General features: G+C 41.9%; 1 protein-coding gene and 1 long non-coding RNA gene across 17 annotated transcripts; one reads left to right on the top strand and one right to left on the bottom strand.

Moving 5' to 3' along the window:
- Positions 1 to 61,795: 61,795 nt before the first annotated feature.
- Positions 61,796 to 104,347, top strand: LOC126074692 (HLA class I histocompatibility antigen, B alpha chain-like). Of its 13 annotated transcripts, none has more exons than XR_007517069.1 (9): positions 61,797 to 62,014; positions 70,095 to 70,391; positions 71,294 to 71,569; positions 72,453 to 72,728; positions 72,852 to 72,974; positions 74,137 to 74,229; positions 95,202 to 95,267; positions 95,481 to 95,590; positions 99,672 to 101,304. XR_007517069.1 is itself a non-coding variant. In XM_049882333.1 (7 exons), exons 3-7 carry the CDS (start codon positions 70,121 to 70,123, stop codon positions 74,193 to 74,195), a joined length of 1,005 nt encoding a protein of 334 aa, XP_049738290.1. In that variant the 5' UTR covers positions 61,796 to 62,014; positions 62,770 to 62,854; positions 70,095 to 70,120; the 3' UTR covers positions 74,196 to 74,229. The 13 variants fall into 13 exon arrangements, 9 of the variants coding, with proteins under 9 accessions (XP_049738290.1, XP_049738205.1, XP_049737500.1 ...); XR_007517092.1 differs by lacking the exon at positions 99,672 to 101,304 and adding an exon at positions 96,048 to 97,452; XR_007517099.1 differs by lacking the exon at positions 95,202 to 95,267.
- LOC126078277 (uncharacterized) lies at positions 100,046 to 136,873 on the bottom strand. 4 transcript variants are annotated; one of them, XR_007518022.1, is made up of 6 exons: positions 136,225 to 136,873; positions 135,791 to 136,057; positions 105,408 to 105,608; positions 104,972 to 105,081; positions 104,298 to 104,405; positions 100,046 to 100,409 (listed from the first exon to the last, which is right to left on the bottom strand). It is a non-coding gene; the product is annotated as an uncharacterized LOC126078277 (long non-coding RNA). The 4 variants fall into 4 exon arrangements; XR_007518023.1 differs by lacking the exons at positions 100,046 to 100,409; positions 104,298 to 104,405; positions 104,972 to 105,081; positions 105,408 to 105,608 and adding exons at positions 127,370 to 129,667; positions 130,039 to 130,192; XR_007518014.1 differs by lacking the exons at positions 104,298 to 104,405; positions 104,972 to 105,081; positions 105,408 to 105,608.
- Between the last annotated feature and the right edge of the window lie 7,306 nt (positions 136,874 to 144,179).

The following is a 144,179-nucleotide window of genomic DNA, read 5'->3' as shown; positions in this document are numbered from 1 at the left end:
GTTTTGCTCCTCTAGAGAACCCAGCCTAAGACACATGTGATCCCCCAGAGCCTCGCCTGTCATCAATACTTGATTTATTGGTGGTAATGTTCTGTATATCCCTATTGCCACCTCACACCATAGATTAGAAGGGATCTCTTTACTATATGTTGTTGTTAGGTGCTGTTGAGTCAGTTCTGACTCATAGCAACCCTATGTACAACAGAATGGAACACTGCCCAGTTCTACGCCATCCTCACAATCATTGCTATGCTTGACCCCATTGTTGCAGCCACTGTGTCAATCCATACCATTGAGGGTCTTCCTCCTTTTTGCTGACCCTGTACTTTACCAAGCATGATATCCTTCTCCAAGGACTGATATCTCCTGATAACATGTCCAAAGTATGAGATGAAGTCTCACCATCATTGCTTTAAAGGAGCATTCTGTCTGTATTTTTTCTGAGACAGATTTGTCCATGGTATATTCAATATTCTTCACCAATACCATAATTCAAAGGTGTCTATTCTTTGGTTTTCCTTATTCATTGCCCAGCCTTTTCATGTATATGAGGCGAATGAAAACACCATGGCTTGGGTCAGGTGCACCCTAGTCCTTAAAGTGACATCTTTGCTTTTTAACACTTTAAAGAGGCCTTTTGCAGCACCTTTGCCAATGCAGTGTGTTGTTTGATTTCTTAACAGCTGCTTCCATGGGCGTTGATTGCAGTCTTTTCTCTGTTTATCATGATGTTGCTTATTGGTCCAGTTGTGAGGATTTTTGTTTTCTTTATGTTCAGGTGTAATCCATGGTCTTCATCAATAAGTGTTTAAAGTCCTCTTCTTTTTCAGCAAACTAGGTTGTGTCATCTGTGTAACTCAGGTTGTTATTCAGTTTTTCTCCAATCCTGATGCCATGTTTTTCTTCATATAGTCCAGCTTCTTGGATTATTTATTCAGCATATAGATTGAATAAGTACGGTGAAAGACTATAACCCTGACACACACCTTTCCTTACTTTAAACCATGCAGTATCCCCTTGTCCTGTTTGAACGACTGCCTGTTGGTCTATCTACAGGTTTCACATGAGCACAATTAAAAGAGTTCTGGAATTCCCGTCCTACTCAATGTTGTCCAAAATTTGTTATGATCCAAACCGTTAAAAGCCTTTGCATAGTCAATAAAATACAGGTAAACATCTTTCTGATATTTTCTACTTTCAGGCAAGATCCATCTAACATCAGCAATGATATCCCTCATTCCATGTCCACATGTTGTTCAGTTTCCATGTATTTGAGTTTTTTCTTTTTTTCCTTACTGTTTCTGTTATTGATTTCTACTTTTGTGGCTTTATGGTCAGAAAAGATGCTTTTTAATATTTTGATGTATTGGATCCTGATAAGGCTTGCTTTGTGGCCTAATATGTGGCCTATTCTGAAGAATGTTCCGTGTGTTGGAAAGGAATGTATTCTCGGCTTCTGTTGGGTGGAGTGTTCTGTATATGTCTATGAGGTCAAGTTAATTCATTGTGGATTTAGATCTTCTGTGTCTTTATTGAGCTTCTTTCCAGATGTTCTGTCCTTCACTGAAAGTGTGTTGAAGTCTCCTACTATTATTATGGAGCTGTCTATTTCTCTTTTCAATGCTGTTAGAGTTTGTTTTATGTATTTTGGAGCCCTGTCATTGGGTGCGTTCGTTTTTATTATGGTTACGTCCTCCTGGTGTATTGACCCTTGAATCATTATATAATGTCTGTCCTTCCTTATTCTTTGTGGCAGGTTTTCCTTTAAAGTGTATTTTGTCAGAGATTAATATTGCCACTCATCGTCTTTTTTGATTGTTCTTTGCTTGATATATTTTTTTCCATCCTTCGAGTTTTAGTTTGTGTCTTTGAGTCTCTTGTAGGCAGTACATAGATGGATCTTGTTTTTTAATCCATTTCGCTACTCTCTGTCTCTTTGTTGGTGCATTTAGTCCATTTACATTCAGCGTAATTATTGATAGATATGAGTGAGTTTAGTGCTGTCATTTTGATTTTTTTGTTTTGTTTTGTGGGACTGACAGCTTCTTTGTTCCACTTAATTTTGTGTGCTGAGTCGTTTTTCTTTATGTATTTTCTTTTCCTTTTTTTCGTTATTGCTGATTTTTTGTGTTTGCTAAATCTTTATGTTTCTCTTCATTTTTATTTTGATGGGTAGATTTGTTAGTTTTTTTGTGGTTACTGTAAAATTTATCTCTATTTTTCTAAGTTTAAACCAATCTTTTATTTCTTGTATCACCCTAACATCCTCTCCGTATGAAAGTTCTGTGACTATACTGTTTAGACCCTCATTTTTATTTTAGTGTTGTCATCATTTACATATTGACATCTCTGTTTTCCTGCTTTCAGTATTTTAGTTTTGACGTATTTTTGTGACTTTCCTATCTGGATTGGTATCTGGTTGTTCTGTCCTGTTTTCTAGTTGGGTTGTTTTCTCATATTGTTGGTTCTCTAGTTGAAGGACTGCGTTTAATATTTCTTGTAATTTTGGTTTGGTTTTTACAAATTCCCTTAATTTCTGTTTATCTGGAAATGCCCTAATTTCACCATCATATTTGAGAGAAAATTTTGCTGGATGTATAATTCTTGGCTGGCAAGTTTTTTCCTTCAAGGCTTTATATATGTCATCGCATTGCCTTCTTGCCTGCATGGTTTCTGCTGAGTAGCCAGAGCTGTTATTGACTCTCCTTTGTAGGTGACTTTTCATTTATCCCTAGCTGCTCTTAAGATTCTATCTTTATCTTTAGTTTTGGCAAGTTTGATTATAATATGTCTTGGTGACTTTCTTTTGGAATTTACACTGTGGGGGTTCAGTGAGCTTCTTGGATAGATATCTTCTCATCTTTCATGATATCAGGGAAGTTTTCTGCCAGCAAATCTTCAACAATTCTCTCTGTATTTTCTTTTATCCTTCCCTGTTCTGTTACTCCAATCACTTGTAGGTTTTTACTCTTGATAGTGTCCCACATAATTTTGGAGTTTCTTCATTTTTTAAAATTCTTTTATCTGATTTATCCTTAAATAAATTGGTATCAAGGGATTTATCTTCAATCACTAATTCTTTCATTCCCTCAATTATGCCTTTATGACCTTCTATTGAGTTTGTCTAATCCCGAAATTTTATTGTCAGTCTTTTGGATTTCTGTTTGCTGTCTCTCTGTGGTTTCTAGCAGCCTGTTAAATTTGTATTGTTTTCCTGAATTATTCTATTGCTTTGTGTGGGTGTTCCTTGGCTTGATCTGTGTTTTTCCAGATCTCCTTCCTGATCTCTTGAAGAGCTCTGCATATTAATCTCTTGAATTCTAACTCTGGTAACTCCAAGACGTTATATTCCACCGGAAGGTTTCCTGGATCTTTGTTTTGGTCATTTGCTGGAGCCATCTTGACCTGCATCTTTATGTGATTTGATATTGACTGTTGTCTCTGAGCCATCAATAAATTATTATATTTATTTATTGTATGTTTGCTCAGTGTGTCCTAGCGTTTTCTTTTGATATGCCCAAGTAAGCTGGGTAGCTTACTTGGTAAGCCCAAAGTAGCTGTGTGAGCTACTTTGGTTATTGGCGTCTTTGAAGCTCTCATGTCCTGTCACCAGGTGGTTAGAGCTACTACTAGGTGTGTGAGCCCAGGAGTCTGTTCACTTTTCTTGTGCAGATTCAGCTCAGGTGGCCAGGTTGTTGGTCACCAAGTGTGTGGTGCAGACTCTCACCTGCAGCCCTAGATGGGCAGGGCTGCTTAGGGATGCTTGGAACAGGCACAAGTATCTGGCTGCAGTAGGGGGCTATTTGCTGAGCATGGCAGAGGGCTGATGGCTGCTCTTGAGTGCCTGGGTGGAAGGCGTGTCCCTATCCCCAAAGCATATAGGTGGGTGGGTTTTATAGCTGGACTTCAGGCACCCAATAGTGTTGGCTGTAAGGACTGGCAGGCACCACTTACTCTTGTACCCCTGTTGTGGGTGGCTAGGTGGAATGGGTGAAACCGCCAGCCCTCAGGCTCCTGATGCAGGCGAGTGAGGACCTTGCTTAATGGGCAGGGTGTTGTCAAATGTCATGAATCTGAAACTCCCCTTTGGCTGCTGCAGTTGAAAATAGGTTTCAGGTATATACCCTGTTGTTCTGTGCTAATGAGGGCCTATGCTGTTGAATTGACCCACAGAGATCTAGGCAGGGGTGAAGGGTATTAGAAGTCTGTGGACCCCTTATGCCAGTGCCTGCCCTGAGTTCCCAGCTTGGGGGCATGACAGTTTTTTGAAGCCGTGAGACTGGTTTGAGCACAGATAGCCCTGAGTTTCTGAATTAGGGGACTTGGCTTTTTTTTTTTAAATAATTTTTATTGTGCTTTAAGTGAAAGTTTACAAATCAAGTCAGTCTCTCACACAAAAACCCATATACACCTTGCTACACACTCCCAATTACTCTCCCCCTAATGAGACAGCCCACTCTCTCCCTCCACTCTCTCTTTTCGTGTCCATTTCGCCAGCTTCTAACCCCCTGCACCCTCTCATCTCCCCTCCAGGCAGGAGATGCCAACATAGTCTCAAGTGTCCACCTGATCCAAGAAGCTCACTCCTTACCAGCATCCCTCTCAAACCCATTGCCAGTCCAATCCATGTCTGAAGAGTTGGCTTTGGGAATGGTTCCTGTCTTGGGCCAACAGAAGGTCTGGGGGCCATGGCCACCAGGGTCCTTCTAGTCTCAGTCAGACCATTAAATCTGATCTTACGAGAATTTGGGGTCTGCATCCCACTGTTCTCCTTCTCCCTCAGGGGTTCTCTGTTGTGTTCCCTGTCAGGGCGGTCATCGGTTGTAGCCAGGCACCATCTAGTTCTTCTGGTCTCAGGATGATGTAGTCGCTGGTTCATGTGGGCCTTTCTGTCTCTTGGGCTCATAATCACCTTGTGTCCTTGGTGTTCTTCGTTCTCCTTTAATCCAGGTGGATAGAAACCAATTCATGCATTTTAGATGGTTGCTTCCTAGCATTTAAGACCCCAGTATGTTGTTGAATTCTATTGGTTCTTCAAAGTGGGTTGCAGAATGTTTTCTTAATAGATTTTATTATGCCAATTGACTTGGATGTCCCCTGAAACCATGGTCCCCAAACCCCTGCCCCTGCTCTGCTGGCCTTTGAAGCATTCAGTTTATTCAGGAAACTTCTTTGCTTTTGGTTTAGTCCAATTGTGCTGACCTCCCCTGTACTGTGTGCTGTCTTTCCCTTCACCTAAAGTAGTTCTTATCTACTATCTAATTAGTGAATACCCTCTCCCACTCTCCCTCCCTCCCCCCTCTCGTAACCACAAAAGAAAGTTTTCTTCTCAGTTTAAACTACTCAAGTTCTTATAATAGTAGTCTTATACAATATTTGTCCTTTTGCAACTAATTTCACTAAGCATCATGCCTTCCAGTTTCCTCCATGTTATGAAATGTTTCACAGATTCCTCACTGTTCTTTATCGATGTGTAGTATTCCATTGTGTGAATATACCATAATTTATTTATCCATTTATCCGCTGATGGGCACCTTGGTTGCTTCCAGCTTTTTGCTATTGTAAACAGTGCTGCAATAAACATGGGTGTGCATATATCTGTTCATGTAAAGGCTCTTATTTCTCTAGGATCTATTCCAAGGAGTGGGATTGCTGGATCGTATGGTAGTTCTATTTCTAGCTTTTTAAGGAAGCGCCAAATCGATTTCCAAAGTGGTTGTACCATTTGACATTCCCACCAGGAGTGTGTAAGTGTTCCAGTCTCTCCACATCCTCTCCAATATTTATTATTTTGTGTTTTTTGGGTTAATACCAGCCTTGTTGGAGTGAGATGGAATCTCATTGTAGTTTTGATCTGCATTTCTCTAATGGCTAATGAGCGTGAACATTTCCTCATATATCTGTTAGCTACCTGAACGTCTTCTTTAGTGAAGTGTCTATTCATATCTTTTGCCCATTTTTTAATTGGGTTATTTGTCTTTTTGCAGTTGAGTTTTTGCAGTATCATGTAGATTTTAGAGATCAGGTGCTGATCAGAAATGTCATAGGTAAAAACTTTTTCCTAGTCCGTAGGTAGTCTTTTTACTCTTTTGGTGAAGTCTTTGGATGAGCATAAGTGTTTGATTTTTAGGAGCTCCCAGTTATCTATTTTTTCTTCTACGTTCTTCATAATGTTTTCTATACTGTTTATGCTATGTATTAGGGCTCCTAACGTTGTTCCCATTTTTTCTTCCATGATCTTTATCGTTTTAGATTTTATATTTAGGTCTTTGATCCATTTTGAGTTAGTTTTTGTGCATGGAGTGAGGTATGGGTCTTGTTTCATTTTTTTGCAGATGGATATCCAGTTATACCAGCACCATTTGTTAAAAGGACTGTCTTTTCCCCATTTCACTGCTTGGGGCCTTTGTCAAATATCAGCTGCTCATATGTGGATGGATTTATGTCTGGATTCTCAATTCTGTTCCATTGGTCCATGTATCTGTTGTTGTACCAGTACCAGGCTGTTTGGACTACTGTGGCGGTATAATAGGTTCTAAAATCAGTTAAGGTAAGGCTTCCTACTTTGTTCTTCTTTTTCAGTAATGCCTTATTTATCCGGGGCCTCTTTCCCTTCCATATGAAGTTGGTGATTTGTTTCTCCATCTCATTGAAGAATGTCCTTGGGATTTGGATCGGAATTGCATTAAATGTATGGATCGCTTTTGGTAGAACAGACATTTTTATAATGTTAAGCCTTCCTATCCACAAGCAAGCTATGTTCTTCCACTTATGTAAGTCTCTTTTGGTTTCTTGCAGAAGTGTGCTGTAGTTTTCTTTGTATAAGTCTTTTACATCTCTGGTAAGATTTATTCCTGAGTATTTTATCTTCTTGGGGGCTCCTGTAAATGGCATTGATTTGGTGATTTCCTCTTCGATGTTCTTTTTGTTGGTGTAGAGGAATCCAACTGATTTTTGTATGTTCATCTTGTATCCCGATACTCTGCTGAACTCTTCTATTAGTATCAGTAGTTTTCTGGAGGTTTCCTTAGGGTTTTCTGTGTATGAGATCATGTCATCTGCAAATGGAGATACTTTTACTTCTTCCTCGCCAATCTGGCTGCCCTTTATTTCTTTATCTAGCCTAATTGCTCTGGCTCAGACTTCTAGCACAATGTTGAATGAGTGGTGATAAAGGGCACCCTTGTCTGGTTCCTGATCTCAATAGGAATGTTTTCAGGCTGTCTCCATTTAGGGTGATGTTGGCTGTTGGGTTTGTATAAATGCCCTTTATTATGTTGAGAAATTTTCCTTCTATTCCTATTTTGCTGAGAGTTTTTGTCATGAATGAGTGTTGAACTTTGTCAAATGCCTTTTCTGCATGAATTGATAAAATCATGTGATTCTTGTCTTTTGTTTTATTTATGTGGTGGATTACCTTAATTGTTTTTCTAATGTTGAACCATTCCTGCATACCTGGTATGAATCCCACTTGGTCATGCTGAATTATTTTTTTGATATGTTGTTGAATTCCCTTGGCTAGAATTTTGTTGAGGATTTTTGCATCTACATTCATGAGGGATATAGGTCTATAATTTTCTTTTCTTGTGGTGTCTTTACCTGGTTTTGGTATCAGGGATATGGTGGCTTCATAGAGTGAATCTGGTAGTATTCCATCTTTTTCTATGCTCTGAAATACCTTTAGTAGTAGTGGTGTTAACTCTTGTCTGAAAGTTTGGTAGAACTCTGCAGTGAAGCTGTCCGGACCAGGGCTTTTTTTTGTTGGGAATTTTTTGCTTACCTTTTCAATCTCTGCTTTTGTTATGGGTCTATTTAGTTGTTCTACCTCTGTTTGTGTTAGTTTAGGTAGGTAGTGTGTTTCTAGGAATTCATCTGTTTCTTCTAGGTTTTCAAATTTGAGTATAGTTTTTCATAGGAATCTGATATGATTCTTTTAATTTCAGTTGGGTCTGTTGTAATATCGCCCATCGCATTTCTTCTTCAGGTTATTTGCTTCCTCTCCTGTTTTTCTTTTGTCAGTTTGGGCAATGGTTTATCAAAAAACCAGCTTTTGGTCTTGTTGATTCCTTCAATTGTTTTTCTGTTTTCTGTTTCATTTAGTTCAGCTCTAATTTTTATTATTTGTTTTCTTCTGGTGCCTGTGGGTTTCTTTTGTTGCTCTCTTTCTATTCAAGTTGTAGTGATAGTTCTTTGATTCTTTTTGGATGTGTGCATTTATTGATATAAATTGGCCTCTGAGCACTGCTTTTGCTGTGTCCCAAAGGTTCTGATAGGAAGTGTTTTCATTCTCATTGGATTCTATGAATTTCTTTATTCCATCCTTAATGTCTTCTATAATCCAGTCTTTTTTGAGCAGGGTATTGTTCGGTTTCCAAGTGTTCGATTTCTTTTCCCTGCTTTTCCTGTTATTGATTTCCACTTTTATGGCCTTATGGTCAGAGAAGATGCTTTGTAATATTTCAATGTTTTGGATTCTGCTAAGGCTTGCTTTATGACCTAATATGTGGTCTATTCTAGAGAATGTTCCATGTGCACTAGAAAAGAAAGTATACTTGGTTGCTGTTGGGTGGAGTGTTCTGTATATGTCTACGAGGTCAAGTTGGTTGACTGTGGCAGTTAGATCTTCCATGTCTTTATTGAGCTTCTTTCTGGATGTCCTGTCCTTTACCAAAAGTGGTGTCTTGAAGTCTCCTACTATTATTGTGGAGCTGACTGTCTCACTTTTCAATGCTGATAAAGTTTGTTTTATGTATCTTGCAGCCCTGCCATTGGGTACATAAATATTTAATATGATCATATCTTCTTGGTGTATTGTCCCTTTAATCATTATGTAGTGTCCTTCGTTATCCTTTCTGATGGATTTAACTTTAAAGTCTATTTTGTCAGAAATTAATATTGCCACTCCTGCTCTTTTTTAATTGTTGTTTGCTTGATATATTTTTTCCGTCCTTTGAGTTTTAGTTTGTTCATGTCTCTAAGTCTAAGGTGTGTTTCTTGTAGGCAGCATAGAGATGGATCTTGTTTTTTAATCCATTCTGCCACTCTCTGTCTCTTTATTGGTGCATTTAGTCCATTTACATTCAGGGTAATTATGGACTGGTATGAATTTAGTGCTATCATTTTGATGTCTTTGTTGTGTTGACAGCTTCTTTTTCCCACTTAATTTTATGTGCTGAGTAGATTTTCTTTATATATTGTCCTTTCCTCATATTTGTTGTCGATTTTGTTTCTGCTGAGTCTGTATTTTTCTCTTGCATTTTATTTTGATGAGTAGGATAGTTTGTCTCCTTTGTGGTTACCTTATTATTTACCCTTATTTTTCTAAATTTATAATTAACTTTTATTTCTTTTTATTGCCGTATCTTCCTCTTCATATGGAAGGTGTATGATTACATTTCTTAGTCCCTCTTTATTATTTTAACGTTGTCTTCTTTTGTATAATAACATCGCCGTTACCCTGTGTTGGGCTTGGGCTTCTTTTTTTTTTAATCTTGCTTTTTTTTTTTTTTAATATCCCTGTCTGGGTTGACTTCTGGTTGCTCTGCCCAGTGTTCTAGTCTTGGGTTGATACCTGATCTTATTGATTTTCTAACCAAAGAACTCCCTTTAGTATTTCTTGTAGTTTTGGTTTGGTTTTTACAAATTCCCTCAACTTGTATTTATCTGGAAATGTCTTAATTTCACCTTCATATTTAAGAGACAGTTTTGATGGATATATGATTCTTGGCAGGCAATTTTTTTCCTTCAATTTTTTAAATATGTCATCACATTGCCTTCTTGCCTGCATGGTTTCTGCCAAGTAGTCCGAGCTTATTGTTATTCGCTTTCCCTTGTAGGTGACTTTTCTTTTATCCCTTGCTGCTCTTATAATTGTCTCCTTATCTTTGGTTTTGGCAAGCTTGATCATGATATGTCTTGGTGACTTTCTTTTAAGATCTACCTTATGTGGAGTTCGATGAGCATCTTGGATAGATATCTTCTCATCTTTCACAATATCAGGGAAGTTTTCTGCCAACAAATCCTCAACAATTTTCTCTGTATTTTCTGTTATCCCTCCCTGTTCTGGTAATCCAATCACTCGTAGGTTATTTCTCTTGATAGAGTCCCACATGATTCTTAAGGTTTCTTCATTTTTTTAAATTCTTTTATCTGATTTTTCTTCAAATATATTAGTGCCAAGTGATTTATCTTCGAGTTCAGAAATTCTAGCTTCTACTTGCTCAATTCTGCTCCTCTGACTTTCTACTGAGTTATCTAATTCTGTAATTTTATTGTTAATCTTCTGAATTTCTGATTGCTGTCTATGGATTTTTCCAGCTTATTAAACTTTTCCTTATGTTCCTGAATAATCTTTCTGAGTTCTTCAGTTGCTTTATCTGTGTGTTCCTTGGCTTGTTCTGCGTATTGCCTCATTTCCTTCCTGATGTCTTGAAGGGTTCTGTATATTAAACTTTTGTATTCTGCATGTGGTAATTCCAGGAATGCACTTTCATCTAAAAGATCCCTGGATTCTTTGTTTTGAGAGCCTGTTGAGGTGATCATGGCTTGTTTCTTTATGTGACTTGGTATTGACTGTTGTTTCCAAGCAATCTATAAGTTACTGTATTAGTTTATGCTTGCTTACTGTGTCGTAGCTGCTTGCTTTGTTTTGTTTTGGTATACTCCTATGGGTTGCTTAAGTGAGCTAGCTTGATTATTTTCACCTTTGGAGCTCTGGTGTCCTGTCCCCAGCTGGCTAGAGCTGTTATCAGGTATATCAGTCTAGGAGTCCATTCAGTTTTCTTGTATGAATTCAGCTCAGGTTTCCAGGTAGCTGATCATCAAGTGTGAGGTACAGGCTCTGTCCTACAGTCTTAGAGGGGCAGGGGTGATTGGCGTATATACCCGTATCTGATTGCAGCAGGGGGTCATGCTCTGAACAAGTCAGGGGGCTGAGAACCAACGCCCAAGTGTCTCTGAGGAAAACGTGTCTCTGTTCCCTAAAGTGTGCTGGTGGGTGGGCTCTGCAGAGGGACCATGGGCACCCAAAGATTTGTTGTAAGGACTGGGAGGTACCAGTTATCCCTGGGCCCCTGTCGCGGGTGGCTGGGCGACCCAAGTGGAGCCACCAGTCCTTAGGTCCCTGTTGTGGGTAGGTGAGGACCTTGTTTAATAGGCAAAGCAATGTCAAAGGTCAAACACCCACCTCTCTACCACACCACTGAAATGGTTGGAGTTTGCGAACAAGGGCCTATTTTCCCGAAATAGGACAGGTCCATGCAGAAGGGAAAAGTGCTCAAGGTCCACGGACGGTTTATGCCTGGACAGGAGCTGCTTCTGTCCTGAGCTCCCCCAGTTAACGGAGCTAGCAAATTATCTTTTCCCCCCAGTTGGAAATTTTTTCCTTCCCCAAGGCCTGGAGGACGGCTCCAGGTGCTCACCAGGGTCTATCTCAGGCCCATGGATTCAGCCACTGAAGCTGGGTTGGGGGTGGGGGTGGGGGCGTGGTAAAATGTATGCAAGTATTTAGCTTTTGCTGAGAGCACCCTTCTCCTCAGGTCCGGAGGTGTGAGTGGGCTGTGTGACTGGCTGCTTCTCCCTGAGGAAACTGCAGCCGAACGATAGTACTAGCCCACTGCTGCTCCAGGAATGGTGCCTGAGGGCTCCCAGCGATTCAGGTCCGGCAACTCCTCTCTGCTTCTGAACGGTCTCTCCCTTCCCCTGCCCCTCAGTTCGTTGTCTAGGCTTGCCTTTGCTGCTCAGGGCTCCCAGCTTGTCACAAATATACTCATTTCACTTGTTTTTTCAGGTCTTTGTTGTAAAGAGGGCTCCACGGAAGCATCTGTCTATTCCGCCATCTTGGCTCCTATTTGTAGCTTTTTAAGGAAGCACCAAATAAATTTCGAAAGTGGTTGTACCGTTTTATATTCCCACCAGCACTGTGTAAGTGTTCCAGTTTCTCCACAACCTCTCCAACATTTATTTTTTTGTGTTTTTCGGATTAATGCCAGCCTTGTTGGAGGGAGATGGAATCTTGTTGTAGTTTTGGTTTGCATTTATTTCTCTAATGGCTAATGATCGTGAGCATTTCCTCGTTTATCTGTTAGCTACCTGAATGTCTTCTTTAGTGAAGTGCCTGTTCATATCCTTTGCCCATTTTTTGATTGGGTTATTTGTCTTTTTGTAGTTGAGTTTTTGCAGTAACATGTAGATTTTAGAGATCAGCCGCTGATCAGAAATGTCATAACTAAAACGTTTTTCCCAATATGTAGGTAATCTCTTTACTCTTTTGGTGAAGTTTTTGGATGAGCATAGGTGTTTGACTTTTAGGAGCTCCCAGTTATCTAATTTCTTTTCTGGTGTTTGTACAGTTCTAATAATGTTTTGTGTACTGTTTATGCCATGTATTAGTGCTCCTAATGTTGTCTCTATTTTTTCTTCCATGATCTTTATTGTTTTGGATTTTATATTTAGGTCTTTGATCCATTTTGAGTTGGTTTTTGTTCATGGTAAGAAGTATGGGTCTTGTTTCTTTTTTTTTTTTTTTTGCAGATGGATTTCTGGTTATGTCAGCACCATTTGTTAAACAGACTGTCTTTTCTCCATTTAACAGCCTTTGGGCCTTTGTCAAATATCAGCTGCTCATATGCGGATGGATTTATGTCTGGATTCTCAATTCTGTACCGGTACTGTTGTTGTACCAGTACCAGGCTGTTTTGACTATCTTGATGATATAATATGTTCTAAAATCAAGTAGTGTGAAGCTTCCCACTTTGTTTTTCTTTTTCAGTAATGCTTTACTTATCTGGGGCCTCTTTCTCCTCCGTTTGAAGTTGGTGATTTGTTTCCCCATCTCATTAAAAAATGCCTCTGGTATTTGGGTCAGGATTGCATTGTATCTATAGATTGCTTTTGGGCAGAATAGGCATTTTGACAATGTTGAGTCTTCCTATCCATGAGAAGGTGTGTTTTTCCACTTTTGTAAGTCTCTTTTGGTTTCTTGCAGTAGTGTCTTATAGTTTTCTTTGTATAGGTCTTTTAGGTCTCTGGTTAGATTTATTCCTAAGTATTTTGTCTTCTTAGGGGCTGTAATAAATGGTATTGATTTGGTAATTTCCTCTTCATTGCTCACTTTGTTGGTGTAGAGGACTTCAACTGATTTATGTATGTTTATCTTGTATTCTATACTCTGCTGAACTCTTCTATTAGTTTCAGAAGTTTTCTTGAGAATTCTTTAGGTTTTTCTGTGTATAAGATCATGTCATCTGCACAGAGATACTTTTACTTCTTCCTTGCCAATCTGGCTGCCCTTTATTTATTTATTTAGCCTAATAGCTCTGGCTAGTACGTCCAGCACAATGTTGAATAAGAGTGGTGATAAAGGGCATCCTTGTCTGATTCTTTTTCTCAAGGGGAATGCTTTTACTCTCTCTCCATTTAGGATGATGTTGGCTGTTGTCTTTGTATAAATGCCCTTTATAATGTTTAGGAATTTTTCTTCTGTTCATATTTTGCTGAGAGTTTTTATCATGAATGCGTGTTGGACTTTGTCAGATGCCTTTTCTGCATCAATTGATAAGATCATGTGGTTCTTGTCTTTTGTTTTATTTATGTGATGGATTATATTGATTGTTTTTCTAATGTTGAACCATCCCTGCATACCTGGTATGAATCCCACTTGGTCGTGGGAAATTATTTTTTTGATATATTGTTGAATTCTATTAGCTAGAATTTTGTTGAGGATTTTTGCATCTATATTCCTGAGGGATATTTGTCTGTAATTTTTTTTTTTTTTTTTTTGTGGAGTCTTTACCTGGTTTTGGTATCAGGGCTATGCTGGCTTCATAGAATGAGTTTGGAAGTATTCCATCCTTTTCTATGCTCTGAAATACCTTTAGTAGTAGTGCTATGGCTGCTAACCATAAGGTTGGCAGTTTGAATCTGCCAGGCGCTCCTTGGAAACTCTGTGGGGCAGTTCTACCCTGTCCCATAGGGTCGCTATGAGTCGGAATCGACTCGACAGCAGTGATTTTTAATAGTGGTGTTAACTCTTCTCGGAACGTTTCGTAGAATTCTCCAGTGAAGCCATCAGGGCCAGGGCTATTCTTCGTTGGGAATTTCTTGATTACTTTTTCATTCTCTTGTTTGTTATAGGTTTATTTATTTGTTCTGCCTCTGTTGTGTTAGTTTAGGTAGGTAGTGTGTTTCTAGAACTTTGTCCATTACCTCTAGGTTTTCAAATTTGTTAGAGTATAACCTTTCATATTACTCTGTTATGATGCTTTTGATTTCAGTTGGGCCCGTTGTGATATCCCATCTCGTTTCTTATTCAGTTATTTGCTTCATCTCCTGTATTTCTTTTGTCAGCCTGGCCAATGGTTTATCGATTTTGTTAATCTTTTCAAAGAACCAGCTTTTGGTCTTGTTAACTCTTTCAATTGTTTTTCTGTTCTCTATTTTGACCGCAGTGGGTAAGTGGGTTTTTTTTTTTTTTTCATTTAGTTCTGCTCTAATTTTTATTATTTGTGCTCTTCTGGTGCCTGAAGGTTTTTTTTTGTTACCCTCTTTCTGTTTGTTCAAGTTGTAGGGATAATTCTTTGGCCTTTCTTTTTGTATGTGTGCATTTATGGATATAAACTGACCCCTGAGCACTGCTTTCGCTGTGTCCCAAAGGTTCTGATAGGAAGTGTTTTCATTTGTGTTGGACTCTATGAATTTCTTTATTCCATCCTTAATTTGTTTTATACTCCAATCGTTTTTGAGCAAAGTTTTGTTCAGTTTCTATGTGTTTGATTTCTTTTCCGTGATTTTTCTGTTATTGAATTCTAATTTTATGGCTTTATGGTCGGAGAAGATGCTTTATAATATTTTTATGTTTTGTATTCTGTTAAAGTCTTGCTTTATGGCCTAATATGTGGTCTAGAGAATGTTCCATGTGCATTAGAAAAGAAAGTGTACTTGGATGCTGTTGGGGTGGAGTGTTCTGTATACGTCTGTGAGATCAAGTTGGTTAATTGTGGCATTTAGCTGTTTTGGGTCTTTATTGAGCTTCTTTCTGGATGTTCTGCCCTTCACTGAAAGTGGTGTGTTGAAGTCTCCTGCTATTATTGTGGAGCTATCTATCTCAGTTTTAAATGCTGTTAGAGTTTGTTTTATGTATCTTGAAGCCCTGTCATTGGGTGCATAAATATTTAATATGGTAATATCCTCCTGGTATATTATCCCTTTAATCATTGTATAGTGTCCTTCCTTATTCTTTGTGGTAGATTTAAGTTTGAAGTCTGTTTTTTTTAGAAATTAATGTAGCCACTCCTGCTCTTTTTTGATTGTTGTTTGCTTGACATTTTTTTTTTCCATCCATTGAGTTTTAGTTTGTTTGTATCTTAAGTCTAAGGTGTGTCTGTTGTAGGCAGCATATAGATGGATCATGTGTTTTTATCCGTTCTGCAACTCTCTTTTTATTGGTGCATTTAGTCCATTTCCATTCAGCGTGTTTATAGATAGGTATGAGTTTAGTGCTGTCATTTTGATGACTTTTTTTGTGTGTTGTTGACAGTTTCATTTTTCCACTTCTTTGTGGTGAGAAGTTTTTCTTTGTAAATTCTGTGTTCCTATTTTTCATTGTAGTTGAATTTGTTTTTGCTGAGTCTTTGTTTTTCTTTTGAAGTGTAGGATTGTTAGTCTTCTTTGTGGTTACCTTAATGTTTTCCCCTATTTTTCTAAGTTTAAACCTAACTTGTATCTCCCTATAACACCTTGATTTCCTGTCCATATTGAAGATCCATATCTACTTTATTTAGTCCTTTTTTATTTATTTAATGTTGTCAGCGTTTACATGATGACATCTCTGATTTCCTGTTATGAGAATTTTTTTATCTTGATTTATTTTTGTGATTTCACTATCTGAGTTGATAGCTGGTTACTCTGTCTTGTGTTCTAGTGTTGGGATATCTGATATTACTGATTTTCTAACTAGATAACTCCCTTTAGTATTTCTTGTAGTTTTGGTTTGGTTTTTGCAAATTCCCTGAGCTTCTGTTTATCTGTAAATGTCTTAATTTCGCCTTTATATTTGAGAGACAGTTTTCCTGGATATATGTATGATTCTTGGCTGGCAATTTTTCTCCTTCAATACTTTATATATGTCATCCCATTGCCTTCTTGCCTGCATGGTTTTCACTGAGTAGTCCAAACTTATTGATTCTCCTTTGTAGGTGACTTTTTGCTTATTCCTGTCTGCTCTTAATATTTTCTCTTTATCTCTGGTTTTGGCAAGTTTGATTATAATATGTCTTTGTGACTTTCTTTTGGGATCTTCCTTGTATGGTGTTAGATGAGCATCTTGGATAGATACCCTTTCATCTTTTACAATGTCAGGGAAGTTTTCTGCCAACTAATCTTCAACAGTTCTCTCTGTATTTTCTTTTATCCCTCCCTGTTCTGGTATTCCAATCACTCGCAAGTTTCTCTTCTTGATAGAGTCCCACGTAATTCTTAGGGTTTCTTCATTTTTTTTTAATTCTTTTACCTGATTTTTCTTCAAATATATTGTCAAGTTTTTTATCTTCAGTCTCACTAATTCTGCCTTTCATTTCCTCAGTTCTGCTCCTCTGATTTTCTATTGCATTGTCTAATTCTGTAACTTTATTGTTAATCTTCTGAATTTCTGATTGCTGTCTCTCTATGGATTCTTGCAGTTTATTAAATTTTTCATTATGTTCTTGATAATCTTTTTGATTTCTTTGACTGCTTTATCTGTGTGTTCCTTGGCTTTTTCTCCATGTTGCCTGATCTTGTTCTGGATGTCTTGAAGAGTTCTGTATATAATCTTTTGTATTCTAATTCTGGTAATTCCAGGAATCCATCTTCATCCAGGAGAGTCCTTGGTTCTTTTTTTTTTCAGAGTTTGTTGAAGCAATCATGGTCTGCTTCTTCATGTGATTTGATATCAACTGTTGTCCCCTAGCCATCTATAAGTTATTGTATTAATTTATTTTATATTTGCCACTGTGTCCTAGTTTCTTGCTTTGTTTTGTTTTGATATACCCAAATAGGCTACTGGAGTGAGCTAACTTGATTATTGGAGGCTTTGAAGCACTAATGTCCTGTTACCAGGTGGCTAGAGTTGTTACCAGGTATATGAGCCCAGGAGTCCATTCGCTATTCTTGTATAGATTCAGCTCAGGTGTCCTGATAGTTGGTCACCTAGTTTTTGGTATAAGCTCTTACCTACTATCTTAGAGGAGCTGTGGTGATGGGTGTATACACAGGTTTCTGGTAGGAGCAGGGGGGTCACACTCTGAGGAAGGCAGGGGGCTGACAACCATCCCCAAAGTGTCAATGAGGAAGGAGTATCCCTGCTCTCTAGAGCACTCTGGTGGGTGGGCTCTGCAGCTGTACCTGAGGCATGCAGTGCTTTTACCTGTAAGGACTGGTAGGCACCACTATCCTTGGACCCCTTTCATGGGTGGCTAGGTGGCATGGATGGACCCTCCAGTCCTCAGGCTCCTGCTGTGGGTAGGTGAAGCCCCTGTTTGATAGGCAGAGTGGTATTAAACGTCCAAAATCTGCCTCTCGACCACACAGCTGAAACAGTTACAGTCAGGCCTCAAACAGGTTTACCCTTGCAATGTAATAGCTAGATCCTGTCTTGTGTAGTCAAGCCCCCTGGGTCTATGCAGGGGTGAAAGATAAAGTCTATGGATCTCTTGTGCCTGGACTGGAGCCGCTTCTGCTCTGAGCTTCCAGATTAGGGGAGCTAGCAGAGCATTTTTTCCCTGTGGTTAATTTGTTCCTTCTCCAAGGCCAGGAGAATGGCTCAGGAATCACAGCAGGACCTATCTCAGGCCCAGGGAAATCAACTGTTAATAAAGCAGGCTGGGACAGAGAGAGAAGGGATCAGATAGATAGATAGAAGAGAGTTCTTTCAAAAGAAGAAGCTATTAGGTCTGCGTGGTGAATTAGACAAAATCAATTATCTTGTGCCGAGAGCACTGTTTTATATCAGATTCCAGAGGCATGTGTAGCCTGTGTGCTCTGGCTGAATCCTTGCCAAGATCGCCCTAAGGGGTTAGGGCTGTGTCCTGTGCTTGCTTTCTTTTGCTGAAGCAGCTGTGACCTCAACTTCACCGCCAGTCCCTTAGCTGTCACACCGGGGGTCAGGGTGCTGTCACTTTGGTTTCCTTCTTTCACTGGAGCAGCTCCTTCCTAAATGCAACAGCCAGCTCCGCTATTGACACGCCACAGGGTCAGGGGCGCGCCACTCTGCTTCCCATCTTTCACTGAAGCTACCTTGTCCTGGACTATTACCATCAGCCCCACCACAGTCGCACCAAGGAACGTGCCTGGAAATCGGAGCTGAGCACTGTCGTGGGCTCGGCAACTCCTCGCAGCTTCTGCACCGTCTCTCCCTCCCCTGTCACTTAGTCTGATTCCTTAACTTTGCCTTTGATGCTCAGGGTTCCTAGCTTGTTATATATAAGATTGATTCACTTGTTTTTTGGGGTCTTTGTTGTAAGCAGGATCACCAGAAGCGCCTGACTACTTTGCCATCTTGGCCGCGCCTCACTACGTGTAGTTTTGATTGATCCTCTTAGAGTTTGATATTATTTTCACATTCTTTCTTTTTCTTAAAATCATCAGTCTCTCCTTTGCTTCTTTTTCTTTTTCTTTCAAATCAGCATTTTAGAAATCCTTTACTTGGTCCTAAGTTTCCTTGGTGGTGCAAATGGTTTTCACTCGACTCTTAACCTAAAGGTTGGTGGTTTGAACCCACCCAGCAGTGTGAGGAAAGAAAGGCCTGGCAATCTGCTTCCATAAAGGTTACAGCCAAGAAAACCCTGTGGAGCAGTCCTACTCTGTAACCCATGGAGTCAGCATGAGTCAGAATCAACTTAACAGCAACAGGTTTGCTTAACCCTGCTGACCTATGCAGTAACCATCTTCTCTTTCCTACTGTTAGAAAAGTGGTTGGCATTTATCTTAGTTCCCTAAAGTCTCATCATTCTTAACTTCTGCAATCCCACTTCTTCCTGCCACCCAATTTATACTATCTCCCAATGGCATCCAGAGTCCTTTCCTTAGTCTTCTCTGTGGCACATGACACTGTTCACGCTACTCCCTCCCCAACATTGACTCTTCGCTCCCTTGTCCCAGAATACTAGTGGATACGGCCCAGGCTGCTGAATTACCTCCCTTCTTTCCTCGCACACCTTGCGTTTCTCATGAACCGCACCATTCCCCCCACACTCCAAGATGACCTGAGGCAAAATTTGGAAGTAAAAAGAAAGTTTTATTTGAGTGCCACCTGCATTTCATTTGTGCATCTTGCTCATTATTATTACCATTATTTTTAAACCTCTTTCAAGCCAAGTCAAACTTTAGGCTTCCAGTGCCATGATCTATCATGGGCTGTGTTCTAGTTCTGGTCATCTTGCCTTTCATTTTCTCCCTCTTGAATTCCTCCAGTTATCTGGTCTCATTCTGTAGGGCGGTATGGCTTGTGAAGAAGGCACAATGTGTAATGGCCAAACTGAGGGAGACCTGAGTGTGACTTTTTACTCTACCATTTCCTGCCTGTGTGTCACCTTTCTGGACTCCAGTTTCCTTGTCTTTGACGTGGTGCTTGGTCTCTAGGAGGTTTCAGTCTGTGGTAGATATTTGAGTTATTCTTGCTAAAGTAATTACTTCTTTCTAAGCCTTGGATATTTGCATTTTTACAACAAACAACTATTAAATAACTCAAAGAATTAGCCTATAGATATGGAGGACATTCGACCCCTATAGCCTCTATGGGAAATTTTTTTGAGGACAGAAGGATAATTAGTGTTCCTTATTAGTGTTCTAGAAGGGTAAGTTGCTTTTTCTTTTCTACTTGCTCTGTCCATTTCCACCTCCCGCCATTTGGGCAGGATGTGTTTTCTTTACTTCCAAGTTCTGCTTTCTTCTGTATCAAGTCTTTTAAAGTCTACCTCTGACTAAAGGCATTTTAACACTTGCCGTGTTCAGGGAATTGTGCTATGTCCAAGGTGGGGCTGGGGAGTCAGGACTGTTTATGTGCTGAAGGAACTTATGATTTAGTAACTGTGAGAAGACAGGCTTAGTGTTGGTTAATGCTAAAAGAAAGGTATGAGATACTAAAGGAGTCAGGGAGAGAACGGTGTTTTCTAGGAGACTTGGAGAAAGGTTTCAAAAAGGAAGGGGCATTTCAGTTGGGTCTTGAGCAATGTAAGGCACCACTAAGTATTTTATCAGGAAGGGATTTAAATTAGATTCTTACAAAAAATTGTTGAAAGTGCTGAAGGAGCAGGTGTTTTACATGGGTGTATTAGTTTTCTAGGACTGCTCTAACAAATTACAAACTAGGTGGCTTAGAACAACAGAAATTTATTGTCTTAGAGTCTGGAGGCTAGAAGTCTGAAATCAGAATTTCGACCATGTTGATTCCTTCTGAGTGTCCTGAGGGAGAATCAATTCCATACCTCTCTCCTAGCTTCTGGTGACAGCTGGCAATCCTTGGCATTCCTTGGCCTGTAGATGGAGCCTCCGTCTTCACATAGCTGTCTTCCCTCTCAGTGTGTCTCTTCTTCTCTTTTATAAGGACACCATTCATATTGAATTAAGACCCACACTACTACAGTATGTTAATTTAATAACATCTCCAAAGATCCTATTTCCAAACAGGGTCACGTTCACAGGTACCAGGGGTTAGGTTTTCAACATGTCTTTTCCATGGACACAACACAGTCCATAATAATGTGCCTCCTGCTATGACTCCTGAAATATTACATAACTGGCCCAGTAAGACACCTGCTGCCTCTGGGGCCACTGACACTGTGCTTTCTCAGGTGTGGACCCCACTGCCACAAAGAAGCCTCTGGACATCAGGAAGCCAAGACATAGATCCAGGGGAGAGGGACAGGTCAAAAAGCCCCCACTGCCCTAACCTACCACCACTCTTCTTTGAGCTTGTCATACTGTGGTGGCTTGCATGTTGCTGTGAAAGCCATGCCACCAGTATTTCAAATACCAGCAGGGCCACCTGTGGTGGACAGATTTCAGCAGAGCTTCCAAACTGAGACAGACTAGGAAGAAGGACCTGATGGTCTACTTCGGAAAAAATTGGCCAGTGAAAACCTTGTGAATAACAGCAGAACACTCATGACCAAAGATTAGACAAGTTGTGGGATGACATCATACATGAAGAAAACAAAAGGTCATTAAAAAGACAGGAGAGAAAGAAAACACCAAAATGGATGTCAGAAGAGATTCTGAAACTTGCTGTTAAATGTAGGGCAGCTAAAGGGAATAGAAGAAATGATGAAGTAAAAGAGTTGAACAGAAGATTTCAAAGGGTGGCTCAAGAAGACAAAGGAAAGTATTATAATAAAATGTGCAAAGACCTGGAGTTAGAAAACCAAAAGGGAAGAACACACTCAGCATTTCTCAAGCTGAAAGAACTGAAGAAAAAATTCAAGCTGCGAGTTGCAATAGTAAAGGATTCTATGGGGAAAATATTGAACAATGCAAGAAGCATCAAAAGAAGATGGAAAGAATACACAGAGCCGCTATACCAAAAAGAATTGGTTGGTGCTCAACCACTTCAAGAGGTGGCATATGATCAAGATCCAGTGGTACTGAAGGAGGAAGTCCAAGCTGCACTGAAGGCATTAGTGAAAAACAAGGCTCCAGAAATTGACAGAATACCAGTTGAGGTGTTTCAACAAATGAATGCAGCACTGGAGATGCCACTCTTGTCTGGCCAACTGACTAGAAGAGATCCATATTTGTGCCCATTCCAAAGAAAAGTGATCCAACAGAATGCAGAAATTATCAACCAATATCATTAATATCACACGAAAGTAAAATCTTGCTGAAGATCATTCAGAAGTGGTTGTAGTACATCAACAGGGAACTGTCAGAAATTCAAGCCAGATTCAGAAGAAGACATGGAACCAGGGATATCATTGCTGATATCAGATGGATCCGGGCTGAAAGCAGAGAATACCAGAAAGATTTTTACCTGTCTTTTATTGAGTATGCAAAGGCATTCAACTATGTGGATCACAACAAATTATGGATAATATTGGGAAGAATGGGAATTCCAGGACACTTAATTGTGCTCATGAGGAACCTGTACATATAGGCCAAGAGGGAGTCATTTGAACAGAACAAGGGGATACTGGAAAGTCAAGAAAGGTGTGTGTCAGGGTTGTAGTCTTTCACCATACTTATTCAATCTGTATGCTGAACAAATAATCCGAGAAGCTGGACTATGTGAAGAAGAACGGGGCATCAGGATTGGAGGAAGACTCATTAACAACCTCTGTTTTGCAGATGACACAATCTTGCTTTCTGAAAGTGAAGAGGATTTGAAGCACTTACTGATGAAGATCAAAGACCACAACCTTCAGTATGGATTACACCTCAACATAAAAAAAACAGAATCCTCACAACTGGACCAATAAGCAAAATCGTGATAGACAGAGAACAGGTTGAAGTTGTCAAGGACTTCATTTTACTTGGATCCACAATCAACGCCTATGGAAGCAGCAGTCAAGAAATCAAATGATGTATTGCATTGGGCAAATCTACTGCAAGAGACCTTTTTGAAGTGTTAAAAAGCAAAGATGTCACTTTGAGGACCCAAGCCATGGTATTTTTAATCACCTCATATGCATGTGAAAGCTGGACAGTGAATAAGGGAGACCGAAGAAGAATTGATGCCTTTGAATTATGGTGTTGGTGAAGAATATTGAATATACCATGGGCTACCAGAAGAACAAACAAATCTGTCTTGGAAGAAGTATAACCAGAATGTTCCTTAAAAGCAAGGATGGTGAGACTTTGTCTCATGTACTTGGGACATGTTATCAGGAGGGATCAGTCCCTGGAGAAGGCCATCATGCTTGGTAAAGTAGAGGGTCATCTGAAGAGAGGAAGTTCCTCAATGAGATGGATTGACACAGTGACTGCAACAATGGACTCAAACATAGCAACGATAGTGAAGATGGCGCAGGACCACGCAGTGTTTCATTTTGTTGTCCATAGGGTCAGTGTAAGTCAGAACCGTTTCAACAGCCCCTAAGAACAACAACCCTGACCTAACAGTCAGTGATATTAGTCAGGATACAGCTGGGAAAACAGAGCCCATGCCAGGGGAACTAGTTACAAAAGTTGGAAGAGCTGAAAAGCAAACAGGGCGGTTAGATTGGGTTATGTAGGCAGTATTGACTCAGGTGAACAGGCCATGCTTCCTTAGGCTGTTGCCTGTGGGGAGATCTGTGTGTGATTAGACACAACCCTTGGTTCCTTTCTCCATGTACCTGTTCTTCGTTGGCCCAGCAGAGATAACCCAAGATTAGGAGGAATAATCACCTCTGGAGTGATCATGTGCCTCTTTTAAATCTTATTTCTAGCCATCAGATTAGGAGTCATATCTTCAGTGGTTCCAACAGAAAGAAGCAGCTGCCGTGACAGGAGAACAGAAGACAGACACGTTCCTGTTAGCCAGAGTTTAACAGACCCTTTAGGGCAGCTATCCCAGTTTGAGATTTCAGTTGGGATCTGGGACTTATTTTCCATTGTTTCAAATGATGTAACCTTGCGTGCTTCATGTTGATCTTAAACGTATTTCTGAGAAATAGTATAAGAAAACAAATATCACTTAGAGAATTCGATTTGGTAGTTAAAACCATTGTAAAACATAGGAAGGGAAGAAACTGTCAAAGCCTCGTTGATGATGAAGAGATTGGGAACCACTGCTCCAGTGTTAGAAAATATCAGATGAAAGAAGTGGTGGTATTTTAAGTGGAAGTTTCCCAATCCTGTCCCCTGGCGGGAATGCTTGATGACTGGGCCTTAGAGGAGAGAGATGCTTTCCATCCCATGCCTGAGTGCCCAGAAAGAGATGTACAGGCCTCAAGAGCCCAAGTGGAGATGTGAGCTAGGAGGAACCACCAGGCTAGCTCATGAGCACAAGGACATTGAAGTCATCCAAGCCAGATTCAAGCTCTGAACAGCCCAGAGCCCCCACAGAATTGTGCCACCCATAATAATAATGCGCAGGGTCTGTGCATAAATCCACCCTGATGCTAATTAGTGTTCCTCCAGAGTATTGTAAATGACCTCTTGTTGTACTCCCTATGGGGAAATAAGTATCGAATGAGACACTGAGAAACTATAGAATATTGTAGAAGATTCACTTACAGTGCTGGGTGTTTATTGGTATTGCTTTTAGCCAATATCCTTGATTCATTCAATCAGTGGACACTTTTGCAAACCACTGTGAACTTACTATCAGGGATTTAGAGATGAAAAGGTCCTCACTCTGGGGTAGCTCAGAGGATTTGGTTGGGGAAGGAGGAACTTAGACAAGTGATCACTGCACTGTAATTTACTGAGCCTGTATGAGCTGGAAAGTGCATGAGAGAACAAAGTTCTAGACAGAAAGACCAACATGAGCTCCAGGCTGTATCATTGAGTTCAAATTCTTTGACCTCAGGGGAGTCTTCTTTTTAACCCCAAGGCAACTTTTTGGAATATAGAAAAAGGCCAAGGTTTATCTTTGTAATTCCTTCAGGAAAAATGTTGAATACAACTCATTTTCTAAATTAAAAGAAAAAAAAAAAAAGATAGACAGTATGACTATTATCTGAAAGAATTTTAGAATTCCAAACTGGGAGATGTTCAAGAGCAAGTTTCAGAGTCTCTTCTGACATCCATTTTGGTCTTTTCTTTCTTTCCTGTCTTTTTAATGACCTCTTGCTTTCTTCTTAGATGATATCCTTGATGTCATTCCACAGGTTGCCTGGTCTTTGGTCATCGTGTTCAATGCATCAAATCTATTCTTTAGTTTGTCTCTAAATTCATATTGGATATACTCAAAGTTGTACTTCGGCTCTCATTGACTTGTTATAATTTTCTTCAGTTTCAACTTGAACTTGCGTATGAGCAATTGATGGTCTGTTCCACAGTCGGCCCCTGGCCTTGTTCTGACCAATGATGTTGAGGTTTTCCATCGTCTCTTTCCACAGATATAGTCGATTTGATTCCTGTGTATTCCTTCTAGCAAGGTCCACATGTATAGCCGCCGTTTATGTTGGTGAAAAAAGGTATTTGCAATGAAGAAGTTGTTGGTCTTGCAAAATTCTATCGTGTGATCTCCAGCATCGTTTCTATCATCACATATTTTCCAACTACTGATCCTTCTTTGTTTCCAACTTTCACATTCCAATCACAAGTAATATCAATGCATCCTGATTGCATGTTTGATCAATTTCACACTGCAGAAGCTGGTAAAAATCTTCAATTGCTTCATCTGTGGCCTTAGTGTTCGGTGCGTAAATGTGAATAATAGTGCATTAACTGGTCTTCCTTTAGGCATGTGGATATTATCCTATCACTGACAGTGTTGTACTTCAGGATAGATCTTGAAATGTTCTTTTTGACGATGAATGCAGTACCATTCCTCTTCAACTTTTCATTCCTGGCATAGTAGACCATATAATTGTCTGGTTCAGAATGGCCAATACCAGTCCATTTCAGCTCACTAATGCCTAGGATGTCGATGTTTATGCATTCCATTTCATTTTTGACGATTTCTGATTTTCCTAGGTTCATACTTCGTATATAATAGGTTCCAATTATTAATGGATGTTTGCAGCTGTTTCTTCTCATTTTGAGTTGTGCCACATCAGCAAATGAAGGTCCCAAAACCTTTACTCCATCCACGTAATTAAGGTCTACCCTACTTTGAGGAGGCAGCTCTTCCCCAGTTGTATTTTGAGTGCCTTCCAACCTGGAGGGCTTATCTTCCAGCACTATATCAGACCGTGTTCCGCTGCTGTTCGTAAAGTTTTCACTGGCTAATTATTTTCAGAAGTAGATTGCCAGGTCCCTTTTCCTGGTCTGTCTTAGTCTGGAAGCCCACAAATGGACCAATAAAGAATGTCATGATAAATGGGGAAAAGATTGAAGTTGTCAAGGATTTCATTTCACTTGGATCCACAATCAACACCCATGGAAGCAGGAGTCAAGAAATCAAAAGACCCATTGCGTTGGGCAAATCTGCTGCAAAAGACCTCTTTAAAGTGTGAAAAACAAAGACGTTACCTTGAAGACTAAGGTGCACCTGACCCAAGCCATGGTATTTTCAATTGCATCCTATGCATGCGAAAGCTGGACAATGAATAAGGAAGACTGAAGAAGAATTGATGCCTTTGAATTGTGGTGTTGGTGAAGAATATTGAATATATAATGGACTGCAAGAAGAGCTAACAAATCTTATCTTGGAAGAAGTACAACCAGAATGCTCCTTAGAAGCAAGGGTGGCGAGACTACGTCTTACGTACTTTGGACATGTTATCAGGAGGGATCAGTCCCTGGAGAAAGGACATCATTCTTGGTAATGTCCAGGGTCAGTGGAAAAGAGGAAGACGCTCAACAAGGTGGATTAACACAGTGGCTGCAACAATGGGCTCAAGCATAACAATGATTGTGAGCATTGCGCAGGACTGGGCAATATTTTGTTCTGTAGTACCTAGGGTCACTATGAGTTGAAACTGACTCCATGGCATCTAACAACAACAACAACAACAACAAACTTGGGAGAAACTTTGAAAAATCATCTGTCTAGTCCTATGGGGAATGTCTTAACAATTCAATAGTCTTTTCTTGAAGTGTTCCAAGGGTGGAAACTCCACAGCCTCCATGGTTTCCCTTTCTAATATTTTATCACCCTCACGTGTTTTTTCTTTTTTCTTATTAGCTCTTGATACACACAGAAAATCAACCACTCAGCACTTCCAATAGCAGAGCTAGCACTGGGTGGATATCAGGACAGAGTTCCACAGTGAGAAGGCTGTGAAACTGAGGAAATGCAAGCCAGAGCAGTACCCTCTTTGTCCATGGGGACCTAACTGACTGGAGGTAAGAGAGTGAGTTCTGCTCCACAAGAATAAGAGGGTTAAGGCCACATTTGGCCATGGCATTTTTGCTCTTTTAGGCCCAAATAGGAAACCCTGGTGGCATAGTGGTTTAGTGCTACTGCTATTAGCCAAAAAGGCACTCCTTAGAAACTATAGGGCAGTTCCACTCTGTCTATAGAGTTGCTATATGTTGGATTTGACTCGACAGCAATGAGTAAAAGTGGGTAGGCCCAGATAAACATTGAAAATCTTTTGGGTTGTGACTACTCAAAGTGTGGTCCAAGGACCAGGAACATCAGATTCACCTAGAAGTTTATTCGAAATGCAGAATCTCAGGCCAAGCCCAGAACTAAAGAATCAATATTTGCATTTAACAAGATCCCCAGATAATAGCTTGTGCATTACAATTTCAGAAGCCCTGCTCTAGGACAATATTTCTCAAAGAAGGTCCAAAACCACCTGGAGCTTCTTCTTAAAATGAAATTCTCAAGCTCTACCTCAGAGGCTGCTACATCTGGTTCTCTGGGGGTGGGCCCAGGAACCTGCATTTTGAAGAGGCACCCTAGGTTCTTGTGCACACTGAAGTTTGAAGACTGCTGCTGCTTTAGCTGTTGGGAAATCTGGGCAGGGGAGGGCTGTGGGCTCGAAATAAAATGATGTTTAGGAACTGAAACACATGTCCCATAGCTTCTACTGGGAATCAGTGGAGCAGATGCAGTTGATAAGTGGAGAAAACAGACCTTTTGCCATCCTCAAGAACCAGATGGATGTAATAGCGAGGTGAATGCCATGTCTGTTCCTTTACCGATAGCCAAGATGGGTCTAACATGATGGGAACCACTGACCCTGGTAATTTAGAGTCCATTTTAAAACGCATCTGTGGGCAGGTACACATAAAATGTAATGAGAAAGCCATGTCCATCTCAGGGATACAGGGTCAGATGTGCCCCCAGAACACAGAGCCCAAAGAATGGGATATTTTCCCTGTGAAAGAATTCTGAAAAGTAAAAATGATGGCCTCTTTATTTGCATTAACAAAGGTCACCTGCCCCTTCCTGAAATCCTAGGTCACCCCTACCTTTTGGGGATTTCCATCTAGGGTCAGTTTGGTTTCTGGGTTTGTGAGAGCCTAGAGCTGTCCCCTGGTGACCCTCAAAGCCTAGACCCCCTCCTTCTGGCAGAGGGAGATCCTCCCCTTTCTACTCACTGACTCTTGAGGCACCCCCACCTCCCAGGATGCAGCCTCCCCAGTATGATAGTTCCACCAGCCATCGGTGGGTTCCGGAAGAGTAGCCCTCCAGACCCAGAACACAGGGATTGGTGTCGAATCTTTTGGGATGAGCAGCTGGCTCTAGCAGAGAGCCTCTCACAGTCACGTGTTTCCCGTCCTTGGAGTCCGGGAGCTTTGCGTGAGCAGTGTCCTGGCCCAGGACCACTTTTGCCGTTAGAGAAATGGAGCAGGGTGTTACCACTCCACTGGACTGAAATAGACCGTGGTTCTATTCCCGGCTAGACTTGGAGGAAATCATTTCAGTATTGTACTCCTTAGTTTCTTCCTCCGCAAGTTGAGGGAACTCATTATTCTTATTATTTAATACTATTAAAACAACTTAAACTTACATAGCATCTTATAATTTACAAAGCATATATTTATGGCTTACACAACCCCAGGAGGCCAAGAGGGAATGTGTTACTTTTCCTTCCCAGGAAAGAAAGTGGATCTCAGAAAGGTGAGCTGGTTTGTGTCCAGACACTAGGCTAGAATGACTAGAAGTTCAGCTCTAACATTACTATTGGAGGTTGACCTTAATGTTCCTGTTTCCTGCATTCTCTATGTGAAGGAGGGGGACTTTCTATATGTCTCTATCCTTTACTTCACTCACTTTCTCCATTTCTATCCATTATTCATTTTCTGTGCCTGCTGTAGCAGAAGGCATTTCTGACTGATGTGGGTACCTCAACCTACAGGGATCCTAGGTGTTCTTTGGACTCTCTTTGGGTTGATGGTCATGGCTCCTAAAAGAAATAGAAAAATCATCATTTCCTTTAAAAGACTTAAGTCTGAGTTACTATTACTTCCACCAGAGAATCTCAAACTTTTCCCACCGTGCTCCTTTTACAGTTGCTCCCCCCAACAGACCTTTGAGGGTCTTCTATTATTATATTCACAAATATTTATTGATCTTGTACAGATGCCAACAGGAAGGAAATTGGCCTGCCTTCATTGACCCAAACCCAAACCAAACCTGCTGCTGTGGAGCTGATTCTGACTCATAGTGACCCTAGAGGACAGAATAGAACTGCTCTATAGGGTTTCTAAGGAGTGGCTGGTGGATTCAAACTGTTGGCCTTTTGGTTAGCAGCTGTAGCTGTAACCATAAATGGTGCACCACCATTGACAATGAACCCGAAATTGGTCTCTTAGCTTTGTGCAGACAATCCTTACCTTGGACAGCTTTCCTGAGCATATCTGTTGATGTTCATGAGGTGAACTGTCTTTCTGACATTCATCCCTACTGTTATTAGAATAGCTTATTTTATGACTTCTAATACCCACAATAACTTTTACCCAGTTAAAGTTGGGGTATCCTTAGATATCTAACCTTGATTCCTCATTTTTCTTCTATGTTAAAAATCTTTTTGTGAGGTGGCTTGAATCGTTTACAGGGAAAACAGAAGCCTTCTGGTACTTGGCATCCCTCTTGAACTGTTATTGTCAGCTATATCTTAAACATTAATTTATACTCAACCTAGGGCAAGAAATGGCCCCATTTGAGACATACCTGTAGCTTCCCACTGCCAGAATGTTTGGTTCCGGTTGGGTCTTACATCTTCTATGGAGAAAAGAAGCAAAAGGAGATGAGTCTCCAGCCCTTCTGGAATCTTCAGTGTTTGTCCTTCTGGTACACTGGAAAGTACACTGGGCTAGCAGTCAAGACTCATAGGTTTGCAACCATGTTCTACCACTTACTGATTTGTGACCTTTAAAAACTTATTTACCCTCATCTATAACATTTGGAATAATTTTAAGGTCTTTACTAGCTTGAAATCTTAACATTTTCTGGCAGCCATGGCTTTCTGATGTTTCCCCTACCTCGTTCAGTGTTATTTTCTCAGGATTGAACAGAGAGGGAAGCTGTCAAGGTGTGTTGAACACAGTCTCTAGTCCAGTGAGTACAGTAAAATGTCCACTGCCGCCCCGACCTGCCTCCAGAGGGGAAAGATGGCCTGAACAGATCTGGTTGGGATCAAGCCCAGCCACATCTGAGGTGCACAGCCAGTCATGCACAGGCTCAGGGAAGGATTCTCTGTGAGTCATTTCCCCTCTTCAGTTAGTTTGATATGGCCCCCATAGTCTTATGAACACCCTTCCATAAATCCTCCTTGTATTCGAACTGTGGTGTTGGTGAAGAATTTTGAATATGCTGTATACTTGCCAGAAGAATGAACAAATCAGATCAGTCTTAGAAGAAACACAACCAGAATGCTCCTAAGAAACAAGGATGGCAAGACTTCATCTTGCTTGCTTTGGACACATAATCAGGAAAGACCAATTGCTGGAAAAGGACATCATGTTTGGTAAAGTAGAAGGTCAGTGGAAACAAGGAAAACCTGCAGTCAGACAATTTGATAAAATAGCCAAAACAGTGGACTCGCACATACCAGTGATGATGAAGATGGCACAGGACCCGGGCAGCATTTCATTCTGTTAGGCATAAGGTTGCCATTGTCCATGAGTCAGAGCCGACTCGAAAGTAACGTAACTAAAAAAAAACAACATAAATCCCCTCTTTCAGTCCGTCCTTTTAGCATAGTTTCCATTGAAGCAGGACCCTGTCCATTGTCTTTCACCAGTCCAGAGAGCAGAACATAGTCCCCATTACCAGGAATTATACCCTCAGCTCCCTGGGATGTGAGCATTAGGCTCTAGTTGGGCTACATGCTGAATACTCAGATGCAGATGGCTCTCAGCCCCTGCCCTTTTCCTCTTCTTTATAACTTCTCCCACCCAACAATGCCAGTGGCCGGGATGGTCCCTCTGGGAGGGAGGGAGCAGTGGCCTGAACACAGTACTGAGACCTTCCTACCTTCCTGCACTTCCTATCTTCCCAGGCCTGGTAATGCTAGTGCTGGCTGTGATCCTGACCTGAACTGCCTGTCTCATAGGGGCTAGGCTAAGGGTTGGAGAGGCAGCATGATGTGGTGGGGAGAGCCCAGACTCCGAAACCAAACAGAAGGCAGACCTGGGTTGGGTTCTGGCTAAACAGCGTACAAGCTGTGTGACTGTAACCTTCTCATTAATCTTCCTTAGCATCAATTTTCTTATGATAAGGTACGTGTGATAAAATCTGCCTTTGAATGTATTATTCTTAGGAGGATATGAATTCATATATGAAAGGACCTGGCCTACAAAAGTTACCCAGTAAATTTTAATGTACTTTTCATTGGACACATGAAGCAATCATTAGTTCCAATATAGTTATGATGCCCCCTACAATTTCCAAATATTCTCTTTTAAGTCCTTTTCCTCTTTCTTCTTCTGTGTGTCCTTAGTCACATTTTTATACTTAGAAATGTCTCTAGAAATACCTGATTGCCTCCAGGTATGTCTTTGTTCTTCCAGGTTGGATTCCTACATACTTGGATTAGAAAGTATTGGAGAAGATATCATGTATTGACTGTGTTTCAGTGATATGACAACTTTGTGATTCTCTAATCTGACAGAAGGGAAAAAAAAAAAAAAAACCTAAATAATCAAAATCCACAGAACATACAGAACACCCTTTTAACTCTAGAGCTGTGAGTCCTTTTTTCACTAGGCTCCTACAATGATTCTCAGGGATCCTTAGAGCCTCAGGAAAGTTGTTCTCTCCCTAGGCCTGCATAGAGTCCAAGTGCCAAGAAACTGCCACAAAATGGGGAGGGGGAGAAGGTGCTAGAAAGCCATCCTGTCTCTTTTACTTAGAGTAGGAAGGAAAACGCACCTCCTCTTTGTATAAAACAAGGTGTAAACTCACTTTCTTTAGATGCCACAACAGGCTTTGCCTTGGGATGTCCTGGCTGCTTTTTCCTGGTTTTTAAATTGCTCCTGAATTTCTCTTAGTATTGCTCCAAGCCAAATGGCATGGCCTCTGGAAGAAGAAATGGAGGACTGATCACTCTAAAATAAGAGTTCACTTAAAAGAGGGAGAAGGGGCAGAAAATTTTACCTTGAGCTGATCCTGCCACTAGGTGAACCCATTAAGAACAACATCCTGCTAAGGAGACTCATGAAGTCCATTGATTTTTGTTGTCATTGTAGATCACTGGAAACTAGTGTGTGATGCAGCAATGAGCATGATCTTTCAAACCAAGGAATATTGGGTTTGAATTCTGGCTCTGCTTCCTAGCTATGTAAACTTAAATAAATTTCCTAATTTATCTAAGCCTCAGTTTCATCATAAGAAATGAGGATAATAAGCGGTATGAGTATATTGAGAAACATGAAAGCATTAAGCACAATGCTGGTATCCAAGAGGTGCTCAATTTCCTTATTATTCCACAAATGTATTGACTTTGAAGAACTCCAGCATATCTGTGAGTACTGATTCCTGATATAGAAACAAATCCTTTTCTTTCCTCCAAATAGGCAATGCTTTTCTAAAAGGAGAGTTCCATAATATAACACTCCCTTAATTTTTTTCTCTTTTTTCAGGGAGAAGTGAGAGCAGGAAACTAAGAACAAATATCCGTCTGACTTGTGAAATGCTGTAGACTCTCTTGCAGTGTATCAATCTTATTTGTGATTTCAAGGAGTTATTTTTGAAGGGTTGGGGACAGAGCTGTGGGGGTTGGAAACTGCACCGTTTCCACCTGAGGGAAAGAAAGAACAGTAATTAAGTGACCCCTAGACACCTTGTTCTCAAGAGTCAGAAGATCCTCAAGTGTTAGAGATCATCGATAAATAGCACCTCTCTTTCCTAACAAGTTGAGAAGTGAAGCAGAATAAGATAGAAGGTCCAAATATTATTTCTAGGACTGGCAACATGTATGTTGGAGGATATAGCTGAGTGACAGAGTCAAATGGCTTCTTAATACTGAAACCCACATATACACATACCCACTCACCCCACCATGGCAACCCTGACAAGGACAGTCCTAGACAGGCTCTTCTGCAATTTCCGGTATGGAAGGACAGAGGGGAATCAGGCTTTGTTGGAGGCTTTTTCCCAGGAGGGAGAAGGGAGGTGCTAAGGTGCCCAGCTATTTTCCCCCAAATTACCAGTTATGTAAGGTATTCCAGCTGGCTATAAGTGTGCTTAAGGAAAATTCCTTTTCATGGAGACCAGAAACTGGGAAAAGGTGTATCCCTCTAACAGTCACGCAGTCATGTCTACTTCCATGTTTCCATATAGAATAGCGTTTTGTGTATATCAGAAACATTGGTGGTGTAATGGTTAGAAGCTACAACTGCTAACCAAAAGGTCAGCAGTTCGAATCTACCAGGTGCTCCTTGGAAACTCTATGGGGCAGTTCTACTCTGTCTTAGAGGCTTTCTTTGAGTTGGAATTGACTCAGTGGTAACAGGTTTGGTTTTTTTTTTTGTCTGTATCAGGTAGTTGGATTACTGTGTGCCAACAGTAACATTTGGGAAAAGGACATTTGTGATTCGATGGTACTGGGGGCATTTGTGATAGATGGATAAGGGGAATCTTACTTACCTAATTTCTTCATCTCCTAGAAAAAAATAGAGCTATCAGAGCTGACTTTTCCCATACTTTAACTTTTTGGTTGTTCGCAAAAGTGACCAGTTCCAAAGGACAAGGTCTGCTTCCTGATTAAATATTTAATGTTATCCTATCACCTGCACATTCATGTTAAGCCTTCATACACCATCAAGAGCATATACAAAAAAAAAGACAATAAATATTGAAGAATATTCTTTGAAGAATAGGGTCTAAGCGTTACTTGTAATGTTGGTAATGAAGATGGAGAAGGAAGAGGGGAAGGTGGGCGAAGAGGACTAAAAAAATGGCCTTTTATGCCTTTAAGGATCTCCATCCCTGACTGAGAACATTCCTTCTCCACCTTACTTATCAGTCTGTCAAGAAAGGTCAGTACCTTGGAGACTTTGGTGACATAGTTATCTTTTCCACTGATGATCTCTTTCTCCACTGCCCCCATTTGGGCCAGAAAGAGGTATTCCTGAGCTTTCAAAAGCTTCCAAGTCTGTCTCAACTCAAATACAACCTCCTGGTTCTTGGTCTATATCTGGTTCTAGAGAAATAAAAGGGAATTGATTCTCTGGAACCTGGTGGAGACCCAATGAACATGACCCCACAAAGAATACTAATAGTTGGTTGGGCCTTGATGGAGTTTCACATTTGTTTCCCAGAATGTAGTAGATGGTAACGTGTAGGAAATTTAACATACAAAAAGAGGATTGAACTTGAGGGATTGGCTTCCATGTATCATTCAGAGTCCTAGTCTTATCATGGAATACTGTTTGCTTCCTTGGGTTTCAACTTTTTTTCAGAACTCTAGAAAGTATGAACAGATCATTCTGGGGTAGTTTGTACATGGGGAAATTCAGGGGATGGGAATGGAAATTTACTGAAAGTTAGACTCAAAGGTAAAAAATGGGAGCTAAAGAAATTTTTGTTTCCTGTTAGATTTTTTGTTTGTTCTCCAGACCCAGTGGTTGTGACTCCATTTCCTACCCAAGCAAATGATGTTTTATCTCTCATAATCCACTTTGTAGGAGAACTTATCTCCTTCTCCCTTTCCACCCCTTTATCCTTCCATGACGACTCAGACCATAAGAGGTGAGTGGCATCTCCCTCTTGAAAATCAACCTGAACCCTTACCTAGGAAAGTCCAGTAGAGAATATCAAGGCATGATTGACCACCATTAAGGCCTGTATTGACTCTTCTCTCGTCTGCTTCATCTTATTAATCTCTTCCCACTCTTTCTTCAGAGTCACCAAGTGGCTCTGGATTTGATCCTATGAAAATAGGACGCTCATATTCTTCATGAATCAACAGTTTTAATCTCAACATCTCTATATTTCCAAGGATTCATATCATCCTAAGCTAAATTAATGATGTATTCAGAAGTAAATTCATAGCAACCCAAAGGGGCTTATGGAGAAAGTGATACATGAATAGGATGAGGGGTGAATTAAGAATATGATTAGGAATAAGACTAGTGTTAGGTAAAATTGTTGTTGTTACCCATTGCCATTGAGTTGATTCAAATCAAACCAAACACTGCCGCTGAATCAATTCAGACTCACAGCATCCCTGTGGAACAGAGTAGAACTGCCCCATAGGGTTTCCAAGGCCATAAATCTTTATGGAAGCAGACTGCCATTCTCCCATGGAGTGGCTGGTGAGTTCCCTGCTTTTGGTTAGCAGCCAAGCACTTAACTACTACTCCACCAGGGCTTCTTATTGTTGTTAGTTGCCATCAAGTCAGCTCGGGCCCATTATGACCTTATGTACAGCAGAATGAAACACTGCCCAGTCTTACATCATCCTCATGATCATTGGTATGTATATAAAATTAGGGTATATTTAAGGGTATTGAGGATCATTAAGTAGAGAATTCTTGCAATAAAAGTTCCCTGATTGACCCTGCCTCACTCTAACCACCGGTCCGAAAAAGAACACTTGCCACCTTTTATTCTCCTGTTGAGAATAAAACAGGAGAATTCTCTCATGCAGAGAATAAAGCTATGTTCAATGATGGAATCAAAAACCTGAATCCTGGCACGTCTGGTGCTATACAGAGCTGAGAGACTGGCTGAAGAGTAAGCTAGCAGTTTTATAAGAGAAGGAACGAGAAGGTCAAATGTCGATGGAATACGAAGAAACTATAAGGAAAATGGAGCCTGTATAAACCAAGGTCAATACCTCCTTGGGTTTCCAAGCAATTAAAGACAATTTAGGAAGCTGGGAACAGAGACTTACTGTTGGAAGAAAAACTGAGGGCCCATTTTGTCCAGGGTTCCAATATATGGGCCCCAAGAAACAAGCAAGAGACTAAGATTTTGTTTTAAGAAAATAGCTCTTTGCCCACTTTTTACTCATGTGGTAGACTTTCTTTCTTTGTTTGTTTTAATCTAACCAATACAGTGTCCCCATTCTCCCAGGAAGTTCCCATTCACCCTCCATTGTGGTTCAATTGAGATCATCCATCTCCCTAACAATCAATCCACGAAGCAACTCTGTCCCCATCTCCAGCTACTACTGATCAATCTAGAATTAGCATAGCTGAGGTGTAGTATCATTATTCACTACATACAGATTTTTTTTTTCCTTCCCGTTTTAGGCATTCCTGTTCCTCGCATGGTGGTGGGGCCAGAGGGGAAGAGGGAGGTGCCATGTTAGTGTTGTCTGGTGAGTTGTTAACAGAGGTGATGCATATTTCTTCTGGGCTGGGCATTTAACTGCTGATGTCAGATTCTCCAGAGCTCTCTTTTCCCACTGGCATGGAAATAGCCAGCATTCAAAATGGTGGCTGTCCTGTGAGCCTTGGTCTCCAAGTGACTACAGTGAGTAGAGTCCCTGTCACCAACCTGCAGAAGACCTGGAGCATTAGGAAGAAATAAATCTTTTTGTTTTAAGCTACTGAGATATGGGAGTTGTTATTGCAGCATAACCTAGCCTATCCTGATACACTAACCTGTTGCCATCAAGTTGATTCCAACTCATACACTAAAACCCGTTGCCATCGAGTCGATTTCGACTCATAGCGACCCTATAGGACAGAGTAGAACTGCCCGATAGAGTCTCCAAGGAGCGTCTGGTGGATTCAAACTGCTGACCCTTTGGTTAGCAGCCGTCAGCACTTGACCACTATACCACCAGGTTTTCCACTCATACACCATGTTGTTTAATTCCAAGATCAGCCCTAAACCTAGGTTAGCTAGGATTACCCTAGCCAGTTTCTCAGCTCTGCAGAAGACTAGGCATGCCAGTGCTCAGGCTTTGGATTCAAAGTTTTTTTCCTGAGATTTTCTGTTTTGAGATCAGAGAGAGTAATCCTCGGTCTTTTTTTTGTTTGTTTGCAGAGATGAGAGCTATGAACTTAGAAATGGCTGTAACTGTAGCTTGTACAGGAAATGGGTCTGAAAAAATTTAGGCAATGCAGAGAAAAGAGGAAGCAAGAGGTGGAGAGTTTTAGTTGCATTTAGGCCCCTCGTTCTAGTTATAGTTGAAATTCACTTGCAGTCCTGCTTTTCCTTTAGTTTGTTAAATAGGACAATATATCCCATTTGGACAAGCTTGAGTTGGGTTTTGCCATTTTCGGTCAAAAAAGACCTAATTGGTATACCCAGGTTTCACTTTTCTAGAAATAATACAGTGCTTTTATTTGCCCAGATACTATAGCCCACTTCAAACAGAAGTTCTATCTACCCAAGGATGCCATTTTCAACTTTGTGTTGGATGGTGTTTCCTTCACACCCAGAAATCTGAAAGGGATTCCCAACGGTATGTGAAACTCTATAGTATCACCGAGCTTTATATCTCCTGCAGATGGTGACATTGGGTTGCTCTCTGGTGCCTGAGAATTATAGAAGTGAAGTGCTATGCATTCACAAGTTAGTTTCAACAATATAATCCAGGACTGAAAGAGAAACTATTGTTGCATTTGGAATTGTGTTTAGAGTACAATAGTTTATTTTTTTGTAATAGTGATAAAGTCAATAATTAAGTAAGCCACCCTAGTTTAGACAAGACAGCAAAAGAGTTTTACCTACCTTTTAAGGCCTAGCATCTTCCTCCTTTTGCAGCACTGAGTGACATTTGGGCTCAATGAGACCTTTGTAAACCACACGCAGGAATTGCTGGTCCTCCTAGCACTAGAAAAAGGCCCTTTCCTTGTGCCTCTCATAGAACCAAACTTCCTGTGCTGGATTCTCACTCTTGGTCTCAAGTGTTAGGAGACTGGAGACCAGACTGCCCCAAATTCAATTGGGTCTGATGTTCCTTTCTTCAAATGACTCCTTGCAGAATGGGCAGGATTCCCTTGGTGGATTTGGAAGTGACGTAGCACTCGGTGATCCAGGCTTGGCAGAAACTGTGACTACAGAAGATGCTTACAGGGTCCTTCATGTAATCCAGGCAATTACTGCAGTCACCTCTTCCAGGAGATTACCAAGAGTGGGCCCAGTAGCCATGACTCTGTCCAATGTATATTCTTCTTAACTGACTTTTGACTCTGTGTGAAAGGAGGAGGATATAGTTAGGAATGTGAAAAGGGATGGAGATGAGAATAAAAGTTATTTAGGATGGGGAGAGATAATCTATGCCACTGGTGCTGGGCCCCTGCAATTAGCCTCTTAACTAACCCCCACGCATCCATTCTTACCTCCTCCAATCTCTTCTCCCACCTACAGCCAGAGTGCCCTTTCAAAACGGAAGCATCATCTTCTCCATTTACAACACCAGGCCAAGGAGGGCTTAAAAGACCCAGCCTGTATCAGCTTCACCTCCTTCTCCCACCTTTTTCCCTCCGGCTATGAGAGCAAACACTGGTTGAACATCATCTATGTGCCAGAAATTGTTCTAGGCACAACTCAAGCAATTGTTCTAGTATCAACTCAAGCAATCCTTAGAACGTCTCTAAAACTTTACCGATTTTACAGGTGTATGTAAAGTGAGAAAGGTGTACTGAAATATATGTAAAGTGGGTAAGTAACTTGTCAGGGGTCCCATAGCTAAGTGGGTGGTAGAGTAAATACTCAAATTTTGGTGGTCCGTATCTAGGCCTGTACCCTTAACCACCATGCTACAGCTGCCACTAGCTTCATGGGGCTTGTCAGTTCTGCAAACCCACCATACTATCAAATACTCAGGACTTTTCACCAACTGTTCCCCTAAATATGAGGCATTCCTCCCCTTTCAACTCTGTTCATCTTTAGGGCTCATTTGCAATGTTACCTCTTCAGGGAAGATGTTCTGAACCTGCTCCCAGATAAGGTAGGCACCCTTGCTCTTCATTCTAGATGCCTGTTTTCCAGTTAGGCTGTTCACCGTATAAAGACACATAGTATGTTCAACTTGTTCATGCTGCATCCCCAGTGCCTGGCATGTTATCAGGCCCTCAGTAAATATAATACATCGACACAGTGGCTGCAACAAAGGGCTCAAACTTAGCAAAGATTTCGAGGATGGCACGGGACCAGGCAACTTTTTGTTCTGTTATGTGTGAAGTTGCTATGAGTAGGAGCCAACTTAACAGCGCCTAAAAACAACAACAGTAAATATGAGTCAGTAAATACAGTTCCCCAAAAAGTAGTTAGGGAGGACTTCTCGTTTTCAATAATGACAGGAATGTTTTGGCCAACCCTTGTGTTGAAAATAACTTTTTGGGGGCATGCAATATAATTTGCTTATGACTACAGAGATTTTGGTTATCTGAAGGGTTATTACATGAAGAATCGTATTATTTCTGCGTGACCATAGAGGTCAGAGCTTGGTCATTTCCTTAGACTCTTCGGTGAGGCAGAATCGGCTCATTAGGATTTTTTTTTTTTTTAATTAGACTTAATAATAGAATGGACTGCTTTAGTGGGTAGAAAGTTCTCCACCACTAAACGGTTTCAAGCACTTGTTGTTGATATTGTGTGGGGAATTTTGACCCTGAAGGGATCAACCACCTTGCATACTGAGGCCCCTTCCTCACTAAGTTGCCGTAAGAGATAGAGGACTTGGTTACCACTATGTGATCTTGGGCTAGGCAGTTCTGAGTGTCATTCTTAATATCTACTAGTCAAACTGGAATAATACCTGATCTACTTCACAGAGTTATGAAGGGACTGGATTACATAATACATGTAAATCCTTGCTTTGTTTTTGTTTTGTTCTTTTCTTTGCATTGTGATTGCTCAGGTCAACTCTTCTCCCTTCTCTCTCTTTTTTTTTGATTATACAACATAACAGCAAGAGAATTTCTTAAATGAAAAGAGAAATCTCATCTGCAACCCCACTACCTCATACAATAATCATACTTATTTTCCTGTATTCTAGTCTAGCCAAAGATGGCTTTGAGAACTAACATGTGAAATCATTTCAGTTAACAGCATGAAGCCCTGCCAGTCCCATGAGCCTTTGTCACTGGCAAGTAGTTCCTCATGACATAATAAGAGTAGTGATGGTTACTTTGGAAGGTTGGAGGGAAAAGCTGAAGTCAAAGTTGTACCTGGGTAAGAGAGAAATGAACGGAAATGCTTTTGTCTCCTTTCTCAACCCCATTGAACAATATGAATTCCTCCCATTCCTCCCTATTCTCCAGTCTCCACGGGTACTATGTGTAGATATGTGACTGAGAAACAAGTCAGGTCTTGCCTGTCCTTTTTCCCTCCAAAAATTAATACAAAGAGAATTCATTCTAAACACAATACATGGTGAAGAGGGAAGGTTGTGTTAACCCTGGGAGAGGGTCCTTCTCCACGGAGAACACTTCCTCTGAGCCTTGTGACCAGTTCCATCAGGGCACACTCTTGTCCGATCCCCTTGCTATTTGGATCGCTCTCGACGGTCCTCTTGACCTCTTTCAAGCAGAACGGGGAAATGAGTGCAAGGACTAGGGAGTGTCCCACTGTGGGAACGCATGGTACTCTCTGGGCCCCTCTTGGGGAAAATGCTTCTGCTTCACTTTTATTTCTTGTTTTGGAGCTCGTCCGCGTGAAGAGTAAAACTTCTTTTTCCTAGAAGTCAGTGAAGAAATGATTCGTTTCCCTTTCCCCTGTCTATTCTGTCTAGCGCTGGGTCGTCTTGCTGAGTCAGGCACTCAGAAAACCTTCCCCTGACTTGCCTCTCTGCCCATCCCAATTCAAAAAGCAGAGGGAACTGGCAGTTTTTAGGAATTCTGCTCCCTCCTCCGCCCCTCCCCCTCCATGCAGCACGACGGCAGAGCTACTGGTAACAACCAAAGCCAACAAAGGACTTTTCTTCATGAATAAGTAGACAAAAAAGAAGTACAGTTATGCAAACTTCTGAGTCTTATGCCCAAATGGAGATGCCCATGTGGAGAAATCAGCAGGATTCAAACCTGGGGAAGAGTAAGCGTGAGAAACCACTAGACTTCTGCTATTTTATTCCTCTGTGTTTCTCCTTTCTGTTTCTAAATATATAGTATAAATAATATGGAGTACAAACTGTTAGACTCCCTCAATCCTTTCCTTTGAATTGTGATCAACACTTGTTATGTGAGACATTCATTCCATCAGTACTTACTGTAAGCAAACTGTATGTGAGAGTAGCGCTTTTATTCAAAATATTTGACAACCAGTATGGTAATTTTAATTAATGTATAAATAAAAAATTTTAACTGAGTATTCTTTCTATGCTCTAAATTATTATAAAACTGCTTGCCAAGTGATATGAGCTGTAGTATACATTATTTCTCAAATCATTCTAACAATTTCCAAATTTCTTGATTTTTAGAAAAATTTGACATGATATCTTTTCAATGTCGCTGTCTTTAGCTAAGTGATGTGTCTGTGTGAGCCATGGTTTGACAAGGGAGCTACATAAAAAGCTTCCATTGGCTTCCCCATTAAATTGTCTTTTAGATAACATCATGTAACATTGACCGTATTGTTCCTGGTGCAAAATTATTTCTTGCTAGAGCAATTGCTTAACCGATTTTTAGCCCTTATAATAGTGTCTGAGATTCTTATACATTTGATGTCTCTGTTGTTCACTAAGTCACAAAACTCATTATAATGCCATATTTAATTAGGAGCCTCAGTTTCTATGGAGTTTGTAAACATCGTTCATGATTGATTAAATTTTTAAAAACTTAAATGTTCTTTATGTTCCTTATTTTTATCATTACTACAATTCCAATCACATGAATCACTAATTGTTTTTTTTTTTTCCTCGTGGAATTACTTTCCTTTCAAATGGTGTATATACATATTTTTAAATAATACTGTCTGCTTTTTCCTTCTTTGTTTACTATCTACTTTTATATGCTGATTCTTATTTTTGTCAAATTAATCCAGCTTCTTTAATAATTAAATGTTTCTCTGTGGTAAGGCTAAAGATAGTATTGACATCTCTGTTAGAATATAAGCTATTAAACCAAATCTCTGGAAAAAAAGTCTGTTTTCCAAACATTTAGCTACTTTCATTTTACAATTTCTATTAAATCTCCTAAATGTTTTTGATGGCCCAGCACCACAGGGTGCCCAAATATTCTTCCCAGTTTCATGATTTCAGTTCCAACCTCTTCAGATAGATTATTTAATTTTCCCAGATGTTTAGTGTATGGAACTGCATATAAAGTTTATTGGAGCAAGTAGTTAAAGCTATTTATTTGACTTATATACTTTATTGTATCACCCTGAAGTTATTGAATACAGTGACTTAGATAGTGCCGAATTAAAACATCTGGGAATTTTTCTAAAATTTTGACTAAGACCCTGGACTGCCCCTATGGTACACACTGGCACCATCTATATCATCATATAACAATTTCCCATGAAAACTATTTTTCTTGAGCATTGAGTAAGTTTGACATATTCTCTGAGGTCCTTGAGTCAACAAAAACCATATAATGGTCTTACAGTTTTAGATTTAGTATTTTAGTAACTGATTAAAACACATTTTCATGAAATAATTGGAAGCTTCATTGATAATGATTTGTTGCCTTGATTTATAATTTTTCCACAAAGTTGTCTCATTATGGTAGATACATATTTTGCAACCAGGAGAACCATTAATCTAGACTGCAATGATATGCACTGTCTATATTCTTTTTAAAAGCCTCTATTTAGTATGTGAAATGCTCTATTTAATTACACAGTAGATAGTATTTAAATTCTGATGGCAGTTTTTCAATGTCTTGTTGGCTTTATCAACATGGATAGAAAATATTTCAGAAGTTGTTATTATTTCAGATACTTCATTGAGCAAAGCTAGTAATGCATGAAGTTCTTCAAATTTTTCTCCTTGATTATGGCTAACTTTTTTCACTGAATTTTGAGTGCTGACAAAATGTGCTTAGCTCTTTTAACTTTTCATGATACAGCTTTTGAGAATCATTTGCATGCAATATTTACACCGCTAGCAATAATAAGCCACCTGCGAGTTTTGTCAAAATTATCACGGTATTTTTACATTTTAGAAATGCAAATTACTGTTGCCGTTGAACTGATTCTTACACAGTATCGAACACATTCCTACTTGTTATAATTTTTGCACAAAATCAGATGTCCCAGGATGAGATTTACTATTAATATCATTGCTTTCTTGTTCCCTCTCAGATTCAGAAGATTCATATTTTTAAAGCAATGTTAAAAATGTGTACAAACATCACTATTGCGCCATTCTTACTGTTTATCTTAATATTCTAAGTTCTTGAATTTATTTATGCACGAATAACAATACACTAACAGTAAGAACAAAGGAAAAAACAAACTCTTTAGAAGTTATGCTGATATGAGGATAATGATAAACTGATGACTTTCTTCAATCTCAGAGTGAAGAGTGCACATCCCAGCGATTCTGCTTGTTATTATGTGGCAGAACTGAGCAGGTAGTGCCCCAAATGTGCCTCAGATGTTGCAATGACAGGAGGTCCATCTATTGATGGTGATTGTGATAGCCTAAGACACATAGCTAATAAGTTCACCAGAATTCATAGTATTCTTTTTTAAAATAATTAGTCTGACTGTACTGGTAAATACTGGCTGAATAGCAGTGTATAAGAGAAACCATAAAAGGATATATGAACTTTAGTTAATATACTATGACTTTTTGTAAAAACATATTTTTGTTGAGAATATACATAGCAAAACATACACCAATTCAATAATTTCTACATGTACAATTCAGTGACATTGATTATGTTCATCCAAAATAGACTATGACTTTTAACATTTAAGTGTTAAGCTAGTTAGGTTTGGACACTTTTAGAAATTACAGTGATAAGGGTCCTCAGGAAGTAGGGCTCTTGATTATAATGCGTGGCTTTTGTGAGTGGTCTGTTTTTCCCTGATTCCTTTCAGGTGAATGAACAGGAGTAAATTGAATATGAATAAAAAAGAGAAATTGCCTTCACTTTATTTCTTTTTTTTTTTCCTAAAGTCAGATGAGGTGGCCTGGATGTTAATTGTTAGGCTATAATCTTCAGCTAGCTCTTATCGAGTGCTTCATGCAAAAAATGAGATTTACCATATTCTTTTAGTACTAGTTATTTACACTAAGAAAAACAGGATGTGGACAGGGCGTGAGTGACTTATGTTGGTTATCTAGATCAGAGCCACCCAATAGAAATAGAACAGAAACCAAAAGTGTTGTACTTTAAAATTTTCCAGTGGCCATGTTAAGAACATAAAAAGAAATAAGTGAAAAATAATTTTAAAAATATATTTTACTTACCCATTGTCGTCCTAACATCTACTCAATATAAAAAATGAATAATGAGTTATTTTTACATTCTTTTTTCCATGTTAAGCCTTGGAAATCCACTGTGCATTTTATGTTCAGTTCCTCGGTTGAACCTAGTCAAATTACCCCACCTTAAAATGGAGAGAACAGTAGTACCTACTCTTAGGGTTGTCGTGAGGAATAAATGAGGTAATATCAGTAAACATCTGTTATGCTCATTGCCTGCCAGGTACTGTAATGGTTTGTGTGCATTTAATCCTCACAATATCCCTATGGCGTAGGAACATTTATCACCCCATTCCATAGGTGAGGTAGCAAGCCACTGGCTGAAGAAAGCTAAGTAATTTCCCAAGAGCACACAACTAGTAAGAAGCTAGGCTGGGACTGGGACTCAAGACAGCTTGTACTGGGTTGAATAGTTCCCCCCCCCCCAAAAAAAATTCATGTCCTCCTGATACCTCAGAATGTGATCTTATTTGGAAATAGGGTCTGCAGAATGTCTTAGGGTGGGTTCTCTAGAGAAGCAAAACCAGTAAAACATATATATATATATATATATATATATATATACCCCCACTGCCATTGAGTCGATTCTGACTCATAGCAACCCTATAGGACAGAGTAGAACTGCCTGATAGAGTTTCCAAGGAGCACCTGGTGGATTTGAACTGCTGACCTCTTGGTTAGCAGCTGTAGCACTTAACCACTATGCCACCAGGGTTTCCATACATAGAGAGAGAAAGAGAGAGAGAGATTTAGAGGTTGTAGAGGCTGGAAAGTCCCAGGTCCGTGGGTCAGGCTGGAGGCTTCTCCTGACTCACAGAGCTGCAGGGGCTGAGAAATCCCAAGATCAGCAGGTAAGCTGCTAGCTCAAGTCCCAAGTCTCAGGTGAACAGGAGCCAGATGCATGATCCATAGTGAGCAAAAGCCCACAAGCTTTGCCAGAAAGTCTGCGTATATTGGATGCAGGCCACACCCCCAAAGAAACTCCCTTTCAACTGATCGGCTGCTTATAAGAGATCTCATCATGGAGGTGATCACATTATATCATATCATCATGGAGGTGATTACATTGTTACATAGCTGCCAAACTGCATCATAACTGCCAAACCACTGAGAATCACGGCCCAGCCAAGTTGACACAACCTTAACCATGACACAGATGTAATTAACTAAGTTAAGGTGGGCCCTAATCCAATAACTGGTGTCCTTAAAAGAAGATAAAGCAGAGATACACATAGAGGATGACGGCCATGTGAAGACAGGCAGAGATGGGAGTGATGCATCTACAAGCCAAAGAATGCCACGAATTACTGGCAACCACCAGGAGCTAGGATGAAGCAAGGAAAAATTCTTCCTTAGAGCCTTTGGAGGGAGCATGGCCCTGCCCACACCTGGATTTCAGACTTGTATCCTCCAGAACTGTGAGAGAATAGATTTCTGTGAAGTCATTCAGTTTGCGGTACTTCATTATGGCAGCCCTAGGAAACTCATACACAGCCTGATTCCAAATCTGGAGATTTTATCCACTCTTATTATAAGGTTATAACAGTGGGAGTGAAGAATCAATGACGACTGATTAATGTATATATTATATGTGAAGTTATAGCTACTAGTCTCCACAAGAAAGTTTGTGTATGTGTGTATATGTCTGTGTTGGTCTGTCTGCAAGGATGTGTGTTGATGTGGAGAAAAGCTGATTAAGAATATCAGAGCATCCCTCCTAGACTTCTTGCACCTAGGCTGGGGTCCCAGGAGTCACTGGTTGGCAAGGGGTGGAAAGAATTTGTCACTCAAGCCACAGACAGGAGCCATGAAATAGCCGAAAAGGCAGTGTTTGGGGGTGAAACTGGAGTTGTGAGGCAAAGAGGAGAGATTGAGCCGAGAGAGGAAAACGAGGTGCAAGGCTGTCATGTAAGGCAGGTTCCTCTGGAGTCACTTTCTGTTTAGTAGGGCTCAGGATGAAAGCCATAACATTGTATGGTGTGGGTGAAAAAGCAGGCTTTACTGGGAAACTTTCAATTCGTTGTCAGCAGGTAAAGACAAAGTATGAGTTCCCAGTCCTATTATTCCACAGAGGAGCAAACTGGGCACCCTACTGGACAAGCAGGGTGGCAGTATGTGCTGGCGGTGGGATCCTGCCACAGTACTGCTTTCCCTTATGTGGCAAGCATGAGGGCAGCCTTATCGATGGAGCAGCACATGAAGTCTTAGGTGCCAAGCATTCTGGGTTTGGGTGTTAGCTGTTTACAGGATGCGGTGAGCAGATTTCTAAGATGGCCCACAGTGACCCCTTCTTGTATTCACACCCTGGAATCCAGTGTGAGCTGGATCTCATGACTGGCTTCTAACCAAAAGAATATGGCAAAAGTGAAGTGATAACACTTCTGTGAGTAAGTTATAAAAGTTTGACTTTCATCTTGCTTGAAGGCTCTCTACTGGCTTTGATGAAGCAAGAGGCCATGTTGGAAAGAGAAAAAACTGATTGGTCTCCATCTAACAGGGGGGAACTGAGGCCCTTAGTCCAACGATCTTCAAGGAACTAAATCCTGCCAGCCACTATGTTAATGAGTTTGGGAGCAGATCCCTGCCTACTCAAGCCTTCAAATGAGGCTCCAACCCTGGCCAAATTTGATTGCAGCCTTGTGAGGAACCCTGAAGCCAAGGACCCAACTATACCATACTTAGACTCCTGACCCACAGAAACTGTGAGATAATAAATGTGTTTTGTTTTAAGTCTCTTGTTTTTTTTTTTTTTTTTTTTAATGTTAAGCAGTAATAGGTAACTAATACACAGGAGATGTTTAGGAATGTTAGCTACCCAGTACTGAAGGCCTAGGGGCTCTTGGCAAGTTGCAATTCCTTATACTAGGTATCCCATTGAAAGCTGAGTTTTTGCAGCCTTACCCTCTGGGGGAAAACCTGGTGGCATAGTGGTTAAGTGCTACGGCTGCTAACCAAAGGGTCAGCAGTTCACATCCACCAGGCGCTCCTTGGAAACTCTCTGGGGCAGTTCTACTCTGTCCTATAGGGTTGTTATGAGTTGGAATTGACTTGAGGGCAAGGGGTTTGGTTTTTTTCTTTTTTTACTCTCTGGGAGAAGAGGGAGTCCCAGGTTCTAATAATTAGCTCATTGTTCAGGCAACACAGCAGGTGAATTCCCAGACCATTTCCAGACAGTTCTGCCCCTTCCATCACAACAGAGTGAATAAATGCCATTAGGATAGTGGGATATAGACCTTATGTAGGAATGCTTTTTACTAGATACTTGGAACCTCATTATGAATAAAAAGTGAAAAAGTGTTGTGAAAGGAACTGAATGAGTTTATATTCAGGAAGGAGACTCAAATCAAGAAAATGTATCTTACTAAGAAATGTTTTTGTGACCACAAAGGGGAGGATACAGGAAGAGTGGATAAACTGACAGAAGTGAAGGCTGGTATCTTAAACAAAATGAGCTGCAAGAGACGTAAGAGAAGACTAAAAAAGAAGGACGGCCAATAAATTTTAAAAGAGACATAAGAGACATAACGACCAAAAGTATGTCTGTTTGGATCCTGACTTAAACTGTTAATAAAACACATAAGACAATCAGGAAAATGAGAACACTCACTGGATATTTGATAATATTAAGAATTATTATTAACATTTTTAGAAGTGGTAATGGTATTGAAGTTATGAATTGTATAAAGTTTTCTTTTAGAGATAATATTAAAAAATATTTACAGATGAGATGGTATGTCTGGAATTTTATTCAAAATATGCAGTGTGTATTAGGGGTGGGCAACTAGGTAGGAGTACAAAGGATGCAAAATTGCTCTGAGTTGATGATTGTTGAAGCTGGGTGATGCATACATGAGGTTTCATTATACTATTTTCTCTTGTGTATGTCTGGTAAAATGAGTTCCTTTATGTGGCCTTTTGCCTTGGTTCTTTGGAAAACAGCTTGAGAGAATTACCTAATCCCTGAGGAGTTACCTTTACCCTAATTTTCTATCCTAGAGGGTTTGTTGCATTTCCTGGGTAAGCTGCAAACAACTTGGTTTCATACTTTTTGCAGGGCTCTGGGCTGCAACCTGAGGCCCTGGTGGCACAGTAGTTAAGAGCTTGGCTGCTAACCAAAAGGTCAGCAGTTCAAATCCACCAGCTGCTCGTTGGAAATCCTATGGGGCAGTTCTACTCAGTCCTATAGGGGCCCTGTGGCTAGGAATTGGCTCCAGGGCAATAAGTTTGGATTTTTTTTTTTTGGCTCAGGGTGCAGCCTGCCCTGTGATTGGTGTGAACCTTGCAGAGAATGATCTATAGACCATGCAAATGAAATGACTATAGCCTACTATGCAAATAAAGTGCCTGTGGCCTACCAAGAGGGGTTTGGTCCATTTGTAGCCCTATGGGGAGGGCCATACCTTAAAATTGACAAGGAATTTTTATGTATATGCAGCCAACCCCACAGAGATTTTTCAGACAAGAAGCAAGAACACAGGAAGCAGGAAGAGGCAGAAAGGAACAAAGACAAGAGAGAAGAAGCAGTGCGCCTCCTACAAGAGTTGTAACACTGGTTAAAGGCTGTAACACTAAAGACAACAAAAGGCCCAGAATGGGCCCAGTGGCAGACCTGGTGGAGACAGATGGTAGGGCCAAGAGAAGCCTGTCCTGAGGAGGCTGAGAGAAGGCCTGCATGGCTGAGAGGGGGCATGCACAGCAGAGAGAATGGCCTGCTTACTTGCAAGAGGAGCTGCCAAGAGGAGCTGAGAGAGCTGTCCTGCACTGAAGAAGGGAGACTTTGCCTACGTGCTTCCTGATCCTGATCCCAAGTTGTACCTCACCTGGTGGGACACATTTTTACTTCTCTTGTGGCCTGATGCCATCTTCACATCTGTGAACTGAGAAGAGCATCACTCCTGGAGGAAGGTTTAGAGCTATAGGGAGAAAAGGGAGAAATGAACAAGAAGAACAGAAAACCACATTTAAGACTTTCTGTTAGTATCTGAGGAAGAAAGTCAGGAACTATATGCCAGTCTGAGCCTTCTCCAGCCTTGGCTATTGATCAGTGCTCCAGGCCTCTGCTGTGTCTGGAGCCCTCAGTGCTTTCATGGACATTGTTGTTGTTATCTGCCATTGAGTTAACCCTCACCTCAGGTGACCCCATGCACAACAGAATGAAAAGCTCCCTAGCCCTGTGCCATCCCCATGATCAGTTGTGGATTGCACCATTGTGATCCATAGGGTTTTTATTGGCTGATTTTTAGAAATAGATCACCAGGCCTTTCTTCCTAGCCTGTCTTTCTCTGGAAGCTCTGTTGAAATCTGTTCAGCACAATAGCAACATGTGAACATCTACCGACAGACAGGTGGTGGCTGCATATGAGGTGCATTGGGCAGGAATGGAACTTGGGTCTCCTGTATACAAAAAAACCAAACCTGTTGCTGTCTAGTCATAGCAGCCCTATAGTACAGAGTAGAACTGCCCCATAGTGTTTCCAAGGAGCAGCTGGTGGACCTTTTGGTCAGCAGCTGAGCTCTTAACCACCAGGGCTCCAAGGGAAGGCAAGAATTCTACAACTAGACCACCAATACCCTCCTTCATGGATATTCCAGTTACTGTCTGTTGCAACTCATGGTGACAGTGACTCCTTGTGTGTCTGAGTAGAACTGTGCTCCATAGGGTTTCAATGGCAGGTTTTTCTAAGGTGCCTCTGGGTGGACTTGAACCTCCAACCTTTCAGTTAGCAGCCAACCGCACCACTCAATGATTTCTTCACGGATATTACATTCCAGTAATTCTTTTCTTAGACAATATAGGGAGCTTATATATGGGGTATGTGTATGTGTGTGTGTATATATATATACATATACACACATATATATATAAGGTTGTGTGTCAACTTAGCAGGACCATGAGTCTCACTGGTTTGGCAGTTATGTAATGATGTAATTTGGCAGTTATGTAATGATGTAGTCTTCCTCTGTTTTGTGATCTGATGTGGTCATCCTCCGTTTTCACTTAATGCTGATTTTTGCGTAATGACCTGGTCTTTGGAAACTAACTGTGTTGATGAGTGAGGAGTGTGTGTGTGTGTGTGTGCAAAATAAGACAAAGGATGGGGAAGGGAATGGAACTATGCTGGAGCAAGGAAATGACATCAGGTAGTAACTCAAATTCATAAGAAGGAATGAAGAGTACCAGAAATGCTAAGTAGGAAGTTTAATATAAAAGACTGTATTAAATATACTTTTTTCTCCTTTCTTTTCTTAACTTCTTTAAAAGACATTAAATTGTATAAAGCAACAATTATAATACTATATTGTTGGGTTTATAACACATATATATAATGTACAGGATAATAGTAGCACAAAGAAGGGGAGAGGTAAGAAAGCTATATTGGAGCAAAGTTTCTATGCTTACTAAAATTAAATTAGTGTTTATCTGAGGTTGATTGTGATAAGTTAAGGTACATATTGTAATTCCTAGAGAAACCACTATAAAAAAGCCACAATAAAAATAACTAAAAAATGTAGTTAAAAAAATCAACAAAGTAATTTGTATGGTTCACTACAAAATATCTACTTAGTAGAAAAGGAACAGTGAAGAAAGAGCACAGGAACAAAAAAGACATGACACGTAAAAAATGAAAAGAAAGATGACAGGCATAAATCAAGCATATCAAAAATAACATTAAATGTGAATAAATTAAGCATTGTAGTCAAAAGGCAGACATTCTATGACTGGATTAATTTAAAAACTAGATCCCACTTAATGCTCTCTATAAGAGACACACTTAAAGATTCAGACACAAATAGGTTGAAAATAAAAAAATGGAAAAGGATATACTATGCAAACTGTAACCATAAGAGAACTGGAGTGGCTATACTAACATCTGATAAAAATAGGTTTTAAGATAAAACAGTTACTAGATAAAATGAAGGATTATTAACATAATAAAAGTGTCAGTCCATCAGGAAGATATAATGATTATAAACATATAAGCATCTAACAACAGAGCCCCAAAACACATGAAGCAAAAACTGATAGAACTGAAGAGAGAAATAGACAGTTCAACAATAATAGTTGGAGACCTCAGTATTCCACTCTCAATTATGCACAGAACACCTAGACAGAAAATCATCAAATATCACTAAGTATATAGAAGACCTGAGCAATAGTATAAGCTGACTTGACCTGACAACTTGTAAAAATTGTGTGGTGCTGGCCTCTGACCTCCTCTAACTTCACAAGGGGGAAGGAGAATTAAAATCAACAGCCCAAGGCTGATTCCTATGAAGTGGAGGTCAGACATGCCTCCTCTCTCCAACTTTTTTACCAATTCTGACACCAACCGCCCCTCCCACAGCACTCTCTACTTCTGTGCTATGTTCAATAATTTATTGCAATGGCCATGCAGAACTCACAGACAATACTCAAAATTATGGAGTTTATTAGGAAAGTAACAGGTTATAATTCAAGATGAGGGAAGACTCAGAATACAGTTCTTTGGTCAGGACAGCCTCTTCTCAGCCATGCCTGCAGGCAGGACTCTTCCTGGCCTTTGGTCACTTGGCCCTTGGGCCTCATCGGCTGGCCCATCCTCTGCCCTGCTTTGCCAAGTGTTACAGAGCTCTTTAGCTCCACGTGTAAGTGCCCAGGGGCACCCCACTCATCCAGCAAGCCTCAGCCCAAAGGCGCTCAGCTCTCTCACTTCATCTGCCAGGAAGCCTCCTGCCCAAAAGCTCTCAACTCTCTCTCACTCCATGGGTCAGCGAGCCTGGCTCTGACAAGTGTCCAGAAGTACCCCGCTCCACCAGCAAGCCTACTGCCTGAAGGCACTCAGCTTTCTTCCTCCATGGGCCAGAAATCCCACCACACCATCTCCTGCTGGTCTCCTGGTTCAACTGCCTCTGCTGCTGCCATTTCTCTGCCACTGCTTCTTGTTGTCTCTCATCGTCTCTGGTGTTACAGCTCTGTCTGTCTCCTGAGTCTAGGAGGTTTTGAGTGCAGGGATCCTGGGTCCAAAACACGCACTCCATTCCTGGCTCTTCTTTCTTGGTGGTAGATCCCCCTCTCTCTGCTCCCTTCTCTCTCCCTTTATCTCTTTTAAGACAAAAGGTGTGACTCAAGCAAGGGTGGTGACTTGGGTAAGGGTGGTGACTTGGGTAACATTGGTAACTTGAGTAAGGGTGATGAATGCGACCCTAATCTTGCCTCATTAATGCATAACATAATCCTGCCTCATTAACATGTTGTTTTAGGTGCCTTCGAGTTGGTTCTGACTCATAATGACACCATGTACAACAGAATGAAACACTTTCTGGTCCTGTGCCATCCTCATAATTGTTATGCCCGAGCCCACCATTGTAGCCATTGTGTCAGTCCATCTTACTGGGGGGCTTCCTCTCTTTCGCTGACCCTCTACCAAGTGTGAAGTCCTTCTCCAGGGACTGGTCCTCCTGATGATATGTCCAAAGTATGTACGAAGAGCCTCACCATCCTTATTTCTAAGCAGCATTCTGGCTGTACTTCTTCCAAGACAGATTTGTTCATTCTTCTGGCATCTGTGATATGTTCAGTATTCTTCACTCATTAACACAGTGGTCAGGATTTACAGCACATCACAAAATGAGGATAATTACATCAAATGACAAAATGGAGGACAGCCAGACAATACTGGGAAACATGGCTTAGCCAAGTTGACACACATCCCAACCATCACAGGTTCTATATAACTTATATGCATGATCCCACTCAATCATTACATGGTCCCATTCAGTCATCCCCATGCATCTGTCAGTTTGCCATACTGTGGAGAATTGTGTGTTGCTGTGATGCTGGAAGCCATGCCAACGATATTTGAGTACGAGTAGGGTCACCCTTGGGGGACAGGTTTGAGCTTAGCTTCCAGACTAAGACAGACAAGGAAGAAGGACCTGGCAGTCTACTTCTGAAAAGAATTAGCCAGTGAAAGCCTTATGAATAGCAGTGGAACATTATCTGATATAGTGCGGGAAGATGAGCCCCTGAGGTTGGAAGGCACTGAAAAGACGACTGGAGAAGAGCTGCCTCCTCAAGTAAAGTCAACCTTAGTGATATGGATGGAGTCAAGCTTTTGTGACCTTCATTTGCTGATGTGGCATGACTCAAAATGAGAAGAGACAGCTGCAAACATCCTTTAATAATCAGAATGTGGAATGTACGACGTATGAATCTAGGAAAATTGGAAATCGTCAAAAATGAAATGGAACCCATAAACATCAATATCCTAGGTATCAATGAGCTGAAATGGACTAGTATTGGTCATTTTGAATCAGACGATCATATGATCTACTATGCAGGGAATGACAACTTGAAGAGGAATGGTATAGCATTCATTGTTAAAAAGGACATTTCAAGATCTGTCTGGAAGTACAATGCTGTCAGTGATAGGATAATATCCATACACCTACAATGAAGACCAGTTAATAAACTATTATTCAAATTTATGCACCAACAAATAAGGCCAAATATGAAGAAACTGAAGATTTTTACCATCTTCTGCAGTCTGAAATTGATCAAGCATGCAATCAGGATGCATTGATAATTACTGGTGATTGGAATGTGAAGGTTTGAAGTAAAGAAGAAGGATTGGTAGTTGGAAAATATGGCCTTGGTGATAGCAATGATGCTGGAGATCACATGATTGACTTTTGCAAGACCAATGATTTCTTCACTGCAAATACCTGTTTTCACTGACGTAAATGGCAACTGTACACATGGACCTCACTGGATAGAATAAACAGGAATCGAATCGCCTACATCTGTGGAAGGAGACAATGGAAAAGCTCAATATCATCAGTCAGAACAAGGCCAGGGGCTGACTGCGGAACAAACCATCAATTGCTCATATGCAAGTTTGAGTTGAAACTGAAGAAAATTAGAACAAGTCCACAAGAGCCAAAGTACGACCTTGAGTATATCCCACCTGAATTTAGAGACCATCTCAAGAATAGATTTGACGTGTTGAACATTAATGACCAAAGAACAGACGACTTGTGGAATGACATCAAGGACATCATACATGAAGAAAGCAAGAGGTCATTAAAAAGACAGGAGAGAAAGAAAAGAGCTAAATGGATGTCAGAAGAGACTCTGAAACTTGCTCTTGAACGTTGAGTAGCTAAAGCAAAAGGAAAAAATGATGAAGTAAAAGAGCTGAACAGAAGATTTCAAAGGGCGGCTAGAGAAGACAAAGTAAAGTATTATAACGACATGTGCAAAGACCTGCAGATAGAAAATCAAAAAGGAAGAACATGCTCTGCATTTCTCAAGTTGAAAGAACTGAAGAAAAATTCAAGCCTCGAGTTGCAATAGTGAAGGATTCTAAGGGGGAAATTATTAAACAATGCAGGAAGCATCAAAAGAAGATGGAAGGAATACAGAGTCACTATACCAAAAAGAATTGGTTGACATTCAACCATTTCAGGAGGTAGCATATGATCAGGAACCGATAGCACTGAAGGAAGAAATCCAAGCTGAACTGAAGGCATGGGGGAAAAAAAAAAGGCTCCAGAAATTGACAGAATACTAATTGAGATGTTTCAACAAACAAATGCAGCACTGGAAGTGCTCACTCATCTATGCCAAGAAATTTGGAAGACGGCTACCTGGCCAACTGACTGGAAGAGATCTACATTTATGCCTATTCCCAAAAAAGGTGATCCAACTGAATGCAGAAATTATGAAACAATATCATTAATATCACACACAAGTAAAATTTTGCTGAAGATCATTCAAAAGTGGCTGCAGCAGTATATTGACATGGAGCTGCCAGAAATTTAAACCAGATTTGGAAGAGGATGTGGAACCAGTGATATTGCTGATGTCAGAGGGATCCTGGCTGAAATCAGAGAACACCAGAAAGATGTTTACCTGTGTTTTATTGACTATATAAAGGGATTTGACTCTGTGAATCATAACAAATTACGGGTAACATTGCGAAGAATGGAAATTCCAGAACACTTAATTGTGCTCATGAGGAACCTGTATATGGAGTGAGAGGCAGTCACTTAAATGGAACAAGGGGATACCGCATGGTTTAAAATCAGGAAAGGTGTGGGTCAGGGTTGTATCCTTTCACCATACCTATTCAATCTGTATGCTGAGCAAATAATCCAACAAGCTGGACTATATGAAGAAGTACAGGGCATCAAGATTAAAGGAAGACTCATTAACAACCTGCATTATGCAGGTGACACAACCTTGCTTGCTGAAAGTGAAAAGGACTTTAAGCACCTCAACATAAAGAAAACAAAAATTCTTACAACTGGACCAATAAGCAATATCACGATAAATGGAGAAAAGATTGAAGTTGTCCAGGATTTCATTTTACTTGGATCCACAATCAACACCGATGGAAGCAGCAATCGAGAAATCAAAAGACACATTGCATTGGGCAAATTGGCTGCAAAAGACCTCTTTCAAGTGTTGAAAGGCAAAGATGTCACCTTGCGGACTAAGGTGTACCTGACCCAGGCCATGGTGTTTTCAATTGCCTCATATGCATGTGAAAGCTGGACAATAAATATGGAAGACCAAAGAAGAATTGATGCCTTGAATTGTGGTGTTGGCAAAGAATATTGAACATACCAAATATAACAAATGTCTTGGAAGAAGAACAAATAAATGTCTTGGAAGAAGTACAACCAAAACAAAGGTCTTGGAAGAAGTACAACCAGAATGCTCCTTAGAAGCAAGGATGGTAAGACTACATCTGACATACTTTGGAGATGTTATCAGGAGGGATCAGTCCCTGGAGAAGGATGTCATGCTTGGTAAAGTAGAGGGCCAGAGAAAAATGGGAAGACCCTCAATGAGATGGGTTGACACAGCAGCTGCAACAATGGGCTCAAGCATAGCAACAATTGCGAGGATGGTGCAGGACCGGGCAGTGTTTCGTTCTGTTGTGCATAGGGTCACTATGAGTTGGAACCAACTCCACGGGACCTAAAAACAGCAACAACTCAATCTTTTTGTGGGAGTCACAAAAACTATGGCTAGAAAGGCCATATTAAATAATTTGCTGCACCACACCTGTAGAAGAGTCCACCCAGGAAATAAAAAAAAATATGCATTCTTCTGAAGCATGCATGAAACATTCTCCAGGACAGCCCATAAATTATGTAATTAAAAAGTCTCAGTAGTTTTAAAATATTTGAAATCATACAAAGTGTATTCTCCAACCACGACGAAATTAAATAAGAAATCAACAATAGAAGGAAATTTGGAAAATCCATACACATTTGGAAATTAGATGACACAGTTCTAAATAACCAATAGATCAAAGAAGAAATTACAAAAATCATTAGAATTTGAGTTGAAAGAAGACAAAAACACAACATACAAAAATATATGGAATACGACTAAGTAAGTACCTAGAGGGAAATTCATAGCTATAAATGTCAACATTGAAAAAGAAGAAATAAATCAATAACCTACGTTTTCTCTCAGGAAAAGGTATCTTTCTATCTTTCAGTGCAGTCAGAGAGAAAGAGGCATGACGTGCTGACCATGCTGTCTAATTTTCATCTGGATTTCTAGACTAATAGCTATGTTTTTGAGAAAAACATGCTTTTCCTCAGTGGTCAAAACCAGGATGTGAAACCATATGCCCTGAGGGGTCTCGACCAAGTGACCATCTACACCCCTCAAAATATATGTACTCAGGAAGTGCATCTGAGTGCTATCGCCAACAAGATATTTTTGCAAGATAGACAAAGAAAATATACCTCGTGACCATGACCTAAGCATCCTGTAAAACTATCTGTAATCACTAGCTATGCTATTAATAATTAGTAACCAATCAGTGTGATTATTACGATATGCGTTGATTTTCCTGTAATTGCCCTCCTATGGTTTGGTCCTCTTTTTACCCCAAAGAATACTTGTATAATGAAACTACCCCAGGATTACCTGGTTCAGTTTTCAATTGGCTTCGTGATTCCCCATTTGCAATTGTTTTAAACCCTTATTAAAGCTCCCTGTTTTAACTTGGAACAGCGTTCAAGTTTTTCTCTACAATATTTTGATGTCAGAAGTAGGATCCAAAGGCATAACAGAATAACATAGAACCAAAATTATAATATACACTGTTAAATGTCAACATAATATACACTGTTAAATGTTACAAAAAAATAACCACTCACATTTTGACCTCAAGACCTAATGTGATGCCCATGAAAAAGATATGTATAGAGAAACCATCCAGGTTATTGATGACCTCGATGAAACTCCACTTGAGGGACTGAAAGAATAAGTCAGCCCTTTATGCCTCTAGTCCATTGTACCTGACACTGTCACCTCTTTCCCTCCTCCTTTTGAGGCCCACCAGAGTGCCTCCATCTAACGCTTGGTGAAGCTAGGGAAAAGTTTGCAGAGAACAAGTTACTCCTTTGTAAGCGACATGAGGTCAGTCCGGTCTGAAGAGGAGAATTCCACTATGTCAAGGTAAAAGAAAAACACTCAGTGGTGCTCAGTCACAATTGGGGTGTTGCATCCGAGGTCTTAAATGCTTGACAATTCAAGTAGCCGCTAGAGTAAACAATAATAGCAAGCACGTCCCTGTGAAAGAGGTTACTCAATACATGGGTGATCAAAAGATGCTCTGTGAGGAAGCAGCTCTTCTCTAGACGTATTTTCAGTGCTTTCCAACCTGAAGGGCTTATGTTTCAGCACTACACCAGACAGTGTTCTGCTGTTATTCATAAGGTTTTCACTGGCCAATTTTCTTCAGAAGTAGACTGCCAGGTCCTTCTTCCTAGTCTGTCTTAGTCTGGAAGCTCAGCTGAAACCTGTCCACCAAATACCCTGCTGGTATTTGAAATACCAGTGGCATAGCTTCTAGCATCATGGTAACACACAAACCGCCACAGTATGACAAACTGACAGACTCACGGTGGATTCAATTTATAACACTCCCCAAATTGGCCTACAGACTCTCACAATCCCTATAAAAATCCCAGCCCACTTTGCAGAAAGTCATAAGCTGATCCTAAAATTCATATGGAAATGCAAGGGATCCAGAATAGCCAAAACAACCTTGAAAAGAACAAAGTTGGAAGACTTACTTCCTAATTTTAAAACTTAACTGCAAGGCTACAGTATCAACACAGAAAACACCTGCAGGAAATAATGCCTTAGCCTCAATATTTTGCTTTCTGCTGAGGGCCTGCCTGCACTTTCTTCCTTCTGCATCTCTGGCTTCACCTACAAGTTGCCAATTCATCAGATCCCCTGAATGGCCTTGCACTTAAGAATCGAAGTGATAAGAATTCTCCCGTTGCTGTTCCAGGGAGTCCCTGAGGACATACTTGCCAGTGAGTACAGCATAGGCCTTGAGATAGGGTGGAGTCGGTGCTTGGTGGTAATCGGGGGAAGTAGGGTCAAGGAGATCAGAGAGACGAAGATGAAAGGTGAGAAGAAGTCCTGACTTTTGGTTTCTGCTGCCCTCCTAATTTGACCTTTGTCAGCTAGGAAACATCATTTTCACTCTCTGGGCCTCAATTTTCTCTGTAACATTGGGACACTGCTCCTTTATGGAGGGTATCATTAGACCGGGTGAAATGACATGTGAGGCCACATGGTACCTGCTAGGGCTCCGTGCACATTAACCTATTTTAAAAGCTGTTTGGATAATGAGAATTTTGTTTATTTTGCTGAAGAACATTTGCCTTGGGGAGTCAAACAGGTTGTAATAGCAGAGGAAAGAGTACAAGTCAGGTCACTGGATATGAAGCCCAAGATTGTTTCTGTGAAAATCTCATTGTCCCCAAATTATTTTTTCTCTATATAAATGAGTTCATGCATGTGACGCTCTTAGAACAGTGCCTGACAGAGTGAGAGGTGAATAACTGTGAGCCTTGTGAATAACCCAAGAGGAAAAAAAGAAAAGTTTGGTGACTTCTCACATTCTGTTCCTTTACCTGGAAGGCTGCCTCACACCAGCTAGCTTCTAGAGCTAGTGTGTCTCCCCAAACTAAACACTTCATCTCAAGTTTGTCTTCTCAGAAAGCTCGCTGTCACCCACACCACCTCTGCCTCAGTTTGATTAGGGCCACTCACTGGACCCCCCTGACTTTCTTCATGGTACTGGCCACGTGTGTATCATCTCTTTGCAAACTCTCCCACAAGTCTTTGAAATTCTCGAGGCAGGAAGGAACCATTTCCCGGTCCTGAACCTTGCATAAAGTACCCCTGTAAAAATGAAAATACATTTTACCCCTCAAAAGAGGCCTGGGAAACTCTGCACATATGATTCAGACTCTTCAGAGGGGGCTCTGCTCTGCTTGCCTTCCTTTTTTTCTTCACATATTTCCCCACAGCAGGAGGAAATGAGCTAGCATGGCTAGTGCGGTCTGTGACAGAACCAGCCACAAGGGATTGCTAAGCCCCTATTAGGCAAAAGGGCAGCCACGGGTCGAAAGGAGAGGTTTAAAAAAAAAAAAAAACTTCCGGGTTTCACTTCTTGCCCCAGGCTTCAGTTGCACTATCTTCCTCCCACCACCTACAACCCACTGTGGAGGTTTGAGCCAGTCCCCTTGAACCCTGAGGCGGGGAGCTGAGCTTTCAGCCTAGAGCCCCTTGCTTCTTACTCATCCCAGAGAAAATTCTCAGTGCGCAAGCTGCGCAGAGGGCCCCCCTTTCCCTATCCCGGAACCCCTATTTTAAGGGCGCTGTAGCTATGGAGGAGGACTCCCAATTTCAAAAATCCTCTTCCTCTGTGGAAAACTGCTTGAGAACCAACAGTAGCAGTCTCTCACTCCGGGGTTACTGTAGGTGGATCCGTGGCCAGAGTCCGCCCCAGATCGCAGATGAAGCCCGGGTCTGCAGCCAATTATTCAAAAATAAACAAAGCAAACCAGTTTCACGCAGCGGTCAGGTCTGTCCACACCCTAACTCATCTAAGGAAGGACGTAGGAAGGCGCCTTCCAAAGTAACCACTTCAGACATCCATCCATCCACGCATCCATAAATGTTCAAACGTCATAGGAAGTAAATGTACCCAAATTTTACAATTACCTTTGCAAAAAAAAAAAAAATTGTAAATGACCAGTTGAGAAAATTTAATGAGAAAATGTTGTGTCGGACGTTATTGTTGGGCTGTATCCATGTCCCTGTGTATAGAGCAAGGCGCTTTCAGTGACAGCTGTGCACACGCCTAAGGGTTAGCTTCCTGCTTCCACAGCCCACGCCGAGCTCTAACAGTCTTCTCTCATTTCCCCAAGAAGTCCCCAGGTAACTGCTGATTCTGAATTCTGAGTTTCAGTGTTACTCAAACAACGGTTCTACTGCACTTTACTTTTTTATTGGACGTTTTAAACAGAGGGGGAAAAACAACGTAGTCAGAAGAGCCAAACAGCCTTTTCATTATTATTATTTGGAATCGCCAGTCTTCTATTCCTGCATATGTGATGTTTTCAAACATACCTACTATCTGTTTTAATAATACACCGTCCTCAGTTAACGTGTTTGGTTACCTTTTTTCAGGTTGCTAATCATCCCTTTGGGGGCAGTGGTGGTTCAGTGGTAGAATTCTCGCCTTCTGTGCGGAAGAATGGGCTGGATTCCCAGCCAAAGCACCTTAGCACACCTATCCCCCACCTGGCCACCTGTCTGTCAGTGGAGGCTTGTGTGTTGCCATGCTACTGAACAGGTTTCAGCAGAGCTTCCAGACTAAGACGGATGAGGAAGAAAGGCCTGGAGATCTGCTTCTGAAAATCGGCCAAGCAAAACCCTTTGGATGGCAACCGTCTGATCCTCAACGGATTATGGGGATAGGGCAGGACCGGAATGTTAGATGATTCAGAAGTTGATTTAAGACTTTTGGGATGATGTGATGAGTCGGGAACAACTGGGCGGCAGGTAATGCAATCATTCTTTTAACAGCTCCAAGGTTTTTCATGTATAGCTTTAACATGTTAAAACAAAAATCAAGTCGAAAATAAGTTTTTAGTTTATTCGAACACAACAGCGGTCTGAATCAGGTAGCAACGAAACTGAAAGAAGCTGGAAACTCCGAAGGAAAACAGTGGAGAAAACCTTTTATAGAACGAACGCAGAAGCGAAGCAGCTTTAAAATCGCTTGGTTGGAACTGGGTGCTTAACTTTGAGTCGGGGAGCTTGGTGTTGTGAGTTTAGCTGAATTGTCATCCCTAATTAGCCCGTGATAAGTTTTGCTTATGTAAGGAGTCAGGCTCTAGAGTCCTGCCAGTCTTACTGGTCTATCGAATTTCTTTATCAAACATTATTTGCAATTTGGGGAAAGGAAGAAACCCAGGCTCTGAGGCTGAGAGACCCGCTCAGGGTAAAAAGTCCCTTAAAATGTGTACCGTCTGGACTATCCCTGGCTGCTGGCTGACTCGGTGTGGCACTGGGGTTGGGACAAGCAGCGTTTTCATGTTTTCCGGGAACCAACTGCAACTGAACCCTCCCAGACTTTACAACTGCAGTGTGCTGCCCTGTTTTTGGTTTCACTTCTCAGCCCTTTCAAGCTAAGCATCGGTTTCTATTCTTCCAAAGCCCCTCCCACAGGCCTACTTGCAAGAGCAGGTTTGAGAGTCAGGCTGTGCTGGCGTGTTTGACCGATTTTTGGCGGCCGCGGGAGTGTTGGTTGGCACAGTCTTAACGGCCGACGCGATGGTGTGGGCTCTTCTCGTTCACGTGTTCCTGAGCTTGATGCAGGAGGCGCGAGCCAGTGAGTGGGGGCGCTGGGAGGCGGCATGGCTGGGAAGAAGAGCTGGAGAAGCCCGGGGGAGGGGGAAGGGAGAGAAGGTCTCCAAACTGCCATCTCCCGGATCAGGGACGACTTTCCACAGTGTTAGTGGTGACAGCCACTGGCCTCTGCTCACCAGGGGGCAACCTCTGGCAAAAAAAGGGCATAAGATACAGACCATAGTGGGGGGGGGGGAAACCCAAACCCACTGCCGTCGAGTCGATAGCGACCCTATAGGACACAGTAGAACTGTCCCACAGATTCCAAGAAGCGCCTGGCGCATTTGAACTGCCGACCTCTTGATTAGCAGCTGTAGCACTTAACCCCTACGCCACCAGGGTTTCCAACCGTATGGAAGCTGGCAGATTTCCTGCAAATGTGGCCAGGAGTCGTGATTGCTGCTGCTTGCTCTGCTTGCAGTAGAGGCTCTTGGTGACCTTTTTTAGCAAAGGGAAGAAGGCCCTGGGTGGCACAGATGTTTGCGTCCCACTAATGGAGCCCCGGTAGCGCAATGGCTAGAGCTGGGTTGCTAACCAAAAGGTCGGCAGTTCGAATCCACCAGCCGCTTCTTGGAAGCCCTACGGGGCAGTTTTACTCTGTCCTATAGGGTCGCTATGAGTTGGAATCCACGCGACGGCGATGAGTATGGTTTTTTGGTTGACTAACCTAAAGGTTGGCTATTGGGACCTACATAACGGGGCTGCTGAATAAAGTCCTGGCGATCTGCTTCCATAAAGATTACAGCCAAGAAAACCCTGTAGAGCAGTTCTACTCTGTAACGTCTGGGATCACCATGCATAGGAATCCACTGGAGGGCAACAGGTTTGTTGTTTGTTCATTTGTCTTTTTAGAAAAGGGGAGATTTGTTGAACATTTGGAAGAATGAAGCTAGGTATCTGGGAATCAGTGGTCTCCAAGGTTTTAAAAATATGCACCCTTACCATTTAAACTCTATTCATGTTTAAAGTATATACATGTTCTGTTGTACTAATAATACATTATGTGCCTTATAAAACATTTTTTACAATGGAAATTCTAAAAAGATGGGAGAAAGATAAAATATTTTAAATAATGATCTTTCTTGCAAATAGAATATTTTTGCTCTCACAAAGTTAGTTGTAAGGTGTTCAAGTGAAAGCAATGTAATTGAATATGCTTGATTATTTTGAAAATTATGCTCTGACAGTTTGTGATACAGCCATTTGATGGTCTAGTTCTAAGCTGAGTTCATTTTGATCATCCTGGGTTTTAATAACTGTCATAGCTGAAAGAGATAACACACACACACACACACACCCCTCATACATTCAAGTGGACAAAATGCATCACTGATGTACTCATTAAAACATGATTCATTTGGGAAAATCTCACTCCAAATTATATAAAGTTTTTTTTTTTTTTTTTTTTTTTACCAGCTACTGTATTTCTATCCTTTTATGTAAACTAATGACAAACCATTGACTCAAGCCTCACATCTACGAGCATGGTTGTGCAGCAGCTGTTGTTGAACTTGAGTCTGGAAATGCAGCAGGAAAGGCAGATGGTAGGCCAGGATCACAACTCAGTTGCTGACTGAAATGTTCCCTTACCAGCCAGCCTGATGGAAAATGAAACGAACTCATGACATTCATATCTGGCAGCAGGAGAGTTTGGTGGGGTTTTCCCTGAGAAGTGGGTGAACTACATTGACCACAATTCTTTTTTAAGTTGCACCTATTTGTGAGCAAGAGAGATGGGTTTCAATTAAAGCTTTGCTACTAAGCCTCAGTGTTCTCACCTCTAACATGGAGTGTTAAGAATTAAAATACAGTGATATGGGTGGTGCTTGCACAACGTGATTAATGTAACTGATATCACTAAATTGTACACCGGAAAAATGTTGAATTGGCAAATATTGTTTTACTTTTACAACAATAAAAAAGAAAAAAAAAAGAGAATTAAAACAAAAGCCTAGGCCACACAGCAGGTGCTCCATGACAATGATAATAATATTTGGAAATAAATTTTTTTTTTTCTGTGTAAACCTAACTGATCTAGTGAGGAATTTGAATGGTAGAATTGTGTGATCATTTCCACATGTGTACATTTCTTATTGGAGTGTATGGACCCAGTAGCCCATGACCTGGCTGCTGGAATCAGCCTTACAGAGAATGGAGAGCTGAGGGGAGTTTGTCATTAGCATCTTTCTTGTGCCCTTGGTTTTTAGTTTGTTTTTTCTCTCCTCAATCAGACCACAGAATCCAGTGTCTCTGAAGATCTAGCAGCCTCCCTATTATTGAGTAACCATATTGAGGTCCAGGGTCGTGGTGGGCAGGGACCTCTGGTTTGCATGTCTCAGGAAGGACCCTTGATTTGACTTGGCTCAGCAGGGGCTTATCTATGGGATCCAGAGCTGAGTGTGGGCAGAGTCAGTATGCGGTGAGAGGAGCTTGTTCATTAAAGAAGTTCAAGCTTAGGGGAGAATTGGAGGGGCGGGTGTAGGATGCTAGGGAAGCTGCGTTTCTCCTGCTTTCAGGGGCCTATATTGAAGGATGTGCTGTGGGAATGCAAAGAAGAGATGGAAGGGAGTTGTCAAAATAGCTTGGTAGCAAAGGTAAAAAATGGAAACAGCGTCAATATAGACAGCAAAGTTTTTTTTTTTAATAATTTTTATTGTGCTTTAAGTAAAAGTTTACAAATCAAGTCAGTCTCTCACACAAAAAGCCACACATACCTTGCTACACACTCCCAATTACTCTCCCCCTAATGAGACAGCCCACTCTCTCCCTCCACTCTCTCTTTTCGTGTTCATTTCGCCAGCTTCTAACCCCCTGCACCCTCTCATCTCCCCTCCAGGCAGGAGATGCCAACATAGTCTCAAGTGTCCACCTGCTCCAAGAAGCTCACTCCTTACCACCATCCCTCTCCAACCCATTGTCCAGTCCAATCCATGTCTGAAGAGTTGGCTTCGGGAATGTTTCCTGTCCTGGGGCAACAGAAGGTCTGGGGGCCATGACCAGTGGGGTCCTTCCAGTCTCAGTCCGACCGTTAAGTCTGGTCTTTTTAGGAGAATTTAGGGTCTGCATCCCACTGCTCTCCTGCTCCCTCAGGGGTTCTCTGTTGTGTTCCCTGTCAGGGCAGTCATCGGTTGTAGCCAGGCACCATCTAGTTCTTCTGGTCTCAGGACGATGTAGTCGCTGGTTCATGTGGCCCTTTCTGTCTCTTGGGCTCATAATCACCTTGTGTCCTTGGTGTTCTTTATTCTCCTTTGATCCAGGTGGGTTGAGACCAATTGATGCATCTTCGATGGCTGCTTGCTAGTGTTTAAGACCCCAGATGCGACACTTCAAAGTGGGATGCAGAATGTTTTCTTAATAGATTTTATTATGCCAGTTGACTTAGAAGTCCCCTGAAACCATGGTCCCCACACCCCTGCCCCTGCTACGCTGGCCTTTGAAGCATTCAGTTTATTCAGGAAACTTCTTTGCTTTTGGTTTAGTCCAATTGTGCTGACCTCCCCTGTATTGTGTGCTGTCTTTCCCTTCACCTAAAGTAGTTCTTATCTACTATCCAATTAGTGAATGCTCCCTCCCCCTCTCCCTCCCTCCCCCCCTCGTTACCACAAAAGAATGTTTTCTTCTCAGTTTAAAGTATTTCTCAAGTTCTTATAATAGTGGTCTTATACAATATTTGTCCTTTTGCAACTGACTAATTTCACTCAGCATAATGCCTTCCAGGTTCCTCCATGTTATGAAATGTTTCACAGATTCCTCACTGTTCTTTATTGATGCGTAGTATTCCCTTTGGAAACTCTATGGGGCAGTTCTACTCTGTCCTATAGGGTCACTATGAGTCAAAATTGACTCGATGGCAGTGGGTTTCTTGGTGGGTTAGTATTCCATTGTGTGAATATACCATAATTTATTTATCCATTCATCTATTGAGGGGCACCTTGGTTGCTTCCATCTTCTTGCTGTTGTAAACAGTGCTGCAATAAACATGGGTGTGCATATATTTGTTCGTGTAAAGGCTCTTATTGCTCTAGGATATATTCCAAGGGGTGGGATTGCTGGATCGTATGGTAGTTCTATTTCTAGCTTTTTAAGGAAGCGCCAAATTGATTTCCAAAGTGGTTGTACCATTTTACATTCCCACCAGCAGTGTATAAGAGTTCCAATCTCTCCACAGCCTCTCCAACATTTAATCTTTTGTGTTTTTTAGATTAATGCCAGCCTTGTTGGAGTGAGATGAAATCTCATTGTAGTTTTGATCTGCATTTCTCTAATGGCTAATGATCGTGAACGTTTCCTCATGTATCTGTTAGCTACCTGAATGTCTTCTTTAGTGAAGTGTCTATTCATATCTTTTGCCCATTTTTTAATTGGGTTATTTGTCTTTTTGCAGTTGAGTTTTTGCAGTATCATGTAGATTTTAGAGATCAGGTGCTGATCAGAAATGTCATAGCTAAAAACTTTTTCCCAGTCTGTAGGTAGTCTTTTTACTCTTTTGGTGAAGTCTTTGGATGAGCATAAGTGTTTGATTATTAGGAGCTCCCAGTTATCACGTTCTTTATAATGTTTTGTGTACTGTTTATGCCATGTATTAGGGCTCCTAATGTTGTCCCTATTTTTTCTTCCATGATCTTTATCGTTTCAGATTTTATATTTAGGTCTTTGATCCATTTTGAGTTAGTTTTTGTGCATGGAGTGAAGTATGGGTCTTGTTTCATTTTTTTGCAGATGGATATCCAATTATGCCAGCACCACTTGCTAAAATAAAACTGTCTTTTCCTGATTTAACTGTTTTGGGGACTTTGTCAAATATCAGCTGCTCATATGTGGATGGATTTATGTCTGGATTCTCAATTTTGTTCCATTGGTCCATGTATCTGTTGTTGTACCAGTACCAGGCTGTTTGGACTACTGTGGTGGTATAATAGGTTCTAAAATGAGGTAAAGTAAGGCCTCCTACTTTGTTCTTCTTTTTCAGTAATGCCTTATTTATCCGGGGCCTCTTTCCCTTCCATATGAAATTGGTGATTTGTTTTTCCATCTCATTAAAGAATGTCCTTGGGATTTGGATCGGAATTACATTAAATGTATAGATCTCTTTTGGTAGAATAGACATTTTTATCATGTTAGGTCTTCCTATCCACGAGCAAGGTATGTTCTTCCACTTATGTAAGTCTCTTTTGGTTTCTTGCAGAGGTGTGCTGTAGTTTTCTTTGTATAAGTCTTTTACATCTCTGGTAAGATTTATTCCTAAGTATTTTATCTTCTTGGGGGCTACTGTAAATGGCATTGATTTGGTGATTTCCTCTTCAGTGTTCTTTTTGTTGGTGTAGAGGAATTCAACTGATTTTTGTATGTTTATCTTGTATCCTGATAGTCTGCTGAACTCTTCTATTAGTTTCAGTAGTTTTCGTGAGGATTCTTTAGGGTTTTCTGTGTATAAGATCGTGTCATCTACAAATAGAGTTACTTTTACTTCTTCCTTCCCAATCTGGATGCCCTTTATTTCTTTATCTAGCCTAATTGCTCTGGCTAGGACTTCCAGCACAATGTTGAATAAGAGTGGTGATAAAGGGCATCCTTGTCTGGCTCCCGATCTCAATGGTAATGTTTTCAGGCTCTCTCCATTTAGGGTGATGTTGGCTGTTGGCTTTGTATAAATGCCCTTTATTATGTTGAGAAATTTTCCTTCTATTCCTATTTTGTAGATAGCAAAGTTTTAATACCCAGCCTACATTCAGAACTACAAATCAATTTAAAAAATAAAACAACCTACCACAGCCTCCTCCAGACTGAGTCCAGCACAGCTAGATGGTGCCTGACTACCACCACTGACTGCTCTGACAGAGATCACAATAGAGGGTCCTGGACAGAGCTGGAGAAAAATTAGAGCAAAATTCTAACTCAAAAAAAAGGCCAGACTTACTTATCTGACAGAGACTGGAGAAACGCTGAGAGTATGGCTCCCAGATACCGTTTTAACTCAGTACTGAAGTTACTCCTGAGGTTCACCCTCCAGCCAAGGATTAGCTAGGCCCATAAAACAAAACAAGATTAAATGGCCACACCAGCCCAGGGGCAAGGACAAGAAGGCAGGAGGGGACAGGAAAGCTGGTAATGGTGAGCCCAAGGTCTAGAAGGGGAGAATGTTGATATGTGATAGGGTTGGCAATCAATGTTGCAAAACGATGTATGTATTAATTGTTTGATGAGAAACTAATTTTCTCTGTAAACCTTCGTCTAAAGTGCTATAAAAAAAAAAAGGAAAAGGAAAACAACCCTGCTAAAAGCATATAGTGATATGAATAAGTAATTTACAAAATAATACATTCAATTGACCTATAAATTCATAAAAATATCTTTAAACTTGCCTATTAAAAAAAGTAAATTAAAACTTTTTCTATATGTAGGAGCCCTGGTGGCGCAGTAGTTAAGAGCTCTGCTGCTAACCAAAATGTCGACAGGTCAAAACCACCAGCCACTCCTTGGAAGCCCTATGGAGTAGTTCTGCTCTGTCATTTAGGGGTTAGCAGTTGGAATCAACTTGATGGCAATGGGTTTTTTTGTTTGTTTTTGGTTATACATACATAACCTTTCCTGTTGATGTGGGTGTAAATGACCTTTTTGGGGAACAATTTGGTAATACCTATTCAAATTAAAAATGTCCATAACTTCTATTCATCATTTCCACTTAAATTAGGAATTTATAGAAACTCCCTCTAGTGTGCATGAAAATCAGTATAAGAATATTCATTAACGTATTATGTATATACTAGTGAATAATTGGAAAAAGTACTAGAATAGTTAAACAAGCAACTCTATGTGTTACAGAGTAGAACTGCCCCATAGGATTTTCTTGGCTGTAATCTTTATAGAAGCAGATTGCCAGGCCTTTCTTCCGAGGTGCCACTGGGCAGGTTCAAATCGCCAGCCAAGTGCAAATCATTTGTGCCACCAGGGGACCTGAGATATATTCTTATTTGTGGAAGGCACTAAGGCACTAAGAATACAATTATCGACAAGAAAGAAAACCTGGCATTTTCATGTAATTTACTGGTAGGCCAACAGTAAATAACTAATTATGTGATGCTCATTAGCCGTGGAGGCACATAAGTCTGGGTTAGTTTCCTAGAGGCAAAGCATCCCTTAAAAAATAGGAAGTAACATTTCAGTAAAGACTTGAAGGGGACAAGACCAAACCTTGTGGCTGTTAGGTGAGGTAAGAGCATTCCAGATGGGGGGACAATAAGGGATCAAAAGTTCTGGAGTGGAAAGGACATGTGTGAGGAGCAGAACAAAGCCCAGTGTGGCTGGGACAAGATCTGCAGGCTGTCCCTTCTATTCAGGTGCTCCTTCCTCTCTGCGTGCATCATCTCCTACTTGCTCATCTAATGGAATCACTGGGGAGGTTTTCAAAGCTCTAGAATTATGGACTGTTAGAACTGGGAGGGCCCTGGGCCTTCTTGCCCAATGGCTTTGTTCTAGAGATAAAGAAGCTGATGCCCACACAGGGAAGTGGCTTCCCTAGGGTTGTGGTGGTGATGGAACTCTGAGGCCAGTGCATTTCCCACAGTGACACCAAAAGTGATCCAGGGCAGGGGGACACCAGGAGGGGGAGGGAGAGATTGGTCAGAGGTTGAGATGCTACAACAGAAGAGCAGGAGACGTGGGGCAGGGTACTACCCGTAGGCTTCCATGCCTCGGTGGAAGCCATGAGAAAGAATACTCCTAAACTCCTCCACTGCTCCAAATCCTGCCACTTCTTTTAGCCCTGTTCAAGAACAACTTCTTCAGGAACGTTTCTTATTGATGCGCTGTACTAACATTTCTTTCCTGTTTCCTGAATTCTTTCAGTACCTACTCTGTGTGGGATTTTAATTCACTTGTGCTGATGAGTTTTTCCGAAACTGTTTTCCTACTGTTTTATCAGGTGTGCCCTGCCTCTCCTATTTTACACACACACACACACACACACACACACACAATCATTCCCCTCATGTTGGGAATTGGGTCTTCTTTCAGTAAATACTGTTAGCTTACTCTGAGTCCCCTGTCTATGGCTCCCACCTCAGGACCGCACTCTCTGCGGTATTTCTACATGGCTGTGTCTGAGCCAAGCCCGGGAGTGCCTGCATTTACTGCCTCTGGCTTTGTGGATGACCAACTCTTCATCGGCTATGACAGCGTGCAGATGCAGGCAAAGCCTTTTGCTCACTGGTTGAAGGAGGATTCGGATTACTTTGATGATGAGACCAAGATCTTCACAAGTCGGATGAAGATTTTTCACTTAAATCTGAGAAATGTGCAGCAATACTATAACCAAACCCAGAAGCACAGCCTGAAGGAAGAGCATCTACAAAAACCAGCAGGTGGGTCCTGTGAGAGAACAGTGGGAAGCAGTCCTCACTACCACACCCCAATCTCCTGGGGCAGGAGGCCCTTTTGACAAGTGTTTTCCATAGGGTCAGGCTGGGGACAGGGAGTGTTTGCACATCTATCACTTGAGAATGAACACTCCACCAATGAGGTCACAAAGAGGAGTAGGTCTACTTGACATGAGTTCATTCAATATTCAGCAGTCTTACTAGTCACAGATGTATGGTTAGTATGTAACTTTTGGGTACTGGGGGTGATGAACCAGAAAAGTGTAAGACCTAGTATTTGCCCTCAAGGAGCTTACAATCTGTACGGGAAAGTTTACTGCCCCTATGATCCTTTGAAGCATACCAAGAGACATCAAAGACCAATACTTTCTTAAATGCCAAATGAGAAGCAGAGAAAATAGTTGACAGAAGTTCCTAGGTGAAAGACCTCAGGGGTCAGGGAGTGTTTCATAAGTGAGGTGGAACTTGATAGAATATGAAGCATGTGTCTGATTTGGGTCAATGAGGAGAAAAAAGAAAGGAGCACCTGGCAGATTCAAACTGCCAACCTCTTGGTTAGCAGCCATAGCACTTAACCACTACGCCACCAGGGTTTTCCAAGATGACACAGTTCATGGCAAAGCCCGTCTGTAACTCCCCATCCATTGCTTTACAATAAGCCCTAGAGCCAAGTGCAGACCACTCCCCACTGCAGAGCTGACAGCAAGGAACAGAGATTAGAATCAGGGGATCCAACTAATTTGTCTAGAGTGCAAATGTCACCTAAGGAGAAACTAGAACTTCGGTGGGGTGGGGTGGGATGGGGGAAGCAGGGACCACTGATGGGGAAGTCCTGGAGGTGGTCCCTGCTCTTATTGACCTTGCCTGGTCCTGGGTGGGGTGGGTAGGCCCCCACATCCTCCAGTTCACCTATGGCTGTGAGCTCCAGGACGACGGTCAGATCATTGGGCACTGGCAGTATGGCTACGACGGTAACGACTACTTGAGCTTAGACATAGACACTCTGCAGTACACGGCCGACTCATTTATCGCCCAGTACACCAAGCAAAAGTGGGAGGCCAATGAGAACTCCATAAAGAGAGATAAGGACTATTTGGAGAAGGAATGCATCTGGTGGCTGCAGAGATACTTGAAGTGTGGATGGGAGAGCCTGACCCGCACTGGTAATGACCTCCCACACCCCACCCACCCAGCCCTCACCCAAACCCTAGCTTGGGCCAGTTCTATCCCCAAAGGGGAGGTGGGGGGACGGTGCCATTCTCCTAGAGCTAATCCTGCACAGAGATGTAGGATATCTACTGTAGGATGGGTGGGGCCAACACGCTGAGGATGGCGTCTCCACAAGCAAGAGATGTGGATTTGGGGCACCTCCCATCTTGGGTCTCCTGGGCAGTCTATTGATCCACCCTTCTTAGGCCCTCCCTGGAGGGAAACTATTCTCAGAAGGCGACTGGGCTTGTTCCTTGGCACTTGGAGGTTTTTCATATTTCTGGCTCTTTCCCTAGGAATCTGGGTAGTTTAAAAGTTAAAAGCAATCAACTACTAATTGGGGTTGGCTGTTTGAACCCACCCAGTGGTGCCATGGAAGAAAGGCCTCGCCATCTGCTTCCATAAAGGTCACAGCCAGGAACATACTGTGGAGCAGTTCTACTCTGTAACACATGGGGTCGCCGTGAGTTGGAATCAACTCAACAGCGATGGGTTTGTTTTTTGGTTGGCCCTTTCCCACTAGAGATAGAGCAGCTGTGAGTTTCTATAAAAATTTATCTGGAAAAATTGACCAATGGCTTGATAAGAGGGTAGAAGTCTGTGAAGAGGCCCTTATTCTGGAGAAGATTTGGGCTGAACTCCAAGTGCCTTTTCTAGAATCCCTGCTCTGATTAGTGCTGGGTTCCCTCTACACCTTGCCTGGAGGTGCTCCCTGCCCTGCCCTTGCTGGCAGCCATCTCCCCAGCCAAACCACCAGGAGTTCATGGCATCCTGGTCTTTGGAGTAGTTGCTACTCAGCAAGCCCTTGCCTGAACCCTTGCTGTGTTTCTACCACAGAGCCTCCCCGTACACACGTGACTCACCACCCCAGCTCTGATGGGGAGGTCACTCTGAGGTGCTGGGCCCTGGGCTTCTACCCAGCGGAGATCACCCTGACCTGGCAACAGGATGGGGAGGACCAGACCCAGGATGTGGAGCTTGTGGAGACCAGACCTTCCGGGGATGGGACCTTCCAGAAGTGGGCAGCCATGGTGGTGCCCTCTGGAGAGGAGCAGAGATACACGTGTCATGTGCAGCACGAAGGGCTGCCTGAGCCCCTCATCCTGAGATGGGGTAAGGAGGGGGATGAGAGTGGAGCCTTTTCTCAGGGAAAGCAGGGGCCCTTATGGGCACCTCCAGGAGTGTCAAGGCTCACTCCTGTGGGTCAGGGTCACTCACTTTTCCTTCCCTTCTCAGAGCCACCTTCTCAGCCCACTATCCACATCAAGAAACAGTTTGTTAGCCTGGTTCTTGGAGCTGTGGTCCCTTCAGTTGTGATCATGGTTGCTGTATTTGCGCTCTGCAGGAACAAGTACTCAGGTAGGGAAGAAGGTTCTGGGTTTTCTCGCTGTGACTTAAGGGTGTCTCAGCCCAAGGGATTGAATTGCAATTCCTGCCCCTGTTACTTATAGAGCCAATTTGGAGACTACTATTGTCCAACAAAGCCTGGGAAGGATTCCCTGGCCAACTGAGACATGCTTAGCTGCAGATGAGGTGGGAGGCTGGAGACCTGCTGGACTCCCAGGGGCCCCAACACCACAGGCACGGTCGTCTTTGTGGCTCTGGACTCCAGGATCTTGATTTAAGGCCAGATGGCCTCTGCTCCTTTCTGAGGGTTCAGGACAGGGTAACATGAAATCCAGAAAGTACCAGAATGCCTGGGAAGTGGGTCTCTTTAAAAAAATTCCCTATCCTTCTTCCTCAGGTTCCTAAATTTCTTATAAGAGATTAAGTGGGAGGAAACCAAATCCCCAAACTTAGTTGGCAAATCTGTAGTGAGTGTGTAATGCATGTTTGTGACTGTCTTTGTGTACATGTACATCTATAGATGTGTATGGGCGTTTGTATGTGTATTGTGTGGGTTTATGTATGTGTGTGTGTACGTGTGTATATAGGTGTTTTATGTGCATGTGTGTACATGTGTGCATAAGAACGTATGGCTATATGTGTACGAGTCTGTGTGTGATTGTGTGTGCATGTGTGTGTGTTGCTCTAAGACTTCCTCATCCTTGGCTCCACTCTGGCCTTTTACTGGTAGCTCCCCACTCCCTACGTGGGCTGCTAGGGACAGAGCAGTCTTCCATCTTCAGGTAGGTGAGATGACAGTCAGGATGACAAATGTTAGGGAAGAACTGGTCCTTGTCACACCTGGGCTAAGGAAACAGGAGCTAAATGGGTGGGGACCCCTCCCTTCCAGGGTTCTGCCTTAATTAAAGTATCAGACCCTGTGCTAAGGGCTTTACATGGATTAAATCACTTAAACATCACGAATGTCCTATGAGACAGGGACGGTGCTCAATCCCACTTTACAGACAAGAAAACTGAGGCCACAGATTAAGTGGCTCTCAGTCGGCTGAGCCCTGACTCTAAGGAAACAGTCTGACTGTTAAGCCCAAGATAGCTGCTCTGTTATATTGACTCCCACACCTCCTTAAGGGTCACCTTCTCTTGTGGGCTCTGACCAGCTTCTCTTTCTTTGCAGACACTGAGACTGGCCAAGAGTCTACTCATTTCTCAGACCTTAAAGGTGATGGGGTCTGAAGTGACGGGAAAGTTGGCTCTACGTTGGCTGATGGTATGTGTTTGCTCGGGGAAGCAGGGGAAGGGAGAGTCATATCTGGGCTATAGGGAATCAATGGTGTTTGTACTTGGAGTGTGAGGTGGGCCATCTAGAAGGCTGGAGGAGGAAAACTCAGAAAGGGGCAGACAGGGCTTATTCATCACTGTTATATATCACAACCTGAGAGCTCAGACTGCACAGGCCTGGAAGATACCTTCTTCCAAATGATTTTTAGCATCCACCTACACTTCCTCCCACCCTGCCTGCTGTTCCCTACCTGAGGCTTCCTGGAGGATGTGAGAAGAAAGCAACTAAGACAGAAAATGAAATGGACATTTATGATAGTAAAGACAAAGCAGGATACCTGTCTTCAAGAAAGGGAACATTGCCATAGGGGAGAGGAATGAGAGTAGGTTTAAACAGCCCCATTTAACCCATTAAAAACTGTGGGAGGCTGTATCAGTTATCTATAGCTACTGTATAGCAACTATAACAGAAGTACCACAAATGCATGGCTTTAACAAACAGAAGTTTATTCTCTAAATTCAGGGTACCAGCTCTAGGGGAAGGCTTTCTCTCTCTGTCAGCTCTGGTCTTTGTCAACAATCTTCCCCTTGTCTAGGAGCTTTTAAGTACAGGGACCCTGGGCCCAAAGGACACACTCTGCTCCCACCTCTTATTTCTTGGTGGTAGGGGGTCCCTCTATATCTCTGCTCCCCTCTCTCTTATATTTCGAAAGAGATTGACTCAAGATACAACCTAATCTTGTAAATTGAGTCCTACCTCATTGATATAACTGCCTCTAATCCTGCCTCATTAACATCATAGAGGTAGGATTTACAACACAGAGGAAAATCACATCAGATGACAAAATGGTGGACAATCACACAGTACTGGGAATCATAGCCTAGCCAAGTTGACACAAATTTTGGGGGGACACAATTCAATCCATAGCAGCTACATAACAAATTACCACCAATTTAGCAGCATAAAAAAACACATAACTAATTATCTCACATTTTCTGTATGTCTGGAGTCCAGGCACGGCTTAGCTGGGTCGTATGTTTAGAATTTCTCACAAGGCTGCAATCCATGTGCCAGCCAGGGCTGGAGTCCTACCTGAAGAATTGACTGGGGAAGTATCCATATCCGAACTCATGTAGCTGTCGGCAAGATTCAGTTCATTTGGGGCTGTTATACTGAAGGCCTCAGTTCCTTCCTGGCTATTAGCCAGAGGCTGCCCTCAGGTGTTTGGATTGGAGGAAGACTCATTAACAACCTTCCTTGCTTGCTGAAAATGAAGAGGACTTGAAGTACCTACTGATGAAGATCAAAGACCACAGACTTCAGTATGGACTACACCTCAACATAAAGAGAACAAAAATCCTCACGAACGGACCAATAAGCAACATCAGGATACAAACAAAAAAAATCAGGATAAATGGAGAAAATATTGAAGTTGCCAAGGATTTCACTTTACTTGGATCCGTAATCACCACCCATGGAGGCAGTAGTCAAGAAATCAAGAGACACATTGTATTGGGCAAATCTGGTGGAAAGGATCTCTTTAAAGTGTTGGAAAGCAAAGATGTCACTTTGAAGACCAAGGTGTGCCTGACCCAAAACCAAAAAAAAAACCTGAAACCCGTTGCCATCTAGTCAATTCTGACTCATAGCGACCCTATAGGACAGAGTAGAACTGTTCCGTAGAATTTCCAAGGAGTGCCTCGTGGATCCGAACTGCTGAACTTTTGATTAGCAGCCATAGCACTTAACCACTACACCACCAGGTTTTCCAAATAAGGAAGATCGAAGAAGAATTGACACCTTTGAATTGTGGTGTTGGCAAAGAATATTGAATATACAGTGGACTGCCAAGAGAAGTACAACTAGAATGCTTGGAAGAAGTACAACCAGAATGCTCCTTAGGAGCAAGGATGGCGAGACTGCATTTTACACACTTTGGACATGTTGTCAAGAGGGATTAGTCCCTGGAGAAGGACATCATGTTTGGTAAAGTGCAGGGTCAGAGGAAAAGAGGAAGACCCTTGTCATGGATTGAATTATGTCCCCCCAAAAATGTATCAACTTGGTTAGGCCATGATTCCCGGTATTGTGTGGTTGTCCTCCATTTTGTGATTGTAATTTTATGTTAAGAGGATTAGGGTGGGATTGTAACACCACCCTTATTAAGGTTACTTCCCTGATCCAATGTAAGGGGAGTTTCCCTGCACCACCTTTTATCTCTCAAGAGATAAAAAGAAAGGGAAGCAAGCAGAGAGTTGGGGACCTCATACCACCAAGTAAGCAGCACCAGAAGCAGAGTGTGTCCTTTGGACCTGGGGTCCCTGTGCCTAAGAAGCTCCTTGACCAGGAGAAGATTGAGGACAAGGACCTTCCTCCAGAGCTGACAGAGAGAATAAGCCTTCTCCCTGGAGCCGACACCCTGAATCTGGACTTGTAACTTACTAGACTGTGAGAAAATAAACCTCTCTTTGTTAAACCCATCCACTTGTGGTATTTCTGTTATGGCAGCACTAGATAACCAAGACAACCCTCAACGAGATGGATTGACACAGTGGCTGCAACAGTGGGCTCAAGCATAATGATTGTGAGCATAGCACAGGACCAGGCAGTGTTTTGTTCTGTGGTACATAGGGTTGCTATGAGTCGGAACTGACCCCGTGCCACCTAACAACGACAACAATAGGAAATTTCTATGATTAAGTTTTTGTGTAAGGGGTGAGGTATGGATCTTGTTTCATTTTTTTTTTACAGGTGGACATCCATTTATGCCAGCATCATTTGTTAGAGAGACTGTCTTTTTCCCATTTAATGGATTTTGGGCCTTTTTCAAATAACCAACTGCTTATAGATGGATAAATTTACATCAGGATTCTCAGTTCTGTTCCATTGGTCTATGTTTCTGTTGTATCAGTAGCAGGCTGCTTTCACTACCATGGCTTTATAGTAGGTTCTAAAATCACGTACTGTGAGGCCTCCCATTTTGTTCTTCATTAATGCTTTACTTATCAGGGGTCTCTTCCCTTTCCATATAAAGTGGGTGATTTGTTTCTTCATCTCATTAAAGAATGCTGTTGAAATGTGGATCAGGATTGCATTGTATCTGTAGATTGCTTTGGGTAGTATTGATATTTTCACAATGTTATGTCTTCCTATCCATGAGCATGGTATGTTCTTCCACTTACGTAGGTCTCTTTTGGTTTCCTGCAGTAGTGTCTTGTAGTTTTGTTTGAATAGGTCTTTTACATCCCTGGTTAGTTTTATTCTAAGTATCTTTTGGGGGGCTATTGTAAATGGTATTGATTTGGTGATTTCCTTTTCAAAGTTTTCTTTGTTAGTATAGAGGAATCCAACTGTTTTATGTGTTAATCTTTTATCCTGCTACTTTGCAGGAATCTTCTATTAGTTCCAGTAGCTTTCTTGTGAATTCTTTTTGGTTTTCTGTGCATAAGATATATCATTTGCTAATAGGCATAGTTTTATGTCTTCCTTACCAATTTGGATGCCCTTTATTTCTTTTTCTTGCCTTATTGCTCTAACTAAAACTTCTAGCATAATGTTGAATAAGAGTGGTGATAAAGGGCATCCTTTTTTTATCTGGTTCCTGTTCTCAAGGGGCATGCTTTCGGTCTCTCTCCATTTAGAAATATGTTGGCCGTTGGTTTTGTATAATTGCCCTTTATTATGTTGAGGAATTTTCCTTCTATTCTTATTTTGCTGAGAGTTTTTTTCAGGGATGGGTGTTGAACTTTGTCAAATGCTCTTTCTGCATTGATTGATACGATCATGTGATTCTTTTGTTTTATTTATGTAGTAGATTATGTTGATTGATTTTCTAATGTTGAACCACCCATGCATACCTGGTATGAATCCCACTTGGTCATGGTGTTTTATTTATTTGTTTATTTTTTTGATGTGCTGTTGAATTCTATCAGCTAGAATTTTGTTGAGAATTTTTGTGTCTATGTTCATAAGGGATATTGGTCCATAGTTTTCTTTTTTTTGTGGTGTCTTTGCCTGGCTTTGGTATCAGGGTTTTGCTGACCTCATAAAATGAATTTGGGAGTATTCTTTCCTTTTCTATGCTCTAAAATAGTTTGAGTAGTATTGATGTGAATTCTTCTCTGAAAGTTTGGTAGAATTCCTCAGTGAAGCCATCCAGGTTCATTGAGCTTCTTGGATAGATATTTTCCCATCATTCAAGATATTAGGAAAGTTACCTGCCAGCAAATCTTCAACAATTATCTCTGTGTTTTCCATTATCACCCCTGTTCTGGAACTCTGATCACTCACAGGTTTCTCCTCTTGAGAGTATCCCACATAATTCTTAGGCTTTCTTCATTTTTATTCATTCTTCTTTCTGATTCTTCCTTAAACAAATTGGTGTCAAGGGATTTTCTTCAGTCTCACTAATTCTGACTTCCGTTGTCTCAATTCTGCTTCTATGATCTTCTGTTGAGTTGTCTAATTCTGAAATTTCATTGTTAATCTTTTGATTTTCCAGTTGCTGTTTTTTTTTTTTTTATGGTTTCTAGCAGCCTGTTTATTCTGTCGTTTTGTTCTTGTATTGTTCTCCTGAACTCTTCTATTGCTTTGTCTGTGTGTTCCTTGGTTTGGTTTGTGTTTTGCCTGATCTTCTTCTTGATCTCTTGGAGAGCTCTGTATACCAGTCTTTTGAATTCTTTATCAGGTAGTTCCATTGTCTTATCTTTCTCTGGAAGGTTTTCTGGTTCTTTGTTTTGATTGCTTGCTGGAACCATTTTATCCTGCTTCTTTATGTGATTTGATATTGACTATTGTCTCTGAGTTATTACATTTATTTATTTATTGCATCCTGAATTTTTGTTTTGATATGTCCAAGGAGACTTCGCATGTGTGCTACTCTGGTTGTTAATCTGGCCTTGTTGAAGCTCTTACCTCCTGTCTCCAGGTGCTCAGAACAGCTACTAGGTGTGTGAGCCCAGGAGCCTGTTCATTGTTTTTGTGGTGCTGCTGAAGATGTGGGCAGCTTTTTTTGTGAGATGATGAATCTGTCCTGCTGGTCACCTGGTCATGGGTATACAGGATGTTTCCCTGGTCATTGGATTTGGTGTTGTGCGTGTGCTCTGCCACTTACTAGTTGGTCAGGGTGCAGGAACCTAGGTCATCCTTCACTGAGTGTATGGTTTGGAGACTCTCACCTTGAGTCCTGGGAGAGCAGGGCTGCATGAGTGTTCAGAGCAGGCTCAGGAGTCTGGCTGCATTTTCTCCTCCAACAGCCAATGGGAGCTGTATTCTGTTGGATCACCTTTCTTGGGAATGGGCACAAATATGGAGTTCTTCTAGTCAGTTGGCCAGGTAGCTGTCTTCCAAATTTCTTGGCACAGACAAGCGAGCACTTCCAGTGCTGCATCCATTTGTTGAAACATCTCAGTTGGTATTCTGTCAATTCCTGGAGTCTTGTTTTTCGCCAACATTTTCAGTGCAGCTTGGTATCCTTCCTTCAGTACCATCAGTTCCTGATCATATGCTACCTCCTGAGATGGTTGAATATTGACCAATTATTTTTGATATAGTGATGCTGTGTATTCCCTCCATCTTCTTTTGATGCTTCTTGTGTCTTTTAATATTTTCCCCATAGAATCCTTCAATATCACAACTCGAGGCTTGAATTTTTTCTTCAGTTCTTTCAGCTGGAGAAATGCCGAGCATGTTCTTTGCTTTTGGTTTGCTATCTCTAGGTCTTTGCACATGTCATTATAATACTTTGTCTTCTCGAGCCACTCTTTGAAATCTTCTGTTCAGCTCTTCATCATTTCTTCCTTTTGCTTTAGCTACTCAATGTCCAAGAGCAAGTTTCAGAGTCTCTTCTGACACCCATTTTGGTCTTTTCTTTCTTTCCTGTCTTTTTAATGACCTCTTGCTTTCTTCATGTATGATGTCCTTCCACAACTTGTCTGGTCTTCAGTCATTAGCGTTCAGTGTGTCAAATCTATTCTTGAGATGGTCTCTAAATTCAGGTGGGGTATACTCAAGGTCATACTTTGGCTCTTCAGTTTTAACTTGAACTTGCATATGAGCAATTGATGGTCTGCAGTCAGCCCCTTGCCTTGTTCTGACTGGTGATATTGAGCTTTTCTATCGTCTCTTTCCACAGATGTAGTCAATTTGATTTCTGTGTATCCACTTGGTAAGGTCCATGTGTATAGTTACCATTTATGTTGTTGAAAAAGGTATTTGCAATGAATAAGTTGTTGATCTTGCAGAATTCTATCACGCGGTCTCTGGCATCATTTCTATTACCAAGGCCATATTTTCCAACTACCAATCTTTCTTCTTTGCTTCCAACTTTCGCATTGCAATCACCAGTAATTATCAGTGTATCCTGATTGCATGTTCAATCAATTTCTGACTGCAGATTGGTAAAAATCTTCAATTTCTTCATCTGTGGCCTTAGCGGTTGGTGTGTAAATTTGAATAATAGTTGTATTAACTGGTCTTCATTGTAGGTGTGTGGATATTATCCTATCACTGATAGGGTTGTACTTCAGGATAGATCTTGAAATATTCTTTTTGATGATGAGTGTGACACCATTCCTCTTCATGTTGTCATTCCTGGCATAGTAGACCACATGACTGACTGTCTGATTTAAAATGGCCAAATACCAGTCCAATTCAGCTCACTAATGCCTAAGATATTAATGTTTATATGTTCCATTTCATTTTTGATGGTTTCCAATTTCCCTAGATTCATACTTCATACATTTCACGTTTCAGTTGTTAATGGATGTTTGCAGCTGTCTGTTCTCATTTTGACTCAGATCACATCAGCAAATGAAGGTCCTGAAACCTTGACTCCATCTACATCATTAAGGTCAATTCTACTTCGAGGAGGCAGCTCTTCCCCAGTCATATTTTGAGTGCCTTCCAACCTCAGGCACTCATCTTCGGCACTATATCAGTGTTCTGCTGCTATTCATGAGGTTTTCACTGGTTAATTCTTTTTAGAAGTAGACTGCTGGGTTTTTCTTCCTAGTCTGTCTTTGTCTGGAAACTCAGCTGAAACCTGTCTGCCATAGGTGACCCTGGTAGTATTTGAATACCAGTGGCATAGCTTCTAGCACCACAGCACCTTTTAAGCCCCCACAGTATGAAAAACCAACAGACCCATTGGGGTTGGTTTTGTTTGTATGCCCTTAATTATGTTGGGGGAATTCCCCTTCTACTCCTATTTTGATTAGACTTTTTGTCAGGAATGGGTGTTGGACTTTATCAAATGCCTTCTCTGCATTGATTGAGATGATCATGTGATCCTCTTCCTTGTCATATTTATGTGGTAGATTATGTTGATTGCTCTTCTAATGTTGAACTATCTGGTATAAATTCCACTTGGTTGTGATGTATTATTATTTTTTTAATATGCTGTTGGATTTTATTGGCTAGAATTTTGTTGAGAACTTATATGTCAATGTTCATGAAGGATATTGGTCTATAATTTTCTTTTCTAGTGGTGTCTTCCCCTGTCTTTGGTATCAGGGTTATGCTGGCTTCATAGAATGAATTCAGGGGTATTCCTTCCTTTTCCATGTTCTGGAATAGTTTGAGTAATACTAGGGACAACTCTTTTTTGAATGTTTGGAAGAATTCTCCAGTGAAACAGTCTGGGTCAGGGTCTTTTGTTGTTGGTAGTTTTTTATGACCTCTTCAGTTTCTTCTTTTGCTATGAGTCTGTTCAGATTTCCTACCTCAGTTTGTGTTAGTTTAGGTAGGTAGTGTGTTTCTAGAAATTTGTTCATGTCCTCTAGGTTTTCAAATTAGTAGGAGTATACTTACTTAATTTTTTGTAGTATTCTTTTATGATCCTTTTTCTTTCAGTTGGGTCTATTGTAATGTCATCCATCTCATTTCTTATTTGGTTTATTTTCATCTTTTCCTTTTTTTCTTGTCAATTAAGACAGTGGTTTCTTGATTTTATTGATCCTTTCAAGGAACCAGATCCTAGTCTTGTTGATTGTTTCAGTTGTTTTTCTAATTTATATCTGCTGTATTCTTTATTATTTCCTTTCTTCTGGTGACTGTGTGTTCCTTTTGCTGCCTTTTTTCTATTAGTTCAAGTTGTAGGGGTAAGGACTTGATTTTGGCCCTTTGTTCTTTTTTGATGTGGCCGTTCATGGCTATAAATTGATCTCTGAGCACTGCTTTTGCTGTGTCCCAAAGGTTTTGGTATGTTGTGTTTTCATTCTTGCTTGATTCTAGGAATTTTTTAAATTTAAATTTTAATTTCTTCTATTACCCAGTGGTTTTTAAACATGTTGTTGTTCAGTTTCCAAGTATTCAATTTTTTCCCCTTGTTTTCCTGTTACTGATTTCTAATTTTATTGCGTTGTGATCTGAGAAGATGCTTTGTACTGTTTTGATATTTTTGAATTTATTGAGGATGCTTTGTGGCCTAGAATATGATCTATACTAGAGGATGATCCATGTGCACTGGACAAGAATGTATACAGTGCTCCCGTTGGTTGGACTGCTCTGTATGTGTCTATGAGGTCAAGTTGGTTGATTGCGTTATTTAGATCTGTGTCTTTGTTGAGTTTCTTTCCTGTTGTTCTTTCCATCACCGAAAGTGATGTGTTAAAGTCATCACCGAAAGTAATGTGTTAAAGTCTCCTACTCTTATTGTAGAACTATTTCTCTTTTCATTTCTGTTAGGCTTTGTTTTAAGTATTTTGGAGCTCTGCCATTGGGTGCGTAAGTATTTATTATCGTTATGTCCTTTTGGTGGATTGAACACTTAATCATTATATAATGTCCTTCCTTGTGTCTTATGATGGAGCTTGATTTAAAGTCTGCTTTATCAGAGATTAATATTGCCACTTCTGCTGTTTTTTGGTTGCTGTTTGCTTGATATATTTTTTCCATTCTTTGATTTTTAATTTAGTCTTGTTGATTGTTGATGTCTGTGTCTAAGGTGTGTCTCTTGTATGCAACATACTGAGGGATCATGGTTTTTCTTCCCCCATTCTGCTACTTTCTGTCTCTTAACCCGTGTATTTAAACTGTTTCCATTCAGTGTGATTATCAATAAATATGAATTTACTGCTGTGATTTTGTTACTTTTTTTTTTTTTGTGGTGTTGATGGTTTCTTTGTTCCACTTAACCTTCTGTGCTGAGTTCTTTTTGTTCGTGGATCATCTTTTCCCTTCCTTCGTTTTTGTTGATTTTGTGTTTACTGGGTCTTTTTTATTTTCTTCTTTATTTTGGTGGGTAGGTTTGTGAATTTTCTTTGTGGTTACTGTGAGGTGTACCTTTATCATCTTATGTTTAAAACAGTCTGTTATTTTTTGATATTGCCTTGACTTCCACTCCATATGGGAGTTCTATAATTACACCATTCATTACCCCTTTTGATTTTGAAGTTGTCATCAATTTCAGAATGACATTTCTAATTCCCTGTTTTCAGCTTGGTAGCTTTATTTTGAGAGTTTTTGAGTTGGTATCTGGGTGATGTTGGGGTGTGTCTTGGTCTCAGGTTATCTGGTGTCATTCGTTCTCTGTCCGAAGGACTCCCTTTAATATATTTTGTAAGGTCGGTCTGGTTTTTACAAATTCTCTTAATTTCTGTTTATCTGGGAATGCCTTAATTTCACCACTGAATTTGAGAGACAGATTTGCTGGATATATGATTCTTAGTTGGCAATTCTTTTCTTTCAGGGTTTTATATATGTCACCCTACTGCCTCCTTGCCCGGATGGTTTCTGTCAAGAAATCAGAGCTTAGTCTTACTGTTGTCCTTTGTATGTGATATTTCATTTTTCATGAGCTGTTCTCAGAATTCTTTCTTTGTCTTTGGCGTTGGAAGTTTGCTTATGTTATGCCTTGGTGACTTTCTTTCTTTTTTTTTAAATAATTTTTATTGTGCTTTAAGTGAAAGTTTACAAATCAAGTCAGTCTGTCACACATAAACTTATATACACCTTACTACACACTCCCATTTACTCTCCCCGTAATGAGTCAGCCTGTTCCCTCCTTACAGTCTCTCCTTTCGTGACTGTTTTGCCAGTTTCTAACCCTCTCTACCCTCCCATCTCCTCTCCAGACAGGAGATGCCAACACAGTTTCAAGTGTCCACCTGTTACAAGTAGCTCACTCTTCATCAGCATCTCTCTCCAACCCATTGTCCAGTCCCTTCCATGTCTGATGAGTTGTCTTCAGGAATGGTTCCTGTCCTGGGCCAACAGAAGGTTTGGGGACCGTGACCGCCGGGGTTCTTCTAGTCTCAGTCAGACCATTAAGTCTGGTCTTCTTATGAGAATTTGGGGTCTGCATCCCACTGTTCTCCTGCTCCCTCGGGGGTTCTCTGTTGTGCTCCCTGTCAGGGCAGTCATCGGTTGTGGCTGGGCACCATCTAGTTCTTCTGGTTTCAGGATGATGTAAGTCTCTAGTTCATGAGGCCCTTTCTGTCTCTTGGGCTCATAGTTATCGTGTGACGTTGGTGTTCTTCATTCTCCTTTGATCCAGCTAGGTTGAGACCAATTGATGCATCTTAGATGGCCGCTTGTTGGCATTTAAGACCCCAGACACCACACTTCAAAGTGGGATGCAGAATGTTTTCTTAATAGAATTTATTTTGCCAATTGACTTAGAAGTCCCCATAAGCCATAGTCCCCAAACCCCCGCCCTTGCTCCGCTGACCTTCGAAGCATTCAGTTTATCCTGGAAACTTCTTTGCTTTTGGTCCAGTCCAGTTGAGCTGACCTTCCCTGTATTGAGTATTGGGTGACTTTCTTTTGAGGTCTATCCCATATGGGGTTTGCTGAACTTCTTGGATGGAAACCTTCTCATCTTTCATGATATCAGAGAAGTTTTCTGCCAGCAATTCTTCAAAAATTCTCTCTGTGCTTTTTCTTGTCTCTTCCTGTTATGGAATTCCAATCATGCATAGCTTGTTCTTCTTGGTAGTGTCCCACATAACTCTTAGGCTTTTTTCATTTTTCTTTATTCTTTTTTCTGATTGTTCCTCAAATAAATTAGTATCAAGAGATTGTTCTCTATTTCACTGCTCCTTTTTTGCATTGGTTCAATTCTGCTTCTATGTCCTGCCATTGAGTTATCTATTTCTGATATTTTATTGTTCAGCTTCTGAATTTCTAGTTGCTGTTTTTGTATGGTTTCTAATTGTCTATTTGTCATTATGTTCTTGTGTTGTTTTCCTGAATTATTCTAGAGTTTTGTCTGTGTTTTCCTTCATCTCTTTGAGGACTCTATATGTAAATCTTTTGAATTCCTTATCAGTATCTCCATTGGCATTTCTTCATCAGGAAAATTTTCTGCCCCTTTATTTTGGTCATTTGTTTGAGCAATGTCTTGCATCTTTATATAATTTGATATTTTCTGTTGTCTCCAAGGCACTGAGGTGTTATTTTATTTATTGATTGTATGTTTGTTTGCTTTGTCTGGATTTTTTATTTTGTGGTGACAAGTGTTGGAATGTCTGGCTTCCTCCATGTCCTTGTATGACTGTGGGATCCTTCTGGGTTGGTGCTAGCAGTTAATCCATTCACGGGAGAGCAGAACAGGTTGTCTTCCTAGCCACGGGTTAGCAATGCTATCCAAATGGACAGGGTAGGCCCTTTATGTGGGCACAAATTGGTGTCTCATTAGGTGGTGGGAGATCAAGGGGTCTCTGTGCATCTGGGGTCTGCCTGCAGGAACTGGTTGTGTGTAGGATGGGTGACATTGCAGCCAGGTGGTCATTGACTGTTGACACACGGAGTGCCTGTTTGTTGTTGGAGTCTGTCAGGATGTACCTGGTCTTCACTGGTGATGGGATGTGCCTGCCGAGCTGTGCCGGGTGGATGCTGGAAGAGTACACAGAAGTGCATTTGCTAGTCGCTGGGCTTGGGCATAGGGCACACCTGTTGGTTGCTGGGGAATGGCACGTGGTATGTTTTCCGTTACTGTGTGGGCTTGGAGGGATTGTACTGGAGGCTGGGCAGCTGATGCGGGGGTGCTACTGCTGGTTGCCAGGCTGCACATGCACTGGTTGCCTGACTGCAGGTGTGCTTGCTACAGTCGTGAGGTTGCAGGTGTGTTCCTGCCAGTCACTGGGCAGCAGGCACTGTCCTGTCAGTCGCCAACTTTATGCATACTCCTGCTACTCGCTGGGAAGTGGGTGTGCTCCCATCAATTGCTGGAGTGCAGGCGCACTCCCACTGGTGTCTGGACAGTGGGTGTGGGCTCACCCACACTGGTCACAGGTGCAGGGGTGTTCTCCTGCCTGGCCACCCCAGGCAGCTTTGGTTGGCTGTTTACATATGGGGGGTAGTACACGGAGGCTGGCTAGGGAGGGCCTCCAGTTGCTGTTCTGCGGTTTTACTATTCAGTGGGTATTTCCTGGCCAAACAGTCAGGCCTTGCCATTGGTTAGTAGTCCCTTCCCCAGTTCCTGGCTCTCTCTCTTCACCGGAGCTCCTGACCTGTTTTCCTGTAATTTCCCTTTTTAGCCCTGGCTTGTGTTCTGCTTATCTAGTTTCATTCCAGGTTTGTTTGCACAGTATCTCCTCCTCCTGTTGTGAGTTCCATATAGCTGCCTTCCTGTGCTCCTCACCCAGGAACACTGCATGCTTTGTCCCAAAATGGCCACCTTGTGCTGAGCTGGTGGGCAAGGTACCAAGGGTCTGTATCTCTCTGCATTCACTCTTTTCTTCCTGTCTCTCTACTTGGAGCTTAGTCTAATTCTTCATCCTTCCATTTCATGTTCAGGGTCCCAAGGTTGCCATTTTATCTGTTTCACTTGGTTTCTTGGGTCTTTGATGTAGGGAGAAGTTCTAGTGCGTCAGTCTAAGTAGCCATCTTGGACTCCTTCTTTATATAATTTATAGTTTCCTATGTTCTGCAGGCATTTTAAAGCTTGTCATTTTTTCTTTATACATAATCACCATGGTTACGCTATATTCTTTGTCCCATAATTCTAAAATTGAAATTTTATGAGACTCTTTTTACTGTCTATTGTTTCTTCTGGTTCTCAATCATGTCGTCTTTTTTTCCATTCTTACATATGTATTTCTTGCTATGAGATGCTCTTTTTCCTTGTGAAATTATTTCTATAAATTCTTTTGACATGTAGGTTAAACATGGATTTCTCTAGAGATTTGTGTTTTGGGTCACCACCAGTACTGGCCTATTATATACTAAATTCATGACTTTAGGTTATTTTGGCTCACGATGGTGAAGTGAATTTGGACAACAAACACAAGAGAGGCTGTCTGATGGTTACAAATTCTCAGACACAAAGGTTTTTTTTTTTTTTTTTTTTTGCTGGTTCAAAGGCAAATCTCCTTAGAATACTCTTGCATTAGTGGTTAAAGCAGATTTTCTTCTGCTTCACTTTACTCGGAGGGTATGAACTTTTGGTTTCCCAGATTTTCCAGGGTGAGGAGTCTCCTATTACACTCCCCACCTGAACAAGCTCTGGGCATCATCTCCTGTCTTCTACAGGTTGTGAGCCCGAGAAATTCAAAGCTATGATTTTCCAGATTTGGCAAATGCCCTCAGGGTAAACACAACTTTTCTCTCTGAATTCTTGCCCACATTTATATTTTGGTCTAAATGATTATTCTCTTGTTTGTTCTTCTATGCTTTTTGGATGCTTTCTATATTTTAGCTATGATTTTTAGTTGTTTTTAGTGGAAGAGGCAACCTTAACACTCAGCCTACCATATTACTGGAAATGGAAGCCCCATTAACAACTGGTTATTTCCTGTTTTCCACCTGACACCAAGTGCTAGAATAAAACTCTATGATCGACGGCACTGGGCTGGAGTCCCATGCTACAAGAAGTGTGGTCTGTGGACTAAGGCTGCTCTGTGAACTGTTTGTTACCAGCCCACAATGAGATATACATAGAATTGAGAGTGAGGATAAGCAAGTAAACCTTTATCTTGTCCCAGACTGGTAACAGCTAAGCAAAAGATAAGCATTTATATCACATCCTTGGGCCTGCTAAAATAAGTTTGTTGACCGATTGTTCATGGACAAGATGTTGAGTACCACTGTGTCTAAATTAGGATGTTTTTTAGACTTTTGTGGGAGTTATGGATTGAATTGTATCCCTCAAAAATTTGCATTGTAAATCTTAATCCCTATACCTGTGGTTATAATCCCATTTGGGAATGGGTTTTCTTTGTTATGTTAATAAGACAGTATTAGGGTAGAGTGTGTTTTAAGTCAATCTGTTTTGAGATACAAACGAGCAGATTAAGCAAGCAAAGAAGAAGCACAAGGGGAAATGGGGGAAGATAGATAAATCCTCACATGAAGATCATCAAGAAACCAAGAAACAGAAGCTAAAAAGAGACAAAGACCTCTCCCCAGAGCTGGTAGAGAGAGAGAGAGAGAGAACACGAGAGAGACAAAGTATTCCCTTAGAGCCTGTCCTCTGATTTCAGACTTCTAGCCTCCTGAACAGTGAGAAAATGAATTTCCGGTCATTAAAGCCACCCACTTGTGTTATTTCTGTTATAGCAACACATGATAACTAAGATAGTGAGGTTCACATAAAAACTGGTAAATGTTATGGATCCTTTCCCCAGAAATACGTGCATATACCGATACTTAAAAATTAATATAAAATGTCAGTGAAACATAGATCCTCTAAAGTAATAGACCTAGATTTTTTAATCCTAGTAAAAGACAAAGTCAAGAAGACATTTTGAATACTCATTTCATCATCCTGCAATGCCATGGCATTTATTTAAGAGTATAACCTCATATAGACAAAAACTGGACCCTGTAACAGACCATCAAGAAAATCAGTGAAATGATGTCATTTACTAGTCACTCTTTCATCCAACCGTATCCAAGTGCCTACAACATGGAAAGTAAAGTTACAGTCTCAGATCACTGCTCCAGGAACTGACATTGGTCATTCATTTTCTATCCCTAACCTCCCCCTTCCCCCTGTCCCTGGACCCTCCTCCTACCTTATGAGAAATTCCTCACTTAAAGAGTCTAGGTAGGAGGCAGAGACTACCTCCCTCCATTAAAGAAGAAAACTCACTTTCCCAAACACTCCTGCAGTTGGACATAGGCATGGGGCTTAGGCTCCACCAGTCACACGACCACATGCCAGACTGACCCAGGACATGGTGACACAGAGAAGCTGGGATTGTGCAGAGTGCACCTTGGCAAGGGAGGCATGAGTGGCAGTAGTGACATCCAGTTGTCAGGAGCAGCAGTGAGAGCATCCTGGCCACAGGTCCCAGTGTCTAGCATGAAGGGTGTCAGTGGTGTGGCCAGTAGCCTCTGACCCAGCAGCAGAAGCTAGCTGTAGTTTCTATACAGGACCAGAGCGAGAGTGGGAATGCGGATTCTGTTCCTGGATGTGTAGTTTCAAGCCTGGTTCTGTGGAATTCCCCAAAATGAGATGAGCCCCCAATATCACATATATAAATTCCTTTATGTTTAAATTAGAAAAATCTGGATTCTATTGTTTGTACAAAGTAAGTGAGAAATCAGTCTGGGGAACAGTTTCAGAGAGCAAGCATTCAGAGATTTTCTTTATGCTGAGCTGTGAACCACTTCCTAAATCTTCCACCGGGCTGCATTGCTTGGTATAGAAAAATGACATGTGTAAGGATTTATCAAACCCCCACTTTACTGCCACTTCTGTTGCAACATCAGTTGTACATCCAGCACTTCTTTCTCTGACTCTAACTGCCTGGAGCCAGGTCAGATCTCACACAAGTTAAAGGACACAGCCTCCAGACTGCCAAAGATGTCGAATGCCATCTGCAAGCTTGGGACTCCCCACATCATCCTCACTTCTGAGCCACTGACTACAAATTCTGGGTTTTCCCACTATCCCTTCAGGATGTCAGCTGCAAGCTCAGGGACCACCTCTGGGTTCTCTCACTTCTGGCCTTAGGGCTACAAACTTGGGGGGGGTCCCATCTGCCCCCTCAGAACACCAGCTACAAGCCAGGGTCCCCAGACCCCTCACTTTTGATCCCACAACTCACTTGAGTCTTATAATTTGCTAGGATGACTCACAGAACTCACAGAAATGTTATACTTATGATTACTGTCTTATTGTAGGAAAAAGTTGCAAATGAAGAGACACATAGCACAAGGTCTGGGAGGGTTCCCAACGTGAAACTTTCAAGACCCAAAAAGTGATGCACTACCTTCCCACGTGCATTGATGTCTTTCATCAACTAGGAAGCCCACGGAGCTTCAGTGTCCAGAACTTTTACTAGGGCCTCATTACACATTCATGATTGACTGAATCAGCCGATATTTCTTGAGGTCAGCTGATTATCATGAAGGGGTCTTTCTGGCCTGCCCGCCCCCACCTGAGTCGCCTAACTCTCAGGTGTGAGCTGGAGGCTTGTAGATAGCAAAGGCACCTCGATTACTCAGGAAATCCCAAGGATTTAGAGTTATCTCTCAGGAACTAAGAACCAAGACCAAATTCTTTGGGTAAAGTTAATATTAACCTCACAACATGTACCTTCCAACATCATGTTTCATAATATATGCTTTTCCTTTTCTTCTCTAGAAAAAACAACTTTTAAATGTGGTTTAAAGACCTTGGAGTTCCTGGGTGGCACAAATGGTGAAGTGCTCATGGTTAAGCACTGGGTTACTCACTGAAGGGTTGATAGTTTGAACTCACTCAGCAGCTCCACAGAAGAAAGAGCTAGTGATCTTCTTCTGTAAAGATTACAGCCTAAGAAACCCTAACGGACAGTTCTACACCGTCATGTGGGGTCACTATGAGCTGAAAATCAACTCAAGGCACCTAACAATAACAACACAGATGGGGATGATGCAGACCATGTAAGAATCTCTGGTCTACATTCTTGCTTCTAAGTGTGATCTGCAGACCAACAGCATCAGCTCCAGCCTTGTTATAAATATACAATCTCATTCTCTACTCCAGACCTTCTGAATCTTAGTGAGATTTCCAGGTGATCCCGATGCATAGAAAGTTTGGGATGCCCTGGTCTCCATGCTATCTAGATGCGGTGCCAGAACTCATCAATCTGCTCCTAGTGTGTGGTCTGGTAAAATCATTTAGTATTGGAGGGTGCAGGGATCAGTCCTTGTTCTTTTCTCTAGCTAATTGCTCCCTTGGAGATCTCATCCATTCTCAAGCCTTTAAATATAATTTCTATGGCATTGTCTCCCAAATCTGTTTCTCTAATCAGTCATTATTCCTGAATTCCAGACTCATCTATCTATCAATAACCTCACTTGCATTTCTAATTGACATCTCAGATTCAACATTTCCTAAACCACATGCCTGTGATACCCCTCCTGATATAGGCTCTATCTTAGTTATCCAGTACTGCTATAACAGAAATACCACAAGTGAATAGCTTTTAACGAAGAGAAATTTATTCTCTCACCATCTAGGAGGCTAGAAGTCCGAATTTGGGGCACCAGCTCCAGGTGAAGTTTTCTCTCTCTCTGTCGGCTCTGGGGGAAGGTCCTTGTCATCAGTCTTCCCCTGGTCTAGGAGCTTCTCCACACAGGAATCCTGGGTCCAAATGTCATGCTCTGTTCCTAGCTCTGCTTTCTTCGTGGTATGAGGTCTCCCTGTCTCCTTTATATCTCAAAAGAGATTGACTCAAGACACAACCTAATCTTGTAGATTGAGTTCTGCCTCATTAGCACAACTGTCTCTAATCTGGCCTCGTTAACTTCATACCAAAAACCCAAACCCGTTGCTGTTGAGTTGATTCCGACCCATACCCTATAGGACAGAGTAGACTTGCCCCATATAGTTTCCAAGGAGCACCTCGTGGATTCGAACTGCCAACCTTTTGGTTAGTAGCCATAGCTGTTAACCACTATGCCACCAGGGTTTCCATTAACATTACAGAGGCAGGATCTACAACACATGGGAAAATCACATCAGATGACAAAATGGTGAAAAATCACATAATACTGGGAATCATGGCCTAGCCAAGTTGACACACATTTTTTGGGGACACAATTCAATCCATAACAGGCTCCTTCCAAAGTCTTTTCCACTTCTGCTGACAGCAGCTCCATCTTCCTCTTTACACAGTCTGATATCTTGGGTGACCTCTTTGATTCTTCTCATATCCCATATTCGATCCATTAGAAAATGCTGTAAAGTTCATTCAAAATGTATCCAGAATCTAATGTCTTCATTGTTCACATGCCAGGAAAAGTAACTGAATCTCTAGGTAAAATACCACCTGAATTTCCGATCGTTTTTCCTGCTGCCTTGCTCACCCCTTGCCCCTCTTGATCCTATTCTTAGCACAGCAGCCAGAGGAGTCCACCATGTCCTCTTCTGCCCAAAAGTGTCTTGTAACTTATCTTCCAGAAGTGTCAAAACCCTTCTGTCTTAGTCATCTAGTGCTGCTATAACAGAAATGCTACAAGTGGATGGCTTTAAGAAGTAGAAATTGATTCTCTCACAGTTTAGGAGGCAAGAAGTCCAAATTCAGGGTGCCAACTCCAGGGGAAGGCTTTCTCTCTCTGTCAGCTCTGGGAAAGGTCTGTGTCATTAATCTTCCTCTGGTCTAGGAGTTTCTCAGTGCAGAGACCCTGGTTCAAAGGACCCTCTGCTTGCGGCTCTTCTTTCTTGGTTATAGTAGGTCCTTCTCCTCTCTGCTTGCTTCTCTCTGTTATATCTCAAAAGAGATTGACTCAAGATACAATCTAATCCTGCAGATTTTGTGCTGCCTCATTAACGTGACTGCCTCTAGTCCCACCTTATTAACATTATAGAATTTAGGATTTACAACACGCAGAATAATTACATCAGATCACAAAATGGTAGACAACCACACAATAGTGGAATCATGGCCTAGCCAAATTGACACACCTTTTTTGGGGATACAATCCAATCCATAACACCTTCCAATAACTGCAACAGCTATATAATCTGACTGAACCTCTGACCTCATCTCCATGACACCACTGCAGCCACACTTGTCTCCTTATTGCTCCCAAAACACAGACACACTCTTGCCGTAGTGCATTTGCACAGGACATTGCCCCTGGAAGAACTTCCCCAGACAACTTCATGATTAATTCCTTCATGTGCTTCAAATCGTTCCTCAAAGATCATCTTCACTATAAGACCTACACTGACTACTGACTTACAATATTCATCTTCCCTCTTCCCACATACTCATGCTCTGGGTCCCCTTCCCCATAGCATTTCCCACCTTCTAATGTAAATACTTTCCTTATTTACCATGCTTATAGTTTATGGTCTGTCCCTCCCTGACATAACACATGCTCCATAAGGCAGGAAATTTTAGCCTGTCTTTAGTTCACTAGAAGCCCTGGTGGTACTGTGGGTAAAGCACTTGGCTGCTAACCAAAAAATCTTCAGTTCAAACCCACTAGCTGCTCTGTGGGAGAAAGATATGGCAGCCTTGGAAATCCCATGGGGCAGTTCTACTGTGTCCTAGAGGGTCTTTATGAGTCGGAATTGATTTGATGGCAGAGTTTGGTTTGGGTTTGGGTTTAGTTCACTGAAGTTTCCCAGATGTATAGCCTGCACTCTACAAATTTTGGTTAAGTGAATAATCAGTGTAGTGTAGAGCACCTCCCTATTCTAGAAACAGTATCTTTATTAATGTCACCTCAGACCAAATGCTGTTTTGTGACAGCTACAGCACAACAGCCACTCACACTGACATGAAAGTCACATGCACTTTTTTCACCAGGGCTGATCTCCCCACCTTCCTCTCTGCTCTCTCCCAATCCCACCCACCTGTACACAATTACATGTCTTTTCAGAAAGGAACAATTCTAGGTATATCAGCCCTGTTTTCCAACCATCTGTGAATCTAAATTAGACTCTGTTTATAAATCCATGAGTTTGAACTGAAGCCAGCTCTGGGATTTCTGATGCTAAGGACATGGAGAGAGGGTAGGTGAGCAGAAGATAGAAACATAACATGAGTTTAACTAAGACAAGAAACTATCAAGTCCCTCCTCCTTGCTACTTCCATAATCTGATTCCTTAAAAAAAGCTGGGGGAAAAGATGTAAAAAACAATCCAACAGACAGCTCTAGAAGGAGGGCAAAAGCCGGACTAGTCTGAAATTTTGTCTTTCAATACCATAGACAGTCCTGTGTACAGAGACTGCCCTGGGCCTTGTGGGGAAAGTGACAGGTAAAATGACTCCTGCTGCCATTACAGACAGGGGACACTCAGACGAAAATGAGACCAAAACTCACGCACAAAAACAAGAACAGGCATACTCCTCTATAAAAACAAATACACAAAAAATAAACACACAGACCATGGGAGCTGAGAGTTTGGTCAGGTCTGAGACCAGGGTGACATGGCAACATTAGCCCTAATTGCTCACTGCTCTGCAGACAGGACAGGGCCTGGGTGATGTCTGAGTCCTTGTGATCACAGGTCCTGGTGGGAGAAGGTTCTGCTGACGGGGTAAGGACAACAGAGCAGCAAAGGTGACCCAGCTGAGGAGTGGCCATGTCAAAGCCCATGACATACTGAGCATCCACTGGGCACAGGGGTCATCCATGCTTGGCTCCTCCGTGGCATTCTCCTAGAAGAACACACTAGGCGTGGATTTCTGAGAAGTTTCCAGAACTGTGACTGCATACTCATGGCAGGAACAAGAAACAAGAATAAAGGAAATATTCAGGAACTAGACCAATCATCCTTCTAGAAGCCTGTCCTCAGCAAGGGACCTTCCCTTCTGACCTGTCACTGTTAGGAATCAGTTTCCCCATAAAAAGAATCATCAAAGTGAAAGATTTGTCCTTCATTTCCACATGTGCTTTACAAGACAGTGTTAGCACGTAGGGGGCCAGACACGGTCAAAACATGCATGGAGGGTATCTCCCAGGTACAACACAGGAGATGGGAAAACCCCTACCTAGGGCTTGAAACCCTCCAGTGGAACCAGAAAACTCAGACTCCACTGGCTTCTCTACATGAGCTCTTCTTCCTCCAGATCACAACTCCAGCAACAACAGGTCCAAGGAGAACCAGGCCAGCAATGATTCCCATGATGGGGACGGTGAGATGGGAATGTTGGTCTGGGAAGGAAGGGAAGGTTAGGGGCCCTAACCTTCAGGTCTCAGCCCTGACCCTGATAGAGGTCTCCGGAAGGGCTCCTGCTTTCCCTGAGAAGAGGCTCCACCCTCATCCCACTCCTTACCCCATCTCAGGGTGAGGGGCTCCAACAGCTCCTTATGCTGCACACGGCATTTGTATCTCTGCTCCTTTCCAGAGGGTACCGCTATGGCCACTCACTTCTGGAAGGTACCGTCTCCCGTAGGCCTGGTCTCCACAAGCTCTGTGTCTTGGGTCTGGTCCTCCCTGCAGCATGATCTCTGCCAGGTAGAAGCCCTGGGCCCAGCACCTCAGACTGACCTCACTGTCAGAGATAGGGTGGTGGGTCTTTGGGGGGTCTGAGAGGGAGAGTCAGAAAATTGAGGCACTTTCCATCTTCTCCTATGGGCCACTTGAGCAGGGGCCATGTGATCATTCTGAGAGTGGACAGGACAATGGGGGTGGGGGAGGAAGTGCCAAACCCAGACACCAGCCTGGACCCAGGAATCTGGAATAGTCTCCTATTCCTTGGAAAGTTCTTGAATCAGTGGTAGGCTCCAGGTCTCTGAAGGGGAAAACTGAGACTCCTGGTCCTGACCTGGGTGGAGGCTGAGATTCAGAAATGCTGGAGTCAAGACCTCCAAAGAGGTTGGGTGTTAGTAAGAGAACAAGGCCTGAGAGAGATGTCCCCTGTGGTGCCCAAGGCCACTGCCAGAGGCAAAGTAATGCCGATTGGTTATTTCAGGAACCTTCTCCATTTTCATCCCCAAAAAAGACTGGATCCCTTATTGTGCCTCAGAAGAGAAACGTCTCTGGAAACCTGGGTGGCTCTTCCCATTCTCGATCCATGGGAAAGGAGTATTCTGACATCTACCTCCTTCTCCTCCCCTACTTTTGGGACACCAGCTGAGGGAACTGCCCCTGCCCAAGGGAAGATGGGGAGACCGCCATCGTACCTACCCGCTACAGGGTCTCCTTCCCCTTTGCCAGGTACCTGACGAGCCACTTCATACACTCCCCCTCTAGGAAGACCCTGTAGAGCTAGGCCACACCGGCCTTCTCGCACTTGCACTTCGAGACCTGAGCAGCCTCATCCGCTGCAATCCAGGAGCACAGGTCCTCCTTCAGGTTCAGTGCGAAGTAATCAGCGCAGTCCTGGGCATGCTGCTCAGACAACAGGAGGCGCTATTCCAAACCACATGGAAACCATAAACAATGTAAATAGTGAGAGATCCTGGCCCCCGCCCCCCGCCCCCCTAAGTCTCCGAAGGGCGGGTGATCGGTCAGAGCCGGTTTGGGTCTAAATTGAAAAGGAAACCAGAGCTCTTCCCGGGTCAAAGGGCCGGTTGGGTCTGCGGCCTAGGGGTGAAACTCTGGAGACTCGGGGCGACCACAGCCGGTCCATGGAGGACTCGAGGACTTGGAGACTCATCATCTGCGACCCGGGTCCAACGTCAATCACCGGCCTCCCTCTGGTTGTAGTTGCTGCGCCGGATCTGTAGGTTCCCTGGGAAAGACTGTGCGATGCCCTTGGCGATTCGTGTCTCCCAGTCCCAATACTCCCAGCTCCTCCTGCTCCATCCATAGTACCCTCAGCTCCATCCTCAGATTTGCGGAGTCGCCATTGAACCGCACCAACTGTGTGTAGTCCACCTAGCCGAGATGAAGCGGGGCTCACCCTTGTTGACCCATCTTTCATTGACTCCCAGTCCTTCGGGTAGTTATGTATGACTGCGCACCCCACGCAATGTCCCAGAATATTTTATGATTGGAGGCCGCTAGGCTCAGAGCTCAGGAGGCCATCAAGGGGCTGTGTGACCTAACTGCCCAAACCACACTAAGGGCCATTCATCCAGAGTATATTTCAAGGCTTCCAGTGAATTAGGAAATCTTAAAGACACTGGAGAAAATGTAGAGGGAAGACCCTGATGATAAGGAGCTTGCATATATGATGGTGATGGGCATTACAAAGATAAATGTGAAATCACTACTGAACTAAGTGCTGAGAGGGAAAACTTCATGATATCATGAAAGCAGATAACCAGGAGATTGAACAGGTCCCCTACCACTATCATCAGTAATATCTAAAAGATACAAGAAAATATATGACATTCATGAAACAATAACAGAATTATGTACAATTACACCCAAACAGAATACAAGAAAGAGCTCTTGGAAATTAAAAATATGGTTATAGAAATGAATAATTCAATGGATTAATTAGAAGATAAAAACTGTACTCCCACAAAGTAGTACAAGTGGAAAAGTGAAGGCAAACAGGAGAGAAAAATTACAAGAACATTATGCTATCTGTGTGGCAATGAATTAGTAAATTGGCCTTTTGTTCTTGGTTTGTGAGAGATAATCCTTGGGGGTTTTTCTGGGTAACAAAGGTACCTTTATTATGTAAAATCTCCCAACAGAACCTGAGAATGTGTGCAAATGAGTGGGGGCATGATTAGCTAACCTGCATGATTAGCTAACCTCCGGAAGAGAGTAGGGCATGATGCAATCAATTGTGTACATTCAATGATTCAATCAGTCATGACTATGCAAAGAAGCCAATACTAGGGTTTGCACAAGGAGTTTGGGGTGGGAGCTTCCTGGATTGGAGAGAACATCTGATCTCTCGGGAGGGTAGTGCATCCCTGGGAACAATGGAGGGATTCCTTCATTTGCATCCTTTCTGTTTATAATAAATGAAGAACTGTAAGTGTAGATGCTCTCCATGAATTCTCTGAGCTCTTCAGTAAATTAAGGAACCTACAGCAGGCAGTGTGGGCCAGCAGGGGCTGGGATCTGCCTATTTGACAGTCAGAAAAACTGAGACCTTCTAACTTGTGAATTCTGACTTAGCTCACAGTGACTAATTCAGAGCAGGGCTGCACAGGCAGTCGATCTGAAAGATGATGCCCTTTAACTTGTAAGGTCTGACCTAACTCTGGGTGGTTAGGGTCAGAGAGAGAAAGTGCCACGTGGGTGCCTGGCAACAACAATAATGGGGAAATGAGAAGGCGAAGACTGGATCCATTTCCATGTAGGAATATGATGTATGCTGATCCCTACCGGGCAGTTAGCAGTGAATGTGGGATTTACCCACCTTGCCCCTTTAGAAATGCACTATCAGTCAAGGAATTACAACAACCTAATAATATAATAATATAAGTGCAACCCTGGTGGCATAGTGGTTAAGAGCTATGGTCAGCAGTTTGAATCCACCAGACGCTCCTTGGAAACTCTATGGGGCAGTTCTACTCAGTCCTATAGAGTCGCCTTGAGTCGGAATCGACTCCACAGCAGTGGGTTTTTTGGGTTTAAGAATATAAGTTTCAAAAAGAATGGAGAATCCATGCCCCACACTCACACATAAAAAAACAATTAAAAATGGATCAAGGATCTAAATGTGAAAACTAAAACCATAAAATTCCTAGAAGAAAATATTGCTGTTGTGGAAGCTGGTAAGTCCCATACTCTGTAGGTCAGGCATCAGCTGGAGGCGTCTTCTGACTCACATGGTTGCAGGGGGTGGAGAACCCAGAACTGGCAGGTCAGACAGCATGCTGCTAGCTCACAGGGCTGTAGAAGCCAGAGAGTCCGAAAGTGGGCAGGCAAGATGTGCAGTGTAATGGATCGCTCTTCTGTGGCCTTTCTAGTCATGGTCTTGGCTAGATTGGGTGAGACTGTGTGATAGGGTAATTATGTCCACCAAAGGGATTGGTCAGTTTTGCCATCCTGCTGGGCTTGTAATGAGCCATCCCAGAGGTGGAAGAGAGAGAATCCTACCACTGCCAGGGAAGAACAGCCAGTAGCCAGTGTGTCCTTTGGACCTGGGATCCCTGCGCTGGGAGGCTCCTGGGATGAGTAGACAGAGAGAGAGTGAGCTGTGACTCTGAAGATAGTGAGAAGCAGTGGCAGGGTAGACCCAGCAGCAGAGACCTGTCAGCAGCAGACTGCATGGTGGGCTTCCTGTCCCATTGAGAGAGAAAGCTGAGTGCCTTTAGGCAGAGGCCTAGGGCCAGGGAGAGGTATGCCTGCAAGCATGGCTGGGAAGAGGCTGTCTTAACGGAAGAACTATATATTGAGTGTTCCTGAGCCTGAAGAGTAACTGTTACTTCCCTAATAAACCCTATAATTGTGAGTATGGGCTGTGAGCTCTGTATGGCCATTGCAACGAATTATCAAACCCAGGAGAGAAGTAGAGAGTCCCGTGGGAGAGACGGTTGGTGTCAGAATTGGTAAAGATGGTGGAGAGAGGAGGCATGTCTGACCCCTGCCCCATAGGAATCAGCCTTGGGCTATTGATCTCGATTCTCCTTTCCCCTTGTGAAGTAAGAAGAGGTCAGACACTGCTCTCATGTCATTTTTACAGACGACAAGCTGCTGGCTCAAGTCCCAAGAACTGCAGGTCAGATGATGACCAGCCAGAAACAGGACCCAGAGCACCATAACTTTGTTCATCAGAGGACTTTATCAATAAAATGAAGAGACAACCTACAGATAGGAAGAAAATTTAGGGGAACCATGTATCTGATAAGGGTCTAATATCATATATATATATGTGTGTGTGTGTGTAAACACTTCTATAGCTTAACAAAAGACAAACCAATCAAAAAATGGGCAAAGGACTTGGACTGACATTTCACCAAAGAGAATACTCAAATGACAAACAAGCACATGAAAATGTTACTGCAATTGCAAGAGTTAGAGCCGCCTGCCGCAAATAGCCAATTCTTGAGACAAGGGTGAGGTGGGTAGCAAGAGCTTTATTAGATACACAGGTATATGGAGACAGAGGGGAATGATCTCCTCCTAAAGTTGTCTGTCTCACCAGATTACCTATCAGCTCGGGTTTTTAAGGGAAAAGGGGGCATAAGTTTTAGGGACTTGTGGAATGTGCACTCTCTTTCTTCTGTTTGGTTTCGGTGGTCCTATCTCAAACATGTTGATCTTTTCCTGCCATTATCCCAACAGCTCAGCGGGTAGCTGGCGCCATCCTTCGTCTTATTCGTCAATAATACTTGTTTTCCACAGTCTTAGAGGAAACATTGGTTAACACTTAACCATTTGGGGAGCTAACATCAGGATCTTACTTGGAGGCAGGGATGGGCTAGGGGAGAGAAAGGAGAAAGAAGGAAAAAAGAATTGCGTCAGGTAAGGTTCAAGATATGGCTGAGCATCCTGTTTCAAAAAGATTCTCAATGTCCTTAGCCATTAAAGAGACGCAAATCAAAAATCACAATGAGATACTTCCTCACCCATTAGAATGACAATAACAAAAACAAAACAGAAAGTAACAAGTGTTGCCGAGGATGTGAGAAACTAACCCTCATTTATGGTTGATGAGAACGTAGAATGGTACAGCTACTGTGGAAAACAGTCTGGCTGTTCCTAAAAAAGTTGCAGAGAGCTGCCAATGTCCAGCAATCCCAATCCTAAGTATATACCCAGTGGAAGTGAAGGTAGTAATACAAACAGAAAACTATATACCAGTATTCATTGCAGCACTGTTCACAATAGCCAAAAGGTGGAAACAGCTGACATGTCTGTGACCCCAATACCCCCCAGCGTATTTTCTCCTTTTTCAAAATGGCCAACTGAGAGCTTAACGTAACAAAATATTATATAATGTAACAAAGGCTATGATAAACCTCTAAGTTGTTCTTCCTCTGCCTGCCTCCTTCACATACCTCTGTTAATGACCAAATGTTAATGACTTTGTTCCTTGTTTTAAAACTGATGCAAATAAACTTTTCTTCTGTCCGGTCTACCTGTGGCATACAAACCCCACAGGAAAGTTGGAGCCCAGGTATCAGATATGTATATCTTTAGCCTAATAAAGAAATGTCTGGCAGGGGACTACGAAGACACTTGTAACCCTTGTAAGATTCTATATAAGCTCTAATGTAAAACTGCTCTTTGGGACTCCACAGAGGCAGCCTGTGTTGCTGCTGGGTCCCTGGTGATGTATGCATCTCCTTAATAAACTTTCTCACTCTTTCTGACTTGGAGTATGTTTCATTGGCTGGACTGCTCCAGGGCACGGACCCTAATCGGGTAACGTGCCCATCAACAGATGAATGGATAAACAAATTGTGGTATAGTATACATATAATAGAATATTACTTACAAAGAGAAATGAAGTCCTGATGCATGCTATGACACAGATGAACCTTGAAACTGTTATGCTGAGCAAAATTAGTCACAAAAGGACTAATATGAAATAAGCAAATATGTACAAACCAAAAACCAAAAATTATGAGTGGTTACCAGGGGTGGGAGGAAGCGGAAAAAAGGAATTTATTTTTAAAAATCCTAAAAAGCAAAGATGTCACTTGATGTCTAAGTTGTGCGTGACTCAAGCCATGGTGTTTTGAATCACCTCATATGCATGCGAAAGCTGGACAAAGAAAAAAAGCAAGACTGAAGAAGAAATGATACATTTGAATTGCGATGTTGGTGAAGAATATTGAATATAACATGGACTACCAGAAGAACAAACGAATCAGTCTTGGAGGAAGTACAGCCAGAATATTCCTTAGAAGTGAGGATGGCGAGACTTTAGACATTTCTTGCGGGGGGGGGGGTGGGGTGGGGCGGGGAACGATCGCTGGAAAAAGACTCGGCTAATGCTTTTTTTTTGGTAAAGTAGAGGGTAAGTGAAAAAGAGCTAGACTCTCACTGAGATGGGTTGACAAGGCGGCTGCAACAATGTGCTCAAACATAACGGCGGAAGACTGGGCAACCTCTGTTGTGCATAATGAGGTTGCTGTGAGTCAGACAGCACCTAACAACAAGCCTTGGTTTTCAGCCTACACACTGAGGATAATAAGCCCCCATTTTACGAGGTTGTTAGGTTGTGACAGGATGGTGTTCACTGACCCTCTAATCCCTTCCACCCCTCCCCTCACTCAGTGGAGATGGGGCTTTCTGTACAAAATCAATCAGTGTTGTGCTGTGAATGACAATCTGTATCAGCCCCTGAGAGGATACTTTGTCCTGAAGGGAATGGCTCTGAGGAACATGAAGATCCAGGCAGATGGGCTTTGCCATGCCCTGTGCAAGCACTAGGTGAAGCAGTAGAATAAAGCTGAAAATTTGGGGTTAGGGGTAGATGAGGAAAAGGGATGGAGACTAAGGAAGAGGGGACACCTGGGTGCCCATGTGAGGTGCAACGAGCACTCCTGACAGTTAAAGGCAGGGAAACAGTATAGGGATGCCTAAACTACCCTCTGAACTGTGAGTGTATTCCTGACCAGCCAGGAGTCCCCAGCTCTAAATGGGGAATCTAATCCGAGCTCTTCCCTACATTAAGCTATTTCTCCTCCAACACACACTCTCTGGGTATGGATGAACCTGAAGAAAACTGGCTCTCACAAGGACTTGCAGCTGCCATTCATGTCACCTAAGTGGTCCAAAATGGGAAGGAACTGATGCTGTCTGTCCATCCATCCACTGTGGGTGTGGGCTGGGCTGTGTAAGGGTGATATGAGATCAGGAGTGTGAAGCACAGAGTTTGTAATATGGCAGATGTACAATGACTGTTCCCTTTCTTCTAAAGACAAAACACTGACAGTAAATGGCTTAAGCCTTGGAATCACACAGACCTGGGCACACACCCCTCTCCTCCATCAATTTCCCGCTCTACTGGCTCTTATATTCCTGCATACAGACGCACTGTTAAATCTCCCATTAAGACAAACAAAACTAAATAAATCAAAGCAAAGTCCTATAAAAATCCATCACCTCATCCCACGTCTCTTTCAGGTTACTGTCCCATTTCTATGCACTCCTTATACTACCATCCTGAGTCTATTCTCTCACCTACCATATTGTCTTCTAAAAATGTTGAGTTTTTATTTTTACCAAATGAATATATGCACATAGTTTAGAAAGTCAAATACTTCTACAAGGGTTGTTTTGAAGACAGCCATCCTCAATCTTCCATGCACTCCATTTCCTGAACTCCAGGGGAGTAACCACTTTTAATTCTTTTAGTTGATTCTCTTAGTGTTATCGCTATTCTTCTAAATAATAAACTTATACTGCTCGTTCTTTGTTTTTTCAGTTTTATGGGTCATCTATAATTGATTACCTCTCCTTCACACACCCCCACCCTCCCAACATAGTTATGTTATACTTTTGGTTAGCTCAGTGTTCAGTGTTTATATTATTGTTATTCAGTGCCCTTGAGTTGATTCCTACTCATAGTGATCCCATAGGACAGAGTAGAACTGCCCTGTAGGGTTTCCAAGGATGTAATCTTTATGAAAGTCATTGCCACATCTTTCTCCTGTGGAGCCACTGGCGGGCTCTGATTTAGGAAATAATACTGGAGTCATTATTCCCTGTCCTTGAGCAAAGAGAATGTGACCCAGCTGGAGCTGGGCTCACAAGGACTGACAAGGGCCAAAAGAGCTCACAAGGACTCATCAACTGGGCCCTGAGGCATAAAGACAATAGATAGAATAATCTCGGAAAATATCTTTTAGGGAACTTTTCACATAAGCCAGAACACAAAAGACTTTCCACTCTTATCTTTTTCTATTAACATTTAGTAAATTGAAATTTGTTGGACCAATGAAAACCCTCCTGACTGTTGCTGAAACCTGCACCAATGATCGTTAAGAAACACAATTCAAAATGTAAGATCACAGTTTCTAGCCAATCTGTGAAAAGGTGAAGCTTTCAGTGGTTTTGCCCATTTGTAATGTTAATATATACTGATGACTGTAATCTTCCTCAGACTCAGGGAGACATGGCTGGGGCAGCATGCTTGTCCGTTTTCCCATTCTTGTTTATTCTGTAATAGTCTCTGGACTTGGACAGATGTGTCTGTGACAGCAGGCTTGTTGCTTTTCCCATTCTTGTTTATTCTGTAATGCTCCTTGGAGTCGGGCAGACATTAACTCTGGCAGCATGCTTGTCCACTTCTCACTTTCTTTTTGCTTTACTGAACTCTGATGTTTTTTCCCCTACAAAGGTTCAAACCACTGACCTCTTGGTTAGCAGCCCAGCACTTAACCATTGCGCAACCACGGCTTGTTTACATTCTTGGCCTAGTTCTCCTTGTGGTCGTTGGAGCTGTGGTGGCTGGAGCTGTGATCTGGAGGAAGAAGAGCTCAGGTAGGGAAAGGGGTACGCTCTGAGGTTTTTTTTGTCCCACTGCCGAGTTTCAAACCCCAGGTGGGAGCTTGCCTGCCTTTTGCCTTTACTGTGAAGCACTATCCACACACCTGTACATACCCAGTCTGGGGCCCTGTGTGCTAACACTTACTCTTTTGTAAAGCATATGTGAACATGAAGACAGATTTTTTACCTTGATGGTTCTGGTGATGGGACCTGATCCCCACAGTCGCAGGACAGAGATGAAGCTCCCTGTTGAGGACAGAGCTCTAGGAGGGTGATAGGTCCAGTCCCTGCACGTCTCTTATTCTGGTTTCCTAATCCTGCCCTGGGTTTAGGAGTCCAGGACTAGCTGACTTCTCTAGGACCTCATGGTCCTGCATCCTCCCCAGTCTCTGAAAGAACATTTTCTTCCCACAGGTGGACAAGGAGGGAACTATGCTCAGGCTGCAAGTAAGTATGGAGGCATGTGATCCCTGAGACCCTTGGGATAGATGGGAGCCCATAGGGAGCTCACCCACCCCATAATTCTTCCTTTAGTCTCACCTCCTCCTGTGGGCTCTGACCAGATCCTGTTATTGTTCTTCTCCAGGCAGTGGCAGTACCCAGGATTCTGATGTGTCTCTCATGGCTTCTAAAGGTGAGACCCTGGGGGCCTGACATGGGGGAGGGGTTGGGGCAGAGGCGACATGACTTGGTTATGGGAATTCTTTTTATTTGGGCATTTTGAATATGTGGTGGGCTGTTCAGTGTATCAACACTTAACGATGACTGACCCAAATTTTTCATGATTACTTTCTTCTGTAGCGTGAGACTGCTGCCTTGTGTGGGACTGAGTAATACAAGATTTGTTCACCCACCACTTGAAGACCCCTGACGTCTCTTTCTGGGACTGAATGTGTTTGCGTTCCTATCAGTATAATGTGAGGACATGGAGAGACCAGCCCCGCCCCACCCACCAGGATGCCCTCCCCACACTGACCTGTGTCCCTTGTTGATCAACATTCCTGTTCCAGCAGAGGCAGGGCTGGGAAATCCCCAACCCTATTGTAACTTCCTGTTGCTCTGAGTGGCAGTGTCACACTTCCTTGTTGAAAATGAAAATCTGGGTATTATTATTTTTTTTTCTTCAAAATTTTGCCATAAGGTATGGTTGATAAGGAAGTTAAAGGAGAAGAAAATTCTGAAAATTTAAGAAAGGCAATAAATGAAGACTTGAGAACCAGAATCCTGTGTTTGCTGTGTCAAGTCTGTCGCAGGCAGGACAGGAGAAGGCCATGGAGTAGCTGAATGTGGATGGGGCCTGTGCCCAGTAGGTGCTCAGTGTGCCTGGGCTGGTTACCTCTTGGCTGGGTCATCTTCACTGCTCTGTTGTCCTTGTTCCCTTAGAAGTACCATATCCCACCAGGATCCGTGGTAACAGGGACTCAGACATCGCCCATGTCTTGTCCTGTCTGCAAAGCAGCAGGTGGCAAGGGCTAATGTTGCCGTGTCAGCCTGGGCTCAGACCTGGCCCAGCTCTGAGCTGCCATGGTTAGTGTATTCATTTGTTGTGTCTTTGTTTTTATGGACAAGTGCACCTGTTCTCGTTTTTGTGCATGAGCTCTGGTCTCGTTTTCCTCTAAGTGTCCCCTGGCTCTAACAGCAGCGGAGCCCATTTACCTGTCATTGTCCCCACAAAGATTGTCCTGTCTGCAGGACCCTGGATAGTGAGGACTCTGTGTGGTTGATCAGCCTGGGCGCAGGCCTGGCCCAGCCCTCAGCCATCATCATTGTGTGGTTATTTTTGTGACTTGTTTGTTGTAGAGGATTATGCCTGTTCTTGTTCTTGTGCACAAGTTCTTGTTCTTGATCCCATCCTTTTCTGGGTATCCCCACCTCTGACAGCACCGGGAGTTGTTTTCTTGTCATTGTCCCCACAAGGCCCAGGGTGGCCCCTACGCACAGGAGTCTCTGTAGTATTCAGAAATGAATTTTCCAACTAGTCCAGCTCTTGTCCACCTTCTAGGACTGTTCCTGGCTGGATTATTCTTCCCACTTCCCCCAACCTTTTTTAAAGAACCAGATTCTGGAATTAGCAGAGGGGAGGGATCTGATAGTTTCTCATCTTAGATAAGTTCCTGCTTTGTTTCCATCCTCTACTCACCCACCTTTTCTCCCTGCTCTTAGCTCTAAAATCCTAGCACTGGCTCTTTCCAAACTGATGGCTATCTAAAGTAGACTCTCATTTACATTCACAGTTAATTGGAAAATAGGGCCCATAAGCTTCGGATTCTTCTTTTCTGAAGATGGAAATAAAATTGTGTGCTGTTGTGAGCAGGAGGGGAGGGTGTGGAAGGGAGGAAGGGAGGGAGAGCAGCACTTGTGAGAAAAGTCCTGGCGGCATTAACGCCAATGTGAATGGATGTTGTGTTGTAGCTCCCACAAAACAGCATTTAGTCTGAGGCTACATTGATAAAGACACTGTCTTTAGAATAGGGAGGTGCTCTGCACTACAGGATCATTCATTCTACTGATATTTATTGAGTGCAGGCTACGTAACACATTATTTTTGCATCTGGGAAACATCAGTGAACTAAAAATGCAAAAATTGTCAGCCTTATGGATCATGTGTTCTAGTGGGGAGAGACAGGCTATTGACTATGAACACAGAAGTAAGGAAAGTGTTTATGTTAGAAGGCAGTAAGTGCAGTAGAGAAGGGGACCCAGAGTGTGGGTGTGTAGGGAGAGGGAAGATGGCTGTGGTAACTTGGGCGATCAGTGTAGGCCTCCTTGAGAAGGTGACCTTTGAGGAAAAATTTGAAAGACATGAAGGAATTAGCCATGAGGATGTCTGGGGAAGCTCTTTCCATGCTGGGGGAATATTCAGTGCAGACACACTAGGGCAGGAGGGTGTCTGTGTTCTGAGAGCAGCAAGGAGGCCAATATGACTACAGCAGAATCATTGAGATGAAGTCAGAGGTACAACCAGACCATGTAGGCCCTGAGGATATTGGAAGAATTTTTGGCTTTTCCTTGAGTGAGATGAGTTACAAGACAGTTTTGAGCAAAAGAGACATGGTACAAATTCTCTTTTAAAAGAATCACTCTGGCTGCTGTGCTGACAAGAGTTGAGAGTGGTGAGCAAGTCAATAGGGAAAACCGAGAAATTTGGGTAGAATTCCAGCTACAGATATTGGTGGCTTCAACCCAGGTGTGAGCAGTGGAAATAGTGGAACATGTTGGGATTCTTGATACATGTCAAAGATGGAATTTAAGGACTTCCTAATGGATTAAATTTGGGATATGAGAGAAAGAGAGGAGTCAAGGAGGACAGCAAACATTTTGGACTGTGCAAATAGCAAAATGGAGCTGCTGTCAGCAGAGATGGGGAAGACTCTGGAAGGAGCCTCTTTGAGGGTGGGACATCACAGGCTATCTCAGTTTCAGAATCTGAGATAGACATACAAGTGAGGTTGTCAAGTTGGCAATTAGATACACTAGTCTGGAGTTAAGGAGAAATGTCTGGGCTGGAGAAATAGATTCAGGAGGTGATGCCACATCAGAGATATTTAAAGCCTTGAGATGGATGAGGTCACCAAGGGAGTGATTAGCTAAGGGGGAGAAAGGAAAAAGGACTGAACCCTGGACCCTCCAATGCTCACTGATCTGATCAGCCTACACACCAAGAGCAGAGTGCACAGTTCTGGAACCACACCCAGAAAGTACACAGACCAGGGAGTCTTAACGTTTACTATACACAGGAATCACCTGGAAATCTTGCCAAAGTGCATTCCGCACAGTCCCAGCTTCTTTGTGTCACCACATCCAGAGTCAGAGTCTGTCATGTGGCCATCTGACTGGTGAAGCCTCAGCCCCATGCCCATGTCCAACTGCACAAATCTTTGGGAAAGTGAATTTTCCTCTTTTATGGAAGGAGGTGGTGTTCGCCTCCTACCAAGACTCTTTAAGTGTGGAATTCTCCTAATGTTGGAAGATGATGCTGGAGGGTGGGAGGATCGGGAATGGAGAAAGAATGACAAATGGCAATTCCTGAATCAGTGTTCTGAGACTAGAACTTGATCTTGTACATTGCAGGTATTCGATGGTATTGGTCGGATGAATGAGTGGCTAATAAATGACATCTTTTCACTTATTCCCTTGATGGTCTGTTATGGGATCCTGCTTTTGTCTACTCTGGTTTGTATACACAAATATGGGGTGTGGTATTGTGGCCTGGTGAAATGATTACCCAAACATTTCCTGTCTTTGTCTCCTAAAAAAAAAAAAAAAAAAAATTTTTTTTTTTTTTTTACTAGGATTAAAAACCCAGGCTTATAAGACTTCAGAGGATCTGTGTCTGTGTGTGACCTGACATTTTATGGTAACTTTTATAGTTCCTTGTACATGCACTATTTCTGGGGAGAGGATCCATAATATTTATCAGTTTTTATGAGATCCCTGCAAAAGTTTAAAAAACAATCCTAATTTAGACACCGTGTTACTTAGTCTGGTCCATGAACAGCTGGTCACAAACTGTTTTTTGCAGCACCAGTGACGTGCTATAAATGCTCATCTTTTGCTTGGCTGTCACCAGTCTGGGACAAGATAAGGCAGAGGTTTACTTGCTTCTCACTCTCAATTTCTGTCTGTACCTCCTCGTGAGCTGGTAACAAACAGTTCACAGAGCAGTGCTGGTACACAGACCACCTTTTGAACAGCTCTGGTCTGGATGGGTTTGTATTCTAGCACCAGGTAAAAAGCAGGAATCAATCAATAGGTAACGTGGATTTCTACCACCTTTCTGTCAGTTTGTCATTCTGTGGTAGCTTGCGTGTAGCTGTCATTCTGGAAGCTATGCTACCGGTACTTCAAATACCAGCAGGGTCACCCATGGTGGACAGGTTTCAGAAGAGCTTCCGGACTAAGACAGATTAGGAAGAAAGGCCGGGTGATCTACTTCCAAAAATTAGCCCATGAAAACCCCGTGGATCACAACAGAACATTGTCTTACCACCAACAATCGTGAAGATGGCTCAGGACCGAGCAATGTTTTTTTATTATACACGCTATGAGCTGGAGCAGACTCAACAGCAACCAACAACAACAACAGGGATTCCATTTCTGGTATGTGGTCGACTAGGTTTTAAGGGTCCCTGTTTCACTGAAAACAACTAAAAATAGCAGATAAAGTATTAAGAAGAACAAGCAAGACACTAATCATTTAGGCCAAAGCATATATGTGGGCAGGAATCCAGAGAGAAAAGTTGTTTTTATCCTGAGGGCATTTGCCAACTCTGGGAAATCAGCTCGTAGGAGACACCTCCACCCTGGAAGATCTGGGAAACCCAAGATTCATATCCCCAGAGTAAAAAGAAGTAAAAATCACCAGAGTAAAAATCCAAAAGGGTTACAGGGAACAGTGCAGAGATGGGAACAGTGACCGTTCCCACCACCCACACAGGAAAACCTCATAATTCAGTGGGCACTGGGTAAAGTATTCAGGAAAGTCTGTGTCAGTAGTGGGAATAATTAGCGCTGGACTAAACACTGCTCTGGCTTCACCTGTTGTTAGTGTTGTTAGCTGCTGTCAAGTCAGCCCAACTCATGGCAACCCCACGTACAATGGAATGAAATACTTCCCAGTCCTGCACTACCCCCATGATCAGTTGTGGATGGGACTGTTGTGATCCATAGGGTTTTAATTGGCTGATTTTTGGAAGTGGATCACCAGGCCTTTTTTCCTAGCCTGTCGTATTCTTGAAGCTCCACTGAAACCTGTTCAGCATCATAGGAACACACAAGCCACCAGGGACAGGCGAGTGGTGGCCGTGCATGGGATGCATTGGCAGGGAATCAAACTCAGCTCCCCCGCATGGAAGATGAGAATTCCATCACTGAACTAGGGAAAACCCAGGTTTCACCTAGTGAATATCAAAATCAAGTCCTAAAAGGATCAAATAGCTTTGAAGTAACTTATGACCCCCAAATAAAAGCTCAAGATCGTTTATGAGCATAAAAAATATGTAACGCCTAACAAGGTAAAATTATAACCTCTGGCATCAAATAAAAAATAACCAGGTATGCAAAGAAAAAAGAAAATATAACCTATAAATATAGGAAAATCCATCAATCTAAACTAACCCAGAACTGATACAGATGTTAGAATTAACAAAGACATCAAAGAAAATTCTTATAACTGTATTTCATATGTACAAAAGTTACTTTAAGACATTAAAGATACATAAAAGATCAAAATTGAACTTCTAGACATGAAAATTACAATGCCTGAGATTAAAAATACACTCATTGCTAGTTGGGATTAATGGTAGATTTGATGTTGCAGAAGAACAAATTAGTGACCTTGAAGGCATAGCAATAGAAGCTTTCCAAAATCATAGAAAGTAATAATTATTACAATGTATTGTTGGGTTTGTAACACATACAGATGTGATCTATGCATCTGTGCAATAGTAGCACAAAAGGGGGAAGAAGGAATAGAGCTATATAAGAATAATATTTCTTATTTCTCACTGAAATTTAGTATAAAACTGAAGTAAATTCTGATAAATTAAGATGTGTATGGTAAGCTCTAGAGCAATCACTAAGTGAACCACTAAAAATGAAATATCGTTAGTAATAGTGAAAAATCATTAAAGCAATTAAAATCCTAGCAAATATCCATGTAATGTAAAAGCAGTCAAGGAAGAATAGAAGAAAGAGAAAAGAGACAGAAGATACATAAAAAACAAAAAGAAAAATCCTACTATATCAAAAATAACCAATAATAATAATAATAATAAATAAAAAGAAAAAAACACTGGTGTCCAGTTGACTCCAGCTCATAACAACCATTGCATATAAATTTTTAAATAATGCAATCAAAGAGCAGGATAGTCAGATTACACACGCACACGTAACACAAAACAAGCTCCAACTGTATGTTATCTACAACAGACACACTTTATATTCAAAGGTACAAAAGACTGAAAGTAAAAGAATGAAAAACGATATATTATGCAAACAGCAACCACAGGAAAGTACTAGTGGCCACACTAATATCAGACAAAGTAGACTAAGATAAAAAAATCTTACTAAAAAGGGACATTTTATTTTATTTAAATTTTTATTGTGCTTTAAGTGAAAGTTTACAAGTCAAGTCAGCCTCCCATGCAAAATTTATATACACCTCGCTATATGCTCCTAGTTGCTCTCTCCCTGATGAGACAGCACACTCGTTCTCTCCACTCTCCATTTTTGTGTCCATTCGGCCAGCTTCTGACCCCCTCTGCCCTCTCATCTCCTCTCCAGACAGGAGTGGCCCACATAGTCTCATGTGTCTGTCTACTTGATCCAAGAAACTCACTCCTCACCAGTATCATTTTCTATCCCATAGTCCCAGTCCAATCCCCGTCTGAAGAATTGGCTTTGGGAAGGGTTCCTGTCTTGGGCTAACAGTAGGTCTGGGGACCATGACCTCCGGGGTCCTTCTAGTCTCAGTCAGACCATTAAGCCTGGTCTTTTTAGGAGAGTTTGAAGTCTGCATCCCACTGCTCTCCTGCTCCCTCAGGGGTTCTCTGTTGTGTTCCCTGTCAGGGCAGTCATTGGTTGTAGCCAGGCACCATCTAGTTCTTCTGGTCTCAGGCTGATGTAGTCTCTGGTTTATGTGGCCCCTTCTGTCTCTTGGGCTCATAATTACCTTGTGTCTTTGGTGTTCTTCATTCTCCTTTGCTCCAGATGGGTTGAGACCAATTGATGCATCTTAGATGGCCGCTTGCTAGCGTTTTAAGACCCCAGACGCCTCTCCAAAGTGGGATGCAGAATGTTTTCTTAACAGATTTTATTATATGCCAATTGACCTAGATGTTCCTTGAAACCATAGTCTCCAAACCCTCGCCCCTGCTACGCTGGCCTTCGAAGCATTCAATTTATTCAGGAAATTTCCTTGCTTTTGGTTTAGTCTGGTTGTGGTGACCTCTCCTGTACTATGTATTCTTTCCCTTCACCTAAAATGGTTCTCGTCTACTATTGGATTAGTGAATACTCCTCTCCCTCACTCCCTCCCCACTCTTGTAACCATCAAAAAATATTTTCTCTGTTTAAACTATTTTTTGAATTCTTATAATAGTGGTCTCATACAATATTTGTCCTTTTGCAACTGACTAATTTCACTCAGCATAATGTTTTCCAGGTTCCTCCATGTTATGAAATGTTTCATGGATTCATCATTGTTCTTTCTGATGCATAGTATTCCATTGTGTGAATATACCGTAATTTATTCATCCATTCATTCATTGATAGGCACTTTGGTTGCTTCCATTTTTTGCTATTGTAAACAGTGCTGCAATGGACATGGGTGTGCACATATCTGTTTGTGCAAAGGCTCTTATTTCTCTAGAATATATTCCAAGGAGTGGGATTGCTGGATCGACAGTAGTTTTATTTCCAGTTTTTTAAGGAAGCGCCATACATTTCCAAAGAAGTTGTACCATTTTACATTTCCACCAACAGTGTGTAAGTGTTCCAGTCTCTCCAGAGCCTCTCCAACATCTATTATTTTGTGTTTTTTGGATTAATGCCAGCCTTGTTGGGGTGAGATGGAATCTAAATGTAGTTTTGATTTACATTTCTATAATGGCTAATGATCATGAGCTTTTCCTCATGTATCTGTTAGCTCCCTGAATATCTTCTTTAGTGAAGACAGTGCCTGCTCATATCCTTTGCCAATTTTTTATTGGGTTGTCTTTTTGTAGTTGAGTTTTAGCAGTATGATGTAGATTTTACAGATCAGACGCCGATCAGAAATGTCATAGCTAAAAGCTTTTTCCCAGTCTGTAGGTAGCCTTTTTACTCTTTTGGTGAAGTCTTTGGATGAGCATAAGTGTTTGATTTTTAGGAGCTCCCAGTTATCTAGTTTCTCTTCTGGTGTTTGTGCATTGTTAGTAATGTTTTGTATGCGGTTCATGCCATGTATTAAGGCTCCTAGCATTGTCCCTATTTTTTCTTCCATGATCTTCATCATTTTAGATTTTATATTTAGGTCTTTGATCCATTTTGATTTAGTTTTTGTGCATGGTGTGAGGTATGGGTCTTGTTTCATTTTTTTGCAGATGGATATCCAGTTATGCCAGCACCATTTGTTAAAGAGACTGTCTTTTCCCCATTTAACTGACTTTGGGCCTTTGTCAAATATCAGCTGCTCATATGTGGATGGATTTATGTCTGGATTCTCAATTCTGTTCCACTGGTCTGTGTTGCTGTTGTTGTACAAGTACCAGGCTGTTTTGACTACTGTGGTGGTATAATAGGCTCTAAAATCAGGAACAGTGAGGGTTCCCACTTTGTTCTTCTTTTTCAGTAATGCTTTACTTATTCAGGGCCTCTTTCCCTTCCATGTGAAGTTGGTGATTTGTTTCTCCATCTCATTAAAAAATGTCTTTGGAATTTGGATCGGAATTGCATTGTATCTACAGATCACTTTTGGTAGAGTAGACATTTTTACAATGCTAAGTCTTCCTATCCATGAACAAGGTGTGTTTTTCCACTTACGTAAGTCTCTTTTGGTTTCTTGCAGCAGTGTCTTGTAGTTTTCTTTGTATAAGTCTTTTACATCTCTGGTAAGATTTATTCCTAAGTATTTTATCTTCTTGGGGGCTACATTAACTGATATTGATTTGGTGATTTCCTCTTCGATGTTCTTTTTGTTGGTGTAGAGGAATCCAACTGATTTTTGTATGTTTATCTTGTATCCTGATAGTCTGCTGAACTTTTCTATTAGTTTCAGTAGTTTTCTTGAGGATTCTTAGGGTTTTCTGTGTATAAAATCATGTCATGTGCAAATAGAGATACTTTGCCTTCTTCCTTACCAATCTGGATGCCCTTTAGTTCTTTATCTAGCCTAATTACTCTGGCTAGGACCTCCAGCACAAGTTTGAACAAGAGTGGTGATAAAGGGCATCCTTGTCTGGTTCTGGATCTCAGGGGGCATGCTTTCAGACTCTCTCCATTTAGGATGTTGGCTGCTGGCTTTGTATAAATGCTCTTTATTATGTTGATGAGTTTTCCTTCTATTCCAGTTTGCTGAGAGTTTTTTTCATGAATATGTGTTGGACTTTGTCAAATGTCTTTTCTGCATCAATTGATAATATCATGTAGTTCTTGTCTTTTATTTATATGATGGATTACAATAATTGTTTTTGTAATGTTGAACTGTCCCTGCATACCTGGTATGAATCCCACTTGGTCACGATGAATTATTTTTTTGATATATTGTTGATTTCTATTGGCTAGAAGTTTGTTGAGGATTTTTGCATCTAAGTTCCTGAGGGATATAGGTCTGTAATATTCTTTTTTTGTGGTGTCTTTACCTGGTTTTGTTATCAGGGATAGGCTGGTTTCATAGAATGAGTTTGGGAGTATTCTGTCCTTTTCTATGCTCTGAAATATCTTTAGTAGTAGTGGTGTTAACTTTGCAAGTTTTGTAGAACTCTGCAGTGAAGCCATCTGGGCCAGGGCTTTATTTTGTTGGGAGTTTTTTAAAATTACCTTTTCAATCTCTTCTTTTGTTATGCGTCTATTTAGTTGTTCTGTCTCTGTTTGTGTTAGTTTAGGTAGGTAGTGTGTTTCCAGAAATTCATTAATTTCTTCTAGGTTTTCAAATTTGTTAGAGTACAATTTTTCATAGTAATCTGATATGATTCTTTTAATTTCAGATGGGTCTGTTGTAATATGGCCCATCTCATTTCTTATTCGGGTTATTTGCTTCCTCTCCTGTTTTTCTTTTGTCAGTTTGGCCAATAGTTTATCAATTTTGTTAATTTTTTCAAAGAACCAGCTTTTGGTCTTGTTAACTCTTTCAATTGTTTTTTTTCTGTTCTCTATTTCATTTAGTTCTGCTCTAATTTTTATCATCTGCTTTCTTCTGGTGCCTGAGGGTTTCTTTTGTTTCTTCCTATTTGTTCAAGTTGTAGGGATAATTCTTTGATTTTGGCCCTTTCTTCTTTTTGTATGTGTGCATTTATTGATAGAAATTGATCTCTGAGCATTGCTTTTGCTGTGTCCCAAAGGTTCTGATAGGAAGTGTTTTCATTCTCATTGGATTCTATGAATTTCTTTATTTCATCCTCAATGTCTTCTATAACCCAGTCATTTCTGAGCAGGGTATTGTTCAGTTTCCAAGTGTTTGATTTCTCTTCCCTGCTTTTTTTGTTATTGATTTTTACTTTTATTGTCTTATGGTCAGAGAAGATGCTTTGTAATATTTCAATGTTTTGGATTCTGCTAAGGCTTGCTTTATGACCTAGTGTTGGTCTATCTAGAGAATGTTCCATTTGTACTAGAAAAGAAAGTATACTTGGTTGCTGTTGGGTGGAGTGTTCTGTATATGTCTATGAGGTCAGGTTGGTTGATCGTGGCATTTACATCTTCTGTGTCTTTATTGAGTTTCTTTCTGGATGTCCTGTCCTTCACTGGAAATAGTGTGTTGAAGTCTCCTACCATAATTGTGGAGCTGTCTACCTCACTTTTCAATGCTGAGTTTGTTTTATGTATCTTGCAGCCCTGTCATTGGGTGTATAAATATTTAATATGGTTATAGCCTCTTGGTATATTGTCCCTTTAATCATTATATCGTGTCCTTCATTATCCGTTGTGGTGGGTTTAACTTTAAAGTCTATTTTGTCGAAAATTAATATTGGCATTTCTGCTCTTTTTTGATTGTTGTTTGCTTGATATATTTTTTTCCATCCTTTGAGTTTTAATTTATGTCTCTAAGTCTAAGGTGTGTCTCTTGTAGGCAGCATATAGATGGATTGTGTTTTTTTTAATCCATTCTGCCACTTTCTGTCTCGATTGGTGCAGTTAGTCCTTTTACATTCAGTGTAATTATGGATCGGTATGAATTTAGTGCTGTCATTTTGATGTCTTTTTTTGTGTGTTGTTGACAGTTTCTTTTTCCCCCTTAATTTTTTGTGCTGAGTAGTTTATATATTGTCTTTTCCTCTTATTGGTTGTTGATTTTTCTTCTGCTGAGTCTCTATTTTTTTCTTGTATTTTATTTTGAAGAGTAGGATAGTTAGTCTCCTTTGTGGTTACCTTAATATTTACCCCTGTTTTTCTAAGTTTAAACCTAACTTTTATTTTTTTTATATCACCTTTTCTTCCTCTCCATATGAAAGATCTATGGCTACATTTCTCAGCCCCTAAAGAGGGACTTTTTCTTTTTTTTAAAGAGGGACATTTTATAATGACAAAAGGGTCATTTCATCAGAAAGCTATGAATAAATGTATATGCACCTAATAATAGAACACCGAAATAAAGTAAAAACTGATAAAAATAAAAGAAGTGGAAATACAACAACAATAGTTGAAGACTTCAATATTCTACTTTCAATGGCTAGAACAACTACTTAGAAGATCAATAAAGTCTTATCGTTGGTCTAGACTTGAACAACTGTATAAACCTACTAGACCTGAGGGACATCTATGGGACACTCCACCCAATAATAATAAAAAAAAATAGCAGTAGTATATTCTTCTTGAGTGCACATAGAACAGTCTCCAGGACAGAACATGTGCTGTATCATAAAACATGCCTTAAGAAATTTAAAGGAATGGAATTAATACAAAATATGTTCTCCAACCACAATGGAATTTAATTCTAAATCACAAACAAAAAAAATTGGAATGTTTATAAATATGTGGAAATTAAACAACACACTCCTAAATAAACAATGGGTCAAAGAAACCAAAAAAAAAAAAAAAATTAGAAAATGTTGCAACATAAATGAAAATGAAGACACAACACACAGAAACTTAGGGAAGGCCATTAAAGTACAGGAAAATATGTAGATGTAAATGCCAACATTAAAAGAAAATAAAGATGTCAAATTTACAACCTAATTTTCTACCTTAAGACACTAGAAAAAAAAGGGCAAACTAAACCTAAAGCAAGCAGAAGGAAGGAAAGGATAAAGATTAGAGTGGAATAGAGAATAAAAAAAACGTAATACAGAAAACAAGAGCAACAACAACAAAATTCTGGTTTTTTGAAAAGATTAAAAAAATGACAAATCTTCAGCTAGACTCACTAAGGGAAAAAGAGAACTCAAATTACTAAAATCAGGAATGAAAAAAGGGGTATTCAGAAATAAAAAGGATTATAAGGGAATACTATTTATGATTGTAGGTTAACAAATTAGACAGCCTAGATGAAATAAACGATTCCTATGAAGATCTAAACTACTGAGTCTGACTCAAAGATAAATAAAAAACCTGAGTATAACTATAAAAAGTAAAGAAATTGAATTAACAACAACAATAAAAAACTTCTCACAAGTAATAGCCCAGGCCCAAAGGGCTTCACTAGTAAATTACTACCTACATTAAAAGAATTACAAGAAGTCCCCAGGTTACAAATGTCTGACTTAAGGACAACGACAACTCATACTTGCCCTTTAATGCTATACAAATTTGCCTTCCCTTTGAAATGATTGAACCAACCCCTACTCGCAACAATTCACCACAATCACCTTCGCTTGCTGCACATGCAGCTTTTGAATCATTGAAAAGGCCAAATAAGAAGTGTACGTACCTGTTCTGATTTACCTACAAATTTGACTTAGAGACACAGGCAGGAATGGATCTCATTGGTAACCTGGGGACCACCTATAACACCACTTCTTCACAAACTATTCCAAAAAATAGAGGAAGAGGTAATGTGTCTCAACTCATTCTATTAGTATTATTCTGACATAAAAGCCGAGAAAGACACCACAAGAAAAGAAAATCCTCAACAAAATGCTAGAAAACCAAATTCATCAACATATAAAAATAATTATACACCATGACCAAGTGGGATTTATCCAAGGAATGCAAGGTTAGTTTAACTTCCAAAAATCAATTAATGTGATACATCGTATCAATTGAATAATAAACAAAACTCACATGATTATCTCAATAGACACAGAAAAAGCATTTCACACAATCTAGCACCTTTTCATGATAACAACACTCAACAAAATAGGAATAGAAGGGAACTACCTTATGATGATAAAGGCCATCTATGAAAAACCCAAATATAACATCATACTTAATAGTGAAAGATTGAATGCTTTCTTTCTATATTCAGGAAGAAGGCAAGAACAACTTCTTTCATCATTTCTATTTGACATTCTACTGGAGGTTCTAACCAAAGTAGTTTAGCAAGACAATGAAATAAAAAGCATTCACATAGAAAAGGAAGAGTAATACTATCTCCATTTGCATATGACATAATCTTGTATATAGAAAAGTCCAAGGAATCCACTAAAAAGATATTAGAATAAGCAAATTCAGCAAGTTTGCAGGTAAAATATCAATATACAAAAATCTATATTTCTATGCATCTGCAATGAACAATCCTGAAATGATATTAAGAAAATAACTCTACAATAGCATCACAAGAGAATAAAATAGGAATAGATTTAAGAAAAGTTCAAAACTTCTACCACAAAAACTTAAAGTGCATTGTTTAGTGAAAGTAAGAAAGACCTAAATAAAATGTAAGACACCCCACGCTCTTGATCAGAACACTGAATATTATTATGATTACAATACTGAAGAATATTGACTATACTATGGACTGCAAGAAGAATGAACAAATCTGTCTTGGAAGTACGGCCAGAATGCTCCTTGGAAGGGAGGATAGCGAGACTTTGTCTCATGTACTTTGGACGTGCTATTAGGAAGGCCAGTCCCCGAACAAGGACATCATGCTTGGTAAGGTAAAAACCAAAACCAAACTCATTGCTGTCAAGTCGATTCTGACTCATAGTGACCCTATAGGACAGAGTAGAACTGCCCTATAGAGTTTCCAAGGAGCGCCTGGTGGATTCAAACTGCTGACCTTTTGGTTAGCAGCCGTAGCACTTACCCACTGCACCACCAGGGTTTCCCTTGGTAAGGTAGAGAGGGTCAGCAAAAAAGAGAAAGATTCTCAATGAGATGCATTGACACAGTGGCTGTAAGAATGGGTTCAAGCATAACAATGATTATGAGGATGGTGTGGGACTGGGCAGTGTTTGGATCTACTGTACATAGGGTCGCTATGAGTCAGAGCCAACTCGACGGCACCTAACAACAAAAACAACATATCCATATATTGGATTATTATTAGTGGTTGCCTTGGGATGAGGAAATGGGAGGTTGGAGGGAAACAGGCAGTGTATGGAGTTTGTTTCTGAGGTGATGAAAATATTCTACACTTGATTGTCATGACGGTTGCACAACTCTGAATAAACAAACTATTGAATAGTACACTTTCTTTTTTAAAATTATATGATGCTTTAGGTGAAAGTTTACAGCACAAATTAGTTTGTCATCCAAAAATTTACGCACGAATTGTTTTGACATTGGCTGCAACCCCCGCAATGTGTCAGCACTCTTCCCCTTTTCCTTTACACCCCGGGTTCCCAATGTCCGTTTGTCCAGTTTTCCTGTCCCTTCATGCCTTCTAGTCTTTGCTTTTAGGCAGATGTTGGTCATTTGGTCCCGTATACTTGATTGAACTAAGAAGTATGTTTCTTAGGTGTGTTAGTGTTTGTTTGATAGGCCTGTCTAATCTTTGGCCAAAAAGGTGGACCTCAGGTGTGACTTTAGTTTTGAGTTAGCAGGGTATTTGGGAATCATAGTCTTGGGGGTTTCTCCAGTCTCTGTCAGACCAATAAGTCTGGTCTTTTTGTGAATTTAAATTTCGTTCCACATTTTTCTCCCCCTCTGTCCAGGACCCTCTATTGTGATGTCTGTCAGAACATCGGTGGTTGTAACCAGGCACCATCTGGTTCTTCTGGGCTCAGCCTGGTGGAGGCTGTGGTTCATGTGGTCCGTTAGTCTTTTGGACTAGTGTTTTCCTTGTGTCTTTGATTTTCTTCATTTTCCCTTGCTCCAGATGGGGTGAGACCAGTGGAGTATCTTAGATGGCTGCTCACAAGCTTTTAAGACCCAGATGCTACTCGCCAAAGTAGGATGTAGAACATTTTCTTTATGAACTATGTTATGCCAGTTGACCTAGACATCCCCTGAGACCATGATCCCCTGCTCTCAACTCCAGTAATTTGGACCCTCAAAGTGATTGGATGTGTCTAGGAAGCTTCTATGACTTTGCCTTGGTCAAGTTGTGCTGACTTCCCCTATATCACGTGTTGCCATTCCCTTCACCAAAGTTAACACTTGTGTGATATCTAGTTAGTGATTCCCCCTCCCCACCCCTCCCCTCTCTTGTAACCATTAAAGACTGTTTTTTTCTGTGTGTAAACTTTTTCATGGTTTTTATAATAGTGGTCTCATACAATATTTGTCCTTTTGTGATTGACTTATTTCACTCAGCATAATGCCTTCCAGATTCATCCACGATGTGAAATGTTTCATGTAGTCATCATTGTTCTTTATTGTTGCATACTACTATATTGTGTGTATGTACCATAGTTTGTTTATCCATTCATCTGTTGATGGGCACTTACGTTGTTTCCATCTTTTTGCCATTGTGAATGATGCTGCAATGAACATGGTGTGTATATGTCTATTTGTGTGATGGCTTTTATTTCTCTAGGATATATTCCTAGGAGTAGAATTGCTGGATCATATGGTATTTCTATTTCTAGCTTTTTAAAGAAGCCCCATATCATTTTCCAAAATGCTTGTACCATTTTGCATTCCCACCACCAGCACATAGATTTCCAACCTCCCTGCAGCCTCTCCAACATTTGTTATTTTCTGTTTTGTTGATTCGTTCCAGTAATGTCAGGGTGAGGTGGTATCTCATTGTAGTTTTGATTTGTGTTTCTCTAGTGATCACGAGCATTTCCTCATGTGTCTACTAGTCACCTGAATGTCTTCTTTGGTGAAGTTGTATTCATATTCTTAGCCTATTTTTTAAATTGGATTATTTGTCTTTTTGTTTTACAGGTGTTGGATTTTCCTATAGATTTTAGAGATTAGACCTTTGTTGGATATGCCATAGCCAAAATTATTTTCCCAGTCTGTAGGCTCTCTTTTTACTTTTCTGGTGAAGTCTTTTGATGAGCATAAGTATTATTTTCAGAAGATTCCAGTTATCTAGCTTATCTTATGGTGTTGTGTATTGTTAGTTATGGTGTGCATGTCCTGTTTATGCTGTGTACCAAGGCCTTTAGAATTGACCCTATTTTTTCTTCTATGATCTCTATAGTTTTTGGTTTTATATTTAGGTCTTTGATCTATTTTGAATTAGTTTTTGGTTGGTAATTTTTTTCTTTCAAGGTTTTATATGTTATCCCATTGCCTCCTTGCCTGCATGGTTTCTGCCAAGTTATCAGAGCTTAGTTTTATTGTTTCCCTTTGTATGTGACTTTTCACTTTTCTTGAGCTGCTTTCAGGATTCTTTCTCTGTCTTTGGTTTTGGTGAGTGTGATTATGTTCGTGACTCTGTTTTGGGGTCTATCCTACATGGGGCTCGTTGAGCTTCTTGGATGGTCAGCTTTTCATCTTTCATGACATTAGGGAAGTTTTCTATCAGCAGTTCTTCAGTGATCCTCTCTGTGTTTCCCATTTTCTCCTCCTATTCTGGAACTACAATCATGTGCAAATTTTTGCTCTTGATTATATCTGACATAGTTCTCAAGTTTTCTTCATTTTCATTCATTCTTTTGTCTGATTTTTCCTGAAACAAAGCAGTATCCAAGGATTAGTATTCAAATTTGCTGATCCTGTCTTCCATTGTTTCAAATTTGCTCCTAAAACCTTCTATTGCATTTTCCATTTCCGAAATCTTGTTGTTTATCTTTTGGATTTCTAATTGTTGTTTTTGTATGATTTCTAATTGTTTATTTGCTTTGATACTTTATTCCTGTATTATTTTCCTGAATTGTCCCATTGTTTTGTCTGTGTTTTCCCTGATTTTGTCTGTATTTTCCATGATCTTGTCTATTTTTTCCTTAGTTTTGTCTGTGTTTTTCTTCATATCTTTCCTAGTGTCTTAGAGAGCCTTGAATATTAGACTTTCGAATTCCCTATCAGGTAGTTCTGGTGGCTTTTCTTCTACTGGAAGTTCATCTAGTATTTTATTTTATTCACTTACTGGAGCCACCCTGTCCTGCTTTTCTATATGTTTTGATATTTTCTGCTGTCTCTGGGACATTCATGAATTATTTTCTTCGTTTGATTGTAAGCTTGTTTGTTTCACCCTGTTTTTTTTGTTTTATTTGATTATGCCTGAGTGGGAGGGCTGGACGTGTGTACAATACTTCTCACCACCTTGTCCAGGTGTGCAGGGCCAGTTGCTCAACTATGGTGCAGCAGGGAATGTCCAGTGGGGTAGGAGGGGTGAGGACAGGTCCTTTGTAGCATGTACTAAGGCCAGTGGGGAAGCCTGGGGATCTGAGGGTCCATGCCTGTGCCACTTGGAGGTACAGTGCTTTGTGCACAGTACAGATAGGCAGGAGGGAAGGGAGAGGGTGTGATGTGCAAAGCTAAGTGGAAGAGAAACAGAAGCAAAAGGAAATGAAGAAAAAAAAGGAAATAAAATCATGACATGGTGGGAGTTGGCAGATGAGGGTAGTGTAGACCTGGGAAGGCTGTATGCTGGTGGCTCTCTAGCCAAGCAGCGCAGCTCAGCCTGTTGAGAGGGCATGGGGGCAGTGCACAGTGCAAGGTGGGCAGGAGAAAGGAAAGGAAAGATGGGAAGGAGAAAGAAGGAACAAAAAAACAAAAACGACAACAATAATAAAAATCTATATGATGCTGAGGGAACCAGTCATTGTGGGTGGGGAAGAAACAGGGTGGTAGCGAGCTGATGTCCCTCTTGCTGGGCAGCACAGCATGGACTGTCAGGAAGGGGTGAAGGCAGTGCAGGGCCTAGATGGGAGGGAGAAGGAAGAGGGAGAAAGGGAAAGATAAAGAAAAATAAAAAATATAGTGCTCAGGGAGCCAGCCTGTTGGGGTGGTGTAGACCTGGGGAGGCCATGTGCTAGTGGCTCTCTACCCGAGAGGTGTAGCATGGACCACTGAGAAGCAGTGGAGGCTAGGTGGGTTGGAGAAATGAAAGAAAGGAAGGGAGAGAGAGAGAAAAAAACAAAAAACAAAATGAAACAAAATGGCACAGAGGTAGCCAGCTGGTGGGCAGCATGGAACCGGGGAGGCCACGTGCCAGTGGGTCTCTAGCCAAGCCGTGTGTCACAGCCTGTTGAGAAGGGGTGGGAGCATCGCACGTGGCTAGGTGGGCGAGAGAAAAGAAAGGAAGGAAGGGAGAGAGAAAAGAAACATAAAAACGATAACGACAACAACAACAAAAATATTGCACTGGGGAAACTGGCCATTACGGGTGGGGCAGACCTGGGGTGGCAGTCTGCCTGGCTGCACAACCATGGCCAACTGGGAATTTGGAGAAAGCAGTGCACAGGGCTGAAGGGTAGGGGGTGGGAAAACATGTATCCTTGGTTACTCAGTGCTCTGTATCTTGCTGAGAGCTCTTTGAAGTTGCCTTCCTGTACTCCCTGTCCAAGGTCTTTGGTAGCTGTGGTCCAAGATGGTGAATCTGTGCCGTGTTAACTGGCAGGGAAGCTCTACTCCATAGTGTTCCTTGTTCTCTGTTCTCTGTCAGCTTCTTCTTCCATTTGTGCTTGATCAAGTTCTTTACCCCTTTATTTGATGCTCAGGGTTACAGGATTGATGTTTGTATCTGTTTTACTTAGTTTTTCTGATCTTTGCTGCAGAGGGGCAGCATGGAGCTTCTGTTTACAGCACTGTGTTGGCTCTGCCATGTCCAGATTGAGCCATCTGTTTTTTGCTCAGGCCAAATAGGCAAGTTGAATAGGGATGTAGTGGGAATCACTGCCTCTGCATCCTTCAAGTCCTTGATGGTGGGAGTAATCTCTGCAATCCCCTCAGGAATGTGATATTGCTTTAGTTTACTATTTTCCTAGGTAAAAAAAAAAAAAACTTTTTTGCAGTTCTAAAGGCTTCCACATGGCTTTTCCTACCATAGTAGCCCTTACTCTACTTCTCAGGGATCCAGTGTGGGGGTTCTGTCAGTCGTTGAGTATATCTATTCCAATTATGCATTCTGGAACTGGGGAAATCACTACAGGATGGGTCTGTGGACCCACTGAACCTACTGTGAGAGGACATGTGCCAAGACTCCATTAATAACCTGACCTCCATACGCCCTCACTCTGACTGATGGGCCACAGAGATCTTTTGGGTCTCCTGGAATTACTGTCAATTCAGAGCCAGTATCCAGTAATCTCTGAAAAGTCTGATTATTTGCTTTTCCCCAATTAACAGTCACTCTAGTAAAAGGCCTTAGATTCCTCTGGGGAAGGATTGGAGAACGACTAACAGTATAAAATTTTGTCAGTGTAGTAAGGTCCTTCCTTAAGAGGGCCTGGGCTCCATTTCATTCAAGGGGTTGTGGGTCTTTAAACTCACTCAATTCTGGGAATTGATTGAGGGGCTGTGACTCTCTATTCTGGCAATTCGAGTTAGACTACTGTTTGCTTGGCCTAGAATTCTTCCATTTGTACAGATCAAGTAAATATTTAGTAGATTTCCTATCTATTTCACTCCTAGGGACACCATGACTAAGTAGTCAATGCCACAAGTCCATAGGAGTCAGAATACTCTGATTACTGCTTTGTCTCCACTGTCCATTACGGTAACCATGCCCACCTTGTCTTTGTCAATTGAGTGCAGCCACTTGGCCTGTACCACCATGGGGTCCAATGAGCCCCACTGTATTTAGGTGTCTTAATTCACTTAGGGCAGTTCCCACTGTCAAATCTGATTTACATAAAACAGCAATCACAGCAGTCTTCAAGAATGCTGGGGCTCCCTTCACAAATTTGTTCCTCACCATTGTGGTAAAAGATGTGTCCTCTGGGCACTCCAGGTGGGAGTCTGTGGGGCTAACCTGATAAATCCACTCTGACATGTCAATTTACATAAGCCTTTGGATACCTTCTTCTACAGTATACCAAGGCAGGTCTTGTACTTCAACTTGATCTAGTGTAGGACACTATGTAATCCATGCTTCAGCGACCCAACCAAACTATTAGATTCTTTCCTAACTTCAAGAGCTGAAACACTGAATGAAGAATCTGTGCTTAGTGGGCCCATATCAATAAACTCAATCTGATCCACCTTTATGTTCCTTGCACCATTATCCCACACCATTAATAGCCATTCCCACACATATTCCCCAGTTTTCTGTTTGTACATATTAGAAAAGTCAAGCAGTTCTTTTTGAGTGTAGTGTACCTTCTCCTGGGTTACACTTTGTTTTTTACCTTTGGGGGCTCACTGGGACTTAAATCTAGTTATAGGTCTAGAAGCCAAAATGGGTGGTAGGAACATATTTTGAGAACATTCAGCATTGCCTTTTAAGGCATCTGCCTCAGGAGATGCCCCAGGCAATGACTCAGACAAAGGCTCTCCAGACACAGCTGGGTTAAACTTCAGATGGGGATGGAGGGGCTAATGGTTTTACTGGGGAGAGGGTTTAGCTGACAAAGATGGAATAATCTCTTCAGATGAGAGTGAGAGGGCTGGACTCTGAAAGAATTATTCAATGGAATTTAGGGGCTCAGTGTCTCCAGCTTCCTGATTATCTGCCCATATGCCACAATCCCAAGTTTCAGGATCCCATTTCTTCCCAATCAATACCCTCACTTTAACTTTACACACCATTTGAGGTTGGGAATTCAGTTGGCATTGTAATTTAGCCACTCTTACGATAAGACTCTGGGTTTAGTTTTTGGCAATCTCAGCTCCATTACTACAGGAAATAAGGCTTTCTTTCAAGGCACAAGTGGAAACTTTCAAGTCATTTATGGAGGACTTGAGCTTTGACTCTGAAGCCCTGAGCTCATCTCTTTCTTCCATCACTTCATCTAGTGAAAGTAAGGCCAACCAACCAGCTTCCTTACACTTCTCATTAAGACAAAACTGTAGAAAGGTATCTACTGTGATCACCTAGAGCCTCGTCTCTCACCAATACCTGATCTATTGGTGGTAATATTTTGTGTGTTTCTATTACCGCTTCATGCCACAGATTAGCAATGCCCTCCTTGCTACTACAAGCAGAGTCATCAACATCTTTAAGACCAACCAGACTTGAAAACCAATTCAGAAAACTCATCCTGTCATGGATTGAATTTTGTCCCCCCAAAAATGTGTGTATCAACTTGGTTAGGCCATGCTTCCCAGTATTGTGTGGTTGTCCTCCATTTTGTGATTGTAATTTTATGTTGAGAGGATTAGGGTGGGATTGTAACACCACCCTATCCAGGTCTCCTCCTTGATCTAAGGTAAAGAGAGTTTTCCTGGGGTGTGGGCCTGCACCATCTTTTCTCTCTCAAGAGATAAAAGGAAAGGGAAGCAAGCAAAGAGTGGTGGACCTCATACCATCAATTAAGCAGCACCAGGAGAAGAGTGGGTCCTTTGGACCCTGGGTTCCAGGCCCTGAGAAGCTCTTCGACTACGGGAAGATCGAGGACAAGGAGCTTCCTAAAGAGCCGACAGAGAGAGAAAGACTGGAGCTGATGCCCTGAATTTGGACTTGTAAGATATTAGGCTGTGAGAAAATAAATTTCTCTTTGTTAAAGCCATGCACTTGTGATATTTCTGTTATGGTAGCACTAGATGACTAAGACACATCCTTCCAACTATGTTTCTGTAGAACCACTCTGGGTATGGAAATGTCTTAGGCTGAGCTCTCTAAAGAAGTAAACCAGTGAAGCAAAACCTATCTCTCTCTCTCCCTCTCTCTAGGTATATATATATATATAGAGAGAGATTTATATCAAGGAAACAGCTCACGTGGTTGTAGAGGCTGGAAAGTCCTAAGTCCATGGGTCAGGCTGGAAGCTTCTCCTGGCTCACATAGCTGCAATGACTGGAGAACCCAAGGTTGGCATGTCAGAAAACAGGCCTCTCTGGCTCATAGGCTGCAGAGGTTGACAAATCCCAAGAAAGGCAGGTAAGCTGGCAGGCTACTGGTAGCAGAGAGCAGAGCCTGACGAATCCCAAGATTGGCAGGTAAGCTGCTAGCTCAAGACCCAAGAACTGGAGGTCAGATTAATAGGAGATAGCTGCAGGGTCCAGAGCAAACAAAAGCCTACAAGTCTTGACAGAAAGTCCACCTATATTGGATGCAGGCTATACCCCCAAGAAAAATCCCTTTCAACTGATTGGCTACTCACAGCAGATCCCATCAATGGATGTGATCACATTATATAAGATCTCATCATGGAGGTGATTACATCATTACATGACTGCCATACTACGTCATAACTGCCAAACCACTGAGAATCATGGCCCAGCCAAGTTGACATACAACCTTAATGATGACACGGTCCTTTCCAGAAAATGTGTCCTGACTTCTGTGGTAAAATATGTATGTCCCAAGTACCCAAGTTAAATTCATAAACAAATGGCTCAGACCCACATGTCCCACCATTGCTGCTCCCGTACTTTTCCCTCAGCTCTTCACTATGAACTTACAGGGAGTTTCTATAACAAAAAAGAAAAAAACTTAGGCTCAATTCACAAATGCATCATCCCAGTATGTTGGTGTGATCCAAAAGTGGACTACTGCTGCACTATAGCCTCACTCAGGGATGATTAAAGACTGTGTTGAGAGGTCATCCTTCCAATGAGAGGAACTTCAGGTGGCCTGAGGTAATAATACGCATAAACTCACAGGGCAGTGGCAAATGGTTTAGCTGACTGGCCAGGAGCCTGGAAGGAGCAAGATTGGAAGACCAGAAACAAGAATATCTGGGGAAGATACAGATTGTAGACTCAAAGTGTGAGGATCTTTTGTACTGCATGTGAATGCCTGCCAAAAATTATCCACTATAGAAGAGGTCCTAAACAACTGTCATAATTGTCCAGTGCTGCTATAACAGAAATACCACAAATGGGTGACGTGAACAAACAGAAGTTTATTCTCTCACAGTCTAGCAGGCTAGAAGATGAAATTCAGGGCACCAGCTCCAAAGGAAGGCTGTCTCCCTCTGTAGCTTTGGAGGAAGGTCCTTCTCACCAATCTTCCCCTGGTCGAGGATGCTCTCAGGACACACCCTGGTCCCAGTGCTGCTTTCTTGGTGGTATGAGGTCCCCCAGTCTCTCTGCTCTGTTCTGTCTTTTATATCTCAAAAGAGATTGGCTTAACACACCACCTAATCTTGTAGATTGAGTCTTGCCTCGTTAACATAACTGCCACTAATCCCATTTCATCAACATCACAGAGACAGAATTTACAACACAGAGAAAATCACATCAGATGACAAAATGGCAGACAGTCACATTATATTGGGAACCAAGGCCTAGCCAATTTGATTTACGTATTTCTGAGGGACACAATTCAATCCAAGACAACAACCAAATGTACAGGATGACTCAGCCAGTAGACACTAGTCAGCTGTGTCCTTGGATACCCCAGTGCTTGCACAACAGACTCATGAAAGGAGTATCCATGATAACAAAGAGAGTTACTATGCATGGTCTTATCAGCATGGGCTCCCTTTTACCAAGAATGATGTAGCTACTGCCATGACTGAATATCTGATGTATCCACAACAAATAAACTCCAATAGAGTGCCGTCCCTTGTGGAGGCTAACAGATCATTTGGTGGCAAGTTGGTTATATTGCTACACTTCCACTTTAGAAAAATCAAGTATTAATTTTAATTTGGATTGACACATATTCCTTATATGCGTCCATCTTTCCTTCCCACAGTGCCTCAATGAGAACCACTATCTACGGACTCTCACAGATATGTTCTTCTAATATGGAACCCTACATAACACTGACTCAGACTAAGGGATATACTTTACAGTAAAGGCAGTGTGGCAGTGGGCACACGACCATGAGATCCCCTGGTCCTACCCTATACCACACCATACAGAACTACCAGCTGATAGAGCAGTGGAATAGCCTCTAAAAGGTGTAGCTGTGGTACCATATTGACTGCAAGCATGGGCACTACCCTTCAGGATGAAGTATACACCAAGATTTAAATTAAAAGCCATTATATGGTACTGATGGTACTATGTCCCCATTAGAGAATGAAAGAAGGAGTAACCCTGCTCATCATCATAGTTCACTTAGCGTGTTTGTGCGTCCCATCCCTGAACAGGTTCTGTTGGTCTAGAAGTCCTGGTTCCCAGAAGTGGAGGCTTCAAACAGGCGACACAGTAGGAGTCTCATTCAACTTAGAGCTATGGCTGCCACCTGTCCACTTTGGGCTCCTCAGTCAAAGGAAAAGGAGAAGTTACTGTAAGGGCAAGGGTAACTGATCCAGACTATCATAAGGAGCATGGTAAGTGCAGGGAGAAATACAGTTGGCACTCAGGTGATCTACAGGGATGTCTCTCAGTACTGCCGTGTCCATTTTAATTGGAAATAGACAGGGGTAGCAACCACAGGAGATAAAGATCTGGAAACCAGGGACTCAGACTTTTCCACCCTTCCCAGACTAAACGCTGATGAGTGGGCAGCATCCTACTATTTCTCATTTGTGAGTAGGAGTGCAATTACAGGGTAGCGGGTATCCAGCTGCCAGCACTAAATATGGGAGGGGACCAGACTCAGGGGATTATATAAAGACAGGAATAGTTACAGCTGCAGGAAGCCACCTCATGGGAGTCAGGAAGCCATCAATAATAGTCTCCAGTTTTTCTTCCTCTTCCTCTCCCATCCTTCCAACACTTCTGTCTCCAGCAGAGATGGCAACAGTGTGGAGCTCACAGCCTCAGGGAAGGTCTTAAGATTCACTATCCAAAGTAGGGCAAAAACTTTAGACAGAATAAGCTGAATGATAGCATCTATGGACCTCCTCTAGCGGTCTCAAAATGCCCAGTGACTGGGTCCTTAGTGGGACTTGAATGGGAACTTGGTAAAATGAAGGATAGCAGGCACTTGCATACTAAAATTATGAATGTGTATAGGGAGAAAATATCTTTTTTGAAAGTTACAGGATATATACACAAGATACAGAAACAAGTTAACACCACCAGGAGACAGCTATTAGCCAAAATCAGAATGTGGAACATTCTACAGGACAAGTGACCTGGTTTCTCTGACAAATTAATGGCTTGAAAATAAATGAGGATAGATGGTATGCTATAGAAGAGACAAAAGGGCTATCACGACCAATGGCAATGAGTTGAACTTATCTGGATCCTTCTTCAAACATACCAACTAAAGACAAAAGGGGAGATTTAAATATACACTGGCAAATTTCTCTCAAAATTTGTTAATAAATTAATACCGCAACTAACAAACGATGCTAAGAGCTGACATTTTTGGAAAACTTTCTAGGTGCCAGCTACTGACCTGTCACATTTATTGTATCTCCTAAACCTTTTGATAAAAATTCATCTCTAAAGATGAAGAGACTGGAAATTAGAAAGGTTAATATAAGTAACTTGTCCAAAGTCACACTTACTTACAATCATTGTAGTTAAGTGGTGGAGGGAACATTAAATTCTGTGGGCCATCATTAAAAACAAAACAAAAAAAAATTGTATTATCATATACAGATCATAACTTTGATTTGTATTTCTGGTAGGTGAGCTCTGTATCCATTTATGGTCTCTGAAACCGTGACTACAGCACAGTGAGATACTGTGCATTCACGTGGCTCCCAGAGTTACTCTTGTAGGGGACAGACTTCTGAAACGGCTCCAATGAATCCCACCTCCTACTATTCACCCCCTTGTGCAATCCCCTCCCTTTAAACATTAGTTGGACCTAGTGACTCTCTTGTAACAAAGAGAATATGGTAACAGTGGTGGATTCTTTCAGTTGCAAGTTAACAAAAGTTAATGATCTGGCTTTACCAGAAGAGATTTTACTTACTGATTTACCTGGGCAGGTAAAGGATTGGGTCCAGGGACTCAAATTTGTTATCACATCTCTTTCTTCCCTGCCTCCTCCCCTCTCTCTATTACTGAGGAAGATAGCCAGTATGATCTCCAACTCCCCTCACATCATCTCACCTTAGCAGCATCAGGAGAAAGATAGACATCTTTCTCACAGCATCCAGAAATGAAGTACCAGACAAGATTACTCTTGGACCAAACCCTGTTGCTGGGAGATATTATATAAAGTGGTAGGCCATGATTGGTAGATCTGGGTCATGTGTTTCCCTCATTTCCTGGTTCATTATAAGATTCTCTATGTTATTTGGCCATGAGTTTAAATCAACTCAAATGGTAACTAACAACAACAACAACACACTATTTATGGGTGATAATTCAACCATGTAACTATTAAAATAACCATTGCCAATTCACTGGTCCATGGGAGAAAACATTAACTGTTAAAAGTGCTGACTTTCTTTTCATTTCCTAATCTTTATGTTTCTACCTAACAAAATTGCCTCCTTTTAATTCCGAAATCACTGGGAACACCGAGCCACCTTGCAGGGATCATAAGTTTGATCTGTATTTGTGGTAGGTGAGCTCTGTATCTAGTTCTGGTCTCTGAAACCATGACTACAGCACAGTGAGATACTGTGCACTCACATGGTTCCTAGAATTACTCTTGTAGGGGGAGACTTTTGAAATGGCTCCAATGAGTCCCACCTCCTAATATTCACCCCCTTGTGCAATCCCCTCCCTTTAAGCATTAGCTGGGCCTAGTGACTCTCTTGTAACAAAGAGAATATGGCAACAGTGATGGAATACATTTTTGGGGATCACCATGGGACAAGATATAAATAAACTTGATTCTAAGTCAATGGGCAAAATAATTCTATTATGAAAACATTCTGCATCCCACTTTGAATTGTGGCGCCTGGGGTCCTAAATGCCAACAAGCGGCCATCTAAGATACATCAATTGGTCTCAACCCACCTGGAGCAAAGGCAAAGGAAGAACACCAAGGTCACACGACAACTAAGAACCCAAGAGACAGAAAGGGCCACATGAACCAGAGACCTACATTATCCTGAGACCAGAAGAACTAGTTGGTGCCCGGCCACAATCGATGTCTGCCCTGTTAGGGAGCACAACAGACAACTCCTGAGGGAGCAGGAGACCAATGGGATACAGACCCCAAATTCTCATTAAAAGACCATACCTAATGGTATGACTGCGACTAGAGGAATCCCAGAGACAATGTTCCCCAGAACTTCTAATGGCACAGGACAGGAACCATCCCCGAAGACAACTCATCAGGCATGAAAAGGACTGGTCAGTGGTGGGGAGAGAGATGCTGATGAAGAGTGAGCTAATTAAATCAGGTGGACACGGGAGAGTGTGTTGGCAACTCTTGACTGGAGGGGGGATGGGAAGATAGAGAGAGAGGGAAGAGGGCAAAATTGGCACGAAAGGAGAGACTGAAAGGGCTGACTCAATAGGGGGAGAGCAAGTGGGAGAAGGGAGTAAGATGTATGTAAACCTACATGTGACAGACTGATTGGAATGGTAAATGTTCACTTGAAGCTTAATAAAAATTAATTAAAAAAAAAAAGAAACTTGATAAATTGTTTCAAGGCAGGCTGCCCAAGCCATGCTGCAGAAGTACAAATTCCCAACAGTTACTAACGCCAAATGACCCTGCATTTCTTTTCTACCTGAGAGGTCACTTCAGACCTGAACCCCCACAGTCCCTGCCATCAGACAGGATGATGAAAGACAAGGTCACAGCAGTGATCCTAATCCTGGTTGTGATGAACAAGGGATCTGGCCTATAAATAGAACAGGAATTGAAGAAACCTAAAGGTCCCAAATCTAAGACCTCGTAAGCCACCATGACTACAAACATGGGGAAAATAACAGTCTCCATTCTTCCTGTGCTGCCCCCTGTGTCCCACCCTTGCCTAACCCCTGAGCTCTAGGTGGAAGTCCACCCTTGTCTATTTCAGTTTTGAGTAGCTGCCAGCAATACTTGGAATTCCTTGGCTCATAGATGCATCTGCCTCCATCGATTGTCTTCCTCTTCTCCCCTTTGTGCACACTTGTCTCTGTGTCTATGCTGCTCTTTATATAACTCAGAAGTGATTAGGTTTAGGATCTACTCTCAACTGACTGGTTACATTATATTATATTGCATTGTGGATAGTGATTAAAAACCAACCATTCCATTTCAACTCATAGCAACACTACAGGACAGAGTAGAACGACCCCATAGGGTTTCCAAGTCTGTAAATCTTTATGAAAGCAGACTACCACATCTTTCTTCCACAGAGCAGCTAGTGGGTTCAAACTGCTGACTTTTCGGTTAGCAGCAAAGAGCTTTAACTGCTGTACCACCAGGGCTCCTGAACAGTGATTACGTTATATTAAATTAGATTATTTCCACATGTATAAGGGTCAGAATTCAAAAACATATTTTAGGGGAACACAATTCAATACAAAACACTGACCCAAGAAGGAACAGAATATGTGATCAGCACCATATTAATTAACTATATTCGGATACTAATACTCTTTTTTCAGAAATTGATAGAACAAGTAAATAGAAAGTCAGTGAGGATATAGAAGACTTAAATCATACTATGAACCTAATTGTATTTATACAATTTCCCACCCACATAGACACTCTTTTTCAAGTGCAAACGGACTATTCATCAAGATTGACCGTATGCTGAATCCAAAAACAAGATTCAAACAAAATTTTGAGGAAATGAAACCAGAGTTCATTCTCCTGACCACAATGGCATTAAATTAGAAATCTATAAATTATAATATCTGGAAAATTCCAAAAATGCTTGGAAATTAGTCAACATACTTCTAAATAATCCATGTGTTACAGGAAAATTAGAATGTGATCAGCTATGGACAGCTGATCTTCAACAAAGGGGTGAAGTCCATTAAATGGGGAAGAGATAGTCTACTAAATGGTGCTGGCAAAACTGGGTATCCATTTATAGAAAGATGAAACAAGATCCATACCTCAAACCATGCATAAAAACTAGCTCAAAATGGATCAAAGATCTAAATGTTGAACCTAAAACTACAAAGTACAGGGAAGAAAACATAGGGACAGAGCTAGGAGTCCTAATGTATGGCACAAATAGACTACCAAACACAACTAAAACACAAACAGCAGAAGATAAACTAGATAACTGGAACCTCCTAAAAATTAAACACTTATGCTCATCGAAAGACTTGACCAAAAGAGTAAAAAGAGAACTTACAGACTGGGAAAAAATCTTTGGCAACAACACATCTGACAAGGGTCTAATCTCTAAAATACAGGGAAAACTTCAATACATCAACAACAAAAAGACAAACAATCCAATCAAAATATGGGCAAAGGACATGAACAGACACTTCACCAAAAAAGGCATTCAGGCAGCTAACAAACACATGAGGAGATGCTTGCGATCATTAGCCATCAGAGAGATGCAAATCAAAACTACAATGAGATACCATTTCACCCTGGCAAAAACGGCATTGATGAAAAAAATTTAAAAAGCAACAAATGCAGGAGAGTCTCGCTATATGCTGTTGGTGGGATTGTAAAATGGTACCACCACTAGGGAAAACAGTATGGTGCTTCCTCATAAAACTAGAAACAGAAATACCATACAACCCACCAATCCCATTCCTAAGTATATATCCCAGAGAAATGAGAGCTGTGACACTAATAGATGTATGCACATCCATGTTCACTGCAGCATTATTCACAATAGCAAAAATAGGGAAACAACCTCAGGGTCCATCAACAAATGAATGGATAAACAAATTGTGGTACTGTGGTGCGATTATTTTAGTATGTGGCCTTTCTAGCCATGGTTTTGTAACTCCCATCCAGGGGATTAGGCAGGATTGTGTGATAGGGTAATTGTGGACCACCAAAGGGACTGGTCAGTTTGCCTTAAAAAAGAGCCAATTCCAGAGGCAGAGAGAGGGCACCCCCCACCACCAACGAAGGAGAGACTAGCAGGAAAATTCCGCAGCAGAAGACCTAGGGGTGGGCTTCCCAGCCCACGGAGAGAGAAAGCTGAGTGCCTTTGGGCAGAGACTGAGGGCCAGGCAGAGGCATATCTGCAAGCAGGGTTGGGAAGAGACTGTCCTGATGAAAGAACTGTATCCTGAGGGTTCCTGAGCCTGAATTGTAACTGCTAATTCCTTAATAATAAACCCCATAATCGTGAGTATGGTCTGTGAGTTCAGATTGGCCATTGCAATGAATTGAATTATCAAACCCAGCAGAGAAGCAGAGAGTGCTGTGTGAGGGATGTTTGGTTTTAGAATTGTAAAGATGGTGGAGAGAGGAGACTTGTCTGCCCTCCCATCCCAGTCCATGGGAAAGAGGTATTCTGACATCCACCTCCTTTCCCTCCCCTCCTTGTGGGACGCCAGCTGGGGAAAGTGCCCCAGCCCACGAGGGGATGGGGCGGCTCCCATTATACCTACCCACTGCAGCGTCTCCTTCCCCTTTTCCGGGTGTCTTCTGAGCCACTCCATATACTCCCCCTCCAAGCAGATCCTGTAGAGCTAGGCCAGTTCCTCATTCAAGTTCAGGTTCAGCGCTAGGTAATCAGCGCAGTCGTAGAAGTGCTGAGGAGGAGGCGCCCTTCCAAACCATGCGGCAACCACGCAAACGGTGAGTGGTTTGAGATCCTGGCCCCGCACCCGCGACACTGACGGGCGGTGATTGGTCAGAGCCCATTTGAGTCTAAACTGAAAAGGAAACCAGTGCGAATCTCAGTGACTCTTACTGGGTCGAGCCGCCGGGCGGGTCTTGCGGCCTCGGCGTTACGCTTGGACTGGAGACTCGGGGCGACCCCGGTGCCTTCATGGGGAACAAGGGCACTCGTGGCCTGCGACCTGGGCCCGGCGTCACTCACCCGAGTCTCTCTGGTTTTAGTAGCCGCGCAGAGTCTGCAGGTTCACTCGGTCCCTCTGTGCGTTGCCCTTGGCTTTCCCTGTCTCCGGGTCCCAACACTTCCACCCCTCCTGCTCCGGCCACGGCGCCCGCGGCTCCATCCTCGGATTCGCGGCATCGCTATGGATGGGCACCAAGGCGTGTTGCCCAGGTAGCCGACTTCGATTTAGCGCGGCTCCCCTCAGCCATGCGCCATACGGCAGTGTTGAAATACCTCAGGTAGAGGGAGCCTGGGGGCCGGGGGCGCTGAGACCACCGCTTTTCCCCTCCCCTTGCAGCTCCCCGAGTCCAGGGCCGATGAGGGCGAGGAGGGGAAGAGGAGCCGGGGGCTCGTGGACAGAGAACCGGCGGCGGAAGGCGCGGGGGGCGGGAGACAGGGGATGGGGGGGTCAGCATGGAGTGGGGGGGACGCCGCTTCCCCGAGGGTCCTGCGTCCCCGCCAGACGGTCCCTTCGCTCCTTCCTCTACAGGGGCCGTTCCCCTTCCTACCCCCCACTCACCCGACCGAGTGTGGGTCAGCGCTAGGGTCCCCGAGAGCAGCAGGCGGAGAATCCCGTGCGCCAAGACCCTGACCCTCCCGGCCCGGAAAGTCTCAGCCCAGGCTGGTCGGCGCTTACTTTACTTACGGGAGCCGCGGTGGCGCTGATTGGCTTCTCTAGAAAAGATCACCCAATGGAAGTGAGAACTGTTTGGGTACGTTATGTCTGTCCAGGCGGAAGGAGCTGGCACAGGCTTTGAGAGGAGGAGGTGAAAGTCCGGGGAGATGGGGAGTTCTACTCTCATGCTGTGAGTCAGAATCTCCTCGACAGCAACGAGTTTTTAACTCTGTCATTAATCACTCGCCTTAGTAAGAAGGAGCCCTGGTGACGCGGTGGTTAGGAGCTATGGCTGATGACCAAAAAAAGGTCGGTAGTTCAAATCCACCAGCCACTCCTTGGAAACCCTATGGGGCAGTTCTACTCTGTCCTGTAGGGTCACTATCAGTCAGTATCGATAGCAGTGAGTATTTTTTCTTGTCTTTTTCTGTCTTAGTTAAATTCCTATTATGTGTCCACCCTCTGCTCACCTACCCTCTTTCCCCTGCCCTTATCTCTCGAAATCCCAGTGGTGGCTTCAGCCAAAACTCATACACTTATAACCAAAAAACCAAAACCCACCACCGTCAAGTCGATTCCGACTCATAGCGACCCTGTCGAACAGAGTAGAACTGCCCCCACAGAGTTTCCAAGGGGTGCCTGGCAGATTCGAACTGCTGACCTCTTGGTTAGCAGCTGTAGCACTTAACCACTGTGCCACCAGGGTTTCCATAGACTCATAAAAAAAATAATAATAATAAAGCAGAGTCTAATTTAGGTTAAAAGTTGGTTGGAAAATAAGGCTCCTATCTCCAGAAGAGTTCCTTTCTGAAAAGATGTGGTGTGGGAGGGAGCACAGAGGAAGGTAGGGCAGAGCAGTCCTGGTGAGAAAAGTGCATGAAACTTTCACATCATTGTGAGCGGATGTTGTGCTGTAGCTGCCACAAAACAGCATTTGGTCTGAGTACATTAATAAAGATACTGTCTCTAGAATAGAGACACTACATTGATTATTCACTCACCAATATTTGTAGAGTGCAGGATATATGACACACTATTTTGCATCTGGGAAACATAAGTGAACCAAAGACGGGCAAAAAAATCCTGCCCTGTCGAGCATGCGTTATGTCAGAAAGAGGCAGACTATAAACAATAAACATGGTAAATAAGGAAAGTGTTTACATTAGAAGATGGGAAATGCTGTGGGGAAGGGAGTCCAGAGTGTGTGTGTGGGGAGAGGGAAGATGGCTGTTTTAACTCAAGTGGTCCATGTGGGCCTCATGGAGAAGGTGACATTTGAGGGAAGATAGAAGGACATGAAGGAATTAGTTATGAAGGTGTCTGGGGAAGTTCTTCAAGGGGCAATGTCCTAGCAAACACACTGGGGCAGGAGTGTGTCTCTGTTCTAGGAACAGCAAGGAGGCCGGTGGGTGCTAATGTTGCTGGTCTATAGATCACACTTAGAAGCAAGAATATAGACCAGGGGTTCCCACAAGGTCTGCATCCTCCTCATCTGTGCTGTTGTTGGGCGCTGCTGTGGCTAGGTGCTGTGGAGTTGATGTTCATCTCATAGTAACCCCGTGAGACAAAGTAGGGCTGCCCCATAGGGTTTCCTAGGCTCTGATGTTCACAAAAGCAGATTGCCAGCTCTTTATCCTGTGGAGCTGCTGGGTGGGTTCAGACTACCAACCCTGCAGTTAGCAGCAGAGTGCTTAACCGTGAGCACTTAACCATTGGTGCCACGCAGGAATTCCAAGGTCTTTGAACCACATTAAAAAGTTTTTTTTTCTGGGAAAGAAAAGGAAGAGCATATATTGTCAGTTATGAAACATGATTTTGGGACATACATGTTGTGAGGTTTACATTAGCTTTACCCAAATAATTTGGTCTTTGTTCTTGGTTCCTGAGAGATAACTCTAAATCCTGGGGATTTCCTGACTAATTGAGGTTTCTTTGTTATCTGTAGGCCTCCAGTCCTATCTTAGTTACCTAGTGCTGCTGTAACAGAAATACCACAGGTGGATGGCTTTAACAAGTAGAAATTAATTCTTACAGTCTAGGAGGCTAGAAGTTCAAGTTTAGGGTGCCAACTCCAGGGAAAGGCTTTCTCTTTCTGTCGGCTCTGGGGAAAGGGCGTTGTCATCAATCTTCCCCTAATCTAGAGCTTCTCAGCTCAGGGACCCTGGATCCAAAGGACATGTGCTCTGGGCTCTTCTTGCTTGGTAATAATGAGGTCTCTCTGTCTCTCTGCTCCCTTCTCTCTTTTATATCTCAAAAGATGTTGACTCAAGATACAACCTAATCTTGTAGATTGAGTCCTGCCTCATTAACATAACTGCCTCTCATCCTGCCTCATTAACATCAGAGAAGTAGGATTTACAATACATAGGAAAATCCCATCAGATCACAAAATGGTGGACAGTCACACAATACCAGGAATCATGGTGTCTTATTCATCTAGTGCTGCTATAACCGAAATACCACAAGTGGATGGTTTCAACAAACAGAAGTTTATTCTCTCATAGTCTAGTAGGCTAGAAGTCCAAATTCAGTGTGTCAGCTCCAGGGGAAGGCTCTCTCTCTGTGTCAGCTCTGGAGGAAGATCTTTCTCACCAATCTTCTGGACTCAGAGCTTCTCTGCACAGGAACCACAGGTCCAAAGGATGCACTCTGCTCCTGCTGCTGCTTACTTGGTGGTATGAGGTCCCCACCCTCTGCTTCCTTCCTTTTCCTTTTATCTCTGGTAAGGTAAAAGATGGTACAGGCCATGCCCCAGGAAAACTCCCCTTACATTGGATCAGAGATTAGTCCTGAACAAGAGTTTTACATTCCACCCTAATCCTCTTTAACATAATCTAATCTTGCCTCGTTAACCACATGCAGAGATTAGGATTTATAATTACAACACATAGGAAAATTATATCAATCATGAAATGGAGGGCAACCACACAATATTGGGAATCATGGCCTAATCAAGTTGACACATATTCCGGGGGGACATAATTCAATCCACTGCACATGGCCTAGCCAAGCTGACACGCATTTTGGGGGGACACAATTCAATCCATAAGAAGCCTACACCTGAGAGTTAGGTGACTTAGGTGGGAGCTGACTGGGCCAGAAAGACCACCTCATGATAATCAGCTGACCGCAGGGGAGGTGGGCCGATTCAAACAATCATGAATATGTAATGAGGCCCCAGTGAAAGCTCTGGACACTGAAGCTCCATGGGCTTCCTGGTTTTTGAAAGACATCGATGTATGTGGGAAGGTACTACATCCCTGTTTGGGACATGGAAGCTTCAGATTGGGAAGCCTCCCAGACCTCGTGCTATGTGTCTCTTCATTTGTAACTTTTCTTGCAATAAAACCATACTCATAAGTATAACATTTTTGTAAGTTCTGTGAGTCGTTCAAGGAGCCCTGTTGGTACAGTGGTTCAAATGCTCGGCTGGTAACTGAAAGGTCCACAGTTCAAACTCACCATCTGCTCCATGGGAGAAAGATGTGGTAGTCTGCTTCTGTAAGGATTTACAGCCTTGAAAATGCTGTTGGGCAGTTCTCCTCTGTCCTATAGGGTTGCTATGAGTTGGAATTGAATCAATGGCCATGGGTTTGGTTTTGTTTGGTTTAGTTGAGTTGTTCTAGAAAATGATAAAACCCAGGGGAGTAGCGGGAGTAGCCAGTAGGTCAGGAGTGAGGGAATCAGGGGCCCCTGAGCTTGATGCTGGCACCCTGAAAGAGTAGTGGGAAAACCCAGAATTTGTAGCCAGCAGGTCAGAAGGGAGGGTGATGTGAGGACTCCCAAGCTTGTGGCTAGCATTCCAAGTCTTTGGCATCTGGAGGGCTGTGCCCTTTAACTTGTAAGATCTTACCGAGCTACAGGTAGTTAGGGTCAGAGGGAGAAGGGCTGCATGTAAAACTGGTGTCAGAACAGGATTGGCAGTAAAGTGGGGATTTGATACATCCTTACATGTGTCATTTTTCTACACCAAGCAGTAAAGCCAGCAGCAGATTTAGGAAGTGGTTCACAGCTCAGCATAAAGAAAATCTCTGAATACTTGCTCTCTGAAACTATTCCCCAGACCGATTTCTCACTAAGTTTTTTTTTGTACAAACAATGGAATCAAGATTTTTCTAATTTAAACCTAAAGAAATTTATATATGTGATATTAGGGCTCACTTTATTTTGAGGAAATCCACAGAACCAGGCTTGAGGCTACATAAGCAGGAACAGAGTCCACAAGGTCACTCTTGGTTGGTCCCATATAGAAACCACGGCCACTGCTGCTGAGTCAGATGCCATTGCCCATACCACTGACACCCTTGATACTGGACACTGGACCCTGTGGCCAGGATGCTCTCCCTGCTGCTCCTGACAACCGGATGTCACTATTGCCACTCATACTACCCTTGCCAAAGTGCATTCTGCACAGCCCCAGCTTCTCTGTGTCCTGGATCAGAGTCCGACGTGTGGACATCTGACTTGTACAGCCTCAGCCTCATGCCCATGTCCAACTGCACAAATGTGTGGGAAAGGGAGTGTTACTCTTTTGTGAAGGGAGGTGGTCTTTGCCGCCTACCAAGGCTCTTTAAGTGAGGAATTCATATAAGATACCAGGAAGGTTCAAGTGCTGGGGTGGGAGTGGGGTTGGGTATAGAAAATGAATGACCAATGTCCATTCCTGGAGGAGTGAGTTGAGACTAGAATTTTACGTGCTATGTTGTAGGTACTCGGATTTGGTTCTATGAATGAGTGACTAATAAATGACATCTTTCCACTGATTCCCTTCATAGTCTGTTATAGAGTCCAGCTTTTGTCTGTATCAGTTTGTACTCTCAAATAAATACAGTGTCATTGTGGGATGATGGAATGAGGACTCAAAATGTCTTCTTGTCTTTGTCTCTTACTAGAATTGAAAAATCCACCTCTATTATTTAGGAGGATCCACGTGTGCGCTGACATTTTATGCTACATACACATATTTCTGGGGAGAGGACCCATAGCATTTATCGGTTTTTACATGACCCTCGCTGTCTTAGTTATCATGTGCTGCTCTAACAGAATTACCACAAGTGGGTGACTTTAACAACCAGGAATTTATTTTCCCACTTTTAAGAGGCTAGAAGTCTGAAATCAGGGGACGGGCTCTAATGGAAGACTCTCTCTCTCTCCCTATCAGCTCTGGAGGAAGCTCTTCATCTCTTTTCAGCTTCTATTCCTCAGTTCGTTAGTGATATTCCTGTGGAGATCTCTTTATCTTCCCCCATCTCTCCTTGTGCTTTTTCTTTGATTGCTTAATCTGCTCTTTTATATCTCAAAAGAGATTGATTAAAACACACCCTACCCTAATAATAATTGACTCTGTTGAATTGTGGTGTTGGTGAAGAATATTGAATATATCGTGGACTGCCAAAAGAATGAACAAATCTGTCTTGGAAGAAGTATAACCAGAATGCTCCTTGGAAGCAAGGATGGTGAGACTGAGTCTCACATACTTTGGACATGCTGTCAGGAGGGATCAGTCCCTGGAGAAAAACATATCGCTTGGTAAAGTAGAGGGTCAGTGAAAAAGAGGAAGACCCTCAATGAGATGGATTGACACATGGTGGCAACAGTTGGCTTAAGCATAGCAACAGTTGTGAGGATGGCCCAGGACTGGGCAGTGTTTCGTTCTATGGTACATAAGGTAGCTATGAGTGGGAACCAACTAGAAGGCACCTAACAGCAACAACTCTAATACAGTCTCATTAACATGACAAAGAAAACTCATTCCCAAATGGGATTATAACCAAAGGTATAGGGGTTGTTTTTTTGTTTTATAGGGGTTAGGATTTACAACACACATTTTGAACGGACACAATTCAATCTGTAACACCCACAGAAGTCTAAAACATATTGTAGTTTGGACACAGTGCTACTCAATGTCTTGTCAATAAAGAGATGGTTACCAAACTGTTTTTAGCAGGCTCAAGGACATGATAGAAACGCTTGTCTTTTGCTTGGCTGTTACCAGTCTGTGACAAGATAAAGTAGAAGTTTACTTGCTTACTCTCACTCTCAATTTCTATATATATCTCATTGTGGGCTGGTAAAAAACTGTTCACTGCGCACTCCTAGTCCACAGGCCACACTTTTTGTATAATGGGTCTAGATGGGAGTTTTATTCTAGCACTTGGTGGCAGGTAAAAAACAGGAAATAATCAGTAACGGGAATTCTTTCCCAGTAATATGGCAGGCTGAGTGTTAGGGTTGCCTCTTCCGCTAAAAACAACTAAAAATAATAGATTAAATATAGAAAGCATCCAAAAAGCATAGAAGAACAAACAAGAGAATAATCATTTATGTGGGAAAAACATAAATGTGGGCAAGAATTCAGAGAAAAAAGCTGTATTTACCCTGAAGGCATTTTCAACTCTGGAAAATCATAGCTTTGGATTTCTCAGGCTCACAAGCTGTAGGAGACAGGAGATGATGCCCGGAGCCTGTTCAGGTGGGGAGTGTAATAGGAGACTCCTCACCTTGGAAAATTTGGGAAACCAAGGGTTCATACCCTCAGAGTAAAGGTGAAGCAAAAGGAAATCTGCTTTAACCCCCAATGCAAGAGTGTTCCAAGGAAATTTGCCTTTGAGCCAAAGGAAAAAAAAAAACAACAAAAAAAAGGCAAAATAACAGTGTCTGAGAATTTGTAACCACTAGACAGCCTTTCTTGGGTTTGTTGTCCAAATTTGCTTCACCATTGTGGGCCAAAATAACCTTAATTCATGAATTTAGTAGATAATAGGCCTGGATTGGTGGTGACCCAAAACACAAATCTCTAGAGAAATCCATGCTTAACCTGTATGTCAAAGAATTTACAGAAATAATTTCACAAGGAAAAGGAGCAGCTCATAGCAAGAAATGTGTATGTACAAATGGGAAAAAGACAACATGACTGAAAAACATGTGAAACAAAAGTGAATAATAAAAGGCTCAGAAAGTTTCTGGAACAGAATATAACATAAACATGGTGATTATGTATGAAGAAAAAAAATGATAATCTTGAAAATGCCTGCAAAACATAGGAAATTAAAACATATAGCTTTTAGATACAGAAACAAATAGAATTTTTAGAGATGAAAAGATAACAACAATTTGAATTAAAAAAATCAGTTTATGGACTTTGCTTTATTGTAGCACAGTTAGCACTTATTAACCTAAAGTTTAAGGATTCGAATCCACCGAGCAGCATCATGGGAGAATGGCCTGGCAATTTGCTTCCGTAAAGTTTATAGCCAAGAAAACCCTATGAAGCAGTTCTACACTGTAACACATGGGGTTGCCATGAGTCAGAATTGACTCA

Source organism: Elephas maximus, chromosome 1, assembly GCF_024166365.1.
Source record: "Elephas maximus indicus isolate mEleMax1 chromosome 1, mEleMax1 primary haplotype, whole genome shotgun sequence".
Classification (NCBI taxonomy): Eukaryota; Metazoa; Chordata; class Mammalia; order Proboscidea; family Elephantidae; genus Elephas; species Elephas maximus.
Note: the sequence above shows the minus strand (reverse complement) of the source record. Positions and strands in the feature narration are given on the sequence as shown.

Bases quoted from the DNA above. Each gene is read 5' to 3' on its own strand.
- LOC126074692 (XM_049882248.1), top strand. From the start codon at position 61,957: ATGGTGTGGGCTCTTCTCGTTCACGTGTTCCTGAGCTTGATGCAGGAG. The intron at 62,015-70,094 runs GTGAGTGGGGGC...CTCCCACCTCAG, and splicing joins GATGCAGGAGGCGCGAGCCA to GACCGCACTCTCTGCGGTAT. The intron at 71,570-72,452 runs GTAATGACCTCC...TTTCTACCACAG, and splicing joins GGAGAGCCTGACCCGCACTG to AGCCTCCCCGTACACACGTG.